The sequence below is a fragment of the Hylobates moloch genome, unplaced genomic scaffold, assembly GCF_009828535.3.
Source record: "Hylobates moloch isolate HMO894 unplaced genomic scaffold, HMol_V3 SCAFFOLD_16, whole genome shotgun sequence".
Lineage (NCBI taxonomy): Eukaryota > Metazoa > Chordata > Mammalia > Primates > Hylobatidae > Hylobates > Hylobates moloch.
This window is the reverse complement of record NW_026652291.1, coordinates 4,538,528-4,679,490: the sequence shown is the minus strand read 5'-3', so window position 1 is coordinate 4,679,490 and position 140,963 is coordinate 4,538,528. Positions and strand designations below refer to the sequence as shown.

Here is a 140,963-nt window from a genome sequence, read left to right as displayed (position 1 = left end):
TTTCAATCCTTCTAAGAAGCTGCGAGGGCCTTCCTTTTATTATCCCCATTTTTCAGAAGAGGAATCCGAGGCCCTGGAACATACATCCACCCACCCACCCGGGCCCACGCTCACTTTAATAACCCGGGCTGGGCAAGGACTAAGTCCAGCCAGAGCGTCAGCCTTGCTGGCGTCCTCACTGGCCATGGCCCTGCAGCCTTGCTCTTCAGCTCCTGGAAGCCTCCTGCCCTTGGTGGACACCCATTTTGCTCTCTAGCAAATGGATAGAAAAGTTTATGTGAGTCTGGCTGGGCGGGGTGGCTCACACCTGTAATGCAGCTCGTTGGGTGGCTGAGGCAGGCAGAGCATTTCAGGTCAGGAGTTCGAGACCAGCCTGGCTGACACGATGAAACCTTGTCTCTACTAAAAATACAAAAATTAGCTGGGTGTGGTGGCGTGCGCCTGTAATCCCAGCTACTCGGGAGGCTGAGGTAGGAGAATTACTTGAATCTGAGAGATGGAGGCTGCAGTGAGCCGAGATCATGCCACTGCACTCCAACCTGGGCGACAGAGTGAAACTCCGTCTCAAAAAAAAAAAAAAAGAAAAGAAAAAAATGTGTATTTGAGTCTGGGCCCCGGCCTCTGTTGGACTCTGAGTAAATCTTAATTTAGCACCCTGAGCTGCAACTCCTTCCTCCTGACCCCGCCACCTGCACGTGCCATTCTAAGTGGCTGCGCCCCAGGCTGCTCATCCCTTCCACCCTGGGTCCCCATACACAGCGACCCCATGGGGTTTTTGTCCTGCTCCTTCATATTAACCTGCACTGGTGACTCCTTTGTCCCATCTTCCCTCGGCACACAGTAGGGCTGCTGGCAGCAGGTGAGACCCGGGGCAAGGGCTCAGAAAGGCAAGATGCCATTTGGCTATGCCACCGAGTGAGCAGTTTCTCTTCTTGCTCTCCCAGGTGGCGTGAAGGGGAGATGGCTGCTTTCTCCTGGGAAGGGAGCAGATGCCTGGCCCAGGACCAAATCAAAAGGTCTGAAAAATGATATTCTTTGTCCTAATGTGTAAATTTTGACAATTTGCAAATTTGTAGATTCTTTAGAATGGAACTAACTCAAGCCCTTCATTCTGCAGCTGAGGCTCACTGCCCCCAGTGGGCAGTGGGACCAGGGGTTTCTGAGGCCAGGGCATGGCCCAGCCCTGCTGCTCCCAAGATGGCACCTGGCTTGGAGGGGTGAGGGGCCCTGCTAGTCTGACTTGAAGAAGACCAGCCTTCCACACTCGCTTGGTGCCCTGACAGGTATGTGTGCTCTTCTCTCTTCCACCCAACAGCTCCTTTTGGGAGACGGGGTCTGAGAGGAGTCAGGGTCATATAACCTTAACACAATATATTATCCAAAAATCCACTAACCCTGTTACTCTTGTCTGTCTGCTATGTGAAACCAAGGGCGGTGTTAAAGTTTATCACCATGATACACAGATGTGCGTGGGGACATCTGGGATGGGGCTCAGGGGTCTACCTGGGGGTCAGAGAGGGCAGGATCTGCTTAGGGGAGATGGATGACTGTGGGGGTCAGACAGGGCAGGGTCTGCTTAGGGGAGATGGATGACTGTGGACATGTGGCTATAAATCATCCTCCCCATCTTACATAGGATGGGGATGCAACTTTCAAGAGTTGCCTTGATTGATACCTTAAAGGAAATAAAACATAAAATGCTTGGCACATAGTAGATGCTCAACACATGTAGAAAAGGCACTTATTTTAGGTGGATCTGCCCCCAAATGGCCCTTTTGCAAGCCTTTCTCATTTTTTGGAATCTAAAGGGGAGATGTGGGGAGCAGGGTTGGGGTGGAGGGGAAAGGGCGAGGTTGCAGAGGGCATTTTCTTGAGGCAATGGCATATCTTTCATTGGTACTGGCTGGGTTTTTGCGGACTTTGAGAGGAGTGGAGTGTCTCCAAGTGGGGCTACCCTAGCCTGCAGGTTGGATGCAGGTAACCTCAGTCTGGGTTACCTGCATATATTTACCATAAAAATATTTCATATTTGCTGGGTGTGGTGGCTCATGCTTATAATCCCAGCACTTTGGGAGGCCGAGGCGGGTGGATCACCTGAGGTCAGGAGTTTGAGACCAGCCTGGCCAACATGGTGAAACCCTGTCTCTACAAAAATGCAAAAAATTAGCTGGGCGTGGTGGCGCATGCCTGTAGTTCCAGCTACTCAGGAGACTGAGGCATGAGAATTGCTTGAACCTGGGAGGCAGAAGTTGCAGTTAGCCGAGATTGCGCCCTTGCACTCCAGCCTGGGTGACAGAGCAAGACTCCGTCTCAAAAAAAATAAAAATTGCGAAACTATGGCAATTACCTCAAGGTTTTCACAGGATCCAAACTCAGTCCAGGCTAAAATGCTGTGTAATAAATAGTGGAGGCTCACGTGCGGAAAGGCGATTAAGAGCGAGGCACCCAGGCCGAGGGCTGCTTAACCTGTCTCAGATTTCTTCCGCACAAAGTCATGGTTGAAAATAGGTCTCTGCCTGGCAGAGGGGAAAGAAGTTCTCGAAGGCCTCTGTCTGCATTAGCTTGGTGAGAGGGGAGACATTTAACCAATTAACCAATTAGTGATCTGTGCAGATGGAGACTGAGCAGGACGAGGGTGCCACCTGACTGGGTGTAAAGTGGGCTTAGTTTTGTCTTCTTGGTGTCTGGGAGCCTCAGTGCCTTTCTATGTAGATGGAAGTATGCTTGTCACATCCTTGTCACACGAGTAACCCTGTGCCTGTTTGAGGATTCTGAGAGCCTGTGACGGCTGCAGGGGGCCCTGAAGCTTAGTGTGCAAGCAGGAGCTGGGGACAGAGGGTCTTCTGACGGGAGTCGGGGTGCCTCCCCTGGATGTGGGGGTGGGCTAGGGTGGGCAAAGGTTGCTTCCCGTTCTCCTGCAGCTGACAGTTAGAAATGCCAGTGCCGTTTAGCCACAGTCCTTTTGGGTTAGAGTCGGGAAGAAACATGGCAGTTGTGTGTTTTGTACAGGAATCAAGCTGTCAGGGGGCGCAGTGAGGCCCCAGTTCCTTACCAGCAAGCCTGCTCAGCTGCGAACGTGAGCCGCCGGGCTGCAGCTCTCTAGAGGTCCGTGTCCCCACCGCCTGGCCCCATCTCATGACACATTCCCCCGAGGTCGCATTCCACTTGGCTAATCTCCAAGAACACCGGCCAGGGCATTGGCTTTCGGGTCCTCTTAAAGACCAAAAAGTAAAGCGCTCCCCTGTGGGTGCTGGACAGCTTGGGAGGGATTTGGGGCTGTGGGTGGTGAAATCACAGCCCTGGGCACACACCTGCCGGCCCCATGTCACTGACAGGCTGCTCGGAGGCTTGGGGCTCCAGTGAGAGCATATAAATATTGTTTTAAAAATATATTTGCAACAAAATAAATCCCCCGTGTCTGCAGAACTTGCTCTGGGCATGTACCCACTCCCAATCCATCAAGAAACATGCCCTTTGCTTTGTATTTGTAAAAACAGAAACAAAAACAAAAACAACCCACAAGCGAACAAACAAATTAAATCCCCCCTCACACAAAATGTTTATTCTAATTATGCAAGAAATGGATTGATAATTAATACACGCATTAGTAAAAATCAAACATGGCAGATAAAGCCATTTTTAATGCCTCCCTCACTCCCTCCCCACCACCCCCTAGCAAATTAACTGCTCTTCTCAGTTTCGGGCGTCTGGTTCCAGATATTTTTTTCTGTGCATTTGCATATGTAGATAAATATACCTCTAAAATCTACGACTTTGTTTATTTCTTATGTAAACTATATCATAGTGTACATTTCCTTTCGCAGCAGCTTGTGTTTCTTCCTTCAAGAGTCTGCTTAGAGATAATAAAGATCAACACTATTCCTTATAATGACACCTCAGTATCCTGCGAGCTGTACACACCAGAGTTTATTTAATCACCTTGCTGCTGGCATGAAAGCCTCAGGTCCTTTACCCTGGTAGGGGTGAATTGTGGCAGCAGGTGTAAGTAATTGCTGAGATTTGGGTTTGGGGAGTGGGCTCATGAGTGTTTATGACATTATTATAAATGAATATATGAGTGCATAAATTAGCAAAATAAAAGGGGGCTTTTCTGGACCAATGATGAGACAGTGTTTATGAACAAAAGATCATGATTAATCCAGTTCTGCACAAAATACTGAGGTCCATTAGAAGACCATAGGTCTTGGCTGTTTCATTCCTTTTAAGAGCTATTTAATATTCCACGGTATGTATGCACCATTGTTGATTACACTCTTTTCTACTGTTGAAAATCCCAGCTGAAGGTGCTCTGGGGGAGGAGAAGCTTTGGTCACAGTCCTAGCCATCAGGGTGGGTCACAGATTCATAGGTGTTCATTAAATTATTTTTTTAAAAAAGAATACATAAAAATGGTGCTTAATGCAGATCAGCGAGGAAGCGTGTCACAAATCGAGGTTTTAATTAATACGATTCTGCTCAACTAATGCCCGATAAAAAAGATCTAAGCTGTTTCCATTTTTTGTTGCTGTTACCAATGACACTGCAGTGAGCATTCTTGCAGCTAAATCTGTAAACACATCCTCGACTGTTCCTTTTCCCCAGCTTCTTAGAGATGGGGTGGTGGGTTAAATTGTTTGCAAAAGTTTATTTTCATTGAGTGATCTTTCTAAAATGGCATTTTGACCTTATTACTGTCTTGCTTTAAAGCCTCCATCTGACTTCCTGGAGCTTCCGGGACGGGGTCCAAAAAATAAGGCCTTATCCTGGCATGGAAGACCCTTTAGGGTCTGTCGTGGAACTCGCCAGCCTCAGCCCCTCCCCACTGGTGTTTCCCTGCTAGGCGCACCTCACCCCCACGGGGCTACCTGTTCCTCTCAGCGGGCTCCCTGCTTCTTACGCTTCGCGTGGCCGTGCCTTTTCAGCCAGCTTCTCCCCCTCCTTAAAGAGCAGGCTTGAAATATCGCTGTTGGGGAGCCCAAAGTTAGATGTGCCCCAAAAAACACTGTGTTCAGAAGCCCCCCGAAGCCCTGACCCTGGAAGTGGGATGCCTCGCTGACAATTTTGTCCCAGTTAAAGGGAATGTTTTGCATTTTTCTAGAATTGATGAAACTGGCCAACTGTTAATCACCCTCCTTCCTTTGTCCCTTTCTAGGAGCCCTGGTCTCCCCCAGTGTTGCCTGGATCTGACTTTGCCTCAGTGAAAACCGCCTCGAATTCTTTCTTGCACCGATGGGCAGATGGGCAGTGTCAGAGGATCGTGTCATCTGTCCTGTGGCGCTGGGTAAGTCTGCAGTGTTGTAAAGCTGGCAAACACCCTTCTGGGTGGGGCTCAGGCTGGCACCCCCCCCCCACTGCCCCAGCCTGTGCTATACCAAGTTCCCCTGCTGCCTGCCTTGTGCAGGGCCCCAGAACCCAGGGTCATGGGGTCCACAGCGCAGGAGTAGCATCTCAGTGTTGTGAGTTCTGGGGATGAGGCTTGGGGTATGATTACAGCTTGGAAATGGCTGATTGCCATTATGGCTCCTCCTTGCCAGAGGTAAACGGTTCTGGTCCCAGAACAGGAGGAGGACATGTGGTGACCGGAGTAACGATGAGGGGCTCTGGGGAAGGACAGGGCTGAGAGCAAGCGCTGGGACCTTTGGGACGGAGTCATATTCTAGAAAGAGCACAGGCTTTGGGGGTGAGGGGCCATGAGGCCAAGGCAGCATCCCCCTGGGAGCTTGTCAGGAGTAACAGGAGCCACTGGCAGTGTTCTGGGCTTTTGGTCCCTTTTTTTCTCTCCCAGGGGAGGGGAGAAGGAGGCATTGCAGGAAGCCAGCCACCCTGAGCACAGACCCAGCTACAGAACAGACTCTGCGTGTCCTTGGCAAATCCCCAAGTGTTTCTGTGCCTTGGTTTCCTGATATTAAAAAAAAAAAAAAAGACTCATAATCTCTCTCACACAGGGCTATTGAGATCTCAATGAGGAAATAACGCAAATAAATCATCCAGCACAGTAGCCAACACGCAGTACCCGGCAAAACTTGGTAGCTCTCCCCATCTTACCCCGTCATGAAATGCTTAACCCCCTCCCTGAGACGGGAGACCCAACAGAGGAAAACACAAACGCCACAGAGAGCGTGAGGGGCAATAAAAGCTGACGCTCGCCCCCCCCTCCCAGACATCTTCCCAGGGAAAGGTGTGCTTTCTTGAACACATGGAGGCCGGGGAAGGGGCTGCCTTACCACTTTTAATCGGGCTTTCCCGAAAAGTTTGGTGAGAGTTTATTTTTATGTAAATAACATAAAAAGTCAGACTTCTCCTCGGGCAGATTTTTTGAGGCTCATATTTTACAGACTTTGGCAAGGGTCGCTTGGAAGGAACAGTGGTTACAGTCTCCAGAGGTTCATAATTCCTGGAAAAACTTCTGGCCAAACCTGACTTCTCCTAAATTTCACAGAAAATTCTCCCTGGGCTAGGCTCAGGCTAAATGAGCTTTTTGTGTGTTAGTACAGCCTTACCTAGTGGAAGTATGACTTGCACGTTGCCCTTTACACAAAAGGGAACCTCCTTGGCCGCTGTGAACAAAGGCTCCACTCTCCGAAATTTTTGATTTGTTTACTTGGGAGTGTGAGCCTGGTCGGGCACATGTCTGACACTGGGGCTGTTTCTCTGCGGCCGTATGTAGAGCTGCCCAGGTCTCTGCAATTTAACCCTGCGCTTCATGCCAGAATCCCATTTCCTAACTTCCTCAAGCACGAGGCAAGGGAGCCAGAGCAAAAAGGAGTGTAGGGGGAGTGTCCCCTCCGTGTCTGGCAGGGGCTAAAGGGCTTGCTGCCCTGTGGCCTCTGCCTCTAAATAGGGATTTGGGTCGGTGACTTTTCACATCTACACCAAAGCCCTTCAGAACCCTTTCTGCACCACCAGCTATCCTGAACCAGAAATCCCTGTTCACAGAATTTCCCATGTGAGTGCCTCTTGTTCTGCACCCTGCATTGTGCCCCCTCCCCCGTTTATGTAAATGACACATGTAAATGTCACTCTCCCAAACATTTTCACACCTGCAGCTTCAAATCAACCTTTTAATAGGTTAAAACAACAGCACCAAAAAAAAAAAAAAACCAACAAAAACAGAGGCTCCGAGAAACAAACAGTTTTTCCCAAAGGGCTTGCAGTGCCTAACTGAGCTGCCAGGGCAGTCTGTCTGTCTGTTAGCCAGGAAGGCAAACCAGCCTGCGTGCTCCACCTGCAACACGATGCTGCCCCCCCACGGCGGGTCGGAGCAGCTGTGGCGACCCCAGGGCTGACAGATTGGGTTGTCAGGAGCAGGACAATGAGGCGGCAGTGAGGATGGGCTCCATCCTTGAATGACTCTGCCCTCCTTGAAATTTTTCTGCCCCGTGGAGGTGCATCTCTGCCCCTGAGGACCTTGGGCATTTCACGGACAAGGAGCCCTGGCTGGCCTCGCAGCCATCCCCCATATGCACACACGCACACGCACAGACATGCGTGCACACACACATGCTGAGTGCCTGCACTGGGAACAAAAGGCAGAAAACTCCTTTAGAAACTGCAGAACAGAGGCTTGTCTAGCAGAGGTCCCCTGATGAAGGCTCTGTCCACTCACAGTTCCTGGGAGCTGAACCCCTGTGAATGGGCCAGGAGAGGCAGCTCCCGGCTCCAGTGTGGGCTGCATTCATCAGCAGGCAGGCCCCCCAGCCCTGTCACTGTGTGAGGAGCTTTCAGGAGTCCACAGAACATCTAAGTCACAGTCTGGCAGCCGGCTGCATCTGTGGTTGCTGCTCAGCCTCCAGAAAAGGGCCCCTCAACCTGCCAGACCTCCTCGCTCCTTCCACTCACTCTGCCAGCCTGTTGCCCCAGAGAGGACACAGGCCAGCCTCTGTGGGCTCAGGAGCCAGGACAGGTGCTTGGCCACTCTAGGTGTTCTGGCCCTCAAGAGGGGAGTTGGCAGCAGGACAGTCCCCACCTCCCCCCACCAGCCCTGGGCACTCAACCCCATTCTCTGCTCCTCTCCCTCATTGCCTTATTGGGACAGAGGCACCCTGCCAACCATCTCTGTGCCTTTGCCATTTAGCCCAGGGCAAGCTACTTGGGAGAGGCCAAATGGCCTCATACTGATCCCTGCCTGGTCCCCTCTGGCCACCTTGCTCACTTGCCCGCTCGCCTGCTCAGGAGTTTGGTGCTGTGGGAGCTTCTCAAAGGCCTAAACATGTGGGCTGCCAGCCTGGGCAGGAAACTGTGCTGCAGCCTTCTCAGCCAAGCACTGGCCTGCCTCTCTCCCCTCGGATGCCTCCTGTAACAGGGAGGTCCCTCTCTCCCCAAGCAGCCTGCTCAAGGCTTGCACACCGAGCTGCTTTGCTGAGCCCTCCCCTGCTTTTTGCATCTGCCTCCTCGGCTGTGCGGCAGCCCCCTTGCTCCCTCTGCCCTCCGATCTCTGCAGGCTGCGGGCTCCCTCTCTTTTCAGTCCTCTCCTTTCTGTGCTGAATGGCAATACCCCCACCAATGGTGGGAACAGGTTTGGGCACCTCTACACCTGTCCTAACACCTCTGGCTCTGCTCTTTTAGACCTGGGACAGAGCCCTTTGCCCTGCTGTTCTGCTAAAAGCCCAGGGGAGGGCGTGGTGCTCCCCTCCTGGGGCCAGCTGCTCCGTGTCTATCTGTCGAGCGGCTTCTAAGCCTTCTTGGGTTTTCTATGGCCCCTTTTCCAGTTGTCAGGGAGAACGCTCTCTATGCAGCCCCCTGTCTTTTCTGCAGGAGCTGCTGGCCTCCCGGCCAGCCCTGGTCAACCCTGCAGTAGCAGCAGCAGCAGGCAGCCACGGCAGGGCTGGGGGCTCCCGAGCCAGGCAGACCGGCTTGACTCCCTGCTCTCTAGCTGCAAGACAATTCCCTTTACTTTTCAGACTCTCAGCTTTTCCCCTGTGAAATGGAGATGAGAGTTTCTCCGTCACTGGCTTGAAGTGAGGACTAAATGAGATAAGTGTAGGCCTGCACACATCAGATACTTCATAAATGCTTGTGGAGTAGACGGTGGGACCCAGGGAGGGAGAGAGGTATGTAACAAGTGTCGCAAGAGAGAAAACAGCCTGGCCTTTCAAGACCCTGCTCCCAATACAAACGGGAACCTCTCCTGGCAGAGTCCCCTCTGCTGGCTTAATCGCACAAATCAAGTCAGCCGGAGGCAGCCCCTGGCCTGTGGAACTCACAGTAGATGCAGCAGGCAGCAGAAATAACATGCAGAGCCCACATCTGCATTTAATAGACCGAGAATTTGCATTGTATATAACAGCACGAGGGGTAAAGCATGAAGCCATAAAGGAACATTTTTCCCGGCGGCTTCCTTGAAGGGCCAGCTTAGACAGGGAGGGGAAACTCAGCGGGGTCCAGGCATCCCGTAGACTATGGGACAGACATCCATCCATGCACTCACTCTCCAAGCCACCGCAGTGTACCTACCTTCCCCGGGCCCAGTCCCAAGCGTGAGTCTGGGGATGAAGTGATGCCGGTGGCTTCCTGTCCTCAAAGCGCAGTTGGTCTGGTGGGGGAAACAAACAGGGAATAAGTCACTGGAAATCGAGGTGATCAAGAGGGGGTGCAGGCATGGAGATTTATGGAGCCCCATCTTGGAGCCAAGTCCTGAACTGGGCTGTCTGCAAAGAACTCACCCGGGCAATAATCCTGCACACTAGTCTCATGAGCCCCATTAGATTGATGAGGAAACTGAGGCACAGAAAGGCAAAGTCCTATACTCACCGTCTCTCAGCTGGTGTGAGGCTGGGCCAGGATGGAACCCCAGACTCTCCGAGGCTCCCCACCACACCCTGCTGCTGAAGGCTGCTCAGCGAGGCTGTGCCGAGTGCTGGGGGGGTGTGGGTGGGCAGGGGACGGATTGATTAGTTATAAGCACCTCCCAGCGGTGCTTGAGATCCCAGCTCCTCTGTGGCCCAATCCGTTTGAAGGGCAGATTCAAAATTAGGTGGTAGCACCTATGGGCAGAGGCTTATGAAAATGGCATTATTAACCTGATGTGGAGAGGGCCCTGCCTGTCTGCAAGTAGATTGCAGATAGAGACAGAGGGGGCTGGGCTTGTTTGTGTGGACAGTGAGTTAGAGAGGACGGAGAACATCCAGGGGCCCTCCAGGGCTTCCGGACGGGGAGAACCAGATCTGGAGGGGTTGGGGCTGGACAAGTGGGAGGGGGAAGAGGGGGCACATCTTAAGGGTGCCCCAGCACCTCAGGGAAATGCCCCAGGCTGGACTTAGAGGAGGATCTCCAGCCTTGACTCTGCCACAGACAGGGACTATGGCCCTCCCCGCACCTCGGTTTCCCATCTGTGAGATAAGAGATGGAAACCAAACCTCATTTCGAGAAAAGCCCCATTCCCACCACCTTCCTGCCCCCTCTCCCCCCACCACCACGATCACGGTTGCCAGACACCTGTCTGCTTGTCAGAGCAATATTCAACAGGAGCGTTCCTTCGGTTCCTTCCTGGAGGGAGAAGGGAGAGGTGTGGACGGGGAGAGGGGAGAGGAGAGGTGCCCCCCACTCAGGCCGCTGAGCAGAGTTCTGCATCGGGTAGGAGTTGGGCCACCGAAGATTTGTGCCAACTCACGGTGCGGTGGAATCAGACAGTCTGAATTCTTCAGACACCAGCCAAGAGTCTGTGGCGCCCCCACGTGCCACAAGGGGGCTGCCTGGGCCACATTTTTGAGCCCGAAAAGTGAGGAGGGGGACAGTCAAGAGGGACCGGCGCTTTTGCTGTGGCAGCGGCGCTTTTAACTGCGACAGATGCGTGCGGTGCGGCGGGGGAGCCGGCCGTGCCAGGGCTGGGGGCTGCTGGGCGGGGGTGGTCGGGGCGGGGGGGCAGGGGCTGCAGGTTGCGCCCCTCCCTCACAGACGGCTGCGCTGCAATGCAGCAGGCTGCGGGAGCTGTCCTGGGAGCTGTCCTGTCCTGTCCGGTGGCCGGCTTTCCAAAGTGGGGAATGAGAGATGAGGGAGGGAGCACTTCCAGGCGCTGCGTGGTGGCCAGGCGCCCAGGAAGCCGAGGGGCCCGAGACTCTACAGCGGGGCCAGAAAGAGAAGAGTGGGGGAGGAGGCCGGGAGTGGTAGATGGACCAGGGGGTAGAGGGAGGTGGGTGTGGACCTGGGGTCGGGCGCCAGTCAGCTTGCAGCCTATGAAGGACGGAAAGGAGGGCTACAGAGATACGGGGAAGAGTGGGGCTGAGGATAGCCAGAGCAGCTTGGCACACAGTTTTAGGGTAAAAGCATCAACTCTTATCTTTCCAAAAGAAATAAAAAAGCCAAAAAAAAAAAAAAAAGGCATTTGAAAGCTAGACAGTTGAATCCTTCCCGGCATGACTGAGCCGGTCACTCCAGGGTCTTCCTTCAGAGCGTGTCTAATGGGAGACAGCGTTGTCCCAGTAACCAAATTGGGACCAGAGTCCCAGGGAAGGGCTCATCAGGTGGCCGCTCTGCCTTGAAGAGTGGTACCCTCAGGCCCTTTTGCAGCCAGGGAAGGGCCTGGGGGTCAGGGAGAGAGCTGGAGGGCTCAGGGAGGCAGGGACTGGGAGGGAGAGTGGGGAGAGGAGCGATGGGGGGTGCAGGAGGGTCTCTGGGCAGCTGGCGGGTGTCTCGTTCCGCAACACTCTGCACCCTGGTACATCGTCCTCCGTCCACTCAACGTGGAATGATTTTCTTCCCTCTGGATCCAGTCCCTCTAGTTCCCTTTTCACTTTGAGGCATTTGCCCCCTGTGAATCAGTTCCCTGCTACTCTGAAAAATTTCTCTCATACCCCAGGCCCCTCCGTTCTTTTAAATGGCACCCTTCACCCCCAGCCCTTCATCTTCTGCACTGTATTTTCACTTGTTGATTTAAAATTCCCTTTATTATGGGAAATTGCAAACAACACGAAAGTAGAGAAAATAGTACATATTTGTACAGTTTAACTCAATTCTCATATTGTCATCACCCGGAAACGGTTGCCATCAAACCCCGGCCCCTCTTGTTTCATCTAAACCCTAAACTGTGCCTCTACTCCTACTCCCCAACCCCTACCCCTGGACTATTTCGAAGCAAATTTCAGACACCATCCTGTTTCCTCTGAGCATTTTTTAGTTTGTGTCTCTAAATAAGAAGCTTTTCTTTCTTAAAACCACAATACCATTATCACAAGTTAAAAAATTAACAGCATTTCCTTAATATCATCCAACATCTATGTAGCATTCAAATATTCTTGATTGACTCATAAATTTCTTTTACAGTTGGCTTGGTCAAGTCAGTGTTCAAACTATTTCCTGCTCTTTCAAGGGGATCTGGGGCTCTAGAAGGTAAGTATGGCTACAAATTTAGGGGTTGAATATCTGCCTGGAACTTAAATGGGAAACTCAACCTCAGCAAACCTCAGTGTTCTCACTGAAAATGGGGCAAGTTCTGGGTCTCTCCTTGGGTCATTGAGAGGGTTAGAGCATTAACCCCTGAAGCCCCCAGCCGCATGTCTAATATGTCAGAGACACTCAGCAAACAGTAGCTGCGAGAATGATTCTTTTTCCCAGAAACCTTTAAAGGGGAGTTGGGCAGGGGTAGGCAAAACATAGCTGGCTATTGTCCATAAAACAAAAGGCTGCTGGCAGTCCAGGTCCCCTGAGTGGTTAAAACAGCACATGCAGCACATCCCAAAAAGGGTAGCCTACAGTCTGGGGGCTGGGTTCGCCTGGACCTCCTGGCTCGCCATTTAGCTGCCTGACCTCAGCTGTTGTGACCTGGGACTAACAGGGGACCCCGGCAGGTGCCTATCCACTAGATGGCACTCTCTACTGTGAGTCCAGGGGGGACCACCACCCCAAACCGCTTTGGCCGCTGCCCAGCCCTGGGTGCCACCGGAGGATGCACACCACTAAAACATCGCAGATAATTTCTAAAAAGCACTTCTCAACATGTCATGCAAAAGATGCAGTGGTTTTTTTCCTTGCATAAATCCCAAACAGATTGCAGAAGGAGAGGGAATGAACATTTAATGACTTTGCTGAGGCCAGACACTGGTATATCTACGCTGTCTTTAAATCCTCACCCCAGCGACACCTGATTTCTCTTCATTTTACAGATTAGAGGACTTTGAGAGGTTAGTGACTTGCCCAAGGTCGGCTAGGAAGCAAGACCCAGGATTCCAACTCAGGTCTGTGTGATTCCTCTGCAAAATTGAGAGGTGGAAGGATGGATGTCAGGTCTGATGGATGGATGGATGCCTGCATCAAGATGCATGCATAGATGGAGAGATGGCTGGCTACCTGATGAATGCTGGTAAGATGGATGAGTGAATTGAAGCACAGGTAGTGGAAGGAGAGAGGAATGAGAGAGAATAGTCAATTTCTCACCAAGATCAAAGGCTTACTTGATCTTTGAAGAGAGATTCCCTCTGAATGGAGCTTGCTGGTGAAGCTCCTGCCTTCTGTTCTGCTTCTGAGTGCACTGACTGGCTCAGGTGGCTCTGGGACAACAGGTGGGATGCCAGCTTACAGGGACCAAGTCCCAGCTGTGGTGCTGGAGCTGCTCAGTGGCAACTCTCCGTCTCTGCTGCTTTCACGCAGCACTGAGGAATAGCAGGCATCCGCCTTTCCACTGGCTCTCCTGGATGACTAAGCCCTAAGCCCCAACCGCATACTCAGCCCTTCGCTGGCACTTGGCATAATTTTATCTCCTCTAAATCATCACAGCCACCCTCCATGATAGCAATTTCCATTCTCAATTAAGTGAAAATGAAAGCGAAGTTTAGGAGTGGTAAGTGACTTACCCAAAATCATACAGGGAGGAAATGCAGACCCAGGATTTGAACTCGAGTCTTCTTTCCTTCCAAACTCATCCCCTCAACCTGTTTATTTCCTTTTCTCTATGACCATGTCTGAAGAAATCTGCCTTGGGGTTGTCTCATGTTGGACTCACTCTCTTGGTCTGTCAGTGAGCTGAACTTCTCATCCAATCAAATCCAAGCTTATTTCCCAAGTAATATCTCTAGTGTATTCTATTTGTAATGATCACACAGGCAAGGGCCACACATATCACTGGCATCCTACAGTACAATTAATCAAGTCAAATTAGATTCCTGGCATCTCATATTCTGACTGAATGCTAATGGTAGCAGATGTAAAAATGACTCCATTGCAAGGCAAGGAGGGAGGGGACTGGATGTAGGGCTGAATGGCAAATCAGTAAGCCTTGCTGCAGACCTGGGTTAACATTAGCAGATAGGTTTTAAGAACCTGCTCATGGGCTAGGCCCTACTTCACACATTCTAGGTGCTAAGGTTTCAATCTCAACTTTGCCATTGACTACTTTTGTGAGTTTGGACAGGTATTTAATTTCTGTGCCCCATTTTCTTCAGTTGTACCAATAGTACCTTACTAATGAGTACTTGAGGATTAAGTGAGGCAAACATATAAATTCCTTAAAAGAGAGCATTCCAGGCTGGGCATGGTGGCTTATGCCTGTAATCCCAGCACTTTGGGAGGCTGAGGTGGGAGGATCCATTGAGCCCAGGAGTTCGAGACCAGCCTGAGAAACATAGGGAGACCCCAATCTCTACAAAATATTTAAAAATTATCTGGGTGTAGTGGTGCACATCTGTGTGTGGTCCTAGTTACCCGGGAGACTGAGCTGGGAAGATTGCTTGGGCCTGGGACGTCAAGGCTGCAGTGAGCCGTGATTGTGCCACTGCACTTTAGCCTGGGTGACAGAGGGAAACCCTGTCTCCAAAAAAAAAAAAAAAACAAAAAACAAAAAAAGAATGCTTTCCAGATGATGAGCATTCAATAAATATTTACTTACAGTGACAATTACAGTTGTTATAAGTATTGTTATTGAGGTGTCATTTGATATCGTTGGCAGGTAAGAATCATTATCCACATTTTACCAGTAACAGAACAGGTGCTCGGAGAGGCCTGTGTGCTTGTCTTTGGAGAATGAATCAGTGAAATAGAAACAGAAATACTAATTTAAAACTAGAAGTTCTAGTGATAGAAGTAAGAGTTCTGCACAGCAAATGGGCATGATCCATCTAAGGAAAGATGAGGCCCCAAGAGAGGTGAGACTCCTGTGAGGAATTTCCTTGCAGTATAGGGGCTTACACAGGGGTTGCGTGGGAGCTGGGAAGAAGCTGAGATAAATAATTACAGTCCTCTGAATCCAAGTTTCTGAGGTTGAAATTTATTAAACTTCATGGTTTCTAGCAGTAGTGGGCAAGGTTCCCCAGTTCTCAGATATGATTTCATGAAACTTCTTTCCCTACCTGTTTTTTTGGGGGAGAAATAGTCACTTTAGAAATGTTTCTTGACTTGCTCTTTTGGAAGTGGCCAGTTGGAAAAATTCTGAGTCTCTTACCATGGGGGGCATGAGGACTGGGAAGCCTCCTCCTGTTCCTGGGGCAGCACCTCTGTAACTTGAGCCTAGGTGGCATGTGGCTGCACATCACGTGGGGCGCCTCTTGCGGGATGCAATCGGATGCCCCAACAGCCAGGTGGGAGGAGATGGGTTTAGCATTGGTGCAACTTGCTGGGCTGTGTTGAGGTTAAGCTGTGATCCCAGCATTGCCTGACTTCAGATTCTGTGCCAGTCCTGTAAGAACTGCTACCCCTGCAGCAACTCCAAGATGGACAGTTTATTTATTCATCCAGGTCCAATGGTACATCCTGGGGATTCCCTCTGTTTCTGGGGCTGCCTGTGTGGGAGGTCAGAGATACCTTCGCACCTCCCCCCGCCCCACCCCCGCCACGTGATTTATTCTCACACTTATATTGTGGGCTGGCAGTGGGACATTGCTGCCAAAACGAGGCTTCGGGAAGAAGTGGTAAGGCCGACTCCGGAGCGACACTGCCCGGGTTTGCCTCCCGGCTCAGCATCTCCTTTCTGTGTGACCACTTATAAGTCACCTAACTTCTCTGAGTCTCAGTTTCCTTAGGTATAAAATAGGACTAGTAACGCTTTGCTCAAATATCATCATCTCCGTGAGGCTTCCTCCCTTGTGTCACTCCCTACCCGCTTCCTGCTTTATTTTCCTCCCTAGTTCTTATCACCATCTTTTATCCCATGCATTAGGCTTACCTTTTCTGATGATTTTCTGTTCCTATCTCCACCCACAGGGATGTTAATTCTCATGGGATGGGGATCTGTCCGTTTTGCTCACTACTGTATCCCTGGCACTTAGACCCAGCAACGGTACAAAGTGCATGCTCAAAAATTTGGGGGGAAAAATTTATGAGATACTATTGAATTGTATCCACCCCAGAGGAGTATCAATATATGCAAAGTAGGCAGTGTGGTGCTTGGTACAGAGTATGCATTCAATAAATATTGGCTAATTATGATTATTATGTCCAATTCACAGGACTGTTGTGAGAATCAAACGAGATAATGTATGCTGAGGCATGCTGTGAACACTGCGTGCTGGGTACAGGAGGTACAATATTAATGATCCCTGCTGCTTGGAGGGAACTTGCACTTAAAATGTTATGCTTTTCATTTTCACACCACTTGGGAGGGAGGAAAGGCTGGTGGGATGATCACCACCTGAGGCTCAGGGAGGCGACAGGCCTTCCCCAAGGCCCCACAGTGTGAAGAAGGCAGGGGCAGGTCCCCACACTGGTGATCTTCCCACGACTCCCTCGTGAAAGTCCCCCAATGGACAGATTGATGTGTAAATGGCATTATACACCTACATCATAACTCTGTATAATATATAGAATTATGTTCAGGTCCCTGAGTTGCTCTGAGGCCAGTTGTGGCAGGTGGTACACGCCCCGGACAGGCTGTGGGGAGGGTAAGAAGGAAACTGGCTGTGTTTCTTTGGTAAGGCCCATAGTGAAGCCTCTTTTGGTTTCTTGGAATCAAGTTGAACATCAAGAATCTCACGGCATAGACTTCCCCAAGGGCAGTCCCACTTCACAAAATGAATTTTTGTTTTCCAAAGCGCATCCCTTAGTTGGATTTCTGTTTCTCAGGGTATTTGTTTAAGCTCTGATGCCATGTCCAAAAAACAACAGGCCCCAACGATTCCCTGCCCGAGTCCCAAACCCTTGGCTTGATCTGAGCATTGAGCTAATTCATTTCTTTGATCAAACTGGGGACTGTTTGACCAGTGGGGTGGGCGTCATGGGACGGGGAAAGGGCGGGGTGTGCGCAGGTGTGGAAGGCGGGCTACTTGAGGGATGGGCGATAGTTCAGGTCACCCTCCGGTTGGACCCACGAGGGCGCTGCATTCCTCATTCTACAAATCGTACAAGTCGGGGCACAAGACAGAGAAGCCAGGTCACGTCTCTGCAGTTACACAGCTCACGAGTGCCTGCTGGGGTGGAACCTGGTCTGTCTGTCTGTCTAACACCAGAGCTCGGGCGCTGCTGCAGAGGGAGTCAAGATTTGGGTGAGGGAGGGGCTCAGAGGTGGGGTGGAGGGTTTTTTTGTATTTTTTTTTTTTAACCTGGTTGCCATTGGCGTGAAGATAATAACATAACTTTGCTTGGGGACTAGTGCTGCAACTATCTTGCTGATGGGGAAACAGGCACAGAGACGTTAGTTTGCTTTCCTGATGTCACCCAGCTAGTCTGGCGTTGAGGCTGGATTTGGGAGGCGGGTACTGAGGTGTGAGCATATGTGGTGCAACCACTGGGCCCACTGGCTCGTGGTGTGAGCACAGGTGCAGATGGCTCAGCGATCTGGGTTTGAGGGCTTTTACCAATCCCCCAGCGGTGGGTGTGCTCTGGACTCAAGCTTGTATATTTCACACTCTCCCTTGACCCTTCTCTTTAGCCTTCACTGAAAACTCCTGCAAGCCACTGACCCATGGAAAATATTTAAGAATACATATATTACATATTTGTTGTAAATTTATATATATATATAAATATATATATATAAATATAAATATAAAAAAATATATATATATCTGGAAAGGGATTGTATCCAGGAGATTTGGGAATGATTGTTTAAGGTAGAGGGAGGCAGGGGCATGAGAGGGGGAGGGATGGAGGTGGGGACCACCAGTGGTAATTGTCATGGATGGTTTTAACAATCAATACAATAAGAGAGAGGCATGCCAGCAGCAAGGACGGGAGTGGGTTGTAAACCAGGGATGGTGATTAATTCTTCACAACTGAGGGGCATTAAAAAAAGAGATCAGAGTGGTTCATGGCTATTAATTTTGTTATTAAAAATAATCAAGGAATAAAGAAATAAGGTAATAAAGGCCTTGAATGGAACAATTCTGAGAGCGTGTTCTGGGCAAAGGATTATGACTAATCCAGGTCTGGTAACCTGATATTAACAAACAAAAAAGGCCTCGTAGGCTATTTTTCTTTTTTTAACCGGCTTTATGTTCCATAGAATGGGCACACTGGGGTTTCTCTCCCAGAGAAGGTGAGTGCAGACAAATAAAAGCTGGCTTCGTGGGTGTTGATTGAACAGTTAAAAATGAATCAATGTGTAAATAAAACTAGAGACAGCCAAGCATGTACCAATGATGGCAGTGTGTTCCTCACTCCCCAGCTTTATAAATATATAATTGATGAATCAATATTATATGTATTTGTATTGTATTTAAGTTGTACAGTGTGACATTTTCATATACATATATATTGTGAAATGATTACCATAATCAAGCGAATTAACATACCCATCACCTCATGTAGTTCCCTTTTTCCGTGTGTGCAGTGAGAATACCTAAGGTCTACTCTTTTAGCAAATTTCAAGCATGCAATACATTATTGTTAACTGTAGTCACCGTACTCTGCATTAGGTCACCAGAACTTACTCCTAACTGAAAGTTTGCATCCTCTCACTAAGATCTCCAGATTCCTCTCACTCCTGACCCCTAGTAACCACCTTTCTAGTCTCTGCTTCTATGAGGTTATTCCAAAACAAAAGCCAGGTTCTAGGCTGTTGAGGCTGAGGGTAGGAAGTGTATCAACAGGTATACAGAATAGTCATTGGTCTTAGGTTAAATGGTGACTTCAGGTGTAGCGGCTGCGTAGTTAAAAATGAATTAGATGAGTACAAAAGTGACGAAATGAAAGAATGTCAAGAATGGACCACAAAGACAATGTTTTATGACCTAAAGATTAAGATTCATCCATTTATGTACAATCGTGGACTATTTAAAATAAAACAAGAATTTTACCTCAGTGGATAAGAAGTATTTGGATGTACTAATCAATATTTTTGTTCTGGATCAGTGGTGGGTTCATCTGTGTTTATTGTATTTAAAAAAATAAGTGAAAACATTGAAAAGGGTGAGTAGGAATCAAATATGATTGTCACTCCAAGTCTGCATCATCTGCATCCATTAGGAAGAATATCTGGGTTGGTTCCTTCTTGGGTAAGATGCGTAGGGACATATGTTTGTGATAGTCATGATTCTTGTTTTTGATTAGAGTGGTGAATTAATACATACTCATTTGTAATAATACAAATTAATAAATGAATAATTGCAGAGAGCTATGCTTGGGCCAGTGGTGAGACTGTCATGAACCAAAGATTATGATTAATACTGTGCTTCTCACCTGATGGCCATTAAAAAAATCCAGGTTATTTCATCCTTCTTAATATCAGCCTTGTGTTCCACAGAATGGAGGCTCCAGAGTGAAATTAATGACACTTTGTCGATGAAGATCTTGATTGTGACCTCTGGGGAAAATGAGCCATGAACCAACCAATGTGAGTAATGTTTAGTGTTGTTGTTTTGAAGTTGGGTCGTTGGTTGATGGTTGTTTATTACATTATTAAACATGAATCAATACATAAATAAGGTCAAAGATGACGGGCATGATGAGAATGTCATGAACCAAGGGTGATTAATTTCATACAGCATAACTGTCACCAAATTAAAAAATAGTATTACTGGGCTGTTCTCTGTAGCAAATGAGGAAAGAAAAAAAGGAACACACACACACACACATACGTATCCTACATATATATCACATGTATCATGTGTTATGTTTATACATGTATCCTATATATATATCACACACGTAATATGTGTTATGTTTATCTTTCATATTTTCATGCTGGGGTGGGTTTATATATGTTTATGGGGTAATTAAACATAAATGGATACATGTATAAACAAGATCAAAGAGAGTCAAGCATGGACTAATGAAGACAATGTATCATGATCTAAGATTTACGATTGCACAGTTCTGCAAATTGGAGAGACATTAAAACACAAATATTTATGCTGTTTCATTCATTTCAGTAGCATTCCACCATTAATTTATGCACTACACTTTTGCATGAACACTTTCCTATTGAAGAAGTTTGGGATGTTAAGTCGGTGGCAGAGAGTCACATAGGGAAGTAAGGTATTGGTCGTTTTCTGTTTGTTGAATAGGATTCATGATTGTTCTTTCATGATTTTTGTTTAAAGCGATAAATAAAACTTAAAAGGGCCAAGCATAGATAATGAGGATAATATTTCATGTAAAGTGAGGCTTATTAATTAAATTATACACAAGTAAAGGCCATTAAAAATGATACAGGTGTTTATTTTTCTAATAATAGTTGCTGTTTGTTGCACAGAATGGACAAATCATAGTTTATGTAGTCATGCAACATTTATGAGAATTTTGACTCTTACTTGGGTAGATAAGGTACTTAAAGAAAATGTAATTAATAGTTGATGTTGTTAAATCTTGGCTGGAGAGTTGTTTAAGGGTGTTCATAAATAAGTGAATGAATGAACAAACACATGAATAAAACAAGAGAGGGCAAACATGGGACAAAGGTGATCATATCTCATTGTTGTAAATTCTTTTTATTGTATGTAGCTTCAGTATCCATTTTGAACCTAAGTTTAACTTTCTCATTCCAGAAGCAGGCTTAGTCACCCTTGACACAGTTTGCAGTTATCCACCTCCTCCCAGTTCTTAATATGATAGATCCAGATAACTGCCTTGTACAGCCACCTCCAGGATACTGCCTCCCTAAGGATCAGCTAGATACACTCACCCCACAGCCTATGTGGACCACACAGATATACTGGCTTGCTCTAAATGCACCAGTGAGAACTCTCTGCAGGAAACCTGCTTGGGAAATGCCGTAGCCTGCAATACAGGCTTTCCCCTTCCCGCTGGCCCTGTGAGGCATGCAGGATCTGTAAGTAATAAACTGCTTCTGTTGTTTCATTTCATGTATTTTGTTGAGTTGCTTCCTCTGTGTCTCAACCTGACCAACACACTTGAATTTAACTTCTTTCCTGGTCAGGGATCTCCTAGAGAATGGCTATCTTCATAGGAATAGACTAGACGTAGGTCAGACAAGAACCACAGGGGGACTGCCAGTGTAAATGAGTTTCCTGTGAGAGGGACACCTGGTAACGGATAGGATACTTAGGCATTAGACTGTCTGCTGGGATAAAGACATATCCCATAAAAGACACACTGTAAACACCCATGACCACCTGTCCTGCATCCCCATCAGGCAGAGCTAGAATTTATATTTACTCTCTTGAGACAGACCTCAAGACCATGTTAGAGGAAAGTGCAACACTCATCATCCTAGAATTATGATTATTCCAATTCAGTTCATCCAAGGCCCCTTTAAAAATGCATTGGTTAAAGAGTCAGTTAATATGCTTGTTTTTGCAAGGTGGCATGTTGGATGTTGATTTTAGTACTAAAAATAAATAAATAATTACCTAAGTGTGTAAAATAAACAAAAGGCCAAAACATGGACTGGTGATGAGAATGGTCCAAGAATGAAAGGATTATAGTTAATTAAATTCTGACTGCCATACAAATAACCTACGCTGTTTCACTTCCTTTACCAGCTGTTTTGTATTTCATTTTGTACATGTACATAGTTTGTTTACACGTTTGCCCATAAATAGAAATCTGGGCTATTTACTGTGACCAAGGAGCACACAAAGAGATGAAAGATGATGTCAGTGTTCTATTAGTGGAGTAAGAGATTGGATTTATGATTGCTCATTACAACTTCTTTAGAAATGATCAAATCAAATAAGAGTGTCAGCATAAACCAATGATGATGTTTCATGAAGCAGAGATCATGATTAATCCAATTAGGTTCATTAGAAAAAGTTCTAGAATATAACCTAAGAGTATTTTCTTGTATTGTCCAATGGAACTTTCTTTCTTTTTTTTTTTTTTTTGCCTTGAGACAGGTCTCACTCTGTTGCCCAGGCTGGACCTCCCTGTGCTCAGGTGATCCTCCCACCTCAGCCTCCTGAGTAGCTAGGACTACAGGTGTGCACCACCATACCCAGCTAATTTTTGTATTTTTTGTAGAGACAGGGTTTCCCCATGTTGCCCAGGCTGGTCTTGCACTCCTAGGCTCAAGCAGTTCACCGGCCTTGGCTCCCAAAGAGCTGGTTACAGGTGCAAGCCACCATACCCGTCCCCAGTAGAACTTTCTGCAGTGATGGAAATGTTCTGTAATCTGTTCTGTACAGTATGGTAGCTACTAGTCCATGTGATTATTGAGTCCTTGAAATGTGGCTGGTGTTCATGAGTAACTGAATTTTTAATATTACTTAATTTTTATTAATTTAAATTTAAATAGTCACATGTGGCCACTGGCCCATGCAAGTCTGATATCCAGTGGGGCAGTCAAATTTTAAAGCTACTACATTGGTCAGTTGTGTTAGGTGGTTGGTTCATGGCAGTTTTTTGAATATTAAATATGAATACATAAATACAAAAGTTAAATAAAAGTTAGTTATGGGCTGGTGTATTAGTCTGTTTTCATGCTGCTGTTAAAGACATACCCAAGACCGGGAAGAAAAAGAAGTTTAATTCAACTTACAGTTCCACATGGCTGGGAGGCCTCAGAATCATGGCGGGAGGTGAAAGGCACTTCTTACATGGTGGAGGCAGGAGAAAATGAGGAAGATGAAAAAGCGGATACCCCTGATAAAACCATCAGATCTTGTGAGACTTATTCACTACCATGAGAACAGTATGGGGGAAACCACACCCATGATTCAAATTATCTCCCACTAGGTCCCTCCCACAACATGTGGGAATTACGGGAGTACAATCAAGATGAGATTTGAGTGGGGACACAGAGCCAAACCATATCATTCTGCCCCTCGTCCCTCCAATCTCATCTCACATTTCAAAACCAATCATGCCTCCCCAACAGTCCCCCAAAGTCTCAACTCATTTCGGCATCCAAAAGTCCACAGTCCAAAGTCTCACCTGAGACAAGGCAAGTCCCTTCCGACTATGAGTCTGTAAAATCAAAAGCAAACTATTTACTTCCTAGATACAATGGGGGTACAGATACTGGGTAAATACAGCCATTCCAAGTGGGAGAAATTGGCCAAAACAAAGTGGTTACAGGGCCCATGCAAGTCCAAAATCCAGTGGGGCAGTCAAATTTTAAAGCTCCAAAATGATATCCCTTGATTCCAGGTCTCACACAAGTCACACTGATGCACGAAGTGGGTTTCCATGGTCTTGGGCAGCTCCCACACTGTGGCTTTGCAGGGTATAGCCTCCCTACTGGCTGCTTTCACAGGCTGGCATTAAGTGTCTGCGGCTTTTCCAAGCACATGCTGCAAGCTGGTGGATCTACCATTTTGGGGTCTGGAGGATGGTGGCCCCCTTCCTTCTCACAGCTCCACTAGGTGGTGCTCCAGTAGAGACTCTGTGTGGGGCCATCAACCCCACATTTCCCTTCTGTGCTGCCCTAGCAGAGGTTCTCCATGAGGGCCCCACCCCTGCAGCAAACTTCTGCCTGGGCATCCAGGTGTTTCCATACATCTTCTGAAATCTAGGCAGAGGTTCCCAAACCTCAATTCTTGACTTCTGTGCACCCTCAGGCTCAGCACCACGTGGAAGCTACCAAGGTTTAGGGCTTGCACCCTCTGAAACCATGGGCGGAGTTTTACTTTGGCCCCTTTTAGCAATGGCTGGAGTGGCTGGGATGCAGGATACCGAGTCCATAGGCTGCATACAGCATGGGAACTGTGGGCCCAGCCCACAAAGCCATTTTTTTCCTCCTAGGCTTCCAGGCCTGTGATGGGAGGGGCTGTCATGAAGACCTGTGACATGCCCTGGAGACATTTTCCCCATTGTCTTGGGGATTAACATTGAGCTCCTTGTTACTTACGCAAATATCTACAGCCAGATTGAATTTCTCCTCAGAAAAAGGGTTTTTCTTTTCTACTGCGTAGTCAGGCTGCAAATTTTCTGAACTTTTATGCTGTTTCCCTTTTAAAATGGAATGCTTTTAATAGCACCCAAGCCCCCTTTTGAATGCTTTGCTGCTTAGAAATTTCTTCCACCAGATACCATAAATGATCTCTCTCAAGTTCAAAGTTCCAAAAATGCTGCCAGTCTCTTTGCTAAAACATAACAAGAATCACCTTTGCTCCAGTTTGCAAAAGGATACTTAAGCATTAGACTGGCATATTAGGAGATAGTTCCTCATCTCCATCTGAGACCACCTCAGCCTGGACCTTATTGTTCATGTCACTATCAGCATTTTTGTCAGAGCCATTCAACAAGTCTCTAGGAGGTTCCAAACTTTCCTACATTTTCCAATCTTCTTCTGAGCCCTCCAAACTGTTCCAACTTCTGCCTTTTGGAACTGGTATGCAGTTCCAAAGTCACTCACACATTTTTGGGTATCTTTTCAGCAACAAACCCCACTCCTGGTACCAGTTTACTGTATTAGTCTGTTTTCATGCTGCTGATAAAGACATAACCGAGACTGGGAAGAAAAAGAGGTTTAATTGGACTTGCAGTTCCACATGGCTGGGGAGGCCTCAGAATCATGGCGGGAGGCACTTCTTACATGGTGGCAGCAAAAGAAAATGAGGAAGATGCACGAGTAGAAACCCCTGATAAAGCCATCAGATCTCGTGTGACTTATTCATTACCATGAGAGCAGTATTCTCTATATATACTATCTATCTCTATATATACTATCTATCTCTCTCTCTATATATATGCTATATATCTCTATATATACTATCTATCTATCTCTATAATGTACTACTGTTTTTCTTGGTTTTGTTGGTAGATTCGTGGTGTTTTACTTGATTATATTACAAAAATCAATAAGTGAATAGATTTTTAAAATTGAAAGACTTTAAATAAATAGGTTATCTGTCTTCTATATGGTAAATATTCTATAGACACGAAGGCCACAAGGACCACTCCCACTTACAAAAAGAATAGGAGGCACTGAGCAGTGCCACCCCATGGCAACTCGCAGTCCTGCTGGGCAGATGACGTGGGCTCTCCCTACCTGGGCCTGTCACTCATATAAGAGGGGACACGTAGAGAGGGGTTTGTAATGGTCATAATTCTCATTTTTATTTTAGGTGATTCACTCAATGGTGTTCATTAAGTTAATAATTAAAATAATTTATTAAGTCGATTAAGAACGAAGTGTTAATTGTGGGTCAGTGGTGAGAAAGAGGGCCAGCCATGGACCAATGTTGAGAATGTGGCACAAGCCAAGGATTATGGTTAATCCAGCATTTTACAATTTTAATATTTCTTTAAAAAGTTTAAATCTAGTCTTTTTCACACCTTTTCACACCTGCTTTCTCTTCTACAGAGTGAGTGCACCGCAGGTGATCAGCTATTCTGTAATGATGAGGGCCGGGCTGCTTTCTCTGTGGGCAAGGAGCATGGAGGCTGATGACGGGACAGTCAGGGTCCTTGTTCTTGGTTTGGATGATTTGCTCATGGATGTTGACTATATTATTTAAAAGAAATAAATAGCTCTACATATTAAAATATCGCAGAACATGCATGAACCAATGATGAGAATGTTATATGAATCAGTGTTCATGATTAATCCAATTCAACACCACTTCTATTAAGAGTACAGTCAGGCTATTTTATTTGTGCTGCTGGCAGTTTAATATTCATATACATTTTACATCACTGTTGATTTAAACAGTCCTCCATTGATATACACCTATGCCATTAACTGCTTAAGAGGGTATCACCCAGGAAGATTGAAAGTAATTATCAGTATTCTACTGGGCAAGAAGATGGATTTATAGTAGCTTATTGCATCATCTTTGAAACATAGACAAATTAAAAGAAAGAGGGCTACGGATGGGCCAGTGATAATTGTGGCATTGCTATGTATGAAGAATGTTGATTGATCCATTGATCCATGTGTGTCATACTGAGATGCATTATAGGAAGAGATCTAGTGTATTATCTCTGTGGGAAATTAGATTATAGACATGCACTGTCTAGTATCATCCATGCTAGCCACGGGAACTACTGTGCACTTGGAATGTGACTAGTCTAATCGACATGTGATCTACGTGGAAAAATACACACCGAGTTTAGAAGCCTCAATATGAAAAAGGTAAAATATTTCTAGAATTATTTATATTGATTAAATGATAGTATTTTAGATATTGGGCTAAATAAAATACACAATTACAGTTGATTTCATCTTTTTCTTTTTACTTTTTAAATATTGTAGCTTCTAGAAAATGTACAAGTATTCGTGTAGGTGGCATTATATTTTTTATTGCTCAGCACTGCTATAATCCAATGAGAGGAATATTCAATTTTATGTTTTTCTAATCCATGGGTACTGATTGTATTATTATTGGCTAATCAGTGATGAATCAATGATAAGTGAATAAATGAATGAGAAAAAAATGGAAACAGCACACGCTAAACATTAAAGTGTATACTGCTGAAACAAGGATTATTTTCCTTTTTTTTTTTTTTTTTTGAGACAGTCTCACTCTGTCACCCAGGCTGGAGTGCAGTGGCGCAGTCACAACTCACCACAGCCTCGACCTCTAGGCTTAAGCAATCCTCCTGCCTCAACTTCCCTAGTAGCTGGGACCACAGGCTCATGTCACCACACCTGGCTAATTTTTTGGTATTTTTTGTAGAGATGAGGTTTCGCCATGTTGCCAAGGCTGGTCTCAAATTCCTGGGCTCAAGTGATCCACCCGCCTTGGCCTCCCAAAATGCATGAGCCACTGTCTGGCCTATTATAAGTAGTTTTTATTTTATTTTATTTTATTTTTTTTGAAACGGAGTCTTGCTCTGGCCCCCTGGCTGGAGTGCAGTGGCGCGATCTCGGCTCACTGCAAGCTCTGCCTCCCAGATTCATGCCATTCTCCTGCCTCAGCCTCCCGAGTAGCTGGGACTACAGGCGCCCACCACCACGCCCAGCTAATTTTTTGTATTTTTAGTAGAGACGGGGTTTCACCGTGTTAGCCAGGATGGTCTCGATCTCCTGACCTTGTGATCCGCCCACCTCGGCCTCCCAAAGCGCTGGGATTACAGGCTTGAGCCACCGCGCCTGGCCAAATAGTTTTTATTAAGCACCAAAATCTGTGAAAATAATGGCTGTGGTTTAATGGTTAATTCTTTTAGGTAAGGATGGTTAGTTTATTTAGGTAAGGAAGATATGAAAAGATCATGTAATAATCGATGCTGTTCTATTTTGTTGGTGGTGCCTTGCTAGTCTTCAGTTTTTTGTTTCAAAGAAAATTACTGACATTAACAAATACCTGATTAAGTAGCTGACTAAATGGAAGAGGATTAAGCATGGCAACTGCTGAGTGAGGGCAGGATTAATCCATGTAGGCACCACTGAAATCCACTGTAAGAGATACCCAGTCTTTTACCTTCATAGATGGGCCTGTAGCAGCGTCTTGATCTTAACCCTTTTATGCCTCATGATATTGATTACATTAGTATAGTGTAAGGGAATCAATGAGTAAATCATTAAACAAATTGAACAAATGTATAAACAAACTTTTTTTTTTTTTTTTTTGGAAAGGGAGTCTCACTCTGTCGCCCAGGCTGGAGTGCAATGGCGCGATCTCGGCTCACTGCAACCTCTGCCTCCTGTGTTCGAGCGATTCTCCTGCCTCAGCCTTCTGAGTAGCTGGGATTACAGGCACCTGCCACCATCCCCAGCTAATTTTTGTATTTTAGTAGAGACGGGGTTTCATTATGTAGGTGAAGCTGCTCTCAAACTCCTGACCTCAAATGATCTGCCCACCTAGGCCTCCCAAAGTGCTGGGATTACAGGGGAACTTATTAAACAAGTGTGTCAATGAATAAAAAAAGAAAGTCAAGCATGAACCAATGGATTATTATTATGTTTTTGAAGCATTGAAGTCAATAAAATACACACAAGCACAGGGCTGGGTGGTTGCTCTTACTTCTAAGGGAAAGATTTTTACATAAATAAGAAAATGGAAGAGCACCAGTGTTGAGAATGTGTCAGGTGATAAGAATTAATATTAATCCAGTTCTAGTCAATGAGTTCATTGAACAACAATGAGAATGAAGATCTAGTTTATTATCTCTGTGGGTAATGGGCAGATTGACAGATGTTAGTTTTATTCAGAGTTTTTGAACAGTTTCTTTGGATTCTCAGCTATGGATTGTAAGGGAATGAATGAATAAGTTTATGTCACAATAAGTTAAAAGAGGACAGACGACGGACCAGTGATGGTCATAAATTATGAGGCAAGTATTAGGAGAAAGTCATTTCTATACTGCTGATGTCCATATAAAGGATAGAATGTCTGGACTCCTAAATGCTTGATGTTCACAGATGTGTTCTTGTTATAGTCAGTTTTGGATGCTGGTAGATTTATCCTTGTGAATTTTCTTTCAAAAGATAGATATAAGATTAAATTAACCTATTTCAAATTAAATAGTAAATAAGCAAATAGATGAATACATAAAGAGGGCCAAGAAGGATTTGTCAATTAAAGAAAATTTTATTTTATTTGAAGAATAAAATAAAACTTAAAAAAAGAATGAGCATTGGTGAAAATGTACCCTGAAACAAAATTTAAGATCAATATAATTCTGAACAAGTGGGTTCCACTAAAAAACAGATGGAAGAAAATAACTTCATTCAGTTGACAATTGTTTAATGTCATTTTTTCACCACTCTTAATTTACACATTCTGCCATTGATAAAGATTTAGGTTTATAAGCTATTGACAGAGAAAACACAAGGAAGGAAAAAAATGTTGTCAGTGAAGTAAAACAAGTGGCTCCTTTATGTTCTTTGTTAAATATTTAAAATTTGAAAACGTGGAGGAAAGGCTAGAGACAGAGGGCCCTGCCTGGACCACACTGAGTGTGGGACTGCATAAGGATTTTGGTTGGTCCATATGTGTGACAGTGAGACCCACTGTAGAAGGAGATTTGGTGGATTAGGTCTTGGAAAAATTAGCCTACATCTATCGGTTATAATATTCATATATCTTATTCTTGCTTTGTTGTGATTCATGAATATTAATAAAGTAATTTTTGCCAATTAATGAATTAAATCAACAAGCAACTGTATAAATAAATAAAAAAGTCTCAAAACTAAACCAATGATAAGTACCCTGGGGTGCTTGAATCAAGGATTTTGATTAAACTATATGACTCTGAGGTCCATTATAAAAACAAACCTAATTTACTGCCTCAGTGGGACACGAGCTTGTAGCTGCAGTGAGGAATATAAGCTCTTGTGCTGGGGATTTTGCAGATCTGATATGAATCCTATTATCAGTAGTAAATCAGTGCATGAGTAAATAAAGACACGTACCAATGAATTCAGCCAAAGAGGGCTGGATATGCACCAATATGTATGTAATGAGATATAAATTATTATTAAATATTTCTGAGAAGCCGAGTTCTAGTAAGTAAGTAGTTCAAGGCTGTTACCATATTATTTAGGAACATATGGGCAGATGTATGTTTCTGGGCTGCCAGCTGTTAATTTTGTCCTGTATTTTAATATGAAAAGGGAAAAAAAGGAAACAAATAATTGCTTACAGAACTACCTAATTGAAAGATCAAGCAGGGACCAACTGTTGAGCTTGTGGGCAGATGTTAGTGTTATTTAGAGCTCTTGTTCAGGGTATGCAGGTTTACAAATTTTGATGGTATTATTCTAAGTAAATGAAGGAAGGGATTATTTATTTATTTGCTTATTTATTTTTTACTGACAGAATACTTTTTTATTATCTATAGCATCAAGAACAATACTTCCCTCATAGCAATGACACAATAAAACTATAATAATAAAATAATAAAAAATAATAAAAATGTTAGCAATATAGCTAACAATTGTTTACTATGTATTAATCACTGTACAATTTTTTAAAAATTTTCTATTTTTATTTCAATAGTTTTGGGGGAACAGGTGATTTTTGCTTTACATGGGTAAGTTCTTTAGTGGTGATTTCAGAGATGATGGTGCACCTGTCACCTGAGCAGTGTACACTGTACCCAATGTGTAGTCTTTAATTCCTCATCCCCTACCAGCCTTCCCCCTGAGTCCCCAAAGTTTATTATGTCATTATTATGCCTTTGCATCCTCACAGCTTAGCTCCCACTTATAAGTAAGAACATACAATGTTTGGTTTTATTCCTAAGTTAATTCACTGAGAATAATGGTCTTCAACTCCATCCAGGTTGCTGCGAATGCCATTATTTTGTTCCTTTTCATGGCTGAGTAGTATTCCACAGTTTGTGTGTATGTATATATGTATATATACACATATATATACACACATAGTTTGTGTATATCTATATATATATACACACACAGTTTGTATATCTATACATATATATATATACACACACAGTTTGTGTATATCCTTATCCACTTGCAGGTTTTCCTTATCCACTTGCAGGTGTTGGGCATGTAGGCTGATTTCATATTTTTGAAATTGTGAATTGTGTTGCTATAAACATGTGTGTGCAAGTGTCTTTTTCATATAATGACTTCTTTTCCTCTGGATAGATACCCAGTAGTGGGATTGGTGGGTTAAATGGTAGTTCTGCTTTTAATTCCTTAAGGAATTGCCATACTTTTTTCCATACTGGTTGTACTAGTTTGCATTCCCACCAGCAGTGTAAAAGTGTTCCCTTTTCACTACATCCATGCCAACACTGATTAACTTTTGATAGTTTAATTATGGCCATTCTTGCAAGACTAAGGTGGCATCCCACTGTGGTTTTAATTTACATTTCCCTGGTAATTAGTGATGTCGAGCATTTTTTCATATGTTTTTTGGGCATTTGTATATCTTCTTTTGGGAATTGTCTATTCATGTCCTTTGCCCACTTTTTGATAGATCTTTTTTGTTTTTTTGCTGATTTGTTTGGGTTCCTTGTAGATTCTGAATATTAGTCCTTTGTCAGATCATAGTTTGCAAATATTTTCTTCCACTCTGAGGGGTGTCTGTTTACTCTGCTAATAATTTCTTTTGCTGTGCAGAAGCTTTTTAGTTTTACTAGGTCCCATCTATTTTTGTTTTTGTTGCATTTGTTTTTGCATTCTTGATGGTAAACTCTTTGCCTAGGCCAATAACCAGAAGAGCTTTTCCGATGTTATATTGCAGAGTTTTTATGATTTCAGGTCTTAGATATTAAGTCTTTGATCCATTTTGAGTTGGCTTTTGTTTAAGGTGTGAGAGATGATGATCCAGTTTTACTCTTCTACATGTGGCTTGCCAGTTATCCCAGCAGCATTTGTTGAATAGGGTGTCCTTTTCCCACTTAATATTTTTGTTTGCTTTGTTGAAGATCAGTTGGCTGTAAGTATTTGGTTTTATTTCTGGGTTCTCTCCCCTTTTCCACTGGTCTATGTGCCTATTTTTATACGAGTATCACGCTGTTTTGGTGACTATAGCTTCGTAGTATAGTTTGAAGTTGGGCAATATAATGCCTCCAGATTTGTTCGTTATGCTTAGTATTGCTTTGGCTATGTGTGCTCTTTTTCAGTTCCATATGAATTTTAGGATTATTTTTTCTAGTTCTGTGAAGAATGATGATGGTATTTGGATGGTAATTGCATTGAATCTGTAGATTCCTTTTGGCAGTATGGTCATTTTAACAATATTGATTCTATCCATGCATGAACTTGGGATGTGTTTTCATTTGTTTGTATCATCTATGATTTCTTTCAGCAGTGTTTTGTAGTTTTCCTTGTAGAGATCTTTCACCTCTTTGGCTAGGTATCTTCCTAAGCACTTCTTTGTTCTTGTTGCAGTTGCTGTAAAAGGGATTGAGTTTTTGATTTGATTCTTAGCTTGGTTGTTGTTGGAGTATAGCAGTCCAACAGATTGCATGAAAGGGATTATTTAACAGAGGACAAACATAGATGAATAAGGTTAATGTATCATTAAAAATGTTCATATAAATAAAAGGGGAATGGAGTTCTGCACGCTGTGGATAAAGAACATAGAGTCAGTTATTTGTAATAATATTTTAGGCCATTTTGCATTTTCCTTGAAGAAAATAAAAATACCAACAAATTATTCCATGAGTGAATAAAAAATAAACAAATAAATGAATAGATTCATAAATTAGGATCAAACACGGACCATTGGTGAAAATGTGTTAATAAATGGGAACATAAACTTACCAATTCTAATCAAGGAAGACCTATAAAAAAGATCACCTTGGTTCTTACGTATGTGGGTGGGGCTTAAGTGATAGAATTTGGAATATGCATAGTTTTTATTATTTTCTTAGGGTGTAGGTTCAGGAGTTTTCACTATATTGCCTAAATTAGTAATTAAAGAAGTCAATAAATAAAATCAGGGCCATTCTTGGGCTAATGATGGGAATTTGACAAAAACTGGAGTTTTTTTTTGTTTTTAATAAATTTGGTACAACAGGACTTAGGTCCCTTAAAAAATCTAAATATGTGCTGCTTCTTGAATTTTCGAAAATCTAGTTTTTACTCCACATTCCGTATGCCAGATCTGACTTATTTGTTATCCAGTGATGGAGATCATGGCTGTCACTTATGTGGATAAGAAGCAGAGAGGCACATCAAGTAACAGAGTTCTTGTTCTTGCTTTGAAGGGGGCTATTCATGTTGTCCATGGAATTAATTCAAAGGAATGAATGGCTGCCACAAACATAAATAGAATTAAAAAATGCTGAGAGAGTGGATGTGAAGTGTTCTCACCACAAAAATGACAACTATGAGAAGTTATGGTTATATTAATTAGCTCGAGTTAGTCATCCGACAATGTATATATACTTCAAAACATTATGTCATACACGATAAATACACATAATTTTATCTGTCAATTAAAAATAAAATAATAAAATCAAAACTAACTAAACAATGCCATGCATGGACAAATATTGGGAATATGTAATGAACCATAGGTTAAGATGAATTCATCTTAGTACAGCTGAAGTCCCTTACAAAGACGAATTTATTTTGGTACAACTGAAATCCCTTACAAACATAATTGGAGGGGGTTGTATTCATTTTCACAGTTGCGTAATATTCTACTGTATTGCGTACCATATTTTTAGAAGATTTCTCTATTGATAAAGATCTAGGCTTTTACATTGCTGGGGAGGGAGCACCTACAAATATGGAATGAATTGCCAGTGTTCCAGTTGTGGAATGAGATGATAGGCTGTTCATTGTACCGCTGTTAAGTTATAAGTAAATTAAGTGAAAGACGATTGAGCAAAGAGCAGTGGCACACGGGATGGGTAGGAAGCAAGGTTATTGATTAATTATAGGCACAGTCTGAAGCCCGATTAAAAAGAGATCTCGTCTACCAGCTCTGTGGGAAATGAGCCTGGAAATAGCATTCTGCAGCAGTCGGAGGTCTTGTTCTTGGGTTTTTGTGATTCATGGATATTAAATTATTTTGTGGGTGAAACCATGAATGAAATAATATGCATAATCAATAAACAGTGCATAAGTAAATACATGAGGAAAAAGTGAGTGATGAATAGTTCTGGGCATATAAATCATTCATTTTGATTAAACCCTAAACTCTGAAGTCCATTAGAAAGAGACCTTGCTCTTCTCTGTAAGGGAGTGGAGTTCAGAGTAAAAGTTCAGTTTCTTGGGCTTTAGTGCTTCCTATGTAGGGATTGTAAGTGAATCAATGAATGCATTAACAAAGAAATGTGTAAGTGAAGATAAAGACTGTCATATATGGACCACTTATGACAGCATGTCATGAAATAAGTATTACTAGTAATATATTTGTAAAATACTGAATTTCAATATAATACATAGACAAAAGCTGTCATTTGGAGTACATAGGAGGTCCAGACACACAGAAGTACATAGACAGATGCATCTAAGTGTCTATGTTGGCATTCTGGTTTGGTAAGAGGTTGCTAGCTGTCAGCTTATTAAGAAGGAAAAATATTTACATAAACAAAAGATTACATGAGTGTAATAGAAAAGGAGCAAATATGTGCCAATTTGAGGATGTGTTACATGACACCAGTTATGATCGATCTAATTGTATCCACTGAATTTTATAAAAAACAACAAAAAATGGCAATGGATAGAGTCAGTTATTTCTATGGGTTGTTTTGTGTTCAAGTTCGAGTATAGAGTCTAGGATCTCTGGTCATTATGTATTGTTTTTTAAGTTGAATGAATATAATTATATCTCAAGGGCCAACTCTGGACAGTGTGGAGCATGTGATGTGGAATAAAGCTTATGACTAATCCCGTTCTACCCTACTGACGTCCATATAGAGAAGGTGGGATCTAGGCGCTTCTAACTTGGGTTAACTTGGGTTAAGTTCATAGAGATCATAGAATATTTCAGTTCTGGGCTGCTGGTGGGTTTACTGTATTTTATTGCGAGAGGGCCAAACATGAACCAATATTCAGAATGTGTCATATGACCAGGGTTATAATTAATCTAACATTATTTAGTGAGTTTTATTTTTAAGAAAATTAAAAGAGGATTTTTTTGGCTGTAGCTATGGGCTATGAATATGTAGACAGATATTGACAGTTCTTATCCTTTGTCTTGGAGTCCATTGTTATTGGCATGTTGTTCTAAGGGAATAAAGGAGGTTATTCATATCTAGATCAATTATTTAAGAGAAGGCCAATCATGGGCCAATAAGGAACATGTGTTATGAACCAAAGTAATGATTACTCCAGTTATACTCTAATGTTGTCCAGATAAATAGAGCTCCAGGTTGCCCCTGCTTTGGGTGAAGCACACATTGAAATTTCCATGGAGTAATTCTTTAGAAAAACAGATATGTAATTTATTCCATGCATAATTGTATATATGAGTAAATAAGCGAATCACTAGACATGTAAATCAGAAAGATTCTGCATCATTGATGAGAATATGCCATAACACAAAGGTTTACATTTATCTAGTTTTGCACAAGTGAGATCCAGTAAAAGTGATCACCTATCTGTTAAATTTATGGATAGGGAGTATGTAGACAGATATTTGTGATAGATATGGCTCTTATTCTCATGTTGACATTCATTGTATTATTTAAAAGCCCAAACTACACAAGTCAATAAATAAGGAGTGCCATTTTTGGGCAATGATGAGATGACCCAAGTTTATGATTAATCTAATACTGCCAAACAAATTTCCATTAAAAAGTCTAACTGTAGGGTCTTTCTTTCTCTTGAAAGTATGTATTTTACTTCATCAAATGAGCACATTATGGTGAAGAACTGATTTAGTCATTCTCTAATGCTAAAGATCTTGCCTTTTACTTCTGTGGGTAAGGAGAGAAGAGATTTATGTAAGTAACAATTCGTGTTTACTGTTCTTGGATTGGGAGGTTGGTTCATGGGTGTTGCCTGAATTTATTAAAATAATAGCTGGAAATATTAATAAATAAAACTAGGTAACACCAATATGGACCAGTGATGAAAATATGTTCAGAATTGGGATTTACGATTAATCTGATTTGGTACTAGTAAAATTCAATAAAAAAGATACAGGGTGTTTCATTCATTTTCAAAGATGATTCAAACTGTTTTATTTTTGCATTGTGATTCAGTTAAGTACGTCTCCATTGATAAAGATTTAGGCTATTAATTCCTTGAGGGAGGAGCACACAGGAAGATGGACAATATTGTCAGTGTTCTAGTTGTGCAGTAAGATTATGATTCCTTGGTGATTTATTATATCATATTTGGCACTTGAAAAAGGGCCAACCGTGGACCAGTGAGTAGCATGGAGCTGTCAGGAAACAAGGAAGTTGATTAATTTATAAGTGCAAAAAGTGCATATAGGTATATATATGTATACAAACACACACACACATATATGTTGCAAAAAGTGACTTCCATCTATTAGCTCTTTGGTCAATGGACATATATACAATCATTAGTATTCACAGATGTTGTTCTTGAGCTTTTTGATTCATGAGAATTGATTATACTATTATTAATGAATCAATGAATAAAGAAATAAACAATGCATAAAGTATGTCAAGTATAGCCAATCATTAGTATTCTGAGTTGCAGGAATCAAAGATTTTGATTAGATTCTGTAACTCAGAGGTTTATTAGAAAAAAGAAACTAGTTATTTCTTCTGTGGGAAAGGGGCTTACAGCAAATGTTAGGAATAGCCAAAGATCTGATTCTCAGTTCTTCATGCCTGTGAACTGGATGAGAAGTGAACCAATGCAAGAATAAAGATGTAGAAATTACTGATGGCTAATTATGCAAGTCTGTAATGAAACGAGGGCTATTACTAATTATTGTTATTTTCTGAAGCACTGAGTTTCATAACATAAGTAGATTAAGCGTCCCTTACTATTTTCCATAAAAGACGTATCTAATTTCACGAGACTCCCTGTTGTAATTTCGGATTGATGTTGGGTTGTCGGTTTTATTTAGAAAAGAAACAAATCATTTACATTAAATGTAATAGTTCCAATAATCGCCTAATTGAAAGAAGGCCAGGTGTGGACTAATATTGAGAATATGATCGTAGGTATTATTAATCCAATTCTGTTCACTGAACATTATTTAGAAAAACAAAAATGATCTAGCCATTTGTATTTTTGGGCAGTGAGCATACAAGCAGATATTAGTCAGTGTTCTTGTCCAGTGTCTTGGCTTTTATTCATTTTGATGTATTGTAGAAAGTGAATGAATAAATGAGTTTGTGTTTCAATTATTTAAAAGAATATGGACGATTGGCCAAAGTGTCATCAAACAAAAATAACAATTAACCCATTTTTACAGATGAAAAATAAAAGAAATCTACATGGATCCCACTTTGGACAAAGTGCATGTCAACAGTTGCATGAAATAGTATTTCACTTCTGGATTATTGTTTGGTTTTATTCTTTTTTTAAAAAAATGAATAAATGATCAAATTATTTTGGGGGTAATTAAGTGAAAGAAAGAACACAAGTGAGTCAGTAAATGCTTAAATTAAGGTAAATCTTGGATAATTGCTTCATGGCACACTGTCAGAAATGCTCAAATATGGTGCCTTAAAAAAGATTAATGAGGTTTGGGTGTTGATGTGGTTAGGGAGTATACAGATAGATAGTTGTTAATGGTTACATTTATTATTCTTGCGTTGGGTGGATTTAAGGGTTCATTATATTAAGAATTAAACAGTAGGTAAATTCATACATAAAAGGTATGGTTATTCATGAGTCAATAATGAGAATGTGTTAGGAATCAAGGTTTATGATTAATCTAAAATAATTTCTAAAAGTAGTTAAGTCTTTGCTGTTTCATTCTTTCTAAAATGTGTATTTTCCTTCACACAATGAACATGCCACAGCTAACTATTCAATAACAATAAAGATATTGGTGTTTTGCCTCTGTGGTTAAGGAGCTCAGAGACTGTTGTAGATAATAGTTAAAGTTCATGTCCTGGGTTTAAGTGGCTTGTTCATCACTAAATTATGTTAGAAGAATAAACGGCTAAATATATACATATATAAAAAGCATACCATACAAGAAGCAATAATGGAAGTGAACCAAGGTTTATGATTAGTCTAATTCAGCCCAACTTAGGTCCATTACAAATGATGGAGGGCTTTGATTAATTTTCAGAGGTTTTTAATATTGTATTTTATTTTGTGCCGTGGTTGATTTACACACATTTCTTTAAAGTTAAAGATCAAGGCTATTCACTCCTCTAGGGAGAAGCAGATAGGAAAAGGAAGATAGTGTCAGTGTCCTCATCGTGAGTTAAGATGGTGGTTCACAGTTGTTCATTCTATTGTATTATTATCTTTTGCTGTGTAATGAATTACTGAACAATTTAATGGATTAAAACAATAAACATTTGTTATTTCTCATGGTTTCTACGTGGCAGGAATCCAGGAGAGGCTTACTGGGGGCAGTTTTGGCTTAGGGTTTCTTGTGAAGTTGCAGGCAAGATGTCAGGTGGAGTTGCAGTCATCTGAAAGCTTGATTGTGCTAGACGGTCTGCTTCACTTACATGGCTGGAAAGTTGGTGCTGATGGTGGGAAGCCACAGTTTCCAATAAGGAACATGTGTTATGAACCAAAGTAATGATTACTCCGGTTATACTCTAATGTTGTCCAGATAAATAGAGCTCCAGGTTGCCCCTGCTTTGGGTGAAGCACACATTGAAATTTCCATGGAGTAATTCTTTAGAAAAACAGATATGTAATTTATTCCATGCATAATTGTATATATGAGTAAATAAGCGAATCACTAGACATGTAAATCAGAAAGATTCTGCGTCATTGATGAGAATATGCCATAACACAAAGGTTTACATTTATCTAGTTTTGCACAAGTGAGATCCACTAAAAGTGATCACCTATCTGTTAAATTTATGGATAGGGAGTATGTAGACAGATATTTATGATAGATATGGCTCTTATTCTCATGTTGATATTCACTGTATTATTTAAAAGCCCAAACAGTTTCTTCACAAATAGACTTTTCCTCAGGACTGCTTGAGTATCCTCACAACATGGCAGTTGATGTCCCCTAGAGCAATCAATCTAAGACAGAGAAAGGTGGAACCCTCAATGTATTTTATAATCTAGCTCCAGAAGTCATACACCATCATTTCCACAGTATTCTATTGGCAATACAGGCAGTCATGATTTAATATGGAAAGAAGCTATACAAGGCTATGCATACCAGGAGACATGGGCCTTGGGAGCCATTTGGAGGCTGGCTACCTCATGTACTATCTTTAAAATATGGACAAATTAAATAAAAGAAAGTCTGGATGAAATATTAATGTGAGATTGGTATAAAGCAAGGAAGTGTAGTTAATTATTTGTATAATGCTTAGATCCATTCTAAAAGAATGCAATATCACCTCTATGGAAAATAAGCTTATAGATCTCAGTAATATTCAAGGATCTTGTTCTTAGATTTTTTTGATTTGTGTCTATTGGCTTTGTTGTTAGTGACTCAATGGGTGAAACAATAAACAAAGGTATGAATGAATGAGTAAAAAAGGAATGCTAGGCCTAGACCAATGATGAGTATTCTGGGGTGTCTGAATCAATGATTTTGATTAAACCCTGTAACTCTGAGGTCCATTACAAGAGGAGACCTAGTTAACACCTATATGGTAAATGATATTATAGTAGAAGTTAAAATTATTTGGGATTTTGTTCTTAGGCGGTTGAAGTTCATAGGTGTGGATTGTATTACTAGAAAAGATTTAGTAAATGAAAAATGAAACAAATATGTAAGTAAAGGAAGACAAGTAGAGCCATATGTTGCCTAATTATGAGAATGTATAATGTATTTATTATTATTAACACACTTCTGAAGCACCCAGTTTCAACATAAATTGATTAAATCTGATACCTATTTGGGTAAGGAATATATATATAGAGAGATAAGTACCTAGAAATCAGTATTGTTTGTCCTGCATTATTTAGATGGTGCTGTTTCTTAATGAACACAAGAAAATATGATCTAGTCTGGGAGTAAGGAGCAAATGACAGGTGTTAATGCCATTCATATTTCTGATGCAGTCTGTATGTTCACAGATATTGATGATATCATGAGTGAATGTATACACAGGAGTGAATGTATTCAGTTATTTGAGGAAGGTAAAGCAGTGTTTCTTGACTGTGGCTCTATTGACATTTTGTGTAATTCTCTATGATGCAGGATTGTCTTGTATATTGTAGGATGTGTAGTAACTTCATTGGCTTCTACTCAGTAGATGCCAATGTTGACCCTCCTCCCAGTGTGACAATCAAACGTTTCTTCAGACTTTGGCAAATTTCATCTGTGGGGAGCAACATTATCCCCAGTTGAGAATCACTGAGGTACAACATGGACTGAAGAGGAGCATGTGTTAAAAAAGTGTGAATTATTTATCCTGTAGTATCTTACTGATGTTCAGATAAAGAAAAAGCAAAAGACCTAAAACTAGGCTCTTCCCACACGGGGTCAGGTTCATGTGTGTAGTTGCATAATTATATGTGTATAATTACAATTCTGGGTTGTTGATGGGCTGATCATACTGTATTTTCTCTGAAAAAACAAATAATTGTTATGAATACTTACCAAATGAATAAGTGAAACAACAAATGAATAAAGAAATACATAAAGGAGAGTCTAGCATGGACTATTTTGGTGAAAATTTACCATAAAAAAGTGGTTAAATTTACCTAATTCTGTACTGTATAAATGAGATCCATTATTGGAAATAAAGTTCTAGATTTTTACCATCTGGATAGAAAACACGTAGATGGATACTTGTAATAGCTTTTATTCTTGTGTTGGGTGCCAGATAAATCATTAAATAATATTCCAGGCCATTCTTGGGCCACTGATTAAAATGTGGTGTGAATAGGAGTTTATAATTAATGTAATACAGTCCTACAAATGTCCCTTGAAAGATTTAAATGCATGTAGGCTGTTCTTTCTTAAATCTGCTCTTACTTTACACAATAGATGCACCATACCTGATTTAATTATTTTTCAGTGGTGAAAATTATGGCTCTTACTTCTGTGGGTAAAAAGTGTAGGAATGGATTTAAGTTAATTTTTATATTCTTGATTTGTGTAGGGTTGTTCGTGCTTTTTATTATTTTAGAGAAATAAATGGGCACATATTTAAATAAAGTAAAAAAGCTCTGTGCTGAGATCGCGCCACTGTACTCCAGCCTCGGCAACAGAGTGAGACTCCATCTCAAAAAAAAAAAAAGCTCTGTGCATTGCCCAGTGATAGAAATGATTGTAAACAATAACAAAATTCTATTTCCATTCGACACAACTGAGAACATTAAAGAAAATAAGTTAGAGGGTTTCTAAATGACTTTTAGAGTTGAGGATTATTCCATTTTATTTTTGCACCACAGCTAACTTATATTTCCTCAAGTGACCTAATCTGTTGAACATATGTATATATATATATTTATTTATTTATTTTTTTCTTTTGAGATGGAGTCTCTCTCTGCCACCAGGCTGGAGTGCAGTGGTGCGATCTTGGCTCACTGCAATCTCCGCCTCTTGGGTTCAAGCGATTCTCCTGCCTCAGCCTCCCGAGTAGCTGGGACTACAGACACGCACCACCATGCCCAGCTAATTTTTGTATTTTTAGTGGAGACAAGGTTTCACCATGTTGGCCAGGATGGTCTCGATCTCTTGACCTCGTGATATGCCTGCCTTGGCCTCCCAAAGTGCTGAGATTACAGGCGTGAGCCACTGCGCCCGGCCAATCTTGTTTAAAGGCAGCACATAGACAATGGTTTATATTGTCAGTGTTCCTATTGTGGGGTAAGATGGTGTGCTCGTGGTCATTTATTGTGCCACATTTAAAATACGGACAAATTAGGCCGGGCACTATGGCTCACATCTGTAATATCAGCATTTTGGGAGGCTGAGGCATGCGGATCACCCGAGGTCGGGTTGCCCAGGCTGGAGTGCAGTGGTGCGATCTCAGCTCACTGCAACCTCCGCCTCCTGGGTTCAAGTGGTTCTGCCTCAGCCTCCTGAGTAGCTGGGATTACAGGCACACGCTGCCACGCCTGGCTAATTTTTTGTATTTTAGTAGAGACAAGGTTTCACCGTCTTGAACTCCTGAGCTCAGATAATCTGTCCGCCTGGGCCTCCCAAAGTGTTGGAATTACAGGGGTGAGCCACCGCGCCTATAGTTTTCAGTTCACAGCAAAATTGAGCAGAAGGTACAGAGAGTATTTCCCATATGCCCTTTGTCCTTCTGCATGTATAGCCTCCCCCATTATCAACATCCACCCCATTAGAGTAGTGCTTTTGTTATAACCTACATTGGCATATCATAATCACCCAAAGTCCATAGTTTACAATAGGGTGCACTCTTGTTGTTGTACATTATGTGGGTTTGGACAAATTTATAATGACATGTATCCACCATTATAGTATCATACAAAATACTGCAATGCTCTAAACATCCTCTGTGCTCTGCCTAGTCATCCCTCCCTCCCCTACCAACCCCTGGCAACAACTGATCTTTTATTGTCTCTGTAGTTTTACCTTTTCCAGAACGTCATACAGTTGGAATCATACAAAATGTGGCCTTTTCAGATTGGCTTCTTTCACAAGTACTCTGCATTTAAGGTTCTTCCATGTTGATGCATAGCTTGATCACTCTTTTTTTTTAGTGCTGAATAATATTCCATTTTCTAGGTTTACCACAGTTGATTTATCCATTCACCTACTGAAGGATATCTTGGTTTCTTCCAAGTTTTGGCAATTGTGAAAAAAGCTGGTACAAACGTGTGTGTGCAGGGTTTTGTGTGGATATTATTTTTCAACTATGGGTAAATTCCAAGGTGCATGATTGCTGGATTGTATGGTAAAACTATGTTTAGTTGTAGAAGAAACTGCCAAACTGTCTTCCAATGTAATTGTGTTGATTTTGCATTCCTACCAGCAATGAATGAGAGTTCCTGTGACTCCACATTTTTGCCATCATTTGGTGTGTTAGTGTTCTGAATTTTGGTCATTTTAATAGGTGTGTGGTCGTATCTCGTTTTAATTTGCATTTTCCCAATAATATATGATGTGGAGCACCTTTTCATGTGATTATTTGCCACCTGTATATCTTTGTTGGTGAGGTGTCTGTTAAGGTCTTTGGCCCATTTTAAAATCTGATCACTTTCTTATTGTTGAGTGTTTTTGTTTGTTTGTTTGTTTGTTTTTGAGACGGAGTCTCACTCTGTTCCCAGGTTAATCTCGGCTCACTGCAACCACCACTTCCCGGGTTCAAGCGATTCTCCTCCCTCAGCCTCCCAAGTAGCTGAGACTACAAGTGCCCGTCACCATGCCCAGCTAATTTTTGTATTTTTAGTAGAGACGGGGTTTCACCATGTTGGCCAGGATGGTCTCGATCTCTTGACCTAGTGATCTGCCCACCTTGGCATCCCAAAGGGCTGGGAGCCACCATGCCCAGCCTATTGTTGAGTTTTAAGAGCATTTTGTTTAATAGTGCTTTATCCAATATGTCTTTTGCAAATATCTTCTCCTAATTTGTTGCTTGTCTTTTCATTTTCTTGACAGTTTCTTTATGGAGCAGAAATTTTGAAAGTTCAAAGATCAGTTGATGATATTTATGTGAGTCTATTTCTGGGCTTTCTATTCTGTTCCATTGATCTATTTGTCTGTTCTTTTGCCAGTACCACACTGTCTATTACTGTAGCTTTGCAGTAAGTTTTGAATATGGGTATTGCCAGTCTTCCAACTTTGTTCTTCTCTTCAATGTTGTGTTGGCGATTCTGGGTCTTTTGCCTCTCCATATAAACTTTAGGATAGTTTTGTCAACATCCACAAAATAACTTGCTGGGGTTTTTATTGGGATTGCATTGAATCAAGCTGGGAAGAACTGACATCTTGACAATATTGGGCTTTCCTATCCATAACCTCCATAACTTTTTCCACAATGGCTGTATTAAATTACATTCCTACCAACAATATAGAAGAGTTCCCTTTTCTCTCCATCCTTGCCATCATTTGTTACCTTTCATTTTTTTGATGAAAGCCATTCTAAAAGATAAGAGATGATATCTCACTGTGATTTTGTGTTTCCCTAGTGATTACAGTGACTGATAATTTTTTTATATATCTGTTGGCCATTAGTATGTCTTCTTTGGGAAAATATCTGTCCAAATCCTGTGTCTATTTTTAAATTGGGTTTTCTTGCTATTGAATTGTTTGTGTTCCTTATATATTTTGCATATTAACCCCTATGAGATGTATGGTTTGCAGATTTGTTTTCCTGGCCTGGAAGTTGTCTCTTCATTTTGTTAACTGTTTCCTTTGCTGGGCATAAGGTTTTTAATTTGATGACATTCTACTTGTCTATTTCTACTTTTGTTTGTGTTTTTGGGGTCTTATTAAAAAATTATTGTCTAGACCAATGTTGTGGAGCTTTTCCTCTAGTAGTTTTATAGTTTCAGATTTTATGTTGAAGTTTTTAATCCATTTTGAGTTGATTTTTGTATATTGGGTGAGATAAGGATCTAATTTCATTTTGCAAGTTGATAACCGGTTTTCCCAAAACCATTTATTGAAGATACTGTCTTTCTCCCATTTTGTTCTCTTGGCACCTTTGTCCAAAATCAATTGATTGTAAATGTGTGAGTTTATTTATGAACATTTAATTCTGCTCCGTTGGCTGATGTGTCTGTTTTTATGCCAGTATTATGCTGTTTTGATTATAATCACTTTATAATATATTTTGAAGTCAGGGATTGTAATGCCTCCAGCTTTGTTCTTTTTGCTCAAGATTTTTTGTATGTGGCTATTCAGTGTCTTTTGTGGTTCTATATGGATTTAAGGATTTTTTCCCCCTATTTCTATGAAAAATGACATTGGAATTTTAATAGGAATGGAATTGAACCTGTAGATGGGTTTAGGTAGCATACATTTTAACAGTCTTAGTTCTTTCAACCCTTGAACACAGGGTATATTTCCATTTATTTGTGTTTTCTTCAATTTCTTTCACTAGCGTTTTACAGTTTTCAGCATACAGGTCTTTCAACATCTTGGTTAAATTTAGACAATATTTTTGGTGCTATTGTAAATGGGCTTATTTTCTTCATTTCCTTTTAAGTTAATTGCCTATTGGCATATAGAGTCACTACTGAATTTTTTTGATAATTTTCTATCCTGCAATTTTACTGAAGTCATTTATCAGTTGTAACTGTTTTCTTTTGTGAGGTAGTTTGGATTTTCTGTATATAAAATCATGTCATCAGCAAATAGAGACAATCTCACCTCTTCTTTTCCTATAAAGATGCCTTTTATTTCTTCTTGTTCTTCTAGGATAAGTCTACTTTTCTTCCACGTAACAACCACAGGATATATGACATTCATTTTCTAAGAAACAAAATCTTGGCAGTTAGATCCGTGGGGTAAAGAATATAGATACTAATGTAAGTTAACACCTCAAGTTCATGTCCTTGGTTTGGATGCTTTGTTCGGGAGTGTTTAGTGGTATTTCAAAGGAATCAATATCTATAACAGAAATTAAAATAACCAGGAATGGACCAGTGATGGAAATGTGTTCTGAAAATATGTTTAATATAATTTGGCACAACTGAAGTGATAAAAATATAGTAGCTAGACCATTTATATTCACAATTATTTAACATTGTATCTTATTTTCTACCTCAAATTATTTAATCTTTTCCATATTGGTATGGTCCTGGCCGATAACTCTTTGTGTGGCAGCCTGAGAGAATATGGAAGACATTGTCAGTGTTGGAAGATGGTGGTTTTATCACTTTTCATTGCACTGTCTTTAAAACATGGGCAAATTGGCTAAAAGAAGACTACAGAAGAAATAATGGTGATTGTGAATTTGGTATGAAGCATGGATGTTAATTAATCACACATGTTCTCTGAGGTCCATTGTAAAAGGAGACCTAGTCTTTAGGGAGAGAGCCACTAATGGGGATATCTTATTCCTATAATTTTGTGGTTATATTATTATTCATGAACCAATGAATAATAAATGAATGATCTAAAGGAAGAAAAACGTGCTTGGACCAATGATGAGTACCATGGGGTATCTGAAACAGGATTTTTGATTAAACCCATATGCAATTCTGAGGTCCATTACAAAGAGACACGTATTATTCCTTTTTGGGAAGTGAGCCTATGGTACCTTTTCCTTGGACTTTGTGGTTCTTGGGGATGGATTGCATTTTTGTTATAAAATCAGCCCACGAATTAAAAATTTATCAATGAGTAAAACAAAAAGCATAAGTCATGTACTTATTATCAGTGAATGTAATGAAACGAATTATTATTAAAACTTATCTGAGACTCCCAATAAATTAATACCCAAGGCTTCTACCACTCTGGTAAGGAGCATATGGTCATTTGTATCCAAGAGTCAAAGTTTTTGTTCTGTGTTGGTGGTGGGTTGCTGACTATTTCATTAAGAAAATTAAGCATCTTAAGTGGTGAAATAACCACTTAATTGAGACCAAGCAGAGACCAATGATGAGTGTATTAATCTATTTTTAATGGATTTTTATTAAACAAATAAAAAAGAAACATAGTCTATTCTTTCTGAGGGCAATGACTCTAGACAGATGTAAATATTCTTCAGTGTTCTTGTCCAGTGCTGTGAGAGCACAGATACTGATGTCTTTTGTATATGAGAAGGAAGGTGCACTTTTATGTCTCAGTTTATATTTTAGAGTCAGCAAACCATGGACCAATTAGGAACAAATGTTATGAGAATGCTGATTCTTGTTTTTTTTCATGATAGACATTCTAAGAAAAACTCTAGGCTCTTTCATTGTTTTTGGGATACGTACATGGTCCTTTCCAAGTAGTTTCTTAGAAAAATGTTTTTAAAAAGAGGCTTTTAAAAAGAGCCTTTTAAAATGTTTTTAAAACAAGACTTTATTTTTCTCTATAGAATGAAAACCATGTAGCTGGTTTTATTAATCTCTATTCACGAAGACCATTATTGTTATTTGTGGACTAACGAGCAGAAAGACTGATGTAAGTAAACATCAAATTGATGTTTTGGGCTTGGATGGTATTCATTCATGGGAACCCACTACATTATTTGGATAAAATAAATGGTTAAATAACACGTGAAATTAAGGAATGCCAGTCATGGACCTATGATTGTAATGTGTCATCAACAAAATTTTATGATTAATTCAACCCAACCCAACTGAAGACCATTGTTAAATAAATGAAGAGCATTTCATATATTGTCATAGTAATTTAAATTCCCATTTAATGTTTTTGCTATAGTTGCTTAACATATTCCTTCACTGACCGACATTTAAGTTGTTGACTTTTTGAGGTAGAGGTACCTTGGGAGATATTATATATTAATTTGCTCAATTGTGGGCTCACATGGTAGGTCCATGGTTTGCAATCACATTAATGAGTAGACAAATCAAGTGGAAGAGAAGCTGGTAGACACCAGTCGTAAGTATGAGATTTAAATGCAGCAGAGTCACTGATGAATCTCTATGTGTAAACTTGAGGTTCATCACGAAATATGATTTAGTCTATTTGTTCTGCGTGAGAGGGAGTAATGAACAGATCTTGGTTCTGTTAAAGCCTTTTGTTCTCAGCTTTGTGTCATTAAGGGATATTGATCATATAATTATTATTCCTGAAACCATGAATGACTGAGTCAGTTCAACAAGGTATAAATGAATGAAGAAATAGAATGCCTAGCCTGGATCAATGATGAGTATTGGTGGAGGTGTCTGAATCAACACTTTTGATTAAGCCCTCTGTGTAACTCTGAGATCTGTTATTGAATGAGAACCAGCCAACATTCTCTGTAGAAATTACCTAATAGAAGTTAGGAAAATTCAATAAAACTTGTTCCTGAGCTTTTGTAGTTCAAAGATATGGAATGTATTATTTTAAGTGAATTCAATGCATAACTAGAGAAATGTGTATACATGAGAGAAGATTAACAGGCCTACTTATGGAACTATTCGAGTACAATGAAAAAGTATTATAAATATTAACACTGGCAATAAAACAAGTATAATTATTAATCTGAGGTAAAATCCTATTATACGGAACATATTGTATCTGCAGTTGAGACAATTTTTTGGTTTTTATAGTTTGCTTTTTTTTAATTAAGAAAGGGGAAAGTGTTTGCATCAGCCAGAAATCCATTAAGTAATATCTACTTAACAGATTTTTATATAGACAAATATTCATAATCTTTATAGATCTTATTCTTGGGCTAGGTGGTGCATTCAATAGTGCCTATTATACTATTTAAAACTAAAAGTTCAATACTGGCCTGAACAAATTGCATTTTTGAGCCAAGGTTTGTCGTTATCTAGTTCTGCTTGACTAACATCCATTGAGAAAACCCTATATCTATTCTAAATCTGCCTTTTTCTCTCCAGAATGGACATAGGCCAGCTGATTTAATAATTTAAGAAAGAACTGTTATCCTGAGTAAGGAGCATAGAGACAAATATAAGTAAGTTCCTTATTTCAAGTTCTTTCTTTGAATGGTTTGCTTTTGGGTGTTAGCTAAAGGATTTCAAAGGAATCAATGTCTACATACATGAAATAAATAAAACACCCCAAATGGACCAATGACGCGAATGTATAATAAACCATGAATTACGTTTAATCTAAATCGTCACAACTGAGGTGACTGTAAAAGAAGACAAAAGTTAACTTATTCTCAGAGCAATTCAACATTATTCTTTATTTCATGCCATGGTTATTTTACACATTCCCTTATGGGTAGAGATCCTGGCTGACATCGTTTTGGGGCAGCGCATAAGAATATGGAAATAGGTGATTTCGTTGTTTTTTATCGGATCATCTTTGACATATATATGAATCAAATAGAAGTGGGCTATATCAGAACGAATGCTGAATGTGAATTGAGAGCATGCAGGGGCGTTGACCAATTCACATGTGCACCTTTACGTGTCATGGCCTAAGAAATGTAATCTGTAGCTCTATGGGCCAAGAGCCTAAAATTTAATGATCTTGTTTTGGGGATTTTTGATTGTGTCATTATTTGTGAGTCAGTAGGTTAATGAATAGATGAAAAAAATGCACATCATGGACCAGTGATGAATGTCATGGGGTTTCTGAAACAACAATTTTGATTAAACCCATCTGCAACTCTGAGGTCCATTACAAAGAGACACCTCTTTATTCTTGGTGGGAAATGAGTCTATAGAAACTTGTTCATGGGCCTTTTGTGGTTTGAGGGTATGAATTACATTATTATAATAAACTTAGTCCATGGATATGCAATTTTATCAATGAATGAAGAATAAGAAAGGTATGCATGCAGTTACCTATTAAGGCATGTAATGCAACATGGATTATTATTGAAACAATTTTGACATTCTTAGTCCCAATAAATTAGTAGTTAAGGCTCTTATCATTTTGGTAAGGAGCATATGGTCATCTGTGCACTAGACTGAATGTTTTTGTTCTGCGTTGAGGCAGGTTGCTGGTTGATCATTTTATTAAGGAAAAGGAACTACATTTACATAAATAAATAGTTGACTGAGTAACTGTAATTGAGAGAGGGAGAGCATGGAACAATGATGAGATCTATATACAACCGCACTCATGATTAATGCAATCTTTTATGGAATTTTACTTAAGCAAACAAACAAGTTTGGTACTAGATTCACAGTGTTTCTTATTATCTAAAACAAAAAATTTCATGGTGAGAGGTATTTCATCTTGACAAAAACAATTTATGTAAGTTAATAAATGGAAAGAAGTGCTCTTTCTTCTCAAGTGTTCAGCATAGGATACAAAACAAGGTTTATGATTGTTTACTACACAGCTATGATTCATTTTAAAGAGCAAAACGTATAGTATTTGATTCTTTTTAAAATTTGCATTTTATGCTGCAGAATGAACGCAGTCTACCTGATTTAATTATAGTCTTCTGGTGAAGATCTTGCTGTTATCTCTGTGAATCAGGAGAGAAGAGATCGATGTAAGTAAAAATCAAACTTTATGTTGTTGCTTGGGAAATTTGATCAAGTTTATTCATTGAATTATTTCAAAGGAATAAAAGGCTACATACATAAATGAGTCAAAGGTGGTTATGCATGGACCAATGGTAGAAATGTGTTATGAATTAAGAATTATGATTAATCCATTTCAGCACAACCAAATTCATTAGGACAAAAAGTTGAAAGGTATTTCTGTCATTTTCAGAATGCCTAAATATACTGTTTTTGTACCATAGTGGATTTAAACACTTCCCCATTGTGATTGCTATTGACTGTTAACTAATTGAGGGAAGAACATAAGAAAATGGAAAATCTTGCCTATAGCTGTGGTATAACTTGGTGGTTATACCATGATATAACCATAGTAACTTCTTAAAAATATGGATGTTAAATGAAAAAAGCCCAACCACGCACTAATGGCTAATATGGAATTGACGTGGTGCAATTTGTGGAATGAATTAATTCACCTTTGCAATACTGAGGCTCATTACAGAGATAGCCAGTCCTCTAGTTCTGTGGAATATGAATCTTACAGACATAGTTACTTCTTCAAGGATCTTTTTGCCCTCTAATTCATGGATAGTGATTTTACTATTAGTGAATCAATGCCTAAATCAAGAACAGTATAATTGAATTAAAGCACAGAATACCAAGTCTGGATCAATGATGAGTATGCGTGGGGCATCTGAATCAAATATTCTGATTATACCCTGTCTGTATCTCTGAGGTCCACTGCATCTATGGGAAATGTGCTTGGAGAGAAAGTTAGACATATTCAAGGAATATGTTCTGGGTCCTTTTTGGTTAATGGGTATAGATTGTATTATAAGTAAATCAATGAATGAATAAAGAAAAATACAAATAAAGACAAGGCTTCATTTCGTTCAATTATGAAAGGAGCTAATGATGTTTTGAGTTTAAATAAGTCTTCTCGTTTGAGAGCATATAGGTAGATATGCACTCAATGTTCTGAGTTAGTGTCAAGTTTCTAGTTGCATGTCTTGTTTGTTTAGAAAGGGATAAAACATATACTTAAATAATGTATTTAGTGTAATAATACTTAACATAATAAATATTAGGCAATAAAATTAATATTCATGTTCAATAATAACAATATTACAAATCATGCTAAATACATTCATATAAATTTGTATAATAAACAACAATTTAATACAATTAATAATAAACATTAAAATACTAATGATTAGGTTGTGAAATGTGGAGAAAGTCTAAGGATGAACATTGAAAATTTGAATGTAATAACTAAAAATCCTCTTATGTTTGCTCATTTTTATTTAAAAAGAAAAATGCAAATGCATTTTTATGACTTTTATGAGTAATAAGTGAATAAATAGATGCTAGTGTCATGAAGGGTTTTTGTCCACTGTTCTTTGAATTCATGAATAGTGGCACTATTATTATGAGTAAAAGAATCATTTTCTATCTCCATCCGTTATTTAAAAGAGGGCAAATCATGGACTAGTGAGAAGCATATGAAATGTATGAAGGGGTGTGATTAATCTTGTCTATCCTCTTGAAGTCTACTTAAACAAAAAAGGTCCAGGACCCTCCTTCCTTTGGAAGGGTTGTAAAGACCCACTCTCTAGACATATTTTGATATTAACATTTAAATGGAAATTAATTAAAAATAAAAATTCAGTTCCTCAATCGCACTAGCCACACCCCAAGCCACATGTCGCAAGTGACCACCATTTCAGAATTGCCAATAGAGAACATTCGTATCACCGAGGAATGTTCCAACAGCGCATACAGGGCTAATACGAACAGTTGCAGGTAATAGTATTTAATTTTAGGTAGCAGGTGACTTCACCATTTTGAGTTTTCTTTAGAAAAGAGAGTAGATAATTAAATTATTTTTTGAGTTATTAAATAGATGAGTAAATAAACGAATCAGTAAATAGTTTGAATGAAAATAACTGTGGCCCACTGGTCACATTGTGTTATAAAACAACAATTTAAATTCATCTTATAGTGCAAAAGTTTTCCTCATTAAAAATGTGTCTTCCCTTTATGCTAGGAATACCTAGGCAGATATTGAAAATTGCACTTCTAGTGTTGGGTGGTAGATTCGAAAATGTTCATGATATTATTTCATGCTAAGAATTATGTCAATACATGAAAAAAACTACTGTTGGGTTGATGATTAAAATTTGACACAAACCAATGTTTATGATCCATCTGGTAATGGAGAACTAACTTCTACTTAAAAATGGATTTTAAAATGTACACTTTTTATTCTTATAAAAATCTGCCTTTTCCTCCAGAAAGAATAGACGAGATTGGATTTGGTCATTTCCCCAAGGTGAAGAGCACGGCGATTTCTTCTGTGGTAAGGAGCAATGTTAGTAATGGAGTTTCTGGTGGTGGGTTATGCGATTGGTTCATGTGTGATTGTTGAAGGAAGGAACAAAAGGCCATATACACAAAAATAAAAACATCAAGTAACAACCAATAATAGGAATGTGTTGTAGGCCAAGGAGTAGGACTGACCCATTTCAGCACAATAGAGACTTATTTTTTAAAAAGGTAGAAGGAATTTAATTTTCAGAAATGTTTCATATTTTGTAGTATTTCTGCGCCATACTTGATTTAAGCATTTCCATATTGGAAGAGATTCAGGCTGTTAACTGTTCGGGGGAAGCTCTTGTAAGGTGAAACATGCTGTTTGTGTTCTAGTGGGGGATACCATTGTGGATTTTCATTGTTCATTATACCACCTTTAAAATTAGGCAAATTAAATGAACATAGCCCAGTCATCGGCCATTCATGTTGATAGTACTGATCTGAAGCAAGATTTGTTGATTATTCCGTGTGTGGCACTGAGATCTAGTCTGACAGCTTTGTGGGAATTGAGCCTAGAGATATATTGTTGTGATATCCAGGATCTTTTTCTTAGAATTTGTGATTCATGGGAAAATGAAGGTATACATGAATGAAGAAAAAGAGTGCCAAGCCTGGACCAATGATGAGATTGGAGGGTGTCTGAATCAAAAATTTTGATTAAAGCCATCTGTAACTCTGAGGTCCATTTTAAAAAGAGGCCACCATTTTTCCCTCTAGGGAAATGAGCTTATAACAGAAGTTCAGAATATTCAGGTATCTTGATCATGGGTGTTCATAGTTTTTTGGTATAGATTGCATTTTATAAGTAAATCAATGCATAAATTTTGCATAAATGGGTAAATATAGGGAGAGCTTGGCATTGGCCAATTATGAGAGTATGTAATGACGAATGGATTATTATTATTATATGCTTCGATAGCACTGAATTCCAGTGATATATATTGATAGAGGCTGTTGCCTTGTTTTGGAAGGAGTATGTGGACAGTTGTATGCAAGACACAAAATAATTTTTTGATGTTGATGGTTGTTTACTGATTGGTTTTATTTAGATAAGGGAAAATTGCATAAATAAATAATAGATGAAAGTTATTTAATTGGAAATAAATCAGCATGTTTCAACTTGAGAATATTCCTTATGAAAAGTTATTATAAATCCAACTCTGTACTGAGTTTTATTAAAAACTAAAAAAAGCATCTAGTTTCTAAATCTTGTGGATAGCATAATGGGCATATGGAGACATAATATTATTCAAGCTTCTTCTATAATGTAAGTAAATTCCTGTATATTGAATTGTTATATGTGAATAGAATATGTCCTTGTCACAATTAATTTTTTTAAAGAGGGCGTAACACAACTGAGTGAGAAATGAAAATGAAAGTTAATCTTTGTCTATACTACTGATGCTGTCTTCCTGGTTATGTGTGGGAATATAGACATTGAACATGAAAAGCATTTCTGTTGTGGGTTCTTCATGAGTTTACTGCTGTGTGTGTGTGTGTGTGTGTGTGTGTGTGTGTTAGTATTCGTGAATGTATAATAAAATATTCCATGCGTCATAACATAAATGAACAAATCAAAACAATAAATGAATTAATATGTAAGTAGAGTAAAGCATTTACCATTGGTGAAAATATGCCATGAATCATGAATTTAAATTCATCCATTTCTACACACGTTAAGTCCATTAAATAAAAAAGATGATCTCAGCGGTTGCCTGTGTGCGTAGGTGTCTACAGACAGATGTGTGCCATAGTCATAGTTTTTGTTTTGGGTGATGAATTTAAGTGTTTATTGTATTATTTAAAGTGAATAGTTAAATCAGGAAATAAAAGTAAGTGCAGTTCTTGGGTCAATGATAAAAATGGGATTTGACTCAACTTTATGATTAATTTAATATCACACAACTAATGTTTTTTAAGTCAATCTAAATCTGTACTGTTCCTTCTTTTGAAAATTTGTATTCAACTCCACAGAATGAAGACCATGGTTGATTTAATCAGTCTCTGCTGATGAAGATCTTGGCTGTTACCTTTGTGTGTAAGGAAGCTAAAGACTTAAGTAAATAACAGTCAAAAAACTTGTCAATTAGGGTAAATTTTTCATTAATGTTCACTGAATTATTTAAAGTTAAGGCATATGTAGATCAAGAATATGAATGTGTTACGAAACTTAGATTATGGTTAGTCCAATTAAGCACAATTTTGGTTAAAAATAAGATGAAAGACATTTTATTCCTTTTTTACATCTGATTAATAATTCATCTTATTTTTGTACTGCATTTAATTTAAGATTTAAAATTACTAATCACTAATAAAATCTATGGCTGCACTGTTCAATGTCATTTCCTCTATCCACATGTGGCTATTTATATTTAAAATAATTAAAGGTACATGCACTTTTAAATGTAATTTCTTGGTTGCATTAGCCACATTTCTAGTGCTCAGTAGCTATATGTTGCTATTGGTGACTGTATTGGAGAATGCAGTTACAGTACATTTACATTATATGAAAAGTCCTGTTAGCTCTTTAATGACGGAGGAATGCATGGAGAGGTGGAAGACAAGTGGAATGAGATGGCTGGGAAGCAAGGATGTTTACTGATCTGTACTTGTTTCACTGTGGGCCACTACAAAAGGAGATCTAGTTTATTGAGAAAAGGGCTAGTCTATGCGAAAACAGCCTGTAAACAGATCTTGGTTATATTCAAGGATATTGTTCTTGGATGCTAAAATAACAATGGGTATTGATTTTATTACTGCTACCGAATCAATGAATGGATCAATAAACAAAGGTATAAATGAAGGAAAAGATTGCTTATCCTGGATCAATGATGAGTACCCTGGGGTGTCTGAATCTTGGATTTTGATTAAACCCTTTAACTCTGAGGTCCATTACAAAAAGAGTACTTTTCATTACGTCTATGGGAAATGAGCTTATTCCAGAAGCTAACAATAATCAGGATTTAGTTCTTGGGCTTCTGAGTATTGACTGTAGTATTTTTAGTAGACAAGTACATGGATAAATCAAGAAAAGTGCTGTATAAATAAAAACAAAATGGTTTTTCCTGCTCCAAATATGAGAGTATATAAAATAATAGGAATCATTAGTAATACATTTCTGAAGCACTAAGTCCCAGTAAATTAAATTAATCAAAGCTGACCCTTTGGGTAAGGAGCATTTAGATAAATGGATGTGAGAGTCCATGTTGTTCTGCTTTAGGGTGTTCATTTTTTTTTTTTTTTTAAAGAAAAGGGCAAAATATTTACTTTAATTATTGCTTAAATTACTACCTAATTGAGAGAGGGTTTACACATGGATCTATCTTGAGAATATGTCAAATGACCAGTTATAATGAATTCTAAGAATCTTCACTATTTAAATTCAGTTCCTCAGTTTAATTTATGAAAACAAGGAAAATGATCTGAATTTTCTGTCTAATGAGCATTTGGACAGGCATTGATATTGTCCAGTTTCTGTGAAGTCACAGATATAATGATTTTATTATAAATGTAAAAAGGAACAAATTAATGTTTCAATCAATTATTTAAAATAAGGCCAAATCATGGACCAATGAGGGCCAGGTATTATGGAACAAAAAGAGTGATTAATCCAGTTCCGTACAATGGCTCTCCAGTGTTGTCATTATTTCCATAAACACAGTTGAGGTAGGCTCTTGCATTTTTGGAATGGTGAATATGTTTATATATTTGGATAGTATTTCCCTTTCAGTCTTGTTGGGGCAATTTCCTTAAAACACGGAATAGACAAATGCCTCCATGTGTAACTATTTAACTTTGTATGTATGTATGTATGCATGCATACACAATTGTTGAGAATGTACTCGAATCCATGATTCAGATTAATTTAATTCTTTCTAGCAAGATTCATGTAGAAAGGAGATTTAACTCTTTCCTGGTTGAGTAGAAGGCAGATAAACAGACAGAAATGTTTAATAGTCACAGTTATTATTATTTTGCCTGGTGTTACTTACAGCAGTTAAATTTCATACTTGAGTCAATTAATCAATGAATCAATGGGTATGTCATTCATCTTTTAAATATATGACAAGTGCCAGGGTTTATTTCTAATCAATAATTGTTGACTTGAACGGAATTTAAAAAAAAACCTAACTTTAGGCTGATCCGTTTCTCTCTCTCTCTCTTTCTCTCTCTCATCTACCTATTTTTATATTCACCTTGTACTCCACAGAATGGATGCACAATGATTCAATTATTCTCCAGCGGGGAAGATCATGGTTGTTGTCTGTTTGAGTAATGAGTGTAGAAACCTACGTAAGTAACAAAGTGATTGCTTTTGCTTTAGTGGTTGTTAGGAGAGTTAACTCTTACTGGAAAGGAATAAATGACTACGTATACAAATAAAATGAATGAAGTTATATGTGAATCATTTGCACATCTATGGTCAGTTAAGGAGAAAAAAGCAAGACCTTCTTATTCATTTTGATAGTTAATTATTGAGTTAATTAATTAATGTAAAAATTAATTATTCAATTTTATTTGAGTCACAGTTGATTTTAACCTCCCTCTAGAAAGACAGCTTAGTCACATTCCAAGATGGAGGATATTGTCAGTGTGGAGTCAAATGGTAGGTTCGTAGTTCTTTATTGTCACATCCTTAAACTATGGACAAGGTCAATGAAAGATGATCAAGCCTTGACCAGTTAAGAGTATAGGATTAATATGAAGCAGATACGGTCATTAATCTGCTAATCTGAAAAACTGAATCTATCACTCTCCTTCGTCTGTGAGAAATGACCTATGAAGAGATGTCAGGGTTGTCTGATTTCTTGTTACGGGGTTTTTGGGATTCATAGGAATTGATTATACTGTTAGTAAATCAATGAAACATGAGATAATGTGTAAATGAATGATGATAAAGAATACTAAATATGGACCAATGGTGGGTTTTTGTTGGGTATGAACCAAGGATTAAGATTAGTTCAAATATGCAGGAGTAATGTCCATTCCCAAGAGGGATAGTGTATTCCTCTTGTGGGAAATGAGCCCACAGACAATGTGGCAGTACTCATGGTATTTAAGTTTTAAGGATTTGATGGGTATTGATTATATTATTATAAATGTATCGATGATTGAATCAATGCACTAATGTAGAATGAAAGAAGAAAAGAATCTACTACGGGCATATAGAATGAAACAATAATTTTTTGTTTCTTTTTTACATCTTAATTTTATTTTGAGTTCTGGGGTATATGTGCAGGATGTGCAGGTTTGTTACCTAGGTAAATGTGTGTCATGGTGGTTTGCTGCACCTGTCAAACCGTCACCTAGGTATTAAGCCCGGCATGAATTTGCTATTCCAAAAAATATTTCTGCAACACTGACTTTCACTAGGACTTGATGAAGCATGTTATCCCTTTGGATGAGGAGAATATAGGCAATTTTTGTAATAGTCAGTGTTCTTGTTCAGGTTATAGAGTGAATTCATAGTTTTTCATTTTATCAAAAGAAAAAAGCTGTTAAATAAATAAGTAAAAGATTAACTTACTAACTAAACTAAAGAGGGCCAAACATTGACTGTTAAGAAGCCTGGGTTCCTTTTTATTTAACCGCTGTTCAGAAATACAAAGAATTTCAAGGCTCTGTCCACTTAGGGTATTTTATATGTAGACAGATGCAAACATTATATTTTAGCTCTTAGTTGTTGGTTTTCTTAACCTGTTCATTTTCTTTAGAAATGTGAATGATGATTAATTAATCCATAAGGAAGTACAGACACAAATACATAGATACAGACATATGCAAACTGATGTATACATAAACAAGGGATACTGTAGACCATTGATGAAACTGTGCCGTGAAACAATCATTTAGATTAATTTCATTTAAATGCAATTCATTTAAAGGTAAACCTAAATTATTGTTATCTATGCGAGAGGGGCATAGAGACAACTATTCATTATATAGCTCTTTTTCTTGTATTTAGGAATGAGCTTTATTGTACTTATTAGTTTATTAAAACTTAACTTTGAGCTAGTCATAGGCCAATCATAAGCTAATGATAAAACTCTGTTACCTATCAAGAATTTCAATTAATCCAGTAACACATGACATCCATAAACAGAAAGAAAAATCACAGTGGTTTCATTCTTTCTTTCATCTGTTTTGTACTTCACAGAATGGAGGCGTGATGGCTGATCCAATCATATTCCGCTGATGAAGGTTTTGATGGCTACCTATGTGAGTAGGGAGGACATAGGCTGCTGTTAGTAATTGTCTTAAGTTCTTAAGTCTAATATCAAGGATTTTGTTAGTAAATTTTGATTTTATTATTATAAAGGGATTAATGACAGAACCAGTAAACAAGCATATAAACAAGTAAAAAAGGAGACTGAAGCATTGTTCAACTATGAATAAATGTGATAAGGCAAGAAAAACTACTAATATAAATGGAAAACACTGAAGTCTCAAGAAATATATGTATCAAGCATGCTACTTTGTCTAAGGGTCTTAAGACATTGCATATAAGAAATAGTCAATGTTATTGTTCTGGATCAGTTCAAGTTCAAGGTTGTTAATTTTATTAAAACTAAAATATATCAATATTATCACAGATTAATAAATACCTAAACTATTGTGACAATGAAAGTGTAATACAAAGGTGGATGAAGACAAGATATCAGTGTTTATCATCTGGTCTGCTTTGTCCTCCTCAGAATGAACAGCCCTATCTGATTTGAGCACTGTGCAATGACCGTGAACTGTATGGTTACCTCCGTGTGTCACAGGAAGACTCTTGTGAGTAGTAGTCAAAATTCTTGTTTTGTTTTAAGGGTATTCTCTGTATTCTTAAGAAGTCTAAAGTATAATCAAATAAGGTCAAGCATTTTTATTATTCACTACTTAAATACAAATTTATTCTTAAGAGTTCTCTATTAATAGCTATTTATTTTATTATTACAGCACTATTAATGAATTGATTAATTAACCAAAAAACGAATGTAGATGGACATGAATGAAGAAAGATAGAGTCAATCTTGGACCAATGATGATGACTGGTGGCGTATGAGTCATTGACGATGAATACAGGTCTGGAAGTCTGAGGTCCAATATAAAAAATCTAGTCTTCACCTTCTGATCCTAAGGATAGACATTAGGAATATTTGAGGATGTTGTTCTTGGTCTTCATGTTCATGCATTTTCCCTCTATTTTTATAATTGGATCAATGAATCAATAAGCAAATATATTTTAACTGCATAAAGATAAAAATAGTGAGGCATTGTCCAATTATGGAAATATATGGTGAAATAAGAAATACAATTCACATATATTAAAAACACTGAGGTCTTCTTTCTATTAATAAATAAATGACTCAAAGATATTACTTGCTTGCTGCAGGATGGCATATACAATAAAAATAATAGCCTATGTCAGGTCATTTGGGTCAGGATCATGTTCATGATTGTTTGTTTTCTCAAGAAAAAGTAGTTTCACACATACTTACGTGACTAATAGAATGAAAGGAGAAATGTATGGATAAATGGACAGAATATTTCCATCTTTTTATCTTTTTTGCTTTGTACTCTCAGAATGAACACCCTCGAGTTGACTTAAGCACTCTTCCATGGTCACGAGGTTTCTGGTTGCCTCTGTGTGTTAGAAGCTTGGAGACCAATGTGAGTATAGTCAAAGTTCTTGTCTTGGTTCTGGGTTTTTAAGGGGTATTCATTGTTTTATTAAGAACATTACAGATGATCCAAAAGGTTAACCATGGTCCAGTGATAAATATGGCATTGCCATGAAACATTATGTTGATTATCTAATATTTACAAAATTAAAAATGATTAATGATAAAATCACTGTGACAGATGATCCTATAGAGAGCTATACAGTATTTCTTCTTCTTAAGTTTTTGTAACATTATTTAATTACTATTAGTGAAGAGATGTATTAATCAATAAACAAACATAGAAGTAATGGAGAAGAGGAGGGCCAGTCTTCAGTCAATGATGATGACTGGTGGTGAATCAGCCATGGGTAACAAATACCATGTCTGCAACTCTGCCTCTGTTGAAAATACCATACCCTATAGATAGATTTAAGAATACACAAGGTTCGTGTTCTTGGTTTTTGCATTAATGGATTTTGATTCTATTATTATAAGTAGATCAATGAAAGAATCAATAAAGCAATATAAACACACGTGAATAATGAAATCATCGTATAATTATGAAACTATGTAGGGAAACAGGAGAAGCCATTTATATATATATGGAAAAAATTCTGTTAAGAAATAAATGGTTCAAATGTGTTACCTCTAGCTAAGGATGCTATAGGGGATATAAATAATATAGATAGATAAAATAATTAATAAACAAATATAAATAAATCTGAATAAGTGAAGTACTGTCCAATTACAAAGATTGTATGAGTAGATAAAAGAAACTATTCATATATATTGAAAACAATGGAATCTGTTATGAAATAGTCAATATACAAAGAAACGCTCTGGATTTGTGTCAGTGTCAAGATCAATGTTGTTGGTTTTCTTAAAAAAATTAATAAATATTAACTGAAAATTTTAAATGTCTAAATGATTGGCTAAATGAAAGGTGACATGCATAGATCGAGGAAAATAATGTCTCCATTTTTATTTTCTTTATCTGCACTGCTTTGTACTTACAGGCCTTCTGCTGTGATCGCGTTCTCCACAGTTGCATCTGGGTAGGAGCCTGGACACTAATGGAAGTAAGAGTCAATCTTCTTGTCATATTTTTGTATTTGTTTAAGGTAGATTTTAAAAGATTCACTATAAATTTTTAAAATAACCAAGAAAGCCACCCATGACCCAGTGGAAAGTATGTGGTGGACATGAAACATGTTGATTAATCAATATTTATAACACTGTGGATGATTAATGAAAAAAACATGGTAAACGACTTTATAGACTGGTGTTAGGGATACTTAAGCCATCTTGTTCTCAAGAGTTTTGGGATTTTTTCATAAGCGTTGTAGATATGTAGATATTTACTTTAATATGATTAGTTTACTGATAAATTAACCGGTAAAGAAATGTAGAGATGAATGAGATAAAAGAGGCCCAAGCCTGGACCAATAATAATGACTGTTGGGGTATGAGTCAGTGAGGCTGAATAACGGTTTGTATCTGGAAATCTGACATCCAACACAATAAAAAATTTAGTCTAATTACTCTGATGGAAATCCAAATAAAAGGGCAAAATCTTTGTATATTCCTAATATGTATTTGATAGCATTCTTATAAGTAAATCAATGATGGAAGCATTAAATTAATATATAAATCAATAAGTATGATTTATTATACTATAGATAGTGAAGCTTTATTCAATATCAATATATGTGGTCAGGCAAGAAATATTAATAATAAATGTTGAAAACACTATTCCCATTAAGAAATAAGTGGATCAAAGTGTTACCCTTAATGATCATATAGACACTGATAAATAATAGTCAACTTTATTACTCTGGTTCAAACCAAGTGGAGGTTGTATGTTTTGTCTAGAAAATATATAAACTACAAAAAGTTAATAAACACCTAAGTGAATGAGTAAATTAAATGTGGGGAGTGAGATTCAATTTAGATAAAGTCCTAATTTTCTTTTAATCAAATGCTCTGCTTTGTACTCCTTAGAATGGATGCACTGGAGCTGATTTAAGCATTCTTTGGTGGTGACAAGATGTATAGTTGCCTTTGTATGTTTGGCGCATGGAAAAAAATATGAGTTTTTGTGGACATACACTATTTGAAAAGTATGAAATACAATCAAAGAAAGCCAGCCATGGCCCAGTGATAAATATGGAATTGATATGAAACATTATATTGATTAATCATCTTTGAGAATGATTAATAAAAGAGATAAAGTGATTCTATATAGAGATGCAGGACTTCAGGCTCATTCATGATCTAGGTTTTTGTGTTTCATGGTTATTTAATTATTATCAATAAAAAGAAAAAAGAAAAAATCTTAAACTGTCCAAAAAATTAGGAGACCAGTGCCCAACGTTCATGTAGGGCGGGGACTAGTGTCCATTTCCACCAAGCAGCCTGGAAATGCTCATCCTCACAGGGCATTGGAGAGGTTTCTCAAGAAGCGAGTGCCTCCATGGGGGAAATAATTAAGCCCAGATTAAATGCTGCTTCAGACCTAATGAATGGTAAAAACAAGATCCAAAAGCATCAAACTCTTTCCGGGTAAATTAACTGCATCCCAGAACAAAGCTCAAGGACATTTTTAGAAATACACATATATCCAGCACACAAGCAAGGTAAAATTCACAACATCTGCAAATTTACCAGGCATTCAAAGGGGCAAAAAATACACAACCCACAATTAAGAGACTACTGAATTAATCAAAACCAACCCAGAACTTATACGGATGTGAGCATTAGCAGAAAATGACATTGAAGTAGTTATTAGAACTGTCTCCCTGGCCGGGCGTGGTGGGTCACGCCTGTAATCCCAGCACTTTGGGAGGCCGAGGTGGGTGGATCACCTGTGGTCAGGAGTTCGAGACCAGCCTGGCCAACATGGTGAAACCCCACCTCTACTAAACATGGACCAATGATGACCACTGGTGGCGTTTGAGTCATGGACGATGAATACTACGTGTCTGAAACTCTGAGGTCCAACAGAAAACATAATTGGATAGATATCAGAAATATGTAAAGATCATATTCTTACTTTGGATTAATAGATTTAGGTTTATCATCAATGGATAAATGATAGAACAATTAAACAAGAATAAATAAATAGAAGGTGAATCATTGTTCAATTATGAAGATACATGATGATGTAAGAAATATTACCACTAAAAATTGTAAACACTGATGCCCCTTAAAGAAATGGATCATGAGTATCACCTCTTTGGCTAATGTTCATCTAGACTCTAGTAAGTAAGAGTCAGTTTCATTTTCTGGTTAAGTCTCATTTGAGATTGTTCCTTTTGTTATGAGAGAAAACATTTCCATTCTGAAAAAATTAATCAATATCAAAACAACTGAATAACGGAAATGTGGAAAGGATCAATGGAGATAAGGTTTGCATTTTTTTTTAAAAGAGTTACCTGCTCTTTGTATTCTGCAGAATGGATGCACTTGAGCCTACCTAAGCATTCATGGTCATGAGATTTGTGGTTGCCACTGTTGGTTAGGAGCATAGAGATCAGTGTGAGTAATAAAACTCATGTCTTTCTCTAAGAGACTTTTTAAAGAGTATTCATAATATCATGAAAGTGTGAAAAATCATCCAAAAGGCCAACCTCAGCCAATGATAAATATGAGGTTGGTTGAAACAGTATATTTACTAGCTCATTTATGACACACTGAGGATAATTCATGAAAGATATATCAAACTGACAGATTATATAGAAAGTTCTAGAATATTCTATGCTCTTACTCTTTGGGTATTATATTTACATGGGTTATAATATTAATATTTGTGAATTAATGCATAAATACATGTAAATGAGAATTAAGCTGAAGAGTCCTAAGCCTGAGCCAATGATGAAAACTGGTGGCGTAGAAGTCAAGGATGCTGAATAATGTGTGTCTAGAACTCTGAGGTTCAATAGAGGAGGAAATATAGTCTATTGCTTTTGAAGTGATCTTATAGTTAGGTTTTGGAAATACAAAAGGACCGTCTTCTTGGATTGTTTTTGTGAATTTTGTTTCTTCTTTAAAATAAGTTCATTGATGTAATAATCAATGTACACATGTAAAAAAGTAAAGATGAGGAGTGTGAAGCATGTCCACTCAATGTAAATGGTGAGACAACTGAAATCATTAAAATGTGTTGAAAATATGAATACCATTAAAAAAACGAACAAGTCAAGTGTAATCTTTGACTACAGATGACATAGGCAGTATAGTGAAGTTTCTTATTTTGCATCAGAACAAGTGTACTGTTGTTAATATTTTTAAAAAGAAAATTGATAAATATTACCACAATTAAGAGATACCTGAATGACTAAGAGAAGGGTCAAATGAATGAATCCGTGAAAAATATTTCAATCCTGTTATCTTCTCTGCTTTGCACTTCCCAGAATGGACACACCTGGGCTGGCAGAACATCTGGCCTTGATCTGGAGCCCCATGTCTGCCCCTCTGTAGAGGTGCACATGGGCCAATGTGAGTTAACAGTAAAATTATTTTTTGCTTTTGCTTATTTGTTTAGGATATTCAGTGTAATATTTAAAAAGTATTATATATTAATATAATCAAGGAAGGCCAGCCATGTCCCAAGGATACATATGGACTTGACATGAAATATTGTATAGATTAATAGATATTTTAAACAATGAACATGATTAATGAAGGAAGTATTAATATACTAATTGAAGCAAATGATTATATAGACAGACACTAGGAATACTTAAGGATCTTGTCCTTAAAACTTGGTGATCCAGAGGTATTTATGTTATTGTCAGTGGATTAATGAATCATTAGGAAACAACTTATAAATAAAAGGAGAAAAAGAGGGCCAATAGTGGCTGGATTGATGGTGACCACTGGTGGCCTATAAGTCATACAATGAATATGTGTCTAGAACTCTGAGGTCCATCACAAGCAGTATCTAGCCTAGTCCCTCTGTCTGAAAAACTCCTGTAGACAGATGTCAGGGAAATACAAGAACCTTGTTCTTTTTCTTTATGTTTATGAATTTTAAAAATATTATATTATTAAAATAGCAATGAAAAATAAACAAACATGTATAAATGAATATAGATGAGGGTGAAGTATCGTTTATTGTTGAAATGTGTAGTAGAGAGAAATAATACTAATATAAATTGAAATGGTTGGGTAATTAATGGACCAAGTATAATACATCTTTGACTAAGTATCATATAGATAGCAATAAGGAATGGTTAGTGCTCTGAGTTAGTTGCAAGTTTCACATTAGTTGTATTAAGAAAAAATTAATAAATACTCAAATGACTATGTAAATGAATGGTGAAAAATATAGATTAATGTAAAGAATATTCAATTTTTTAATCATCTTCTCTGCTTTGCACTTTTCAGGATGGATGAAATGAGCAGAGCATTTTGCTGTGATCAAGGCTCTGTTGCCTCTGTGTTACGCCAATGTGAGTAATGGTTGTTGTCTTGGTTTAGGTTGTTTAATAGTATTCCTGATATTATTAAAAATGATTTAATATAATAAAAAGTTAACTGGCTCAATGATAATGTGCAACATTGAGGTTAATTAATCAAAGAGATGTAGTCTCTGTGGGAAATGATCATATAGACAAATGTAAGGATTCTTCAGATATCTCGTTCTTGGGTTTTCAAAATCATGTATTCATTTTATTATCAAAGAAGAAATGATTTATTCAATAAATATTTAGAAATGAATGATGAAAGAGAGACCCAACTATGAATCAGTGGTGACCACTGGTGGCATATAAGTCATGGATGATGAATATGAGAAGAAAAGAATCTAGGTTTTTGCTTCTGTTGGAAGTGGTCCTGTAGACAATGTCAGAAACATACAAAGATCATTTTCTTATCTTGGGGTCATAGATTTAGGTTTATTATTACTAACATATGAATGATAGAACCATTAAACAAATATAAACAGATAAAAATACAAGTAGAGATTTAAGCTACAGTGTCCAGCTATGAATGTAGGAGATGAGATAAATTATTACTAAAAATAGGAGAGACTGATTCCTCTTATCAAAGAAATGGATCACAGTGTTTCCTCTTTGACTAAGGAGTATGTAGAATCTAACAAGTAAGAGTCAGTTTTATTTTCTTGGTCAGAGATTGTTTCTTCTGTTAAGAGAGAAAGACACCTATAATATGAAAAATTAGTAAATACCCAAATCACTGAATAAATGCAATGCAGAAAGGCAGGATCAACCGAGATTAGGTCTCAATGTTTTTAGTCTGCTCTGGACTCCTCAGAATGGACAGACCCGAGCTGATTTTTATGTTCTGTGGCTATGAGATCAGTGGTTGCCTCCACGTGTTAGGAACATGGAGACTGACGTCATAGTCAAACTTCTTGTCTCAATTTCAGCGTTCTTCTGAAGGGTATTCAGTAAGTGCAAAATGTAATCAGTGACTGCCAACCATCACCCAAATGTAAAAAATGTAATTATTATATATGAAGCCTTGAGGTCAGTTGATCCATAGGCAGATATTAGAAATATTATTGTGTTTCTGCTTATTCCATAGGCAGATGGTAGAAATATTCAAGAATCTCGTCTTCTAGTTTTTGTGATTCTTGGTATTTATTTTAGTACTATTAGATTATTGATGTATTATTCAGTGATATGAATGGAGAAAATGAGAGCCAAGCCTGGATCAAGGATGTCCACTGGTGGCATATAAGTCATGTGTGATGAATATATGTCTGGAACTCTGAGGTCCAAGAAAGAAGGAATATAGGTTATTGCCTCTTTTAGAAATAATCCTATAGATTATTTAAGAATATATAAGGATCTTATTTGGCCTTTTTAAATGAGTTTTTACTCTATCATAATAAATTGATCAATAAAAGGATCAATGTATGGATACAGATGCATAAAGGTAAATAGGGTGAAGCATCATCAAATTATGGAAAGATGTGGTGGCAAGAGAATCCACATGTATATACACTGAAGACACTGAATTCCATTAAAAAACCAATGGTTCAGGCTGTTACACCTGGTTAAAAATCATGCAGATAACATAAATAATAGCCTGTATTCTGGGCTAATGGAAAGTTTGATGTTGTTTTTCTTAAGTTAAAGTGTCACATTATTACCCCAAATCAGTATATACCTTGAACTACAAGGATTAATGGAAAGAATTTCTCAATTTTGTTTTTGTCTGTACTACTTTGTATTTCGCAGAATGGACGCACCTGAACTGACCTACGCATTTGCAAGCTCCATGGCTGTCCCGGTGTTTGGAGCATGGAGACCGATTTGAGTTATAGTCACTGTTCTTGCCTTGGTTTTGGTGGCTTATTTAGGATACTCGCTGAATACTTTAAAAAAAAGTATTAAATATAACCAAAGAAGGCCAACTGTGGCCCAATGATAAATATGGTTTTGACATGAAATAGTATGTTGATTGATCAATTTTTGTAACAATGGGAATGATTAATGAAAGAGGTATATTCAGTGACATACACATATGTCACTAAATGAATGATGTGATTTCATAGATAGATATTAGGGATATAAGAGTTTCTTTTCTGTGAGATTTTGTGATTCACAGATAATTATTTTATTATGTTTGATGAATTGAGAATTAATTAATTAGCAAATATACAGTAGTATGAAGAAAAAGACATGTAAACCTGAACCAATGATTGATGGTTTAGGAGTCATGGGTGATGAATAATATGTGTCTGGAACCTAAAGTTTTGCAGAAAACAAACTCTGATCTATTTCCTAGGGTCATTTGCAAATGACAATGTTTGAAATGATAGATTGATGTTAATAATGTGTAAGAATCTACTTATTTTGGATTCATGGATTTATATATTGTTATTATTTAAAATTGATCCATGATGAAAGTATTAAACAAACATATAATTCGACAAATATGAAGATAGAGAGATGGACTTCAACCATGTGATGATTCAAGATATAATATCAACATAAAACGAAACACTAGCTCCCAACATGGTGAAACCCTGTCTCTATTGAAAATACAAAAAATTATACGGACGTGGTGGTGCATGCCTGTAATCCCAGCTACTCGGGAGGCTGACGCAGGAGAATCACTTGAACTTGGGAGGTGGAGGTTGCAGTGAGCCGAGATTGCGCCATTGCACTCCCGCCTGGGCAACAAGAGCAAAACTCTGTCTAAAAAAAAAAAAAAAGAAATGGACCCAAGGGTGTTACCTCTTTTTGGTTAGTGATCATATAGATGCTGGGTAGTAGGAATTTTATTGCTTGGAGCAGTCCTTTTGAGGTTGTTTTGTTCAGAATGAACATATATGTTATGAAAAATTAATAAATACCTAAATTACTGGGAAAGCAAAGATCAACAAAAAGGTCTTAGTTTTTAAAATCAGCTGCTTTGCTTTGTATTTCTTAGAAGGGATGCACTGGTGCTGATTTAAGAATTCTCTCATAGTCACAAGATGTATGGTTGCCTCTGTGTAGGTTCCTGGAAACCAGTGTGAGTATGAGTCAATATTCTTGTCTTGGTTTGAGTGTTTTTTAAGAGGTATCACTGTGTTGTTATACACTTTGGCACATAATTAGTTAATGTCTTAAGAATGGGATTGATGTAATGCATTATGTTGATTAATCTATATGTGAAACACTGCATTAAATTAATTAAATGTATCTAGTGTCTATGGGAAATAATTTTGTAGACAGATATTAGATATTCAAGAGTCTTGCTCTTGAGTTTTTCTGACTCTTTGGTATTTACTTATTCTTATTAGTATATACTTATTCTTATTAGTGAGTTGATGAATTAATCTATCAATAAATGAAGACATGAATGAAGAAAAAGAGCTCCAAGTCTGGACCAAAGACGAAGTTTGGTGATGTAGGAATTATGAACAATAAATACCTGTGTTTGGAACTTTGAGGTCCAACATGAAAACTAGTTTACTCCCTATGATGTAATTGATTATATATATATATATATATATATATATTAGAAATAGCAAAGATCTGATTGTGTTTCATAGCTATCGATTATATCTTCATAAGTTGATTAGTGCACAAATAACCAAAGAAATGTATGAATACACGAAGAAAAATGGAACCAAGTATGGACTAAGTATGTCCTCTATGAAGTTGCTCTTATTTAGAGACAAATTATAGGATTTTACTAGGATTTTACTAGGGTCGGATAGGCATTTCTGTTCTAGATTTCTGAAAATGAAAATATTACTCATTTTCTTGAAAAGGAATAGATGGTTGGAAAAATTAATTCATTTGTTCCTGAATTATAAACTCATTTAGACTAATAATGAATGAGTTAATAGATAAAAAGGTCAAGAAGTGACCACTCATGAGAATGTGTTATAAAGCCAGGAATGAGAAGAAGCTGATTCTGTAAGGCAAAGCTAACTTGCAGAGAATACCAAAACGATTACATGTTTGAGTGACGGCACTGGGGCCAATATGTCCCATAGTCAGATGTTTTTCTTAATGCAGGTGATGGATTCAAGAATGTTCACTATTGATGTAAAATTCATAACTGAAATAATTCAGTAAATAAAAGGAGAGTGAATCTAATCTAAGGATGGGGAGTGTCGTGAAACAATGTTTGAGATGAACCTAACCCTGATCATTTCATATTTATTCAGAAACAGCCTGAATCTTTTTGTTTCTTACCTGTAACATCTGCTTTGTACTTCGCAGGGTTGATGTTCACGGGTGATTGATCCTCCTGTAGCGTCGGTGGTATTGACTGTTCCCCAGAGGACAAGGAGTGTGTTCTTGCGTAAGTCATAGTTGACATTCTTGTTTTTGATTGGGTAGTTTGCCTGTTCATTGATGTTCATAGTACTATAGAAGGTAGATAAATGGCCACATACCTAAAGAAAATCAAAGGAGACAAAAGGTGAGAATCTGTTATAAACTAAGGATTATAATTAATCTAATTCAGTACAACTGTGGACAATTTTGAAAAGATAAAGATTGATGTCATTTTAGTCATTTTATAGATAAACTAAAAATGGGACATTTTTAATATTCCATTTTAGCATTTTTCATAGTTTACACAAACATTCCTATATTGCTAGATAGCCTAGTCTGTTAACTCCCTGAGGAAGGAGCACATGTGAAGTAAATACTTGTCATTATCATAGTAGGATCAAGTGGAATATTCTTCTGGTCTATTGCTACATCTTCATAGACTATATAATTTAAACAAAATGGTTCAAGCATGGACCAATGACATAACCAAAATCAATTCTAGACAAACATGATTATTATTATATTTCACAACATTTTTGTAGTTCGTTACAAAAAAAGACCTAGCCTATTACCTTGTTTATTACCTCTCTTGGAAATGAACCCAATGACAGGTATTAAGACCATTCAAGAAACTTGTTTAGGGGCTTTGGTGGATTGTTAACACATACTAATTGTATTATCAGTGGATAAGTGTGCATAAACATCTTGTAGATTAATATAGGTAAATATGTCTAAGTGTGGTCTATTTTGAGTATATTTACTAGAACAAGAATTATTATGACCTGTCTTAAATGTTATGATCCATTAATAAAAATAGATCAAGCTTGGGACCCAAGTCAGTAACCTGCATATACGCATAGGTGAATACTCATTGTCTTTATTTCTGGAGCTTTTTAGTTTATACTTGTTTTTGTTTCCTCTTTTAGTAAATTGAAAACATTATGTAAATACATAAATCAAAACATAGGTAAGGAAGTGAGAGGAAGCTAAGCATGGACTACTTATGAGGATGTGTTTTGAAGCAGGGATTATAACTTAATCCATTTTAGTACAATGGAGCACCATTTAAAAAGAGATCAGTGTTTTCCGTTCTCTTTTCATAGCTATATATTATTCCATTTTGGGTTTTACTCCTGTTTATGCAACATTCCTTGATGGATAACGATCTATGGGTTAGATCCAAGGCTTACATTTTAGGTAGTTGTGATTTTATAAGTTATTATCAGGGTTTTAGATGTTGAATGGGGTGATGAATTGATGGTTGTTCGTTGTTCCATCTTAAAGGTATGTACATGTTAAATGAAGAAATGGCCAAGCACCAATCAGTGATATGAATGGATTGATTGATCAGTTTTATGATTAAATTCATTTCTGCACCCCTGCAATTTATTTAAAAGGGAGATTTGGTATATTAAATCTATGGAAATTGGTGTTTATGTAGAAAGAGTATACAAATTATGTGAAAAAAGGCCAAGGAAGGACCAATGATGCGAGTGGAATACATTCTGAAATGTGTTTTATGATAAAAATATCTGTGAACTACTGCGGTCCACTACAAAGAGGGATTTAAGTGTTTACATCTGTAGGAATGCCTACAGATAGATTTCAGTGATATTCAGGAATCAGGTTCTCAGTCTTTGGTGCTTCATGGATTTTGATTTTGTTGTTATTCAATAAATGAAAGAATAAACAAATATGTCAGTGTATAAAAATGAATAGAATGAAGTGTATCTAACTATGAAAATATGGGATGAGGCAAGAATTATTGTTAATATAACATAGAACCACTGGAGTTCACTAAGTAATGCTATCTTTACCGCAAAATGTAATGCCTTAATGCATCAAAGGGGTTACATTTTGGGGTAAGGATAAGTAGGCAAGATTGTGATATATGTTCTTGCTTTGAGTCAATGATGAGTTCAAGTGGCCACTTACTGCAGAGGGAAAAAAATAAATTATGCCACAAAATAATAAATACCTAAATGACTGAGCAAATGAAATGGGGAAGGCATGTATCAGTGGAAAGAATATCTCAGCTTTCTGTTATTTGCAGTGCTTATATTCCTCAGAATGAAAGCTTCTATCTGATTTAAGCATTCTACTGTGGCCATGAACTCTTATGTGTTAGGAGCATAGAAACCAATGTAAGAGTCAAAGCACTTGTCTTAATATGAGTGGCTTGTTTAAAAATATTCACTGTACTGTTTACAAAATGTTTAGTGAAAGAAGTTGACTATGGTGTACTATGGCATTGATATGAAATGTATGTTCATTACTGGATATGTACAACACAAATTAATTAATGAAGGTTATAGTTGCTGAGTGAATTTACTCTGTAGACAGTTATGGATACTTAAGAATATTGTTCTGTGGAATTTGTGATTCATGTACATTTATTTTATTGTAATTAATCTATTGAAGAACTAATAAATCAACAAATATAGAAATGGATGAGGAAAAAGATGTCAAATCCTGAACTAGTGGTGATGGCTGGTGGCATATTTAGTCATAGATGATGAATAAATACATGCCTGAGACTCTGAGGTTAGTACCTAGACAGAGATCTAGTCTGTTATTTTTGATGGATGTAGTCCTGTAGAATGATTAGTTATACACAAAGGTGATGTTCTTGGACTTTTGTAGTTCATGAATTTTGATTGTATTGTTACAAAACAATCAATGACAAAATTTATACAATTGTATGAAGATGAAGAGGGTGAAACATTGTCCAATTATGAAATATGAGGTGAGGTCTGAAATACTATTAATATGATTTGAAAGCCCTAAGGTCCATAAGTAAATAAGTGGATCAAGGGTGTCACCTCTTTGGTACAGTATCATACAGACCGGGAGTCCCTAACCTCAGGGCTGCGGACCAGTATGAGTGCCTGGTGTGTTAGGAACCAGGCCACACAGCAGGAGGTGAGCAGCGGGTGAGCAAGCATTACCACCTGAGCTCTGCCTCTTGTCAGATCAGTAGTGGCGTTAGATTCTCATAGGAGCAGAGCCTGTTGTGAACGGTGCATGCCAGGGATCTAGGTCACATGCTACTTATGAGAATCTAATGCCTGATGATCTGAGGTAGAACAGTTTCATCTGGAAACCACCCCTCCCTGCCCTGGTGCGTGGGAAGATTGTCTTCTACAAAACCCATCCTGGGTGCCAAAAACGTTGGGGATCATTGGTATAGACAGTGATAACTAACAGTCAATGTTATTGTTCTGCATCAATGGCAAGTACCATCCTGTCCTATTTTTAGAAGAGACAAATAATAACATCAATTAGTAAACATTTACGTGAATAAATAAATGAAAGTTGGAAAGCCATTGTCAATGGAGAGAATGTCTCAATTTTTTAATCACTGGTTCTCCTTTATATTCCTCAAGGTGGAGGCTGTCTTCAGTAGGATCATGGAGACCAACGTAAGTAACAATCACATTTTATGTCTCGGTTTGCGTGGATTATCTAAGGGTATTCATTATATAATGCCATATGAAATATAATCAAACAGGGCCAAATGCACCCCAGTAATGAAGTTGGGATTGATGTAAATTATGTTCTTTGATGTATACAAAACATTGAGGCTTTCTGTATCAATCAAGTTTTATTTTCTGGGCTGGTTGCAAGTTTGACGTTGTTCCTGTTGTTGAGACAGAGAGAAAGAATACACATATATAATGAAAAATTAATAAATAAGTCAATGAAATTTGGAAAGGAGGGATAAATAGAGATAAGGTCTTAATTTTTTTCATCACATGTTCTGCTTTGTAATCCTAGAATGGATGCTCTTAAACTGCTTTAAGCACACTTCCAGGGTCACAAGCCTTATGGTTGCCACGGGGCATGGAGACCAATGTGAGTAATCATCAAAGTTTGCATCTTGATGTGGGTTGTTTGCTTAAAGGTATTATTCACTGACTATATTATTGAAAAGAGTGAATTATAATCAAAGAAGACCAACTGTTGTGCAGTGACAAAATTGATATAAAGCACTATGTAAATTAATGGATATATGAAAAACTGAAGATAATAAAGGAGAGATGTTGACATAAGATGACTTTATATACAGACTAGAAATATCAAGGCTCTCCTTGAGTTTTGTGAATATAGGGCTTTAAAATTATTAGTGAACGAATTAACTAATCAATGGATAATGTGGAAGTGAGTGGAGAAAAAGAGAACCAATCCTGGATCGATGATGTGATGACCACTGGTGGCTTAGGAGTCTTAGACAGTGAATACGTGTTTGAAACTCTGAGATCTGTTGGAGAAGATACATGGCCCATTCTCTCTGTTTCAACTGACGCTACAGAAATATTTCAGAAATGTTTTTATTTGTGATAATTTCATTCTATTTTTATAATTGGATCAATGTGAGAATCAATAAACAAATATGCAAATAAAGTGGATGAAGCATTGTTCAGGTATGGCAGGATATATTATTAATATGTATTGAAAACAGTGGAGTCCAAAGAGAAATAAATGGTACATGCCTGTCACCTCTTTGGCCAATGATGACATAGTTAGTATAATTATAGACAATGTTCAATTTTTTGGTTAGTCGCAAGTTCAAAATTGTTCATTTTCTTAAGAGAAAATGAAATAAATATATTCCAGAAAATTACTGCCTAAATGACCAACTAAATGAAAGGTGAAAGGCAAAGATCAATGGTGATAATATCTCAAATCTGTTATCGTCATCTCTGCTCTGTACTCCTCAGAATGGACGTAGTTGTACTGTTTTAAGAATTCTTCCAAGGTCCTCTGTTTGCACCGTGCTTAGGAAGGAGCATGCAGACCCATGTGATTAATGATCAAAGTTCTTGTCTTGGTGGTTTGTTGAAGAGTATGTCAGGTATTATAAAAAGGTTTGTAATAGGCTGGGTACAGTGGCTCATGCCTGAAATCCAAGCACTTTGGGAGGCCGAGGGGGATGAATCACCTGTGGTCAGGAGTTTGAGATCAGCTTGGCCAACATGGTGAAAATCTGCCTCTACTAAAAATACAAAAATCAGCTGGGTATGGTGGTGGGTGCCTGTAATTCCAGCTACTCAGGAGGCTGAGGGAGGAGAATCACTTGAACCCAGGAGGCGGAAGTTGCAGTGAGCCAAGATTGCATCATTGCACTCCAGCCTGGGTGACAGAGTGAGACTCTGTCTCAAAAAAAAAAAAAAAATTTATAATACAGAGATGGCCAATGTTATCCCAATGATAGATATGAGAGTTATATAAAGTATTATATTGATAATGCATAGATGAAAAACTGAAGACAATTAATAAAACAGATATATCAATGTTAGAATGATTCTAGATACAGATATGGAACATCCAGGTTATTCTTGGGGTTTTTTTTGAACCCTAGGGACTTATTAGTGAGTTAACAAGTCAGTCAGTAGACAAGATAGAAATGAGTGGAAAAAGAGGTGATCAATCTTGAATCGATGATGACTGCTGGTGGCGTATGAGTCTTACATGGTGAATACGTGTCTGGAACTCTGAGGTCCATCACAGAAATAGAGCTCCTTCTGTATGTTTGAAATGATCCTGTGTGTATAGGTGTCAGAGATACAGAATTTGTTTATGTTCTTTGTTTTTACTTATTTTCATTGCATTTTTATAGTTGCTGAATGTGAGAACCTATATATATAATTTATATATATTATATAAAAAGATGAATAATGTTAATCATTGCCCAATTATTAAAATCTGTAGTGAGGCAAGAAACATTTCGTGTGTATTGAAAACATGAAGTCCAAAGAGAAATAAATGGGACATGCCTGTCACCTCTTTGGCCAATGATGATATAGCCAGTATAATTATAGAGAGTGTTCAGATTCTGGGCCAGTAGCAAGATTGAAATTGTTCATTTTCTTAACAGAAAATGAAATTACTATGATTAATGAAATGAAATTTTCTTAACAGAAAATGAAATTAATATGAAGTCCAAATAACGATTGCATAAATAATTATAGGTGAAAAGCAAGAAACAATGGTGACAATGTCTCAAATTTGTTATCATCTTCTCTTCTCTGTACTCATCAGAATGGATGTCCTTGTTCTGATTTGAGGATGCCTCCAAGGTCACATACTCTATTTGCACTATGCTTAGGAAGGAGCATGAAGACCAAGGTGAGTAATAGTCAAAGTCCTTACCTTGGTTTGGGTGGTTTGTTTAAGAGTAATCAACGTATTATTTAAAAGTGTGAAATACAGTCAAAGATGGCCAATGTTATTCCAGTGATATGGGAATGACATGAAGTATTATATTGATGATGCATATATATAAAACAGGATAGTTAATGAAACACCCAATGTTTGAGTGATTTGGTATACCGATATGGAATATCAAGAGTGTTACTGGGTTTTGTGAATCACGGGCCTTGAAGATATTATTAATGAATAAATGACTTAATCAATGGACAAGGTAGAAATGAATAGCAAAGGAAAAGAAGATCAACCCTGAATCAATGATGACTACTGGCAGTGTATGAGTTACACATGATGAATACATGTCTGGAACTCTGAGGTCCATCACAAAAGAAATCTGGCCCATTCCTTCTGATTCAGATGATCCTATGAATACACAATGTGTTTGCTTTTGATCTTTGGGTTTGTTCACTTCATTGTATTATTATAATTGGATCAATGAAATAATTTATACATATACATGTACGTATATGAAGGGGATGAAGTATTGTCCAATTATAAAATAAGTGGTGAGGCAAGATGTATTATTATTATATTAAAGCTTTAATATATTAAATAAAATATAATATTAATTAATATGTAATTAATGCAATATTTAATATATATTAAATATAATAATATATTAAAATATTATGTTAAAGCATTGAAGTCCTAAGAGAAATAAATGTTACATCACTGTAATGTCTTTAACTAAGGATGATACAGATGGTATTTATAGATAATGGTCAACCTCTGGGTCAAGGAAAGTTGCACAAAGTGTTCATTTTCTTAAGAGAAAATGAAATAATTATCCTTCAGATAATGATTTCTCAAATATTTTCCTAAAGGGAAGATGATAAACACAGATCAAGGAGGATTGTTTCATCTGTTTGTGATCTGCTCTGCTCTGTGAGCCTCAGGATGGATGTTTGCCAGCCGATTCCATGGTTACAAGCTCTACAGCTGCATCTATGTGGTAGGAGCATGAAGACCAATGTGAGTAACAGTCAATGCTCCTTCCTGTTTTGACCATTTAAAAATGTGATTTGCTATATTATTAAAAAGTATTAAACACAATAAAAGAAGGTGAAATATGCAGTATTTAAAACTGGATTAAAAACTTTAGGTTAATTAATACATATGTGAAACATTGAGCTCAGTTAATGAAAGAAATATGGTCTTTGTGGAAATGATTATATGGATGAATGTTAGGGGTATTCAAGAATCTTATTCTTTTTTTGAAGACTTAGGTGTATTTCCTTGTTAGTGAATTCATCAACAAACAAATTCAGATGGTAATAGAGAAAGAGGGCTGATCCTGGACCAGTGATGGCGACTGGTGGTATGTGAGTCATGCACAGTGAATATCATGTGTCTGGAACTCTGAGGTCCAGTACAATGGGATCTGGTCCATTCCCCCTTATAAACAGATGTCAGGATACAGGATACAGAAGGATCTTCTTCATGACCTTCGTGCTCATGAATTTAAAAAATATTATTGGAAAAGAATCAAGGGCAGGATGAATAACTCAATGTATAAATGAAGAAGATAAGGAGGTGAAGCGTTGTTTATTACTAAAATATGTATTAAGAAAAATGGATTTTAATTTAAATTGGAATGGATAATATAGGCATGGATGAAAGGTATTATGTCTTGGACCAAAAATAACATAGATTGTGATAGGTTGTAGTTATTACTTTCAATTAGTTGCAACCTTGAAGTCTGTTTTATTAATAAATATTACCATTAATTAATAAAAGCCAAAGTGACAATGTAAATGAATGGTGAAATGTATGGATTGATGGAAAGAATGTCTCAATATTTTTATCATCTTCTCTGCTTTGCACTCTTCAGAATGGATGCACTGAGCTGATTATGAATTTAGCCCTGATCAAGACTTGTGTTGCTGTCATGATATGAAAGATTCCAGTGTGAGTAACAGCCAAGTTTTAGTGTTGTTTGGGTGGTTTGTTTAAGGATATTTACCGTGTTATTGAAAATAAAAAAAGTCAAATAATGTGTATATATATAATGACTATCAATGATAGACTTGAATTGTGAGCCATAAAATTTTTATAATTACTACACATGAATTACTGAATTAATCAACAAATAATGTCGAATTGCATGAAGAGAAAGTGGGCCCTTCCTGGACCAATGATGACAAATACCGGCGTATGAGTCTTGGATGATGAATAATACGTGTCTGGAACTCTGAGGTCCATCCAACACAAAAGAAAGCCAGTTCTTTCTGCTCATGTATTTTCATTCTATTATTATAATTGGATCAATAAAAGAATCAGTGAACAAATATATAACTAAATAAAGATGACCATGTGAAGCATTGTCCAATTATAAAAATAGATGGTGTGGCAAGAAATAATATGTACTGGAAACTCTGAAGTCCAAAGAGAAATAAATGGTACATGATTGTTAAATCTTTGGCTAAGTATGATGTAGACAGTAATAGGTAAATATCTGTGTTCATTTTCTGGGTCAATGGCAAGATTGACATTGTTAGCCTACGTAGGAGAAAAATAAGCATTATTACAAATTACTAATTATGTATGACTGACTAACTGGAAAGAGGAATTGAAGGACCAGTGGAAAGAATGTTACAACCTTTTAAAATCATTTGCTCTGCTCTGTGATCCTCAGAATGAACGCACTTGAGTTGATTCAAGCACGCTTCCATGGTCATGAGCTCTGTGGTTGCATCTGTGTGTTAGGAGTATGCAGACCAATGTGAGTAGTAATCAGTGTTCTTATACCAAATCCAGTAGTTTTTAGAATGGTATTTGCTGCGTTATTTTAGACTTTTAAATGTAATCAAATAAAGGAAGTCTGCCCATGTTAAATATCACATCGATATGAAGCATTTATACTGAGTAATGCATCTATGCAAAAGCTCAGTTGATAAAAGAAATTTGGTCTCTGTGGAAAGGATTATATAGATGGATGTTAGGGATATTCAGAATATAATTCTTATTTTTCTTTTCAGATTTTTGTATATTTCTTTGTTAATACATTAATCAATAAACAAATTTAGATGGGAATAGAGAAAGAGGGCTGATCCCAGACCAGTGATGACCACTGGTGGCATATGAGTCACGCACATGAATACCATGTTTCTAGAACTCGGAGGTCCAACACAAATGGGATCTAGTCCATTCCTCCTTTGTGAAGGGATCCAATGGACAGATATCAGGATATGCAAGGATCTTTTTTCGGGATTTTTGTGTTAGTATTTAAAAAATATTATTGTAAAATAATCAAGGGCAGGATAAATAAATGCATGTATAAACGAACAGAAATGAAGAGAGCGAAGCATTTTTTATTGCTAAAATATGTAATAAAGAAAATGGATTATTAGTATAAGTTAGAATGGATAATATACGGGTCGAGTTTATTATGTCTTGGATTAAAGATGACATCAACTGTGATGGATAATAGTTATTACTGTCAGTCAGTTACACGTTTGAGGTTCATTTTATTGAGAGAAAAATAATATTTCTATAAATTATTATTATTATTATTACTTTGAGACGGAGTTTCACTCTTGTTGCCCAGGTTGGAGTGCAGCGGCACAATCTTGGCTCACTGCACCCTCCGCCTCCTGGGTTCAAGTGATTCCCCTGTCTCAGCCTCCCAAGTAGCTAAGATTACAGGCACCCACCACCACGCCTGGCTAATCTTTGTATTTTTAGTAGAGATGGGGTTTCACCGTGTTGGCCGGGCTGGTCTCGAACTCTTGACCTCAGGTGATCCACCCACCTCAGCCTCCCAAAGTGCTGGGATTACAGGCGTGAGCCACTGCGCCAAAAAGATAATACAAACGAATAGTGGAATATATCAGTCAGTAGAGAGAAATTCTCAATTTTTTATCATCTTCTCTGCTTTATATGAAGATGGATCAGAATGGATGCATCAAGTGGGCTTCTGCTTGATGGAAACCTGTATTGCTGTTGTGTTTGGAAAGAAACGAATGTGAGTAATAGCCAAAATTTTTGTCTTCCTTTGGGTACTTGTCTAAAGGTATTCACAGTATTATTAAAAATTTTAAATTATTATAATTAACCATGGCCCAATGATTAACATAATATAGAAGAGTATGTTTATTAATCAATAATGTGCCACGTAGAGGTGAATGAATGAAAGTGACATTGTCTAATGTGGAAAAGGATTCTGTAGACAGATGCTTGGTATGTCTGGCATCGTGTTCATAGGTTTTTGTGAATCATGTTCTTATTTTACTCTTATAAATTGATTAATGATTTATTCAAAACAAAGGTAGAAATGAATGAAAATTGAGACTAATGATGGCGTGAGCCATATACAATGAGTAAAACATGTCTGGACTTTGATGTCCAATACAAAAGACATATATTCCATATTCTTGATATAAGGCATCCGCTAGGCCCATGTTGGGAATATCCAAGGATCTTGGGCTTGATCTTTGCGTTCATATATTTTCATTCTAGTATTATAATTGGATCAATGAAATAACCAATCAATAAGTAAATAAATTAATGGAGTATTGTTCAAATTAAAAATATGTAGTGAGCAAAAATACACTACTAATATATTATGAAAACACTAAATTCTAATTTGAAATACATTTTACATGACTCTTACCTCCTTAGCTCAGGATGGTGTAGATGGTATAAGTTACAGACACTGTTCATGTTCTGGATAGATGGCGATTTTGAATTTATTCATTCTCTTAAGAGAAAAAAATACTCTAAATGTGTGATTACTGAAATGACTGACTAAAGGTGAAAAGCAAGGATCAATGGAGAGAACGTCTCAGATGTCTGTTCTCCTTCTTCGTTTTAAAATCATCTGTTCTGTCCTGTATTTCTCACACTGGACTCATCTGAGCTGATTTAAGAATTCTCACATGGTTATGACTGTATGACTGAATCTCTATTAAGACCAATGTGAGTAAGAGTCAAAATTTTTGTCATGGCTTCGGTGGTTTGTTTAAGGATGTTCACTATATTATTAAAAAGTGTGAAATATAATCACAAAAGGCCTAATGTAAACATCATAATTTGGGATTAACATGAATCATTATACTGATTAATGCATATATGAAAAACAGAGGATAAATTATAAAATTTAAATACTGATATGTGAATAATGATGGATACCTAACAAATTGGTATGCTTTTGTTGGAGGTTTGTGAATCGTAGGCTTTAAAAAATATTATCAGTGAATTTGTGAATTAATTAATAAACAATGTAGTGAAGAATGAAGAGAAAGCAGGCCTTCCTGGACCAATGATGACAACTGCCGGCGTATGAGTGTTGGGTGATGAATAATACGTGTCTAGAACTCTGAGGTCCAGCATACAAAACACCTCAATAAGCAAGGATCAGTGGAGGAATATCTAGTTTAGAAAAAATCATCTTCCCTTTTTTGTACTCCTTAGAGTGATAATCTCGAGGTGATTTATGCATTCTTCCATGGCCACCAGCCTTATGGCTGCATCTCTGCGTTAGAGCCTAGAGATCAATGTGAGTAATAGTCAAAGTTCTTGGTGTGGTTTAGGTGGTTTAAGGTATTCACTGCATTACTAAAAAGTGTGAAATATAATCACATAACGCCCGCTGTTACAAAAGACAAATATGAATCATTATATTGATTAATACATGTGTGAAAAGCTGAAGATAATTAAAGCAGGAGATACATGGAGATGAGATGATAATATGTACAGATTAAGAATATCAAGGCTGTTCTTGGGGTTTTGTGAATCAAATTTGGGTTTTAATTTATTGTTAGTGAACTAATGATTAAATCAACAGACAATACAGAAATGAATGGAGAAAAGGAGGCCCAATCCTGGATCGATGATGACCACTGGTGGCGTATGAGTCATACATGATGAATATGGGTCTGGAACTCTGAGGTCCTTCACAAAAGAAATCAGGTCTTTTTGTTCATGCATTCTTATGTGATTATTATGATTGGGTCAATGAAAGAATCAGTAAACAAATTTATAAATGAATCAAGGTAAAATGGGGGAAACATTGTCTAATTATAAAAATTTGTAGTGATGCAAGGAATTTTGTTAATATATATAGAAAACACTAAAATCCAAAGAGAAGTAAATGGTACATAATGGTTTATTTTGGCAAAGGATGATATGGACAGTATTAATTAGATAATGTGTTTGTTCTGAGTCAGTAGCAAGTTCAAAATTTTCATTTTAAGGGAAAAGGAAATAAATATCCTCCAAGTAATGATTGCCTGAATTAATGATTAAATGGAAGATGATAAGCAAGGATCAATGGAGGATTTTCTCATTTTTTAGTCATCTGTTTTGCTCTGCACTCCTCAGAATGGATGCTTTAGAGGTGAGTCAATCTCTCATCCCTGCTCACCAGCACATTGGCTGTATCTCGTGTTAGAATATGAAGGCCAATGTGAGTAATAGTCAATGTTCTTGTCTTTACTGGTGTAGCTTTTTAAAAAAGATATTTCCTATATTATTAAAATGTCTTAAATATAACCAGAGACCCAAACATGCCAATTTTACTATCAGATTGATAGACATATTGTACTGATTGGTCAATATATGGACCAAAGAAGATCATTACCACAGAAGATGGTAATGAAGAGATTTAGTCTGCAGAAATGAATCTGTAGATGAATGTTAGGAATCTTTATGAATATTATTCTTGTATTTACTGACTGATGTGTATTTCTTATTAATAAATTAATCAATGGATAAATTTGTATTAGTGCGAAATCAAAGAGATCCTGGACTGATGATGACTACTGGTATGAGTCATGCATAATGAACACCACGTGTCTGGAACTCTGAGTTCCAACACAAATGGGGTGTAATCCATTCCCCATTTCGAAGGGATCTTATGCACTGATGTCAGAATATATGAGGACCTTGTTGATATTTGTGTTCATGAATTTAAAAAATATTATTGTAAATGAATCAAGGGCAGAATAAACAAATTTGTAAATTAATAGAGATGAAGAGGGTGAAGCATTATTTATTACTAAGCTTCATAGTAAGGAAAATGAATATTAATAGAAATGGAATGGGTAATAAATTGATCAAGGATATTATGTCTTGGACTAAGGATGACATAGACTGTAATAGGTAACAGTTCTTGCTCTCATTCAGTTGCAAGTTTTGAAGTTTATTACTTGCAAAATATATAAATATTAGCATAAATTAATAAAAGCCTAAAAGGCAGTGTTAACAAATGGTAGACAACGTGGATCAATGGAGAGAACATCTCAATGTTTTTCTGTGCTTTCTACTCTTCAGAATGGATGCAGCGAGCTGTTTCAACCGTTCGGTTGGGATCAAGATTGTTGTGTCACCTCTGTGTTTGGAAAGAGACCAAGGTGAGTTATGGTCAAAGTTCTTATCTTGGTTTCAGTAATTTGTTTGAAGATATTCTTGGTATTACTATACAATGTATTAAATTACTCAGAGAGGAGAAATAAGTTCAAGAGAAATATTATACAACATAGTGACTATAGTTAATTTTATAAATCATATTCTTGAAAAATGCTAGAGAGTAGATGTTAAGTGTTCTCACCGCAAAATGATAACTCTGAGATTTAATACATATGTCAGTTAGATAGATTTAGTTATTCCACAATGTATATATACTTCAGAACATCATGTTGTGCATGATAAATACAAGCAATTTTATCTGTCAATCAAAAAATTTAAAAGTATTAAGTTAATACACAGTTAACCATGGCTCAGTGATTAATATGATTGAAACAGTATGTTGTTTAATTTATCATGTGCAACATTGAGGTCAATAAATGAAAGAGATCTAGTCTGTGTTGAAGGTGACTCTGTAGATGTTATAGATATTCAAAGACTTGTTGGCTTTGTTTGAACCATGTATTTGTTTTTATTAATGTCAATAATATGATCATTTAATTGATAAAAATGTAGGAACACATGAAGGAGAGGAGACCCAATCATGGACCAGTGATGACAAATGGTGGCATTGGAGTTATGGACGATGAATGATATGTGTCTGAAACTCTGAGGTCCAACACAACACATAATTAGTCTATTCTCTCTGTTGAAATTGACTTACAGAGAAATGTCAGGAATATATAAATAATATCTATGTATTGATTCCATAAATTGATATTTATTATTACCATTGGATCAATGATAGATTCATTAAACTAATATAAATTAATGTATAAAAAACAAGAGGGTCAAGCACGGTCCGTATGTGTGGAGGCAAGAAATATTACTAATCAAAATTTAAAGCACTGACATTCATTTACAAATAAGTGGATAAAAGATATTACTACTTTTGGTAAGAATCATATATAAATTGATAAGGAAGAGTTGACTTTATTGTTCTGGGTTAGTCTCATGATAGAAGTGTTCCTTTGCATAAGATAAATACACACACACACACACACACACACACACACACACACAGAGTGAACAAATAATAAATACCTAAATGACCTAGTAAATGAAATACAGAAAGCAGGAATCAAGAATCAATGGAAATTAGGTCTTAATTTTATTATCATTTGCTCTGCTTCATACCCTTAGAATGGATACGCTCAGGTGATCTAAGCAGTCTTCCATGGCCATGAGCTCTGTGGTTGCCTCTGTATATTAAGAGCACAGAGATTAAAGTGAATAATGGCTGACATTCTTTTCTTGGTTTCAGTATTTCTTTTATCTTAAGATTATTCACTATATTATTAAAAAGCATGAAATATAATGAATGCAATTATAACCCAGTAATAAATATGAGATGTATGAAACATTATATCAATTAATGCATATATAAAAAATAGGATAGCTAATGAAACTGTTATGTTGATGTAAGAATAATTCTATATAGAAATTAGGGATATAAGGACTCTTCTTGAGTTTTTGTGAATAATAATATTATAATTTTATGATTTAATGAATTAATAAATAAACAAATGTAGGTGACAATAGAGCAAAAGGGCCAATCCTAGATCAATGATGACTACTGGTGGCGTATGAGTCATATACGATGAATATGTGTCTGGAACTCTGAGGTCCAATGTGAAAGAGATGTAATTCATTTACTCTGGTTTAAGTGACCCTGTAGCCAGTTGTCGGGAATATACAAGGATCTTGGTTTTGGTCTTTTCGTTCCATGCAGAGAATGTCTTTTTTTTGCCATTTTGTCTGATTTATATTTCTCAGAACGGACCCACTCAAGCTGACTTCAGAATTCCTCCTTGGTCACAAGCTTTTTGATTGCATGTCTGCATTAGGAGCCTAGAGAACAATGTGAGTAATAGCTAAAGTTCTTATCTTGTTTTGCATAGTTTGCTTATGGGCAGTCACTGTATTATTAAAAAGTGTGAAATATAATGAAAGAAGGTGAGCTGTAGCTTAGTAATAAGCATGGGATTAATATGAGGTATTATATTTTTTAGTGTATACATGAAATGCTACAATTATTAACATAAGAGGTATTGAAGTGAGAATGATTTTAAGTACATGTTAGGGATATAAATCTCTTGAATTTTTGTGAATCACAGAGTTTTAAAATTATAATTATTAAATTAATCAATAAAAACTTAGAAATGAATTGAGGAAAAGTGGGCCCTCCTGGATCAATGATAAAACTTGCTGGCATATGAGTCTTGGATAATGGATGATATGTGTGTGGAACTCTGAGGTCCAACACAAAAGAAAAGTGATTTTTTTCATGCACTTTCATTCTATTATTATAATTGGATCAATAAAAGAATCAATGAACAAAAATATAAGTAAATCGAGATAAAATAGATGAGGCATTGTCCAGATATAGAAATATGTGGCAAGGCAAGAAGTACTATTACTATATGTTGAAAACATGAAATTCAGTGAGAAATTAATGGTATGTGACTTTTACCTCTTTGGCTAATGATACACAGTTTAAATTATAGACAGTGTTCATGCTCTGAGTCTGTGGCAAATTTGAAGTTGTTCGTTTTTAGAGAAAATGTAATATCCTCCCAATGCATGTTTGCCTTAATTACTGGCTAAATGGTAGACACAAAGCAGGGAACCATGGCCATAAGGTCTCCAATTTTTTTTTTTTTTTTTTTTTTTTGAGACGGAGTCTCGCTCTTTCACCCAGGCTGGAGTGCAGTGGCGCGATCTCGGCTCACCGCAGGCTCCGCCCCCCAGGGTTCACGCCATTCTCCTGCCTCAGCCTCCCGCGTAGCTGGGACTACAGGCGCCTGCCACCTCGCCCGGCTAAGGTCTCCAATTTTTTATCAACAGTCCTATTTTTTACACCTCAGAATGGGCTCACTTGAGTTGGCTCAAGCACCCCTTCATGCCCTCGGGCTGTACAGTTGCATCTGTGTGTTAGGAGCTTGGAGGCCACCGTAAGTAATAGTCAATGTTCTTGCCTTGAGTGCTCTTTTTAAGGATAGTTACTACAGTATTAAAAATTATACAATATATTAAAGAAGGCCAACTGCAGCCCAGTGACAAATATGAAATTGATATGAAGTAGTATATTGATTAATTCATTTAATTAATTCATTTAAGAAAACTGGAGATATTTAGTAAAGGAGGTACATCGACCTGAGAATGATTCTATACACATATTAGGGACATCAAGGCTTTTTTCAGGTTTTGTGCATTATAGCACTTTAAACATATTATTAGTGAATTGCTGAATTAATCAATAAACAATGTAGAAACAAATGAAGAAAAGATGGGCCATTTCTGGACCAATGATGTTGACTGGTGGTGTACGAGTCAAAGGTGATGAATAGTAAGTGTCTTTGTTATTGGCAAATTCAGAGTCGTTTGTTTTAAGAGAATATGAAATAAATATATTCCAAATAATGATGATTTAAGTGACTAAACGAAAGGTGAAAGGCAAGGATCATTGGAGGAATGTCTGAATTTTTTTTTTTTTTTTTTTTTTTGAGACGGAGCGATCCGTCACCGAGGTTGGAGTGCAGTGGTGCGATCTCGGCTCACTGCGAGCTCCGCCTCCCGGGTTCACGCATTCTCCTGCCTCAGCCTCTCCGAGTAGCTGGGACTACAGGCGCCCGCCACCACGCCCGGCTAATTTTTTTTGTATTTTTAGTAGAGACCACGGTGAAACCCTGTCTCTACTAAAAATACAAAAAAAGAGACAGGGTTTCACCGTGGTCTCGATCTCCTGACCTCGTGATCCGCCCGCCTCGGCCTCCCAAAGTGCTGGGATTACAAGCGTGAGCCACCGTGCCCGGCCTGAGGAATGTCTGAATTTTTAAATCATCTGTTCTGTTTATACTCCTCAGAATGGCCCCATTCCAGCTGATATAAACACTCTGCCATGGCATGCGCGCCATGGTTGGTTCTGTGTGTTAGGAGCACCCAAACCATTGGGAGTATGCATTCATTTCCTCTCTTTACGAGGTCCAGTAAGTTGGTGTCAGTGATATACAAGAATCTTTGTGTTCATGCTTTTTTTTTTTTTTTTTTTTTTTTATATAGAGTCTCTCTCTGTTGCTTGGGCTGGAGTGCAGTGGTGTGATCTTGGCTCACTGCAACCTCTGCCTCCCAGGTTCAAGCAATTCTCCTGCCTCAGCCTCCCGAGTAGCTGGGATTACAGGTGTATGCCACCACGCCTGGCTAATTTTTGTATTTTCAGTACAGATGGGGTTTCACCATGTTGCCCAGGCTGGTCTTGAACTCCTGACCTTGTGATCCACCCACCTTGACCTCCCAAAGTGCTGCGATTACAGGCATAAGCCACTATGCCTGGCTGCGTTCATGGATTCTTAAAAATTATAAGGAATCACTGATAGAGTAGATAAACAAATACATAATGAATAAACATCAAGGTGGAAAAGCGTGCTCATTGTTAAAATATACAGGAGGGAAAAATAGTATTAATATAAATTGGAACAAGTGTATTTTGTCTTAGACTAACGGTGATAACAGGAAGTGAGAAGTAATGGTTTTTGATCTGATTCACTTGTGTATTTCATGTTTGATTTACTAAGAGAAAAAGAAATAAATACTGATGTAAATTTATAAATGCCTGAATGACTATATAAAAGGATGGAGGAATCTGTGGCTCAGTGAAGAGAATATGTAATCATCTCCTGTACTCTGATTTGCATATTCTTCCATGCTCACGAACTCTGTGTTTATATCTATGTGTTAGGAGCATAGAGACCAGCATCAGCAATGGTAAAAATTATCTTCGTTTGAGTGATTCAAAGACGGTCAATCATGCTGATGTTTTATTTCAGATTGATATGCAGTATTATGTTGATTAATGCTATGTGAAAAACTGAATTCATTTAAAGAAAGGGATTTAGGCTCTTTGTGATAGTATAGATGAATGTGAGTGATATTGAAGAGCTTTTTTTTTGTGGTTTATGTGTTTGTCTTTATGAATGAATTACTCAATAAACAAGTGTAGGTAAGAATGAAGAGAAAGAAGGCCAATCCTGGACCATTGATGACAACTGGTGGCTTATGTGGTTGTATATGCTGGTTGTATGTGAAGAATATTACATATCTGAAACTTTGAGGTCCAACACAAATAGAATCTAGTTCATTCCCATGTTTAAAGTGATATAATAGACAGATACTGGAAATATACAAGGAGTTTGTGATTAGTCTTGTGTGTATGAGGTTTAAAAATATTGTAAAGTAGCAATGGCAGAATAAGCAAATAAATGTACAAATGAAATAAAACAAAAATGAAGAGGACAAAGCATCGTTCATTGCTGAAATATACAGTAAGGAATATATTGCTAATGTACATTGGAATGGATAATAAATGGACCACGTGTATAATATTTCTGACTAAAGATGATAGAGACAATAGTAATAATTACTGATAAGTAATAGCCAGTTATTGCCCCAAGTCAATTACAAGTTTGAAGTTTATAAGAAGAAAAATAAATAATATTACCATAAATTAGTAAATACCTAAATGACTAGGTGAATGAAAGAAATTATAGATCAACAGACAGAATATCTCAATCTTTTTATCATTATCTCCACCTAGCACCCTTCAGCACAGATGCAATTAGCTGATTTGAGCACTCTGCAGTGATCAAGTTTCTCATGTTAACTCCATTCAAAAAGAGACCAATGTGAATATAGCCTATGTTCTTGTCTTGGTTTCAGTTATTTGTTTGACAGTATTCATGGTATTATTAAAAAGTATTAATCAATGGTTATTTATGGCCCAATAACAAGTATAATGTGAAATATGATGTTGATTAATCCCTAGTGTTGACATCATTAAATGAACAAGATGGAATGTGTATGGGAAATGGTTGTATTGATAGCTGTTAGCACTATTCTAGATTTTATTTTTGCATTTTTCTGACTCACTGATTTTCAGTGAATTAGTGATTCAGTCTCTGCAAGTGTAAGATTGAATGAAGAAAAAGCTGGCCAATGAGTACGCATAGAACAACGATTACAAATAGTGGTGCAGGAGTCATAAACGATGAGTAATATGTGTGTGGAACTCTGAGCATCAACACAAAACGTATTTGGTCTATTCCTTCTGTTTGGAATAATCCTATAGACAGATGTTTGGGATATATAGAGACCATGTACTTATTTTAGATTCATAGATTTAGATTTATTAATATTAGGGAATTCATGATAGGACCATTGAACAAATATAAGTAAATAGATAAAATTGAAGAGAGTGCAGCATTGTTCAGCTATAAAAGTATATAGTGAGGCAATCAAGATTGTTAATACAAGTAGAGAAAACTGACATCCATTAAGAAAATATTGGATCAAAGATGTTCCCTCTTTCTTTGGCTTAAGATCATATAGACACTAATATTAAGAATCAATTTTTGTTCTGAATCAGTTCCTCTAAGTTTGAGGTTGTCCCTTTTGTTAAGAGAAAAAACATATACTTCATGGAAAATTATGAAGTACCTGAATGATTAAGTAAATGAAATGCAGAAAGCAAGAATTATAAAGGATGAGTCATCTGTTTTTTAATATATCGACTCTGCTTTGTTTTCTTCAGAATGGGTGCACTTGAGCCGATTGAAACATTCCTCCTTGCATCTTTGTTCTATGATTGCATCTATTTGTTAGTAGCATAGAGACCAATGTGAGTAATCATTAAAATTCTTCTCTTGGTTTGAGTGGTTATTTCAAAATACTCAATGACTTACTAAAAAAAGTGCATATTATAATCAAAGATGATGAGTAGTATTCTAGCAATAAATATGGGACTCATGTGAAGCATTGTATTGATAATGCATCTATGAAAAACTGAGGATAGTGAATGAAACAGCTGTATCCATATTAGAATGGTTCACTGTAGGGATTAGGAATCTCTAGGCTCTTATTGGGATTTCATGAACCATGATTTTAAAATTTATGGTCAGTGGATTAATAAATCATTAATAAACAATTAGAAGTGAGTGGAGAGAAAGAGCACCTGTACTGTGGATCGATGATGACTACTGGTGGTGTAGGAGTCATCTACAATGAATACGTCTCTGGAACTCTGAGGTCTGTCACAAAAGAAATCTAGCTCATTTTCTATGTTTGGTACAATCCTTTAGACGGGTATCATGAACATAGAGTGGGTTTGTTTTTGGTCTTTGTGCTCATATATTTTCATTCTATTTTTATTATTGGGTTAATGTGAGAATCAATAAACAAATATAAAAATAAAGATATATTGGGTAAAGTGTTGCTCAATTATAAAAATAGGTGGTGAGACAAGAAATACTATTAACATGTATTGGAAATAGTGAAGTTCAAGGAGAAATAAGTGGTACATGTCTGTCACCTCTTTGGCTAATGATGATATAGAGAGGATAATTATAGTGTTTATATTCTGGGTCAGTGGCAAATTCAGAATTGTTCATCTTTTTAAGAGAAAGTGAAATAAATATACTGTACTCTAAATAATGGTAGCCTAAATGACTAAAGAAATGTGAAAAGCAAGGATCAATGGTGATAATGTCTCAAATTTGTTATCTTCTTTGCACTGTACTCCTCAGAATGGACATCCTTGTTCTGTCTTGAGAATTCCTCTAGGGTCACATGCTCTGTTTGCACCATGCTTAGGAAGGAGCACGGAGACCAACGTGAGTAATGGTCAAAGTCCTTATTGTGGTTTCGGTGGTTTGTTTAAGAGCAATCAATGTATTATTAAAAAGTGTGAAATATAGTCAAAGATGGTCAATGTTATCCCGTTGGTAGACATGGCAGTGACATGAAGTATTATATTGATAATGGATGTATGAAAAACTGAGGATAATTAATGAAACAGATAATATCAATGTTAGGATGATTCTGGATACAGATCAGAAATATCAAGGCTGTTCTTGGAGTTTTTCGAATCATAGGCTTTGAAATTATTATTAGTGAATTAATGAGGCAACCAACAGACAATGTAAAACTGAATAGAAAAAAGGAGGGCCAATCCTGGATCAATGATGACCACCGGTGGCGTATGAGTCATATGTGATGAATACGTGTCTGGAACTCTGAGGTCCTCCACAAAAGATACCTAGTCCATTCCCTCTGTTTTACATAAATCTATAGACTGACGTCAGGAATATAGAATGAAGTTGTTTTGGTTTCATTTTCATTCTAATGCAAGAATCAATAAACATATAAATAAAGAAAAAATGCGTGAGCACTGTACAACTATAAAAATATGTGTTGAGGCAAGAAATACTATTAATGTATGTTGAAATCGGTGAAGTCCAAAGAAATATTGTACATAACTGTTACCTCTTTGGCTTATAGTAATATAGACAGAATAAGTTACAGATAATGTTCAAATTCTTATTCACTTGCAAGATCAAATTGTTCTTTTTCTTAGGAAAAAGTGAAATAAATATTAGTCCACCTAATAAATGCCTAAAGGACAGGCTAAAGGCAAGGTGAAAAGCAAGGATCATTAGTGAGAATGTTTCAGTTTTGTTACCGTCTCTGCTCTGTATTCCTCAGAATAGATGGCTTGTGCTGATGCAAGGATTCCTCCCTGGTGACATGCCGTGTCTGCCTCTTGATTGGGAGCATGCAGACCAACGTGTGTAATCAAGTTCTGGTCTTAGTTTGGGTGGTTGAGTTAGGAGGACTTGGTGTATTATTAAAAAGTCCGCACTGTAATAAAAAATGGCCAGCTGCAGCCCAGTGATAGAAATGGGAGTGATATGAAGCGTTATATTAACAATACATATTTGAAACACTGAGGATAATTAATGAAACGTTTATCAGTGTGAGAATGATTCTATATGCAGATAAAGAATATTAATATTAATGCTGTTCTGAGGCGTTTGTGAACCAAAGGTTTTAAAATTACTATTAGCGAATTAATGAATTAATCATTAGACAAGGTAAAAGTGCACAGAGAAAAATAGGACACACTCTGGATCGATGATGACTACCGGTGGCGTATGAGTCATACATGATGAATACGTGTCTGGAACTCTGAGGTCCATCACAGATAAAAGCTGGCTTATTCTCTGTTTCGAATGGTGTTACAGACAGATTTAAAAAATATAGAATGTTTGTTTTTTCTGTGTGATTATGAATTTTTCTTCTATTTTTATAATTGAATCAATGTGAGAATCAGGAAACATATATGTAATAAATAGAAAATGATTGAAACACTGCTCAATTATAAAAATTTGTGGTAAGGCAAGAAATGCTATTAACATATTAAAATCATGTAATCTAGAAAGAAATAAATGGTATATGATATAGATAGTATAAATTATAGACAATGTTCATATTCTGAGTCAGTGGTAATTTTGAAGTTATTCATTTTATTAAGAGAAAATAAAAGAAATATACTCCAAATAATGATTGCCAAAATGACTAATAACAGGTGAAAATCAAGGATCAATGTTGAGAATGTCTCAATTTTATCTTCTCTGCTTTCTGTCCTTTCAGAATGATGCACTTTTTATGATTTGCGAATTCCTCCATGGTCACGTGCTCTGTTTTTATCATGGTTGGGAGCCTGCAGACCAATGTGAGTAGTAATCAACATTCGCATCTTGGCCCGAATGGTTTGTTTAAGAGGACTCAGGGTATTATCAAAAAGCCTATAATATCAACAGAATGGTCAACTGTATTTAAGTGAGAGATATTGGAGTGATATGAAGCATTATATTGATAATGCATATATGAAAAATTGAGGGTAATGAAACAGATATATTGATGTTAGAATGATTCCATGTACAGATTGGGAATATCAAGGCTCTTCTTGGAGCTCTTTGAATCAGACTCCTTAATGTTGTTATTGGTGAATTGGTAAATTAATCACAAAAATATAGGCATGAATGGAGAAAAGGAAGACCAATCCTGGATCGATGATGACTACTGGTGGCGTATCAGTCATAGACAGTGAATACGTGTCTGGAACTCTGAGGTCCATCACAGTGGAAATGTATACATTCCTTCTGCTTAAAATGATGTTATAGACAGATTTCAGAAATATAGAATGTACTTATTTTTCTTGGTGGTTGTGTATTTTTGTTCTATTTTTATAATTGGATCAATGAAAGTAATCAATAACATATAAATAAAATGGCACATAGTTTAATAATAAAAACATCTGGTGAAGCAGGATATTCTATTAATATAAAAAACAGTGAAGTCGAAAGATAAATAATGGTTTTATTTGTCATCTATTTGGCTAATTACGGTATAGACATTATAAATTATAGACAATATGTGTGTTCTGGGTCAGAGGCAGGGTGAAAAGCCAGGATCAGTAGTAGGAATGTCTCGTATTGTTATCATCTTCTCTGCTCTGTACACCTCAGAAGGGACATGCCTTTGCTGATTTGAGGATTCCTCTGAGGTCGGGAGCTAAGTTTGCACCATGCTTAGAAAGGAGTGTGCAGATCTGTGTGAGTTATATTCAAAGTCTTTATCTTGGTTTGTGCATTTTGTTTAAGAGGATTCTATGAATTATGAAAAGGTGTAAAATATAATTAAAGATGGCCAACTCTATCCCAATAATAGATTTGGTGGTGATATGAAGTATTATATTGATAATGCATGTATGAAAAGCTGAGGATAATTAATAAAACAGGTGTATTCGTGTTAGAATGATTCTGTATACATATTATTTATATGTATACAGCTCTCCATAGGGTTTTGTAAATCATAGGATTTACAATTATTAGTAATGAATTAATGAATTAATCAACTAATGAGGCAGAATTAAATTGAAAAACAGATGATCCATCCTGGATTGATGGTGACTACTGGTGGCATATGAGTCACATATGATGAATACGTATCTGGAACTCTGAGGTCTGTCACAGAAGAGATCTGGCCTATTGCATCAGTTTCAAATGATCCTGTAGACAGAGTTCAGAAATATAGAACATAATTTTTTTGGCATTTGTGTTGATGTATTTTCATTCTATTTTTATAGCTGGTCAATGCAAGGCTCAATAAACACATACATAAATAGATACAGCTGAAAAAGTTGAAGCATTGGCCAGTATAGCAATATATGATAAGGCAAGAAGCACTGTTTTTTTTTTTTTTTTTTTTTTTTTTTGAGATGGAGTCTTGCTCTGTCTCCCAGGCTGGAGTGCAGTGGCATGATCTTGGCTCACTGCAACCTCCACCTCCTGGGTTCAAGTGATTTTCCTGCCCCAGCCTCCCAAGTAGCTGGGATTTCAGGCGCCTGTCACCACACCTGCCAATTTTTTGTATTTTTAGTAGAGATAGGGTTTCACCATGTTGGCCAGGCTGGTCTCGAACTCCTGACCTCAAGTGATCCGCCTACCTCAGCCTTCCAAAGTGTTGGGATTACAAGCGTGAGCCACAGCATCCGGCCAGAAGCACTCCTGATATCTTTTGACACAGCAAAGTCCACAGAGATATAAATGGTATCTTCTGGTGACCTCTGTGGCTACTGATGGTATAGACAGTACAAATTATAGACAACATTCAATTTCTGGGTCAATGGCAATTTCAGAATTATGCATTTCTTTAGATAAAATGAATATACTGCAAATAATTGTTGTCGAAATGACTAATGATTGATAGGTGACAAGAAAGGGTCAGTAGTGACAATATCTCACTTTTGTTATCCTCTTCTCTGCTCTGTATTCCCTAGAATGATTGCACTTTGCTGATTGAAGGATTCCTTCAAGTCCATGTGCTCTACTTGCACCATTTTTAGGATGGAGCCTAGAGACCTATGTAAGTAATAGCAGAAGTCCTCCCCTTGCTTTGGGTGGTTTGTTCAAGAGGGTTCAATGTATTATAAAAAGGTGTATATTATAATCAAAGATGAGCAATTGTATTTAAATAAACATGGGCATGATGTGAGGATTATATTGAAGATGTATACATGAGAAACTGAGGATAATTAATAAAATAAATATTCCTATATGTTAGGAATATCATGGCTATTCTTGTGGTTTTGAAAATCATAGGGCTTAAAATTATGGTTAGTGAATTAACAAATTAGTCAATAGACAAGGTGGAAATGAATAGAAAAATAGAAGATCTGTCCTGGTTCAATGATGACTACTGGCGGCGTATGAGTCTTTTGCGATGAATGCGTGTCTAGAACTCTGAGGTCCATCACAAACAAAATCTAGCCTATTCTGTATGTTTGAAATTATTTTACAGACAGCTGTCAGGAGTATAGAATGTATATGTTTTTGGTATTCATGTTTACATGTTTTGATTCTATTTTTATAATTGATCCATATGAGAATTAGTAAACAAATACAAATAAAGATGAATAAATTCGAGCATTGTCCAATTATAAAACTAAGGGACAAGAAACACAATTAATGTATATGAAACAGTGACATCCACAGAGAAATAAATGGTACATTCCTGTGGCTTCTTTGGCTAATGATGTTATAGACAGAATAAAGTATAGGTAATGTTCAACTTCTGGGTCAGTGACAGTTTCAAAATTATTCATTTTATTTTCAGTAAATGAATTAAATATACTCCGAATAATGATTGCATGAATGACTAATGATAGTTGAAAAGCAAATATCAATATTGAAAATGTCTCAATTTTGTCATTATCTTCTCTGGTCTGTATTCCTCAGAATGAACAACTTGTGCTATGTTAAGGATTCCTCCATGATCACGCGCCCCGTTTGTACACCATGCTTGGGAAGGTGCATGCAGACCAATGTTAGTAATAGTCAAAATTCCTGCGTCGGTTTGTGTGGCTTGCTAAAGAGGACTCAATGTATCATGAAATGGTGTATTATATAGTCAACGATGGTCAACTATGTCCCAGTGATATTTATGAGAGGGATCTGAAATATTTATTGATAATGCATATATGAAAAATGGAGAAGAATTAATGAAACAGATATATCTGTGTTAGAATGATTCTGTATAAAGATAGGGAATATCAAGTCTGTTCTTAGTGTTTTGTGAATCACAGAGTGTAAAATTATTGCCAGTGAATTAATGAATGAATTCAAAGACAACATAGAAATGAATGCAGAAAAAGAGGGTCAACCCTGGATCGATGATGAGCACTGGTGGAGTATGAGTCACATACGATGAATACATGTCTGGAACTCTGAGGTCCATCACAGAAGTCAGTTTCCTCTGTTTCAAGTAACTGTAGACAGATGGCAAGAATATAGAATGAATTTTTTTGTTTATGAGTTTTTTTTATAATTGGTTCAATGAAAGAATAAAACATATATGAATAAATAAAATAAATAAGTTAAGCATTGTCCAATGATAAAAATGTGTGATGAGGAGTATTTAATACTTATTTAAATTGATGAAAGCCAAAAATAAATCTAACATATCTAATCTTTTTGGCCAATAATGAAGAGATAATATAAATTATACACCATTTTCGTGTTCTGGGTTAGTGGCAAGTTCAAAGTTGTTCATACTTCAAATAATGATTGCCTAAATGTTTAATTAAAGATAGGTAAAAAGGAAAGATCAGCAATGAGAAAAATCACATTTTTGTTATTATTTTCTCTGCTCTGCACTCATCAGAATGGACGTACTTGTGATGATTTAAAGATGCCTCCAAGGTCACGTGCTCTGGTTGCACCATGCTTACGAAGGAGCGTACAGACCAATGTAAGTAATGGTCAAAGCTCTTGTCTTGGTTTGAGTGGTTTGTTTAAGAGGATTCAGTGTATTATAAAAACGTATAATACATTATAAAAATGTAATATATTGTAGGAATATATTATATATATTTCTATAATATAATGTAGTATAAAATACATTATAGGAAGACATAATACATTATAAAAGATATAATACATTATAGGAATATAATATATTATGGGAATATCTTATATATAAAATATACATTATAGGAATATAATCTGTATATAATATATTCCAATATATTATAGGAATGAAATCAAAGACGGCCAACTCTTTCCCATTTAGAGGAGTGATATGAAGTACTATATTGAAAATGCATATATGAAAAATGGAGATAATGAATGAAAATATATATCAACATTATAATGATTCTAGGTAGGGATTAGGAATATCAAAGCTCTTGGATTTTTAAAACCAAAGATTTTAAACTTATCAGTGAATTAATGAGTTAATTATTAGACAAAGTAAAAATGCATAGAGAAAAATAGGAAGAATCCTGGTTCAGTGGTGACTACTGATGTCATGTGAGTCATAGAATGAATACGTGTCTGGAACTGTGAGGTCCATCACAAAGTCAGTTTCTTCTGTTTCACACGATTCTATAGGTAGATGTCAGGAATACAGACTCAGTTTGTTTTAGGTCTTTGTGTGTTATGCATTTATATTTTATTTTATAATTGGACCAGTGAGACAATCAATAAGCAAGTATTTGAATAAATAAAGATGAATAAGGTTAAGCGTTGTCCCACTATAAAAATATTTGATGAGGCAGCAAGCACTATTAATATGTACTGCAACGGTGATAGCCAAGGAAAAATGAATGATGCATGCCTATGGCCTCTCTGGCGAGTGATAGTGTAGACAGTATAAACTATAGATAATGTTTAAGGTATGGGTCAGTGGCAAGTTCGAAATCGGTAACTTTCTTAAGAGAAAATGATATATACTTCAAATAATGATTGCCTAAATGACTCATTAGATGAAGGTGAATCATGAGCGAGACTGTCCCATTGTATGCTCTGAACTCCTCTGTGCTTTGTGCTCTGCAGAATGGATGAATTACGCACCTTGAAAAGTTCTTCCATGGTCACCTGAGGCATCTGCGTCATGATTAGGCTCAGGAAGACTAATGTGAGTAATAGTTAACATTTTTTACTTCCTTCTGGTGCCTTTTTAAGAGGATTCATTGTATTATAAAAAGTGAATGACATTATCAAAGATGTCCACCTGCATCCCAGTGAAAGATATGGACATGATATGAAGCATTGTATTGATAATGCATATATAAAAACCTGAGGATAGTTAATTCAGAGGTATATCAATGTTGGAATGATTCAGTATACAAATTAGGAATATTAAAGTTATTCTCAGGATTTTTTTGAACCATAAAGACTTAAAATTGCTATTAGTGAATTAACGAATCAATCAATGGACAGGGTAGAAATGAATAGAGAAAGAGATGAACAATCCTGGATCGATGATGACTGCTGGTGGCGTATGAGTCATATGCGATGAATACGTGTCTAGAACTCTGAGGTCCATCACAGAAGAAATCTAGCTCATTTTCTGTGTTTGATATAATCCTTTAGACAGGCATCAGGAATATTAGATGAGTTTGGTTTTGGTCTTTGTGTTTACATGTTTTAATTCTATTTTTGTAATTGGCCAATATAAAAACCAATAAACAAATGTATAAATAAAGATGAGTAAGGTTAATCATTGTCCAGTTGTAAAAAAAATTTGGTGGGGCAAGAAACACTATTAATATGTATTGAAAATAGTGAAGTCTGAAGAGAAGTACATGTACATGCCTGTCACCTCTTTGGCTATGGTGATATAGACAGGATAATTATAGACAATGTTCAAATTCTTGGTTAATTGGAAGTTTGAAATTGTTCATTTTTTTAAAGAGGAAATGAAATAAGTTTACTCCAAATAATGATAGCTTAGATGACTAACTAATGATAGGTGAAAAGCAAGGATTGATAGTTAAAATGCATCTCTTTTGTTGTTATCTTCTTTGCTCTGTACTTAGAATGGATGTACTTGTTCTGATTTGAGGACTTCTTCATGGTCACGTGTTCTGTTTGCACCATGCTCAGGAAGGAGCATGTGTACCAGTGTGAGTGACAGTCAGATTTCTTGCATTTCTTTGGGTGGTTTATTTAAGAGGACTCAATGTACTGTGAAAAAACATGTAATATAATCAAAGATGGTGAATTTTATCTAGTGAGGGATATCGGAGTCAAAAGAAGTATTATATTGATAATTCACATATGAAAAACAGGATAATTCATGAAACATATTAATGTCGGAATGATTAGGGATATCTTTTTGGGTTTTGTGAGTCATAAGGTTTAAAGTTATTATTAGTAAATTAATGAATTAATCAACAGACAGTGTAGAAAATAACAGAGAAAAGAAGGGCCAATCCTGGATCGATGATGACTACTGGTGGCGTATGATTCATATACAATGAATATGTATCTGAAACTCTGAGGTCCGTCTCAAAAGATATCTAGTCTATTCCCTGTTTCAAATGATCCTGCAGACAGATGGCAAAAAATAGAATGTATATGTGTTTGTTTTTCATGTTTATGAATTTTTATTTTACATTTATGATTGGATCAATGAGAGAATTAATTAATAAATATACAAATAAAGATGAATAAGGGCTGGGCATGGTGGCTCACACCTGTAATCTCAGCACTTTGGGAGGCCAACACGGGTAGATCACTTGAGGACAGGAGATTGAGACCTACCCGGCCAACGTGGCGAAACCCCATCTCTACTAAAAATACAAAAATTAGCCAGGCATGGCGGCATGTGCCTCTAATCCGAGCACTTGGGTGGCTGAGGCACATGGATTGCTTGAACCTGGGATTCAAAAATCTGCTTGAACCTGGGAGGTTGCAGTGAGCCGAGATCACGTCACTGCAGCTTGGGCAACAGAGCAACATTCTGTGTCAAAAAAAAAAAAAAAAAAAAAAGGATAAGATTAAGCATTGTCCAGCTATAAAAAATGTGGAAAGACAAAAAGCACAATTAATACATACTGAAATTGGTAACAACTAAAGAGAAATCTTGCATACCTGTTACCTCTTTGAATGAGACAGACAGTATAAATTTTGACCATATTCAAGTTCTGGGTCAGGGACAAGTCCAAAGTTATTTATTTTCTTTCTTTGTTTCTTTCTTTGTTTCTTTGTTTCTTTCTTTGTTTCTTTGTTTCTTTCATTCTTTCTTTCTTTCTTTCTTTTTTTCTTTCTTTCTTTCTTTCTTTCTTTTCTTTCTTTCTCTTTCTCTTTCTTTCTTTCCTTCTTTTCTTTCTTTTCTTTCTTTCTTTCTTTCTTTCTTTCTTTCTTTCTTTCTTTCTTTCTTTCTTTCTTTCTTTCTTTCTTTCTGTTTTGAGATGGAGTCTCACTCTGTCACTCAGGGTAGAGTACAATGGCATGATCTCAGCCACTGCAACCTCCGCCTCATGGGTTCAAGCAATTCTTGTGCCTCAGCCTCCCTAATAGCTGGGATTGCAGACGTGTGCCATCATACCTGGCTAGTTTTTGTATTTTTAGTAGAGATGGGGTTTCTCCATGTTTCCCAGGCTGGTCTTGAACTCTTGACCTCAAGTGATCCACCTGCCTCTGCCTCCCAACATGCTGGGATTACAGGTATGAGTCACCACATCTGGCCAGTTATTCATAAAAAAATGAAATATACCTCAAATTAATGAACATATAAATGAGTATAAATGTTTACACATTCATTAATTTGAGGTATATTTGAAAAGCAAGGATCAATGGAGAGAAGGTCTCATTTTTGTTGTCATCTCTTCTGCTCTGTACTCAGAATGGAAGCACAGAAGCTGGTTTTCACTAGTTAAGAGCTGTATGGTCCATCTCTGTGCTAGAAGCTGGAGACCAATGTGAGTAATAGTCAAAGTTCTTGTCTCATCTTGGGTGTTTTGTTTAAAGGTTTATAGTGCATTAGCAAAAAATATGAAATATAATCCAATAAGGCCATGAGTAGCCCAGGGGTAAATATGGAATGGATGCGGAATGTTACACTGAAGGATGCTTGTATGAAAAGCATGTCCTCTGCTATTAAGAAAGGTAATAATGAGGGGATATGGTATTGTGAGGATGAGTGTATATACAGATTAGAGATCTCAAGGCTCCTCTTGGGGTTTTGTGAGTGATAGTGTTTAAAAGTTATTAATGGTGAATTAATGAAGTAATAAATAATGTAACAATGAATGAAGAGCACCAGAGCTAATCCTGGATCAATCGTGACTACTGGTATTGGATGGGTCTTCGTTAGTGAATGCCTGTCTGGAACCCTGAGGGCCATCAGAAGAGAAATATAGTTTTTTCCCTCTTTTGGAAGTGATCCTATAGACAGACATCAGGAATATGCAAGGGTCTTGTTTTTGCTCTTTGTGAGCACGAGTTTTCAACCTATTATTATAATTCGATCAATGAAAGAACCACTAAACAAATATACAAATAAATTATGTTGGATGGGACTAAGCATTGTCCAACTATAAAAATAATTTGTGAGGCATGAAAAGCTATGATATGGCCAGGTATGGTGGCTCACACCCGTAATCCCAGTACTTTGGGAGGCCAAGGCAGGTGGATCACCTGAAGTCAGGAGTTCGAGACCAGCCTGGGCAACGTGGTAAAACCCCATCTCTACTAAAAATACAAAATTAGCTGGGCATGGTGGCATATGCCTGTGATCCCAGCTACTTGGGAGGCTGAGGCAGGAGAATCACATGAACTCGGGAGACGGAGGTGGCGGTGAGCCAAGATCACACCACTGCACTTCAACCTGGGCAATAGAGTGAGAAGAAAATCTGTGATACATATTGAAAACACCAATACCATTAGGAAATAAGTGGTATGATGTTGTTATTTCTTTAGTTAGGGATGTTATAGACAGTGGTAAATGATAATGAATGTTTATGTTTTGTGTCTGTGGTGTGACTGATACTGTCTGGCTATGTAGAGTACATAAAATATATGTTATCTCAAATAACCTATATGACTGAATCAGTGGAAGACAGAATGCAAAGAGTAATGCAGATAATGTCTTAATCTTTTCTGATCATCTCTTGTGCTCTGTACTCCTTAAAATAAACACACTCTGGCTGATTTTATCATTCTTTTTTAATGGTAAGATCCATGGTTGCATCTACATGTTATATGGTGTGTGGAGACCAATGTGAGTGATAGTCAACGTTCTTGGTTTCAGTGTTTTTTAAAAAAGATACCGTAGTATTATTAAGAAGTGTTAAATACAATCATTGAAGGTAAACTTTGGCCCATTCGTAAAAATAGGATTAATATAAAGCATTATGTTGATTAATGCATATATATAAAACATTGAATTTAATTAATGAAAACATTGAATTTAATTAATGAAAGGTGTATGGCTGTGAGTAATATTGACATAGACAGATATAAGAGCTATTTAAGGATTTTACTCTCAAGGTTTTGTGGCTCTTAGGTAATTATTTTATTGTTAGTGAACTGTTAAATTAATCAATAAAAACACGTAGACACGAATTAAGAAAAGGAGCCCAAGCTCGAGCCAGTGATGACAGCTGGTGGCGTGTGAGTCATGGATGATGAATACTAAGTGCCTGGAACTCTGAGGTTCAATATAATAGAAATCTAATCTATTCCTCTGTTGAAAAAAATCCTTTAGATAGATGTTAGTGATATCAAGGGCTGTTTGCTTCCAATTTTACAGTTCATGGATTGTGGTTGTGTTAATATAAATGAATTAATGAAAGAATCAAACGAAGATTTGAATGATTAAACATGAAGAGAGAGAGAGGCATATTCTAACTGTTAACATATGTGGCAAGGAAAGAAATACTATTAATTAATTTGGAATGGATAATAAATGGGCCAGTGGTTTTTAACTCTCTGGCTAAGAATCATAGAGCCATGATAGAGCAGTAACACTGATTATTAGTTATCAATGGCTATGTGATTTTTAGGTCAATTCTCAGGTCAATTGGATCGATTGTAAGTTCAATATTTATTTTATTAAGAGGGAAATAAGCAAATATTAACATAAATCAATAAATACCAACTGACAGAGTAAATGGAAGGTAGAATGAAAAACTAATGGATAGAGAATCTCAGATTTTGTCTTCTGCTCTTCCTTGTAATCCTCAGGACAGTCACTCCCTGCACTGATTCTGCCATGACCACTTGCCTCTATGGTTGTTTTAAGGAACCTACAGAAAAATGTGAGTAATCGTCAAAGTTCTTGTCTTGGTTTGGGCCATTTAAGAGTGGTCAATGCATTATTAATAAGTAGAAAATATAATTAAAGAAGACTAACCATGGTCCCAAAATGAACGTGGAGTTGATGTGAAACATTATGTTGAGTAATGCATGTTTGAAATGATGAGGTCAGTTCAAGAAACACGTCTAATTTCTGTAGGAACTGATCTACAGATAGACAACAGGGTTATCACAGCTCTTGTCTTATTTTTTCTGATTCATGTCTATTTCTTTATTATAAAGTAGTAAATTAATAAATAAATGAAATAGACAAAGTCTAAATGAAGAAAAATATTGATGGTCTGTGGCCTGGTCCAGAGATGATGACTCGTGGGTATGAGTCAAGGATGATGAGTAATAGGAGTCAGGAAGTTTAAGCTCCAATATAAAAGAAATCTAGCCTATTGATCAGTTGGAAATGATCCTGTAGACAGTAGTTAAAAATATTCAGTTATAGGCTGGGCGTGGTGGCTCACAGCTATAATCCCAGCACTTTGGGAGGCCGAGGCGGGCAGATCACAAGGTTAGGAGTTCGAGCCTAGCCTGACCAACACGGTGAAACCCCGCCTCTACTAGAAATATAAAAATTAGCCAGGTGTGGTGGCGAGTGCCCGTAATCCCAGCTACTTGGGAGGCTGAGGCAAGAGAATTGCTTAAACCCAGGAGGTGGAGGTTGCAGTGAGCCGAGATTGCACCACTGAACTCCAGCCTGGGCAACAGAGTGAGACCCTGTCTCAAAAAAAAAAAAAAAAAAAAGTCAGTTACTCTATTCTTGTGCTTTTGTAATTCACGGATAATGATTATATTATTACAAGTGAATTAATGCATGAAGAACTCAGGTAGAAAAAATAAGTGAATAAAAACATGGCCACACCTCGACCAACTATAACGTGTAATGAAGCAAGTCACAGTACTGATCTATTGCTCAGGGAGTGGGAATTGTGTCAGATTTTTAATCTCTCAGAATGAGAAACATGTAAACAAATGCATGAATTGTCCATGTTTATATTGAGTTGTCTTTGGTGTCCTGGTTGTCTTATCCCTAACTAGGGATGTTGTTTATATAAATAAAAAGCTATTTTTAAAGAGGGCCAGTGACAAGAATTTGTTCTATAACAAGAGCTATTGTGCTCACTAAATTCCATTACAAAGTGACATCATCTGTAATTACTTTGGTAATGATCAACTACGCATGTGCTACGATGATCTATGCTATAGTCTAGATCACGTGTAAGGATACTGATTTTATCTTAATAATGAACAAATACATAAGTTAATAATAATCAGTTAGCTAAAAAGGATAAAGCAAGGGCCAGTAGCAAAATGTCTGAAAATAATGGTTGTGATGTAACTGGGTCCGGAGATTGTGTTCTTCTTAAGGCAAATATTTTGGCTCTTACAAGTGTTTGCATAATTAGGCTATACATAGATGCACAGTATCAGACACGTTCTGGGTTTCTGAGGGTTTACATATTGTTCTGTTTCTTTACAAAGAATGAATAATTGGCCAAATTGGTTTGTGATTGAATGAATGAAGTGATATCAAGCACTGTTCAATGGTATGAAATTGCTCTGAAACAAGTATTTAGATGAATCTAATTGTGCATATAGGAGGCCCAAAGATTTAGGTTGTTGAGTGCATGGGTGGAGGCACTGAAGCTGACATGTTTTGGAGATAACTCTCATTCTTGAATCAGGTGTTGGATTCAAAGGCATCCTTTTATTTTATTTAAGTTCTGGGATACATGTGCAGGATGTGCATGTTTGTTACATCGGTAAACATGTGTCATGGTGGTTTGCTGCACCTATCAGCCCATCACCTAGGTATTAAGCCCGGCATGCATTAGCAATTCTTCCTGATGCTCTCCCCACCCTCCCCTGACAGGCGCCAGTGTGTGTTGTTCCCCTCCTGTGTTCATGTGTTCTCATTGTTCAGCTCCCGCTTATAAGTGAGAACATGCAGTGTTTGGTTTTCTGTTCCTGCATTAGTTTGCTGACGATAATGGCTTCCAGCTTCATCCATGTCCCTGCAAAGCACATGCTCTCATCCCTTTAATGGCTGCATAGTATTCCATAGTGTATATGTATCACATTTTCCTTATCCAGTCTATCATTGATGGCCATTTGGGTTGATTCCATGTCTTTGCTCTTGCGAATAGTGCTGTAGTGAACATACGTGTGCATGTATCTTTATAATAGAATGATTTCTATTCCTTTGGATATATACACAGTAATGGAATTGCTGGGTCAAATGGTATTTCTGCCTCTAAATCTTTGAGGAATCACCACACTGTCTTCCATAATGGTTGAACTAATTTACATTCCCACCAACAGTGTAAAAGCATTCTTACTTCTCTTTAACTTCATCAGCATCTGTTTTTTCTTGACTTTTTAATGATCGCCATTCTGACTGGTATGAGATGGTATCTCACTGTGGTTTTGATTTGTATCTCTCTGATGATCAGTGATGTTGAGCCTTTTTTCTTGTTTGTTGGCTGCATGTATGTCTTCTTTTGAGAAGTGTCTGTTCATGTTCTTTGCCCACTTTTTAATGGGGTTGTTTGTTTTTTTTCTTGTGAATTTGCTTAAGTTCCTTGTAGATTCTGGATGTTAGACCTTTGTCAGATGGATAGATTGCAAAAATTTTCTCCCATTCTGTAGGTTGTCTGTTCACTCTGATGATAGTTTCTTTTGCTGTGCAGAAACTCATTAGTTTAATTAGATTCCACATGTCAAATTTGCTTTTGTTGCAATTGCAAAGGCATCCATTTTAAATGCAAAATTAATAATTGAATTAATGTGACAAAAAAGAGGGGATTTCTGGCCAATTGTAAAAAGAGCATGACCTGATTATAAAAATTAATCTAAACTTGCTCACCTTTGATTAGAATATTAGAGCACAGTCAAAATTTAGGATGTTTCATTCCTTTTACCATTTGCATTCTACCCTCCAGAATGGATTATCATTGGTGAAAATTTTGGCTGGTAAGTCTCTGGGAAAGAAGGCTGTAGACCTATACAAATAATGCCCAAACTTCTTGTTCTTGGGTGGGGTGTTTACTCAGGGGTATTCAATGTATTATAAAATAATGCATAAGTGACTACATCTATATACAGAATTAAAAAACAACAGGGATGAGAGTGTGTTACACACCAATAATTAGAATGAGTCCAATCAGAACATCTTTGGAATTATATATTTTTAATATCCCAGAACACTGAGTTGTATGAATAAATTAATAAATCAGGAATGTTCCTTCTTTTGGTAAGGATCATATAGACAAAGAATAGTAACAGTCAACGTTTTTGCTCTGGGAGAATGGTGAGTTCAAGTTTGTCATGTTAAGAGAAACAAATAAATAATTTCACAAATTTATCAATACCTAATTATAAATAGCTAAGCAAATTAAGGGAGGAAACATGGATCAATTGAAATAATTTTTGATATTTTCACTCCCTTTTTGTAAGGGATATTCCTGCATATTTTGTGTATACATTTTTAAAGGTATAAAAGAATACATATTTATTTTTCCTTTTCTTCACCATCTGCTTTCAGTTCCATAGAATGAACACACTCATCACTACAATGATTCTGTAATGATGAAGACCTTTATGGGTCCATGTGAGTAATGATCCAAGTTCTTGTCATTGTTGGGATGGTCCATTTAGGGTATTTAGTGTATGATAAAATAATACATAATATAATCAATGAAGGCTACATAAGGACCAATGATAAGATTGCATTATAAATCAAGGTTCATGATGACTACTGTTTTGCACAACAGAAGCCCTTTTTAAAAGAAGAGCTCTACATGTTTAGGTCTGTCGGTATGGAATCTGGAGTCAGATGTACGTAACTCTCATAGCTTTTATGTTGGGTGGTTCCTTTAAGGGTGTTCCTGGTATTGTTAAAATGGATAATATGTTAGTTAATAAGATGGAGCTCCATTCACAAACCAGAGATAAAAATGTGGCATAAATCATTGTTTGTGATCAATTTCTACGATGGTTACTTCACATTCACTAAGTCGAAACCTAAATCTAGGTGTTTTCATTTGGTAATATCTTCTTTCATTTGGTAATAACATCTACAGGATGGGTAGACCAGAGCTGATTCAATTATTCTCCCATGATGAGGAACTTTACCTTATCCCTCAGAGTAAGGAGAATGTCATGTAATGTAAGTAATAAAGTTCTTGAGTTGGGTTGTTAGTTCATGATTTCTATTGTCATTTAAAAAGATAATTAAATTTTAAAAGGTCATACACAGGCTTACGATGAGAATGTGTTATGGACCGAAATTAATCCAATTTAGCACAAATGAAGTATAAGAAAAAAACTTGGCTTTTCCATTCATTTTCAGTAGTTAAATGTCACATTGTATGTTTGTCTCATTGATTATTTAAAGACTCTTCTCTTGATAGAGGCTGTTACTCATTTATGGAGTCAGTATTCTAGTTGTTGAGTAGGATGGTGGTTCAAGTTTTTCATTTGATATCTAAAAATTGTTCAAATTAAATGTAGAGGGGCCATGTCTGGACCAATGATGTGAATGGAATGCATCTGAATAAAAATTATGATCAATCAGTTTTTGAACAACTGAGGTCCACTGCGAAAAGAACTAATATCTAAACATTTGTGGGAATAATGTCAGGAAAGTTTGGGAATCTAGTTCTGGAGCTTGAGAGGGTTCACAGATACTGATTTTATATGATTAGCAGATGCACTTGTGTGGATCAACACACAAGTATGTTCATGAGTAAAGAAAAAGAGGTTAAGACATGGACCAGTTCTGAGGGCATGTTGTAAAGCGAGGAATATAATTAATTCAGTTCTGAAATACCTTGGTCCATCAAGAAATAAAAAACAGATTAAATTTGTCATCACCGTGGGTAAGAAGCATCTAGATAGAAGTACTTAATAGTCAATGTTCTGCTCTTAGTTTGCTGTGGGTTCCCAGATGTTTGATTCATTAAGACAAAAAAATTAAAATTAAACAAACAAATACGTGTATAACTAAATAAATGGGTGCCAAGTATGAACCAATGATAAGGGTACTTCATTATTTTCTATATCTTCTTTGTAACCCCACAGAACAGCGGTAACTTGGCTGTTTTAATAATTATTTAAAGGATGAAGATCTTGACTGTTACCCATGTGACCAAGGAGAGTGTAGAACAGGGTGAGTCAGATTAAGTTTTTATTCTTGGTTTAGGCTTTTGTTAGAGATGATGATTAGTTATTATTTAAAAAGGAGAAATGACTTTATGCAGTCATAAAATCCAAGACCATGCCTGAACCAATGACAAGAATGAATCCTGCCAGGTGTCATGGTTAATTCATTGTGCAAAACGAGATCCATTTAAAAAGAGGTTTGGTTTGCTACCTCTTAGATTAAGGAGATTATAGGCAGATTCTAGCCTTAGTCAAAGATCTTGTTCTTGGGTTAGTTGTGGTTCTCTTGGGTTTTCTTATTTTATTAAAAATAATAAATAGTTAAACAAGTACAAAGCATGTATGCTAGTAAAATTACAATGGCCACTCATGACCAATTTGGAGATTATATCATGAAACAAGGATTTGTTTAACTTGGGTTAACTGTTTTACCACTGTTTGAGGAGGTCATGGAAAGATTTAAATGACAGTCACTTTCTCCCCTCTTTCTTGGGAGTAGATTCTTTGTTGTTGACTTTGTTTTTGAAAATGAGTGACTGACTAAATTAATGAACAACAAAAACACTGGAATGGACAAGAATATTCAAATGATAACATTTCATGAAGCAAGAATTATGATCAACACAATTCTGCTTCTCTGAAATCCATTTAACAGAAAAGAGTCAATCTGTTTTCTCTGTGTATAATGAGGTCAGAAACAGGTGTTAAAATATTCAGTGTTCTTGTTTTTGTATTTTGGTGAGTTCATGGAGTTGATTATTATGATTAAGGAAATAAGTATATGAAAAACTAAATTGGAAGAGGGCAAATCATGAACCAGTGGTTAAAATGTGTTTTGAAACAAAGATTATAAGTATTTCAGTTCTGCACAGTGGACTTTTATGAAATGAAACCTTAATCTTTTGTATCTTTATTTTAATAGTACATAGTACCATTCTGCATATACTATGGATATATTTTAGACATTTTTGCATGCTATTTACATTAAGTTTTTTCACTATCTGAGTTATAAATTCTAGGGAATTGATTTATTTGGAGGTGGTGGTAGGAAACCCCTATACCCCATATTTTAAATTTTTCTGGCAGCTGATATCTAAGAGAGTACTGAAATAACTAATATTAAGGTATTAATTTCAGCTCAACAAGTATTGTTGCTAATTCTTGTCAGACCCCATGTCAGGAGTGGCATTTATATATGAATTTAGTCTAGTTCCACTCATCAAGTAGCTCTGTGAGATTAGATGGAGACCCACTTACAAATGCAGCAATTCAATAGAATAGGGTAGGTAGATGGGCTCTCTGTGAGACTGGAGGGAAACCCACTTATACATGCAGCAATTTGATAAAATAGAACAGGTAGATGGGCTTTCCAGAAGCACAGGAGGTATGCCTTCAGCTCCATCTTAGTGTCAGGTGAGTTGTGGAAGAGATGATTCCTGAGCCAGTGACAGACTCACTAGTCCATAGCTCCGCAAAGCTGGGGACCACACTCCTCTCCTTCACTGCTCTGCCCCTTGTGCCTTACATGGACAGCACATGCAATAAGCATCTGTTGAATGAATAGGTGAATACATGGTGAATAAAAGAATGGAGGAGTGAAGCAGTATATGAACAAATGAGTCTTTGAGTAGACAAAGGAATTAATAAATGAAGTAATGAAAATGGGAAGGAGTACACAAATGAGTGAATGGATCAATGATAGGTCCATGAGTGACTGAATCAGTGATAAGTGGATAAATGCATGGCGAGTTAATGAGTGGGTGAGTTCATGTGTAAGTAAAAATGTCACAAAGTGAATGAGTGGATGATGAAAGACTAAGTCGTTGAGTGAATGAATGGAAGATTAATAGGTCAAGTAGTCAAGAAATGAAAGACGAACATGTAAATGGATGAGTGAATCAATGGGTCCACGAATTCTTGAATGAATTTATGAATTAACGGATAAATGAAAGTCAATGAGTAATGAGAAAATAAATGAATAGATGAATCTATGTATGAATCAATCAATGAGTTAATGACTCAATGAAGAACCAAATGAATGAATTAATCTAGGAATTAGTGAGTTTACAAATGAATAAATCAAAGAGAGAGGAAACAACCAAATAAATTAACTGGGTAAATAAGTCAGCGAATGAAACAAATTATGAGTGAATAGATAGACAAAGGGATGGATAATTGATGGATATATTACAGCTAGTGAATAAAAGAGTGAATTCGTGAGTAAGCCAATGAGTCAGTGAATGAGTATGTAATCAAGGAATAAATTAGCTCTGGGAATGAGTAAGTGAATAAGTGAATGAGTCAATAAATTGGTGAATTAGTCACTTATTGAAGCATAAGGCAGTGAGTGAATGAACTCACACTGGGACTCTTTCCCTGACTGTTCCACAGAGAGTAGTCATGCCCCAGCCTCACACCACAGCATAAATAACTCAATCAGCATCCACCCTACGCTATCGTGGGCGTTTGTTTACATGTCATCACTAAAGTGATGTGCCGCAGGGCCGGGAACTGGGTCAAATTATTCTCTGTATCTCTGGTGCCTGCCCAGCTCTGAGCCCCGGAAGAGTGCAGTAAATTGTTGCCGAATGAATGAACGATAGCTAAAAATACATGTGCTTTTTTGGAACCAGGATGGCCCGTCTGAGAATGGCCTGGGAGCTGTTCTTTGGGGAGGTGTGCTGTGTGTCAGATGGTTTGTGGCATCCTCCTACGCAAGTCCAGATTCTGCCTTGAGTCCAGCTTCCTGTGTCCAGTGCCAGACAGTGAGACAGGATACTGGCAGTTCGGACTGCCCTGGACATTGCCCCATCCTTGGGCAATGCTGGCTTGGCATGGTGAAATGGAAGCCCTAGGTCTTCCCGAAAGCTGTCGTTGCCTCTTCCAAGACAGGACATCAGAAATAATCCGGTCTTGTTTTTATGCCTCCAGTGAGTGGGCCCACTCCATGCCTTTCCAAGCAAACCACATTCCTCCTTGCTGTAGTTGTGGGACATTGGGTTGAAGCACCCCTTGACCTTTATCTGGTAGATGAGAATAACAATCCCTGCCTGCCTGGATGGATGTGCTGCTTTACAGGAGATTATTTAATACATGTTACACACATAGCATGGTACCTGGGAGGAAACAGATGTCTCAGAAATGTTACATGCCAATTTTCTTCATCCCCACCCAACGTAGCTATATTTGATGATTTCAAATGCATTAATTTAAAAGCTCTCAAATGGATGTGATACTCAAATTCCCCTCTTCCAGAAGATTGGAGAGTTCAACTGAGTTCTAGGAAGAACGCCAGTCTGGATGGTATTCTGGGCCAGTCCAGACCTTCAAGATGGCATGGCACGCCCTTCTACCAGGCAACAGACAACCAGTAAAATGAATTGGCAATACCCACGCTCTGTGTAGGACACATACACAAGACCCACTCTTCACCTCTCTACCCTTCCCTCCCTTCCTTAATTAAACACATAGGTATTCAGGGCCCACTGCATGCCTCACACTGACCATTTCTTGTCTTCTCTTGTCTTGGCTGGCTCCCGACCCTGGATTTCATCTCTCACTGCTGTTCTTACGTCCTTCGTTTGAACTTGGCGATTGGTTCTTGGTCATCTGGTGTGGATACTGCCCTCTCCTTCGTGAGGACTTGATTTGGGCTTCCTACTTCAGAGCACATCAGGTAGACTCCCCCTTCTTAGTTCGGGGTATTGGGACCCCTATTCCGACTCTTCCAGATCGGCTGTTTTCCATCTGGGCGAGCTCCAGCCTCTTAGAAGAGCTTACGCTGTGTTGGTGGCAGGGAGACCTCTGAATGCTGAGGTTGGGCAGCAGTGTCAGCACGGAAGGCTTCGGGCTAGACTCGGAGGTTTGCTTGGTGACTGGAAGCTGATCTAGGAGAGAGGAGTTAGGTTGTCACTGCCCTCTTGTCCACAGAATTCCTTGGATAATGAGGCAAAACAACCTCAGAGCATTCAGCAACTTACAATTAATTTAGTTTTCCCATCCCTCCCACTGGTTACTCACCTGTGCTGGGCCTGACACAAATGTCACCCCCTCTCCTATCTTCACAGCCCCATGCCCTCTCCCCTAGCTTCCTTCCCACTGTCCTCTGTTCACACGTGGCCTTTCTCACTCCTCTGTACTCATGCCAGAACCCACATCACATTGTCGGCTATGAGCTGCCAGTTTATCCCAAAGGGCTATGAGCTTCTTGAGGACAGGTTTTTTTTATGTCATTATAGCCCACAGAAGGTCTAGACATCAGGAAATGTTAGGTGAATTAGGTGTTCATCCAGTCATTCATTTATGCAAAAGGTATTGGGCCCTTTCTGTGTGCTACAGGCTGGATGGTAGAAGTAAGTCATCTATCTTATAGGAAGTAGGAGAGATACCACCTCTGCTCTTATACAGCTCCAAGTCTTGGGTGAGAGATTTTAAGCAAATGTTTCTGGCAAAAGGATATAATTACACTCGTGATAAGTGCTATGAAGCCATGGCTCTAGGGACTGTCATTTGCTTGGCCAGCTGGGTTGGTCCTGATGCCCACAGGAAGTTCCCCTTGCTTCTCTCCTTGGCTTTGAGGACAGCCTGAGAGGAGGACTAGGACTCTAGCCATGGTCAGAGATGGCCAGTGGCTTTGGGCCCCTGGGCTCAGGTCTGTGGGGTGTTTGGACATCTAGGAGGAAAGAGGAATGACTGGACCTGGGGGTTTGTGCTTGGCTGTTACTTGAGTTCTGCTTGATAATGACCTGGGCGGTTGTGAGCCGTCGAGCCCTTTCCTTCACTCAAGCATCTCACCTGTTAACAAAGTCTCTGCTGAGTGTCAGGGTTTGGTCTTCCCTGGTCAACTTCCAAGTATTTCTCTCAGATATTTTGCCAAATGACAAACTAAAGGTAGACTGGAATATGAGTTGACTTTTTCTTTTTCTTCCACTGCATTTCATTCTGAGTTTCTTAAAGTGGTTGCCTGAGAAACAGTGATATCCTGCAGGCGGCCGGGCCACTGGGCATGTGCTGTTCCAGGCATCATCCCAGTTGCCTCCTCCTTCTGCCTTTGCTGTTCAGTCTCCACCAAAGCACCCATCCCTCCTCTGTAGCACCTCCAGTGAGCCCGCAGGTCCCTTTTCTCATCCGCACCACCATGCCACCCAGGCTTCCCTCATCTTGGGCTGGTCTTTCTGCTCCCACCTCCACTCTGTTCTCTTCCTGGGAGGTGGAGTTGGAGCAATCTTTCTAGAATGCATGCCCCAGAGTCCCTGCTCCTGAAAGCCCGCTCATGGCTCCCATAGGCCACAGGATGGAGCCCCAGTTCCTTGGCCTCCTGCCACGCCTCCCACTACATGCCCCCTGCCCTTGTGTGCTGCCTGGCAGAGCCTCCCCAGGTCTCCGGGCGTGTGTGTCTCTATGCCTTTGCCCCTGACCCCCTCCATGTGGTCACCCTCCCACTGCTCCATAGATGCAAGACTTCTCTTGCTCCCCTCCCCAAGGTGGGCTATGTTGCCCCACACTCTGAACTGTTACACGGCCATGAACTTGACCTTCATTCATAGCATCTGTTGCTTGGTCATGATTTGTTTAGGTGTCTGCTTCCACAACCAGACCTTCAGCTTCCTGGGTATAGGTGCTCTGTCCTGGGCACCTCAGACTCCCCCACTGTCCAGTACAGAACCCAGTGCAGAGGGGCTGATCATTAAGAACGTTAGTTGAATGAAGGAATGAGTAGATGCACAAAAGGATAGTTGTATGGTCATACTGGGGCACAAATTATATCCCTGGCAGAGAACTGGGGTCCCTGGCATGGCAGAATAGCACCTCCTTCTCCAGCCAACTCCACTTTGCCTTCCACCTGCGACTCATTAAGAGATATGTAACCTTAATCCTTGAAATTGCCTGGGACGGAGCATGTTTTCACTCAATGGCATGAATGTGGGGATTTTTTTCCTTTCTTAAATAAATCTCACTCCCCCAGGAAGCTTGGACAGGATGTGGGCAATCGAACTAGCTCTTGAAACTGAACATTTTGCAAAAGGCCCCTTTCGAAATTTGAAACCCTGTGGCCACCGGCCAGAGCTGAGTCTGGCTTGTGGGGTTCGCGGGGGCCTCCTCTCAAAGAAGGGAAGGGAAGACTGAAAATAAACCTAGGCTGATGGTTTGTGAGACAGAATTCCGAGGTCTGGTTTTGCTTCTCTGATGAAACTTGAGTGAGCTTGGCCATCCCCTTTAGCTCTCCTTTCTAACCTTTGGCCGAAGGCTCCAACCCTCCCAAAGCCAGAAGGGAGCTTAATTTGTCCTGAAATGGATGGGACAAGTGTGCAGGCACTAGGTGGGATGGGAGCTTTGGTCCAGGTTGGGAGGAGAGGGAACTCAGGGCCAGCGATCATGCAGTCCCGCTCAGAGGGCGGAGTGGCTGGAGGCTGACCCTTCTCCCAGGGAGCAGGCACTGGGTGGACCCTGACACTGGGGAGAATGAAAGGAAAATTATATCATGCCTATTGTGTGCCAGGCAGAGGCAGCAGTTCCCCTTTCATCCAGGCAATGTCCCGGGTCGGTGATGTCAGTTCCTCATTGTGCAGACAAGGAAACTGAGACCCGGGGCCCATCCCATCCACGATCAGGGCCCAGGCAGCTCTGACTCAATGTTCAGTGCTCTCTGCAGGCGTCCGGGCACTTGCCATGCAGAGCAGTGACCGAGGATCACGGAAGCAGTGGGCCGAGGGGATGGCAGAAAACAAAGGGTTAGGGTGCCCAGATGCCAGGTTCTCAGTGCTGGTGTCCTCACAAGTGGCTGTCCCTAAGCCCTTGCTGTCCTCAGTGGGTGGACACTGGACCTGGACTGACCCCTGGGACAGGAGGATTCAAGGTGTCTTGTTCTCTTTTGATTTCTTTTATCTTTTCTCTGCCAGGAAAGATACTGGTCTCTGTTCTTGGTTAAGTTCCCAGAACCATCTAAGTTTCGTGCCCCTCAGCTGTAAAAGGGAAGTACATTTCATTTGTTTATTCTGTAAAACTCTTGGTGTGTGCCATGGCCATGCACTGATGACGAGCACATGTGTGCGGCCCTTGCCCCCATGGAGCACGTGCATTGTCCTCCAGCCAGAGACTGCGCTGGGAGAAATCAGGGGTTCACTCCCGGTCAGAGGTGAGCATCTGCCTCTGCGTGCAGGAAGGCATCTCATGAAACCCCAAAGGCCCGGCAGCCACGGCACATGGAAGGAGTCACTCTCCTCCATATAGGGTGAGCCACGCTGGGCTTGTGGCATTCATGTGTTCCCTCCACCTGCTTCTCCAGCCTGAAGGGGACCTCAGTGTCCTCTGATGACCTTCTTCAAGAGAGACATTTCCTTCCTTCATTGGAGGCTTTAGACGGAGCCAGTGACAGCTCAGCTCAGGCTGTTTCCCATCTGTGAAATGGGAAGAGGGAGATTGGCACGAGTCCCTTGCCCTCTCCAAATTGGCCGCTAGAGAGAGGAAAGATGTTTCCATTCTGATCCCCACTCACCTCCGCCCCGTCCTTCCAGGCTCCTGATCCTCATTGTAATTTTGGAGCTATTTGGTGATAGTTTCTTTGTCCTTGGATCTGAGGCTTCTCCTACCAACACGTGTTTTTCAATGTGACAAAACAAAAGCCCTGGGCCGGGCGCGCTGGCTCACGCCTGTAATCCCAGCACTTTGGGAGGCCGAGGCAGGTGGATGACGAGGTCAGGAGTTCCAGACCAGCCTGATCAACATGGTGAAACCCCATCTCTACTAAAAATACAAAAAATTAGCCAGGCGTGGTGGCACGCACCTGTAATCCCAGCTACTCAGGAGGCTGAGGCAGGAGAATCACTTGAAACCGGGAGCCGGAGGTTGCAGTGAGTCGAGATCATGCCACTGCACTCCAGCCTGGGCAACAAGAGTGAGACTCCATCTGAAGAAAAAAAAAAAAAAAAAAAAAAAAAGACAGCCCTGCTCCTGCAGCAGGGGCTGAACCCCATCCCTGACAGATGTTTCTGTATCAGCAACAGCTGGTGACCCCAGCCAGCCCCCTGCCAGCCAGGGCTGCTGGCGGCTGCCCAGAGGGGAGAAAGGCCATCCTGGGCACACGCGGCCCTGCTGCGGGCTCCCTTGCCTCAGCTGCCCACCCCCCCCAACCCATTGCTGCTGGGCATCTGGCTTCATTTTTTGATGGACTCTCCTGTAGGGTTCTCCGGGGAACCCCAAGCCAGAGTTCTGACTTCATAAAGGGCTGCTTAACTGACTCCCTCTGTCGCGGGGTTCCCCTGTCCTCCTCTGCGACCCTGGCCCCTGGCCCACTCATTTGCGCGCAGCTGTGCTATATATTCCCTTTGCATCACACCCCACCCCCTGCTCCCTGCACCAAAGATTGGGTGCTCATCAGAGTTGGAGAAGCCATATTGGAGGGGAGGGGTCCCAAAGGTAGCAGCAACCCCTTTAAAGCCATGGAGTTGGGTGCCAAGGGCAACCCGGGGCCCTCTGGTCCTATGCTGCTGCATTAAAGGTTTCCTGGCTTCTCCTCCCAGGCTTCCTCCTTGCCATCCTTTCTCAGGGACTGTGGCTGTGTGGCCTGGGTTTGGATTTGTATTGTGAGGAAGAGGAGACAGAGTGGGTGTGTGACAAAGGCTGAGGTGAGCAGGAAATCAAGCCTTGCTAGTTGGTTTTCTGGAGTGGAATTGAGCCTTAAGAAGTGAGATTTGTGAGGCCAGGTGTGGCGGCTCGTGCCTGTAATCCCGGTGCTTTGGGAGACCCAGGTGGGAGGATAGCTTGAGGCCGAGAGACCAGCCTGGGTAACATAGCAAGACCAAGTCTCTACAAAAAGTAAAAAGATGAGCTGGGTGTGTTGGTGCACCCCTGTGGTCCCAGCTACTCAGGAGGCTGAGGTGGGAGGATCTCTGGGGCCCTTGGGATGCCCCCCTACCCCCATATCTAGTGTGGCTTTGTGCCACTGCACTCCAGCCTGGGTGACAGAGCAAGGTCCTATCTCTAAAAAAAGAAGAAAGAAAAAAAAAATGAGCTTTGTGAGCTGGAAACAAGGGAGGCAGAGGTCCTTCAAGTTCCCCAGCCCAACCCTGCAGGACCCCCAGGGAGCTGTCCCTCCCTCCCTGCTTCCCTGACACTGTGCTGCCACAGTGGGCACCTTGCTGAAGCCTGCCAGTGTTGCGGGGGGGGGGGGGGTGCCACTTGCCTTCTTTGCAGAGAAGGAAACTGAGGCTCAGATGAGTGCAGACAGCCCAAGCCTGTCAAGTCTGGGGCACATCTCACATCCCCATACCTGCCTCCAGTACTGCTAACCGCACCCGGGACATACAGTTAGGGGTTTGAAGCAGAAGCTGGCAGCGGCTCTGTCTGCAGAGGCTGGTTGTCTTGTCTCACATCTGTGAGCTTGGGTCAGGGCCTCTTTCACGTGAAGGTTTGCATCCCAAGAGCACTGCGGCACATGTTCATGGTTTGCTCATCAGGACGAAAGAACTTACCAAACTTTCTTGGCCAAGTTGACCAATTTGGTGATTTTTTCATAAAGCCCCACGGCAAAGCATCTGGAAAGCTCCTTTCCTGCTCCTGACAGTCACCCCGAACAGCATGTTTCCAAATCCACAGAACATATGGGCTGCAGAGCTCAGAGCCTGGCTCCTGGCCCAGCCAGCAGGATGCTCTCTTCTTTCCCTGGCATGGGTGCAGGGGCCACTCTCGGCTGCCTGGGCTTGCCCCCAGCCCTAGAGCCTTGCCTTTGGTACCTACTCGCTTGCCTCCAAATTCCTGCATCCACGACCTCAGGGACAGCCCCCGTTGGGTGCTCATCTGTTATTAATACCAGCCCATTTCTTTCCCAGCAAGGAAAGCCTGGCTGAGGCAGTTCCTGGGCCAAGACTGGTGTGGAAGGAACTCTACTGATATGAGCAGGGCAGTGAATATGCAAAGCACAGCTCCTAAATCCAGGATCAGTTCATAGCCAGTGGCTATCAGAGCCTCAGATGGAAGAGCCAGCGGGAAGCCCCAGGCCCACCTGGCTGTATGGGACATTGACCCGGCACAGGGAGAAGACCCAGGTGGATGTAAGTTACAGTTACTGTTCTAGTTCTGGGTTGGAGGCTGGGCTTATGCATGGGCACTGAATCCTTAAAAAGTTAAATGAAGATACTAAAATAGAGCCACTCATGGACTCATGTTGATTGGTGTCAGAATAAAGACTATAATCAGTCCAATTCTGTGTATATCTGAGTTTGAGGACAATGATAGTAATAATAACAATAGCAATAACTTGACTGGTCTAAACCTCGATGCATTGCTCTGCTTGGCCAAACCTGTATACCCCCCTTCCCCCATGTCCCTTTATCTCAATGAATGGCCTCAGTAATCCTGAAACCAAGGTCCGCTGCATCTTCTTCCTCCCCGGCACCCTCCAGGAGCAATCCATCACCAAGTCCTATCAGTGTGACACCGTGAATGTCTCTCCTCCTCACTTCCTTCCAGTTGCCCCTGCCTGGTCAGGCCTCATCCTCCCTCTCTGGCCCAATTGGATGCCCTCTGCTTGCTTGCCTCGTCTCTGACTGTATCCTGTGGGTGACAAGCATGCGTACCTGGCACCACTTAAGTCCCCCTGTGGGCTCCAGGGGCCCAACTTGTGGTGCACCAAGCCACTCTATCCCCTTGGCCCTGTGTCCTTTCCTTTTCCTCTCTTGCTCCAGCGTTACTTGTAATTCCTCAGTTCACACCTCCGTCATGTCTGTCAGTCTCAAGAGCTCCTCGACACCCCTAGTCCTTCTCCAGACCTGTTCAAGTGCCCCTTTCATCACTCCCCATGTGCAGTTCCATAGTTGTCCATTTCACATTGACTTCCATGTATCTGGAGGGCAGGAGCCAGCTCTGACCCAACTTGCTATTCCCAAAGTACCCTCTCAGTGAATGTTAATAAGTCATGTGATTGAGCAGGTTGTGTGACTTGCCCCTCTTGTCTCGGAAGGTCGTCCTGCCCAGACCTTGTGAAGGTGCAGTGGCCTGAGCCAGGCTTCCAAGAGGACAACCGTGATGGGCTCAGCGTGTGCGTTGCTGGGTGAGCTCTGCCTTTCCTGGTTACACTCTGAAATACTTGTGTACCGGTGACTAAGGGCCAAACTTGGACTAGATGATAGGCGATCAAAGATGGCCTTCGTGACAGGCTGAAGTGCCTGCGATGGCCTCAGAGAGGGGCTGGAATGCATGTGCTTCTCACCAAGAACATTAGCAAGCGGAGGCTGGGTCATTTCTGACAGCTGCTTCTCTGAGTGGAGGGCAGGGCTGGCTAGAGAAGTCCCTCATCTCTGGTCCCACCTAAGTGGTGGGAGACGTGTTACTTTGCAGCTGACCAGATGCCAGCTTGAGGTGGGGCTCAGGGTAATCTTCACATCCCTGCCCGAAGGCTCTTTTAAAAATTATGTAGCTAATTGCATTCTATTAACTTATTACCGTAATGGAGAGTGCAATAAGCAGGGGCCATGTACGTTTTCCCCATAAAATAACCTAAGCTAATGGCTAACATTTATTGTACCTAATTTTTAAAAATATTTTTCCCATTAAAAAAGAAATACATGTTTATTATGAAAAGCTTAAAAAATATTGAAAAGAACAAGTGTAACAGCAAGACTCTGCCTAGTTCCCCCACTCACAGATCACCGTTGCCAACATTTTGGTGGCCAGCCTCCGCCTTTTGTTTTTTTCTATAAATTAGGTGTGTACGTGTCTGTGTGTGCTTAATTGAGTTTATCATTGCCATCCTGTCTTTTATTTCCACTAATTATATATCCTGAACATTTCCCATGCCATTAAGCAATTTCTTATCTTGTGCTTTTTAATGGTTACATAGGATTCTAGCAAATGGCTATATTGTAATTAATTTAATTGGTTTGCTTTTATTGAATATTTAGATCCATTTAGAAGTTGGATTGCGTAAGTTGGGGAGGAAGGACATCTTTATTTATTCATTGTCATATACACGTCTGGCTCATTTTCTGCAGTTCATTCTAAATGTGGAATGTCGTGTCAAAAGATGTGATCATTTTACGGCCAAATTGCCCTCTTAATGCTTGTATCAACTTACGTTCTCAGAATTAGTTTGAGAAGTACTTGTTTCTCTGGGAATTATCAAGGTTGTTCACCTTTGCCAATTTGTCAAAACACAGTATTTCGTTCTTTTCATTGGCAATTCTTTTATTACCTGTGATAAAAAAAAATATTTCCCCCTATCTCTTTTGGTTATCTGTAGCTGAATTGCCAGTTCAGGTTTTTTTCATTTTTCATTTAGTTTTTATTTTTGTCAAAGTCATGCATATGCATCGTTTTAAGAGTCAGATAGTTCTACAAGATCGTTGTAGAGCATCAGGCCTCCAACTCTCCCAACTCCACCCTAATACTCTGCTGAATGGGAAGCAATAGTTTTTAACCCCTTTAACTATTCTCTTGACATTTACATCCATATATCTAAGTAACATTGTTTTTCTCTTCTACTTCTTGATTTTCTTTTTCTTTTTTGAGGCTTAGGAATTATTGTGACTTTACAACTGTAGAAGATGAGGATTTGACTCCTTGGCCTCACCGCCCCCTCCTCCCTTCTTTCGGTGCACCGTCCTCAGTATATTTAGTACATAGTTGGGGTTTGATCCAAATTCAGAGTTCACCTTTTTATGAGAGTGTAAGCATTCCTGAAATCTGAGCGACATAGCACTACAATTTACCTTCCCCTCGTGCCTATTTTTTTCTCTTGGAGTTAATAATTATCTTGTATTTTTTTCTCTTTGATTGGTTAGTTTTTTTTTATGAGCCTAGCTGATTTATCCCTAGCCTCTCAATATATTCAAACACATTATTTTTAATTTTTTAAAAGATGTGTTTTATCCTATCTAGAAATACCTTCCTAGAGCCTTCTGGCCAGTTTTGTTATGAACTGGTTAATCTTTAGGGTTCTGGATACCATCTTGGAATCTCTTTCATATTCTCCTTCTGAGGATTCCTTTGATCCTCTCTCCTTAGCTGGATTTTGTAGATTACCTACTTTTGTAGATTCCATGTTATCATCCTTTTTGATTTACTCCTTTGTTTTGCTAGAGTGTATCCTCTAGCAGTTTCTGTAGAAATGCTTAATGGAAGGTAAGTTTTTAGAGATCTTTCACATCTAAAAAGGAAAATGTCTAGCCCACACTGACATTGAAAGGTTGGCTGGGTATAGAATTCGAAGTTGGAAACCTTTGTTTATTTTGGCTCAGATTTTGAAAGCACAAATCATTATCTTGTGGCTTTCAATGTTATTGGTGAGATGTCTTAAGTCTTTGTGATTCCTCATCCCTTCTATGTGATTTTTTTTTCTTCCTTTCTGGAACTTGTAGAACTTTCTCGTTGTCTTCCAGTGTTTTAAAATTTCATGTGTTTGTGTCTTGATGTGTATCTGTTTATCCATTTTTCCAGGTTCTTTTAGCCTTGAAGACACTTGTCCTTCAGTTCTAGAAACTTGTCTTGAACAACTGGTTGGATCATTTCCTCACATTTGTTTTCTCTTCCTAGCATTTTCTTTTCTTTTTTCTTTTCTTTTCTTTCTCTTTTCTTTCTTTTCTTTCTTTTTTTTTTTTTTTTTGATGGAGTTTCACTCTTGCCCAGGCAGGAGTGTAGTGGCATGATCTTGGCTCACTGCAACCTCTGCCTCCTAGTCTCAAGCAGTTCTCCTGCCTCAGCCTCCCAAGTAGCTAGGATTACAGGCGTGTGCCACCACGCCTGGCTAATATGTGTATTTTTGGTACAGATGGGGTTTCATCACATTGGCCAGGCTGGTCTTGAACTCCTGACCTCAAGTGATCCACCTACCTTGGCCTCCCAAAGTGCTGGGATTACAGGCATGAGCCACCGTGCCCAGCCTCTCTTCCTAGCATTTCTATGGTTTGTATGTTGGAACTCCTGACTAGTTTTGTAATATTCCCATATTTTTCCTTTGATTTTCAGCTTTTAATATTCTTGTTCTGTTTCTAAGAAGGATTTCCCTATCTTTATGTTTTAACTTATTTTCATTTCTGCTTTCATATTTCTAATTTTTAATTTTTAAATTATATTCTAAATATTATATAACATTTTGTTTTATGAATGCAATTGCTTCTTTAATATCTCTGATAATATTAATAATAGGTCTTTTGAAATTTTTTTCTCCCTGCAGAGCAGGCAAGCTTCATTCAGTTTACCACTTAGAACTGGAAATCGTTTACCCGTGTTGCTCTGCAGGTGTGTTCATTTTTTATTTTGATTTTGTAAGGCCTTTTTAACAAGAATAGTGACTCTTTTTCTATCATATGTTACCAGGATCCCGCACTTTTTCATTTGCCATTCCGTTTTGTTGATAAATTATTTTTTATTTTAAAAATTACTATGTTCTAAAAATTCATCTTTAATTTTTCCTTACAGTTTCTTCACTTGCATTTTTCTTTTAGCTCGAGAAGTCCTGTCCCAAACTGAACTTTAATGTTTTTTTAGTTCTTTCATGATTTCATCTTATTTGAATCTTTACTTATCAACTTAATTATTGTGAGAAATAACTATTTGTTCCACTTCCACATTTCCTACATGCTAGTTACTTTTATAGTTTGGGTTCTTGTTCTGGGTTTCTATTATCCATTGGTTTGTCATTGCTTTATTTTAGTATATTGCATTGTTAAAATGTGTTATTACTCAGTAGTGATAGTCTTCCTTAGTTCTTATTTTTCAAGATTTTCTCCGTTAGTCTTATTTGTATATTCCTTCAGATGAACTGTAGTGATATTGTAAAGTTAAAAACATTCTTTATGGATATTGTGTGGAACTTTATAAAACTGTCAATTAATTTAAAGAGAGTTGATATTTTTTGAAACAGGCTTTGCATATTTTGCAGTTTTATGTATACATATATATTCATAAGTTGTCAAATTCGATAGATTCACAATTTGTTATTTTTATTTCAAAGAATTAAGTATGGCTTCTATTGTGAATTTGATCCACTTTCTTTATATTTTCTAACTGGTTGTTATTGGTATGTAGGGAAGTGTCTATGTATTTATTGTTACTGTTCATCTCACTGAATTCTCTAATTTGTTCTACAAGTTTCTAGTTGAGTGTTTTGGAACTTCTAGGTAAAGAGTCATTCATAGCTGGGTGTGGTGGCTCACGCCTGTAATCCCAGCACTTTGGGAGGCCGAGGTGGGCGGATCACCTGAGGTCAGGAGTTCGAGACCAGCCTGCCCAACATGGTGAAACCCCGTCTCTACCAAAAATACAAAAAACTTAGCTGGGCGGTGGTGGGTGCCTGTAATCCCAGCTACTTGGGAGGCTGAGGCAGGAGAATTGCTTGAAGCCGGGAGGTGGAGGTTGCAGTGAGCCGAGACTGTGCCACTGGACTCCAGCCTGGGCGACAAGAGCGAAACTCCATCTCAAAAAAAAAAGGGTCCTTCATATCTATATATAATGCAATTTTTCTCTGTCATTTTATCTCATCTATTCCTTTTCCTTTGGCTAGATCTTCTAAAACATTATATTATTGATAACAGAAATCTTGTCTTGTTTCTGGTTCACTTTTAAGTATGGTTGCAAATCATTTTTTAGTTGAGATTTTTTAAATAAATGAAGTATTTATACCTAGTTTATATAAGACTTTAAATCAGGATTGAAGTTAGAATTTTATGAAATGCTTTTTTGATATCTATAGATATCATGTTGTTTTTCTCTGATCTGTTGATACAATAAACTAATGTTTCATAACTTTGAAACATTTATGGATTGAATTCTACTTGATTATGGTGTATTGTTGTTTTAATATACTACAAGATTTGCTAGGCTAATATTTCATTTAGAATTTTCCAAATCTATTTGTTGTTGAATTTGGCTGTCAAAGTTATGCTGACTTTGTAAAATAAATTAGGGAACATTCCATCTTTTTCTATGTTCTGTACCATATATGCATTATTTGAATGATTTCGTCCATGAAAGCTTGAAAGAACTCACCTATGTAACTATCCTGGGATAAGTCTTTGGCAACGTCTCTTATTTCTTCTGTATTTATTGGATTCTTTAGGTTTTCTACGTCTTTAGAATTTTTGCTTCTTTTTCTAATATAGCTCAGTGTTTAAATGCGCAGGCACTGGAATCAGACAAATCGAGTTTAAGATTTTGGCTCTCTCATTTTCCATGTGATGGGGAAACTGTGTCACCTCCCTAGTTCTTAGTTTCCTCATTTGTTAAATGGGTAAAATGAAAGCCTCCGAGGGCCCTAACAGGACCAGCATGAGGATTAAGAGATAAAGTACCTTGCACTGGTTCTGGCACATAATGAGTGCTCAATAATGTTTTTAGATATTATTTATCCTAGAAAATGATAGATTTTTCTGAGATTTAAAAATTTATTCACATAGGATTATAAGTAGTATTTTTATACTAGAATTTTAATGTATTTCTATAATTACATCACTTTTGTCATTCTTAATTTTGTATGTGCATACTTTATCTCTTTTTTATTAGATGACCTAGAAGAATATTTATTTTAGAGGTTTTTCAAAGAATCCGTTCTTGGGATAACTTGTCGGTTCAACTGGTTTTTGTGTGCCTGTGTTCAAATTAAATAATATCTGTCTTTATTGATTTCTTTCTTCTGCTTTCTTGAAGTTTGTTTTATGGATTTGTCCATATATGCCCTATTGTTATTCTTCTTTTATAACGAAAATATTTCATGGTATGAACTTGCTTCTGTTTGCAATTTTGACTGCATTTTCATATGTCTTAATATGTGGTCTTCAGTACCTTAAAATATTTGTTATAAGGCTTCTTATTTCTTCTTGTTATTAGAAGAAATGATTATCTGAGTTAAACGTGCAAAAGTAGAGCTGATTTAAAAAATTAATTTCTAATTTTTTAAAGTTGTAAGTTGTTTATACTTTTAATTCAATTGTGGTTATCTTTTATTGTGGCTTGAGAATGTGGACACATACATTCTACTTTGGGGAAATTTATTGATGCCTTTTTTGTGCATAATATAATTGATTTTGTAAATGATTTTTGTGGGCATTTAAAAGTAAGATGTACTTGTTTATAAGGTATGGATTTTGATGTAAAGGCATTTAGTTTTATTAGCTTTTTAGTCTTTATTTGGATTTTCTTAGTAAAGAATTACATAATCTATAAGCAACCATATTTTGAATCTCAATCTAAGAGTTTACTGGATGTATCTGGTTTTTGTTTCATTACATTGGTTGGAACTTTTTGGACGGTGACCTAATGTTGATGAGATGGGCTTCTTTCCCATTTTTCTCATGTTCTGTAAAGTTCGTTGTTGCTTCTAGATTTGACGTATGTTCATCACTGACTTCTTACCTATTTGACATTTTTAGGACTGGAAGAGTTTTGGATACGATGCTTCTATTCTTTTTCCTTGTTTTGGTGCTATTTTATTTCTAATGCAAATGTTCATGAATGCTATGTCATTGTTGTGGATTATACCTTCCCTCTCTGAGAGGTGTTTAATGACCTGAAATCACAGAAGCACATCTGTTTTCTTTTCATTTGTGTTCCTAAGCTAGGTAGCCTCACTTTCTCATGTAATTGTTTCTGCAAAGTGTTGTTTGAAAGTTGAACTGGAGACTTGCATGTTCCAAAGAGTTTTGCTCCTCGAGAGCTCAATCTTCCAGGCAATTTCTAGCATTCCATGGATGTTCTTTAGTTTTGTTCTTTTCAAACACGCAGTCGACTGCCTTAAATTCAATTATCGAGGCCAAAGACTGGCCACGTTGGGTCCGCCTAACAATGTCCATGTTTATACTAATTTCTTAAGTATATAGGAGATCGGTGCTCTTACCACAGGTATCAGCAACTTTGTTTTTCCATTTTCCACTTATTTATAAAACAATGGGAGCAAAATGTAATTAAATACTTGCTTTCAAAGGCAGCCAAACCCTTTATTCAGACCAAATATTACCCAGAAGCCCAATAAGTAAAATAGATTAAGTCAGGGTTGCCTTGTTTCAGGGCTGTGCTGTGACCCCAAGCTGCTGGTGCTGGGCACCCTCCTTAAAATGCTATGGGGGACCCCAAATGCCCCGGATAATACCCTTTGAAAGCCTCTGCAAAGAAATATTCAAATAATTGCACAAGCAAACTGAAAAAAATGGCTATGTAGGCAAAACTGGGGGTGCCATTGACTGCTTGCTGGCAGTCAGCTGCTGTCTGCATTCCGTGGTTTTGGAGGATGTCAGTGCATGATTGTGTGGGCTGCCCGGGATTCCAGTGCATGGAAATTGAGGCCATCCTATTTATCTGTGCCATCCCTCAGCTTTGAATTTTCTTGAGTTAATTTATTTAAATTGTGTCTCAGATAGAAGACATATAGTTTCAGTTGGAGTCTTTTGACCCAAACTGAGCATTCTTTTTGGAAAGTATGTGTAACCCATTTACATTTTGTCTCTTGTCATGTTTGTGCTTAAAAAAAAAATGTACTTAATGCTTGTTTTATTTTTTTCATCCTTTTTTCCCTGCTATATTTTGTTATCTCACAGAGACTACATTTTTTTTATTTTAATTTTCTCTGTGATTTGGAAAGTACATAACCAGCTTCTATGTCTGTTGGTGCTTACATTTCAATTTTGAAAAACTACGCTTACATCTATTATTTCTCTATGGTAACAAATGAAATAGTATTCTCTGACTTTGCCCTTTGTGGAATAATTAAGTTTCATATTCATCTGCATCCTCCCTTTCCTCCCACTGTTACGCCCTCCCAAACGCTAAGGAAGGTGTTGGTGAGTTTTATCCCTGCCTCCTCTACTCACCAGCCCCCCAGTCCTGTGCCATGTGCATTGGGGGGCACAAATGGCCTCTCTCTGCCTCTGTGGTCTGCCCCCCCTGCAGTAGGTGGGGCTACTTACTGTTTCTGGACTATAGATCGTGTAGACCTTGAATCCTACTACTTCATGCACTTCTGAATTCACTGATGAACGTCATGTGGGTTGAGTATCTGTTTTTCCCTTATCCAGCCTGTGAGCCCCTGGAAGGCAGGAGCACTGAGTCAGCCTCAGCCTCTGCACAAGGCAAATGCATCCATGGTTGAGTATCTCATTGAGCCAATGAGAGGATACATAGCTGAGGAGTGGATGACTCTGTGAAGGAGTGGGTTCTTCAGGGAGAGGAGTGTGTGCAGGAGTGGATGAACCTGTGCACCTTTGCAAGAAAGGATGGATGAGGGAGTGGAACAGTGACTGGGGTCTGGGGAGTGAGAAGGGTTGCCAGCCATCTGCGGTCAGCAGGAGCTTCCAGGCCCAAGTTTGGTGTGTTGGGAGGCTGGGTGAGAAGGTGGGTCCACCCACCTGTCTAGATACCCAAGAGGCTAGTGGGGACCCAGGCCACTTTCTCCAGGAGGACACGGATGCTTTTGGGGTCTATCTCTTGTACTCCTTCCTTCCTCACCATGCTGAGGCATGCACAGCCTGTGCTGGGAACTAGGGGTACAAAGCTGAGGCCAGCACAGCCCTTTCCTGCCCCAGAGGAGTTCCCATACCAAGGGGGGGACCTGAGTGAGTTCCCCACCCCCCCTCGACTGGAGCCTCCCCCTTGGCTCTTATGTTCTAGTCCCTTTATGTTTACATACCTCAAGAATCTGCCTTAGCTCCCCTCACCTACCTGCCATCTGCTTGGTGGCTTCTCTGTATCTCACTTCTTTGTGGCTCCCAACTCCACCACTCCTCCCAGAGAGCTAGGTGCAGATCATCAGGGGCCTGCCACCAACTGCCACCAACTGCCACCAACTGCCAGCTCAGAATCTCCACCAGGATTTCTTGGTGGCACTTCAACTTCAGCACACTTAAAACTAAGTGTTCCCCACCAGCACTTGGTCCTCATCTAGTGATCCCCAGCTCTGAGAGTGGTCCCACCCTTGGCCAGCTCCCGGGCCAGACACCCGCAAGGACATCTGATGTTTTCTCATGGCCCACCATGCGTTGTCCACATCTGGGCTGTTGCCAAGTCTCTTGTGCTCTTCTTCCTAAGTATTCGGAAACATGGCCGCTTTCCTGTCTCCGTGACTCCTACCGTCCTCTCTTTGGGGTCCTGTACTCTTTCTTCCTGCTCCTACTCCCAGCAACATCAGCCAGAGATTTCACATCAGCCAGAGAAATCTTGTAAAAATAGGAAGCTCGCTATGTCCTTTGTCAGCTAATAATGGCTTCCCCTTAGCCTGAAGAGATGTCGGAATTTTACCTTTGTTTTAAGGTCCTGAATGATCTGGTGCCACCCAGCTCCTCAGACTCACTTCTGGCACGTTTCTGGCTCCCCAGGCTCAATTCACATGGATAATCTTTCGGTTGCAATGCTCCATCCAGACCACTCTCCATCCAGTTCGTGCTCAATCCAGTCTATGCCCCATCCAGTCCACACCCCATCCAGACCACACCCCATCCAGACCACACCCCATCTAGTACCCATCCAGATCACACCCCATCTAGTCCACACCGCATCCAGTCCATGCCCCATCCCGACCACACCCCATTAGTCCACACTCCAGACCACACCTCACCCAGACCACACCCCATCCAGTCCACACCCCATCCAGTCCACACCCCATCCAGTCCACACCCCATCCAGTCCACGCCCCATCCAGACCACACTCCATCCAGACCACACCCCAAGTAGTTCACACTCCCCTGAGTCAACACCCCATCCAGTCCATGTTCCATCCAGTTCATGCCCCACACAGACCACGCTCCATCTAATCCACGCCCCACCTCGACCACTACTCCATCCAGTCCACACTCCATGCAGTCCACTCTCCACCCCGACCATGTTCATGTGACCCATGCTCCGTCCAGTCCATGCTCCATCTGGTCCTCTGCTTTTACCCTACAGTGTCCACTCTTGTCCTCTCTCTTCTTGGCTTAGTCCCCTCATCCTTTATCTTCTAATCTAAACTTCTGAGAAGTTTTCCCTGATTGGCGAGAGCCTCTTGTTAAATGCTCTCTGCTCCTTCACAACACTTTGGCCTCCTCACATTTTGAAACCAATTCTCTGCAATAACTACTTTAATATTGGTTTTCCCCACAATGCTGGCAGCTGCAGGAAGGCAGAGACTGTGTCTTATGTACTGGTCTAGCTCCAGCACCTCACAGATGTTCAGTAAACACAAGTTTATTTCTATGAGTGACCACATGGAAAATGTGAGTGGGCTAGAGGAGAGGTGCAGGCAGGGTGCTGTGGAGGGTCAGGGATGCAAAGGCCTGAGTTGGCTGAGGTGGGGCCGGGGCTCATGGAGGAACTGCCATTTGGTTGGGCTTGAGAGAGATGTAAGCAGACATGGACTCTGCGTGGAGGAGCAGTGCCAGCAAAGGCATGTGGGCAATGCCCGGGCTGTGGAGGGTAATCTGTTAGACTGGACTAGCTCACGCTTGGAGGGAGCAGGGGAGGATGGTGCCTTGAATGACTTCCTAAGGAGTTAGGACTTCAACAGCTGGGTTGAAGGGCCCGTCTATACTGGGGTTCAGGACTTTAGAGGACAACCAAGCCCCCCTGCAGGGCTGCTGAGGGTTCTACCCTTGTCCTTTCCCTGGAGGCTAACAAATCATTGCTTTGCATCCCATTCACATGGGATAGTTGTGCCGTGACAGGGGATGGAGAAAATCGAGGAAGACCTCCTGAAGGAGGTGGAGAGGTTGATCAGGAGCTGGAGGAACACACTGCCCACTCAGCTCTGTGGTTTGAGTCTCCAAAGGTGGTCTAGAGCATGGTGAGGACCATCAGAACTTGGGTGAGCTTGGGAAGTTTTTACCTAGAGGTTGAGGGGCCCCCTTTTATATGATGAACTGTGCCCTTGGTGTGTCCCGTTTGCCATGCAGAACAAAACACTGCCTTTTATCTTGATGAAGAGATAGTTGACCACATAATGGCCAAAGCACGGTCAATATTGTACACTTTGCCTTGTCGCAATCTTTCCAAGTTGACATGGCCTTCCTGGAGGAATTACCACTTAGGGTAGAGGCACCCCTTCCCCCATCAATGCCACTGCCCCACATCGGAGGAGGTGTTGTTTATGTTCACCATGTGCCTGCTTCCAATGCCAAATCAAGCCTCAGAAAGCTTTCTGGAAGCGACGCCAACTTCAGGGGCAAGGCCCTGGTTCTGGGGTCAGCACCGTTCCGTGGTTCCTGAAGAGATGGTAGACTATGGAACGTAGGCGTTATGTTTTTTGACCTATGTAACATGGTCCACTAACTCTCAGTATCCAATCCATCCTCGGAGGGCTTCTTGGAGGTGTTGCCAACTTCAGGGAAGAGAACACTGGGTTTAGCTTCAGCACTGCTCCACGGCAATTTCTGTGGCTCATGGTTGATGTCTGACTTGTGCAACAAGGCCTGGCTCTTTCGGGCACTAAATACACTCTCTGGGGAGTTTTCTGGAAGTGACGCAACTTGGGCTCAAGACACCGGTTCCAGCCTCAGCCGTGGTTCTGGAAGAGATGATTTGCCATGTGGCCTATGCAAAAGGAGGGATTTGTGTGAGATGGGCTGCCACTTCCCAGTAGCCTGCCAGCTTTGGAGGGCTTCGTGGAGCCAATACCACCTTCAGGGGGACCCACCAGTCCATCCTTCATCCCGCCGTGTGGCATTGAAGAGTTGCTTTCCTGTGTTGAAATTTTCTGTTTATACCAATGTCCACCTCTGATCAATCTTGCATTCAGTCTCAGAGGGTTTTCCGGAGGCAGTGCCAAGTCTGGGAATGAGACAGTGGTTCTGTCCTTAGGGAGGTGGTTGACCAAAACAACTCCTGCTTTGTTCATGAAGATGGCGTGGTGGTTACTGCTCAGAATCTAATCCAACCTAAGAGGACCTCCTGGAAATGCCCTTGGTATTGAGGCAGATATGGCCTTAGGGCAGTTTTTTTTTTTAATGCCCAAGACTAGAGCTCACTAATAGGTAAGATCTGGGCCTCAGGTGCCCGGTACTGTTTCCTTGGCCTGGTCAGTGTAACTAGATGGATGTTCTTTGGTTGCACATGGGCCATTTTGTATTTCTGATTTTCTCCCCACTCCCCCAACCAGCTCTGTTAGCCATGTGCCATGACCTCCATCCCATCTACCCACTCCTTCAGACCCAGCACAGTGCGCCTGGCACACAGCAGGCACTTAATCAGTATTTATGGAGTGATGAAATCCATATCATCGTCCACTTCTTCTCAGTGGGACTTTCGGCCTTGGAGGGCTTCCTGGAGGAGTTGCCAGTTCTGGGGATGAGCCACTGCTTCGAGCATTCATGTCAACCCCTGACCATGAAGACGAGACTTCTGGCCTGTGTGTGCTTGTCGCATGATGCATGTGCTGTGCTCAACCTCCCTTCTGGTTCCACCCAGCTCAAGGCCTTGGAGGGCTTTCTGGACGTGTCCTGAGCCTTTGTCCTCAGCGTCTCTGTGTGGTACTTGGAGAGATAGTAGACCGTATAGCGTACGCTTTATCTGTGACGTATGTAACACGGTCCACTAACCCTCAGTATCAAATCCATCCCCGAGGCTCCTGGAAACAACGCTGTCTTCGGGGAGGAACCATTGGACCCACCGCCACTTCTCCATGACACCCGAAGAGATGGTTTTCTGTATGGCATGTGTTTTTCTGCATGATGCAAAATGGCATAATCTCGCTCCTCTTAAATCAAGTTCTGCCTTGGGAAATTGCGCCATCCCTGGGGAGGAGACCTTGATTCTTTCCGGAATCAGTGCCATTCCATGGCGTTCAATGACGTGGTTGACTACGCAACACTTATTCAGTAGACACTGTGACCTGCTTCTTCTCAGCGTCAAATGTAGCCTAGAAGAGGCGCCCTCAGGCAACTTCGCGGCCATGAGCCTTCTCCCAGCCACCACCACCACCACCATCGTGCGGTACTTGAAGAAATGGTTTACCGTCCCACATACATTTTGAATATGTATGTGGGACGGTAAACCGCTTCTTGGTATCCAGCCCAGCCATCCAAACCTCCCTGGAGAAAGCCTGGAGTTCGAGGAGAGCCACGGGTCTCGGCCTCCTCGCCATGCCATGGCGCTTGGCGGAATGGTAGACTCTTAGATGTGTGCTTTCTCTGTCAATGCTTGTGACGCGGTCTTCTCCTCAGTGTCAAACACAGCCTCCAGTGACTTCCTCAGGACAAGGATGACCTCCAGGAAGGTGTCCTGCTGCCCACGTTGGCACATCCCTCTGGAGTAATTGAAGAAACAGTGGCTGGTGCCCCAAATGTTCATGAACGAGTGATGTGAAACAGGCCACCTGTCATCCTCAAAGCCCTCCTCAGATGACTTCAGGACAGTACACCCATGTAGGAGCAGATATGGGTCCAGGAGATGATGCCACTCCAGGTACTTGAAGACGCACTGACTCTTTTTTGTCTTTGCTGATGCGTGTACAGTCTATCTTTTTTCCATCTCAAGTCTAGCCATCTCGGGGGAAGATGCCCCAGCTCTGGACTCAGCACTGATCCTCATGAAGATCTGATCGACTCCATCGTGTATGTGTAGAGAGGAAGTACCTCCGTTGCCCACTTCTTCCCTATCTCCAGCCCAGAACCCTTGTTTGGAGAACTTGCTGAAGAAGCTGCCAGCCTCAGGGACAGAGCACTGGTTCTGGCCTCTTCACTGACCTCACGGTACCTGAAAAGGGTTCAGCCACACTGCATGTCTTTTCCCCATGACGTATGTAACATGGTCTACTTCTTTTCAAGTATCCCATTCAGCCTGGAAAGTCTCCAGGGAGGTTATGTTAAGCTCAGGAGACGAGGCACCAGTTCTGGTACCAGTACTGCCTTGGGGTACTTAGCAGAAGTTGGCCATGCTTCATATGCTTTACTTACAACGCATGTTACTTCGTCCACCTTCCTATAACAGTGTGCACCTCGGGGGGCTTTCTGTAGGCAGTAACGAGTGTCAGGCATAGCACCCGTTCCAGCATCATCTCCATTCTTGAGGGCTTCCTTTGTGCTGCGTCCACTGCATCTGTGGCAGACATTGCATGGTGGCCTCTTCTCAATACTGCATCAGGCCTCAGAGGGCTTCCTGGAGGTGATGCTAGCAAGAGGAAAGAGACACCGGCTCTGACATCAGCCCTCTCCAAGGTACCTGAAAAGATGGTTGACCATAGAACATGCGCTATCTCTGTGTCGTATGTAATATGGTCCACATCTTCTCAATATCAAATTCAGTCACAGAGGGCTTCCCAGAGAGAGGCAAAGTCACCTTCGTGGGAGACACACTGATCTGGCTTCAGCGCCATTCCACAGTACTTGGAGAGATGGTAGAGCATAAAGCGTACGCACTGTTGAATGACAGATGTAGCATGGTCCACTCATTCTCAGTATCAGCCAGCCCTGGGGCTTCCTGGAGGCCATGCCGACTTGAGATCCAGGCCTGCGTGGTAGCCACTGGGCAGTGCAGGTCACCGGGTGGTTGGCTGCAGACCCTGTCCTTTATTTATTACATGGGCCATTTGGTCCACCAGCCAAGAACTCAGTACCGGTCCCAGCCTTACAGGGCATCCTGGAGGTGGTAGTGGCATTGGATGTGGGTTTGTGGTCATTGCCACATTGCCGGTGGCTGGTAGTTCATGATGCACATTGTGAGGGCTTTCTGGAGGTGATAGCAGGTGAAAGGAAGAGAGCCAGGGGTCAGCGTCACTTCCTGGTATTTGAAGATGCGGTTGACCATGGTGTGTACGCTTTATTTATGACGTAGGACACATGGTCTACTTCTTCTCAATATCACATCTCGCCTCGGAAGACTTCCAGGAGGTGATATCAGCTTTGAGGAAGAGCCACTGTCCTGGTGTCAGTACGGCTGCTGCTTGGTACTTGGAGAGAGGTGGTCCGTGGCGCGTTCGCTTTATTTATGGCGCACATTACACGGTCGACCTCTTTGCAGTATCTAATCCCGCCTTGCAAGCTTTCCTGGAGCTAACATCAACTGCGGGGTGGGGCCACTAGGTCTGCGCTCAGTGCAACCCAGCGGGGTTTGTGATGTGTTTGTCTTGTGTGTGACGATAACTCACGTGTGGCAGCCTTCTTCTCAGCACACTGCTCTGGCTTGGCGGCAGGGTTAACTTGCAGACAAGGAGCGTGGTGTCAGCACATGCCTGGATACATGAGATGGTTGACCAGAGAGCACACGCTTTATTTGTGCCGTTTGTGACCTGGTCCACTAACCCTCAGTATCTAATGCCCCCTTGGAGAACTTCCTGGAAGAGGTGTCAACTTTTGGGCAAAGAGACAATAAACTGGGGCCAGCTGCACTCTGCTAGACTCTGAAAAGAGCATCTGCGAGCCGTTTGTGACACGTGTGCCAAATGTGGCTGAGTTGGACTGATTTTCACTCCGATCTCTTTCCTTGGAGGGCTTCCTAGATGTGGAGGCATCCAAGTTCAAGGGAAGGGGCATGCTGTCTACACCATCCCAAAGTCCTCCAGTGATCAGCTGACCTGAGTGTGTGCACTTTTATTTACAACCAAGGTTGCCTGGCCCGCCACACCTCAGTCTCCACTGGGTCCTTAGCAGGACCTTTGGTGGAGTCAGTCTTGGTTTGGGGCATCTGTGCCTCTCTTGAGTAACTGCGAAAAGATGGCCCTGGAGGTTAACCCTGAACACGATAGCTCCTGTGACCAGCCTTTCTACGGCATCACCACCTCTGGCTGTGATGTCAACCTCAAGGCGTGACGTGGGGTCTGCTCCACTGGGGTACTTGGATAGATGGTTGGCAAGCAGCATGCATCCAACTCTTGGCTTCTTCCAGCAAATCAACTAACTAACACTCAGTGTGCAATTCCATATTTAACAGGACTTCCAGGACTGAATGTCAAGTTTGGGGAAGAATCAGTGGTGTTCTTGTCAGTATTAATCAGTGGTACCTGAAGAGAGGTTTTCTGGGTTTCTGTTTCTTTAATGAGGACGAAACACACCTGGTTAACCTCTTTTCCAGTATCAAATCCCATCTTGGAGGCCTTCTGGTCCAGACCTCAGCTTCAGGGAAGGGCGTTACTCTCAGCTCCAGTCCACTGGACAGAAATCTATGGTTAACCACAAAGCCTGTGCTGTATTATTTGACTGATGTCATCTGTTCTACTAACCCCAGTGTCCAATCCGTATTTAACAGGACTTCCAGGACTGAATGTCAAGTTTGGGGAAGGAATCAGTGGTGTTCTTGTCAGTGTTACTTGGTGGTACCTGAAGAGAGGTTTTCTGGGTTTCTGTTTCTTTATTGAGGACGAAACACACCTGGTTAACCTCTTTTCCAGTATCAGTCCCCACATTGGAGGCCTTCTGGTCCAGACCTCAGCTTCAGGGAAGGGGTGCTGTGGACGTAAATAAGTAGACATGAGCAAATGGCTGACCACTAAGCGTGCCCCATGTTTCTGAATTTTGCCACCGATTGAACTAACCCTCAATGTCTTATCCCTTCTTAGGAGGACTTTTCAATGTGATGGCAGCCTGGGGGAAGACGGTGTCACCACAACAGTGTCACGGAACATGCAGGTGAGTCGTCTGTGGTTGCCTCCGTCGTGCTCCCAACGGATCGTGTGTGTAATTCAGGCTGTTTCGGCATCTGACCCTGCTGTAGGGGGATGCCTGGTCCTTGCCACACTCAGTGATGGGCTTGAATGAGCCCAGCCCACAGCAGGGGAATGCCAGTTTGATGGGAATCATGCCCTGGACAGATAGTGCAGGTGTCCTGCACGCCTCTCCCAGCCTGCAGTTTATTCTGAAAGGATGTCCTGGATATAATGACACCCGAGGCAAGAAAAGCTGATTCCGAGGTCAAGAGGAGACCTTGCAGGGCCCTGGAATTGGCCCAGGTTGGGACCTGTTTATTTCTAACAGGAATTGTGGAGTTGACTTATTTTAAATCTGGAGGAATCCTTGATGTCATGCCAGCTTGAAGGGAGGTCATTGTCATCAGCCCTGATCCAGGGGAAGGGAGTGGATGGCCCACCGTGGGGCATGTACCTCCCAGGAACACACCTGCTCCACTGACCAGCACATCTGACCCATCCTCAGGGTTGTGTTTCTGCAGATGGTTCTTCTTTGGGGTGCTCAAGGAGAGGTTTCCTTTGGCATATCTGTTTCCTTTATACAAATCATTTCTGTGGACCACTCTTCAGTATCAAACACCGGTTCGGAAGGCTTCTGGATAAGACAGTTGTCAGGCCTAGGCCAGGGTGAGTGGGCCGAGATAGGTGCTTCCCCTGTTCTAAGCGTCCTGTCTGGCAGTAATGCTTGGTGCCTGATCCTTTCCAGGAAGACTTCCTGGAGGTGATGCCAGCATCCGGGGAAGGAAGTGGCTCCCTGCCAGCTCTAAAGCCAAGGCACAGAAGTAGGTTTTGCTGGTGCTGCATTTGTTTTGATGGCACTTAGTTGTGACTGTGGGTCCTCGGCTCATCCGTGGCATTTGGGGATGGGACTTGTAAGGGAGGAGGGCCTTGAGTTCTGGAGAAGGGCCAGGTCTTTCCATCTCAACCCTGCTTTTTATAACCAGACACAGAACATATTAGGTAGCACCAATGACCGCCGCCACCAACCCTTCCTATTAGCTGATACCCAAACACCATTCCTTCCAGCCGAAAAGAGCCCTCATAAAGAGAGGGCAGAGAGAGAGTGTCAAGGCCATGTGACAGCAGGCAGTGTGCTGTTGCCTCCGGGGTATCCAGGGTAGGCGGCTGCTGGGTCCATGTAGATTGGGTGGTCTGCTGGCTATGCAGGGGTCAAAGGATAGGTGGCAAGGGTGCAGAGCTGCAGCCTGGCCCTGGGATTTTCTTCTCAGCCCTCTGTGCTGGGGTCCACCTTCGGGGGCAAAGAGGGCACAATTGTACAACTTTGTAAGAGGAAACCTGAAGTTTTCTGACCCCTGATTCTCTCCAGCCCTGCCAGGATTGATCTAACTCTCTGTTGAAATACAAAAGAGTCTGGAGATAATAGTATTCCCCCCACAATGAAAACAATTATTGTCAAAGGAGTTTTATAGCAAACAGAAAATCCAGCCCAGAATTGGCTGAAACATTTGGGGAGCTCACATCAGGAAATGAAATTCGTTTTTATTTCTTAATTCTGCTGAATTGGATTGAAGGCAGCAGAAGGCATTAAGTGGGATTTGACCTGGAGGAAGGGGGCCTGGCCGTGCTCCTGGCTTCCCTGACCCTCCCTCCCTAGACGTGTGTAGCAGGCACTCACTTTGCTTACAACTCACTTGGTACCATGCATCTGTTTTTAGAATCACACCTTGCCCGGAAGACTGCTTGGATCCATGGCCAATGCCACACAGGGGCCTGGGCGCTGTCTAACTGCAGGCCCAGCCACCTGCTTCTTGACCACAGAATTCGAGATTTCCCTGTGAACTCTCCTGATGCACTGACTTCGGCATGCAAACCACTATTACCAGGGGCACTTCCCGTGGCCTGGACTTCCACAAGGAAACCCTGGTTCCACCGTCAGGAAAGCTCCGATACTTGGAAAGAGGTTGTACCTGAAATGTTCTCTGTATTGCTGGAAAATGTTTCACGGGCAACCTCTTTTCATTGTCAAGGCTTGAAGGGCTTTTGGCTGACCTCCCAAAAGCAACCTGGGACACGCGAATAGAAGCCATCTGACGTCTGATCTACCCAGTGCCATGTAGATTCGGGGAATCTTCTTGGAGGTGACACCAACATTGGCGAAGCTGCGGCAGTTCTGTTTCGATTGTTTTGGTTTGTTTTTTGATCAGTGCTAAGCTTCGATACTCGAAGGAGAGGTTGTCCGTGTTGTCTTCTCTTTATTTATGATGAAACATACACGGGAAACCTCTTTTTTAGTATCAAATCCCACCCTGGAGGCACTTCCTGTTCCTGATGCAGCCTTCAGGGAGGGACATTGCCGGCTCCACTCTCGGTAGGCGCAAGCGAGGCCGACGGCATGCCGTGTGTCATGGGGGTGTGGCTCTCAGGTCCCAGCCATCCCGTGGAGGGCCCCTGGGAGGGGAAGCTGAGTTTGGAGAAGGGCCTGTGCTTCTGTGGTTGAAGGAGGTTGCTCATTGTGGTATTTGTCTATTTGTTGACTCACGGTGGGTGGCGCCTCTTCAGTGTGAGATCTTGCTTGGATGGCCTTCTGGACACGCCAGCAATGTCATTGAAGGGACGATGGTGCCATCTGCTCTCCAGGGTAGCTGAGGGGATGGTAGACCGGTGACGTGCACTTCATTTACGATGTAGGTCACCCGTTTGACTATCCACCAGCGCCCGGTCCATCTGTGGGATAACATCTTGGTGCACATGGCAACTTTGGAGATGTGGGAGGACGTGGGGCCCATGGGACTCTGCAGGATTTCAGGAGGAGCTTCCCTTTGGGGGCCCCTCCTCCCACCTCCTTAAAATCAATATAAGCAATCATCAGTGCATAATCTCTCTTTTGGTTTCAAATCCTGCCCAGGAGGGCTGATAGCCTGGCCACAGACAATGCCAGGACTGCAGAGGCCTCGGCTTCAGTGTCCCATCAGGGAAAGTCCCACCCCACACCACATGCTGACTGCACAAGGTGTGTGTGTGGCCTGGTACAGGGGTGTGGTTTATCCTTGGAAGGGTTTGAGGAGTGGTGTGTGTGTGCAGGACAGGGCAAGTGTTGGGACAGCTGTGGTTGTGATGGCCACTTTATTCTGTGCTATACGAAGAGAGGCTGTCTGACAAAGCTTGCCATGTGTTTGATGAATGCTGCGTGGTCCATCTCTTTTCCATAGGAGGACTTCCTGGACATGAAACTAGATTCCGGCAGGGCCACTGGTGTCAGCAACACTCCTGGTGAGTCGTGGACGGGGGACTGAGGAGCTGGCAGCGTGATTGAGATGAGCCCTTCCTGTGTTGGGACCACTCAGAATCCAGCCGCTCCGTGGGCAGCGTCCAGTCCGTGCCTGGGGACCAGGCTTTGTCGCCGTTGCTCATCTCTGTCTGTTGTTCAGCTCTGCTTGCCTTCTGAGGCCTCAGATGCCCTGGATGCCCTCAGTGTCAGACTCTGCCGAAGATGTGTCCTGGCTGTGACACACGCTTCAGGGGAGGGCTGTTGGCGTCAGGTCCATGGAGAGGTCTGGGAGTGACATCTTGTCTGAGAGCAGACATTCTATTTCGGGTGTGTGTCTTGGTCCGTTCATCTCAGTCTCCCCCCCATATCTAGGATGACTTGTGGAGAGAAGGCCCGATCTGGGGGCTGAAGGTGGGACCCATAGCTCTCACCCCTCTCTTGGTATGTTCCCATGGCTACGGCAGAGGCACAAGAAAGTAATTAGAAATGCAGAAACTCCTTAAGGCCAAGGCTGGGAACTGCTGTATTTCTACCCATAGGTCATTGACCAGGACAAATTACATGGCCGAACCCAAGGCAAGGGGCGGAGAGGCCCACTCCACCTGGGACGGGGTTGTGGTGAGGTGTGAATGCACGAACTGGTGAGGATTTGCCACCACCAAGTCCACGTGGACCACCTGAGAACTTGGGTTTTATTCATTGCTCATCCCTCCCTAACCTGCAGCTTCCGGTCTGCCACGGGGGCCCTTCTCGGGCTCAGGCTGGTCGACAGTGGTGATGCTGTGCCAGGACCCCTGGTCATTCCATCTGTTTGAGGCAAATGTTAAAAAATCCCTTGCGCTACCCATTCTATGAAGACTCCGTTGGCTCAGAGGCTCCATCAGAGCAGACACTTTGCTGTTTTTCCCTAAAGGGTGGGTGGTAGATCTCATCCATCTTATCTGGGGAGTTATTGTGACTCTCCTGGTCCCTCCTCATCTATCCTCAGGAGGACTTTTAGGATGCAAAATCCGTGCTTCTGTGCCATTGTCACATTCTGTGCTACTGGAGGAGACTTTTTGTTGTTGAGGAATTGAACACATCCTGCCCACAAGCACCTCCAGGACACAACGCCACCTGTGCATAGGGGGCAGACCTGTTAGAAGTCTCCAAGGTCTTGAGGGGGGTTGTATGCATGGCCATATCTTTGTCACCGGGCGCATCAGGACCCATGTGCTCTCAGGAAGCCTGCAGAAGTGATACCGGCCGTGGAGAAGCAGTGCTGTCAACGGTGCTGACGTGCGGTACTTAACGAGAAGTTGCCCGTGTCTTTTTCGCTTTATTTGTGACGAAACATTCGCGGTGCACTTCTTTTTCAGTATCCTATTCTGCCTTGAAGACGTCTTGGTTCGGGTGCAACTTCAGGGAAGGCACACGGGCCCCTGTAGTGGACGCTGGTCAGGACCTCCCGACCCCATGTCTTTTCTCCCTTCCTAAATTTCTCCTTGTTTTTTTTTTTTTTTTTTTTTTTTTTTTAATGAAAGCTCCCCTCTTCCCGCTGTGTGCTTTGATTGCATTGACCCTGCCCCACTTCCTCCACCAGCCTAGGCTTAAGCGAATCTCTTGATCTCTTCTTCTTTGCCATTGCAATTGCTTCCAGAATAGGCCCCTGACTCCACTGGGCCAGTGAAAGGCAAGGAGATGCTTGCTGCGGTTTCTGGGAAAGAAATTGTTTCTCCCTTTCCTGTGACAGCTGCCAGAGTAGACACTGTCTCTTCCATTCAGCTGGGAATAGACAGTGAACTTTGATGTGACCTTCGAAGAAGGTCCTACAGCCATTTAAGGACTAAGAGGAGAGGGCTTGGTGCCACACAGACACAGAAGAGGGAGTCTGTACCATGAAAGGCATCTTGGAGACCTAGAGAAGAGCCTGGGTGATATCATTTGAGTCCCTAGATCAAACCCTG

The 140,963-nt window shown here is 39.6% G+C and overlaps 2 long non-coding RNA genes, 43 other non-coding genes and 4 pseudogenes across 46 annotated transcripts; all 49 read left to right on the top strand.

The window, feature by feature from the left end:
- Positions 1-4,112: 4,112 nt before the first annotated feature.
- Positions 4,113-4,189, top strand: LOC116456485 (small nucleolar RNA SNORD112). The gene has a single exon (XR_004244708.1). It is a non-coding gene; the product is annotated as a small nucleolar RNA SNORD112 (small nucleolar RNA).
- A 25,146-nt stretch (positions 4,190-29,335) lies between these two features.
- Positions 29,336-29,407, top strand: LOC116456454 (small nucleolar RNA SNORD113/SNORD114 family). The gene has a single exon (XR_004244682.1). It is a non-coding gene; the product is annotated as a small nucleolar RNA SNORD113/SNORD114 family (small nucleolar RNA).
- Positions 29,408-39,215: 9,808 nt separating this feature from the next.
- LOC116456442 (small nucleolar RNA SNORD113/SNORD114 family) lies at positions 39,216-39,287 on the top strand. Its single transcript, XR_004244672.1, has one exon. It is a non-coding gene; the product is annotated as a small nucleolar RNA SNORD113/SNORD114 family (small nucleolar RNA).
- A 6,445-nt stretch (positions 39,288-45,732) lies between these two features.
- On the top strand, positions 45,733-45,807 carry LOC116456447 (small nucleolar RNA SNORD113/SNORD114 family). Its single transcript, XR_004244676.1, has one exon. It is a non-coding gene; the product is annotated as a small nucleolar RNA SNORD113/SNORD114 family (small nucleolar RNA).
- Positions 45,808-47,404: 1,597 nt separating this feature from the next.
- LOC116456445 (small nucleolar RNA SNORD113/SNORD114 family) lies at positions 47,405-47,482 on the top strand. The gene has a single exon (XR_004244674.1). It is a non-coding gene; the product is annotated as a small nucleolar RNA SNORD113/SNORD114 family (small nucleolar RNA).
- A 1,292-nt stretch (positions 47,483-48,774) lies between these two features.
- On the top strand, positions 48,775-48,849 carry LOC116456446 (small nucleolar RNA SNORD113/SNORD114 family). Its single transcript, XR_004244675.1, has one exon. It is a non-coding gene; the product is annotated as a small nucleolar RNA SNORD113/SNORD114 family (small nucleolar RNA).
- Positions 48,850-50,349: 1,500 nt separating this feature from the next.
- Positions 50,350-50,426, top strand: LOC116456438 (small nucleolar RNA SNORD113/SNORD114 family). The gene has a single exon (XR_004244668.1). It is a non-coding gene; the product is annotated as a small nucleolar RNA SNORD113/SNORD114 family (small nucleolar RNA).
- A 2,243-nt stretch (positions 50,427-52,669) lies between these two features.
- Positions 52,670-52,743, top strand: LOC116456439 (small nucleolar RNA SNORD113/SNORD114 family). Its single transcript, XR_004244669.1, has one exon. It is a non-coding gene; the product is annotated as a small nucleolar RNA SNORD113/SNORD114 family (small nucleolar RNA).
- A 2,135-nt stretch (positions 52,744-54,878) lies between these two features.
- Positions 54,879-54,950, top strand: LOC116456443 (small nucleolar RNA SNORD113/SNORD114 family). Its single transcript, XR_004244673.1, has one exon. It is a non-coding gene; the product is annotated as a small nucleolar RNA SNORD113/SNORD114 family (small nucleolar RNA).
- A 4,124-nt stretch (positions 54,951-59,074) lies between these two features.
- LOC116456414 (small nucleolar RNA SNORD113/SNORD114 family) lies at positions 59,075-59,146 on the top strand. Its single transcript, XR_004244647.1, has one exon. It is a non-coding gene; the product is annotated as a small nucleolar RNA SNORD113/SNORD114 family (small nucleolar RNA).
- Positions 59,147-61,144: 1,998 nt separating this feature from the next.
- LOC116456449 (small nucleolar RNA SNORD113/SNORD114 family) lies at positions 61,145-61,222 on the top strand. The gene has a single exon (XR_004244677.1). It is a non-coding gene; the product is annotated as a small nucleolar RNA SNORD113/SNORD114 family (small nucleolar RNA).
- A 1,409-nt stretch (positions 61,223-62,631) lies between these two features.
- Positions 62,632-62,706, top strand: LOC116456411 (small nucleolar RNA SNORD113/SNORD114 family). The gene has a single exon (XR_004244644.1). It is a non-coding gene; the product is annotated as a small nucleolar RNA SNORD113/SNORD114 family (small nucleolar RNA).
- An 863-nt stretch (positions 62,707-63,569) lies between these two features.
- On the top strand, positions 63,570-63,644 carry LOC116456432 (small nucleolar RNA SNORD113/SNORD114 family). Its single transcript, XR_004244665.1, has one exon. It is a non-coding gene; the product is annotated as a small nucleolar RNA SNORD113/SNORD114 family (small nucleolar RNA).
- Positions 63,645-64,566: 922 nt separating this feature from the next.
- LOC116456435 (small nucleolar RNA SNORD113/SNORD114 family) lies at positions 64,567-64,636 on the top strand (annotated as a pseudogene).
- An 813-nt stretch (positions 64,637-65,449) lies between these two features.
- On the top strand, positions 65,450-65,522 carry LOC116456452 (small nucleolar RNA SNORD113/SNORD114 family). Its single transcript, XR_004244680.1, has one exon. It is a non-coding gene; the product is annotated as a small nucleolar RNA SNORD113/SNORD114 family (small nucleolar RNA).
- Positions 65,523-66,380: 858 nt separating this feature from the next.
- On the top strand, positions 66,381-66,452 carry LOC116456429 (small nucleolar RNA SNORD113/SNORD114 family). The gene has a single exon (XR_004244662.1). It is a non-coding gene; the product is annotated as a small nucleolar RNA SNORD113/SNORD114 family (small nucleolar RNA).
- A 2,097-nt stretch (positions 66,453-68,549) lies between these two features.
- LOC116456450 (small nucleolar RNA SNORD113/SNORD114 family) lies at positions 68,550-68,623 on the top strand. Its single transcript, XR_004244678.1, has one exon. It is a non-coding gene; the product is annotated as a small nucleolar RNA SNORD113/SNORD114 family (small nucleolar RNA).
- Positions 68,624-71,928: 3,305 nt separating this feature from the next.
- Positions 71,929-72,005, top strand: LOC116456441 (small nucleolar RNA SNORD113/SNORD114 family). The gene has a single exon (XR_004244671.1). It is a non-coding gene; the product is annotated as a small nucleolar RNA SNORD113/SNORD114 family (small nucleolar RNA).
- Positions 72,006-73,643: 1,638 nt separating this feature from the next.
- Positions 73,644-73,720, top strand: LOC116456440 (small nucleolar RNA SNORD113/SNORD114 family). Its single transcript, XR_004244670.1, has one exon. It is a non-coding gene; the product is annotated as a small nucleolar RNA SNORD113/SNORD114 family (small nucleolar RNA).
- Positions 73,721-74,889: 1,169 nt separating this feature from the next.
- LOC116456424 (small nucleolar RNA SNORD113/SNORD114 family) lies at positions 74,890-74,961 on the top strand. Its single transcript, XR_004244657.1, has one exon. It is a non-coding gene; the product is annotated as a small nucleolar RNA SNORD113/SNORD114 family (small nucleolar RNA).
- Positions 74,962-75,915: 954 nt separating this feature from the next.
- On the top strand, positions 75,916-75,987 carry LOC116456427 (small nucleolar RNA SNORD113/SNORD114 family). The gene has a single exon (XR_004244660.1). It is a non-coding gene; the product is annotated as a small nucleolar RNA SNORD113/SNORD114 family (small nucleolar RNA).
- Positions 75,988-76,960: 973 nt separating this feature from the next.
- On the top strand, positions 76,961-77,035 carry LOC116456423 (small nucleolar RNA SNORD113/SNORD114 family). The gene has a single exon (XR_004244656.1). It is a non-coding gene; the product is annotated as a small nucleolar RNA SNORD113/SNORD114 family (small nucleolar RNA).
- Positions 77,036-77,792: 757 nt separating this feature from the next.
- LOC116456418 (small nucleolar RNA SNORD113/SNORD114 family) lies at positions 77,793-77,867 on the top strand. The gene has a single exon (XR_004244651.1). It is a non-coding gene; the product is annotated as a small nucleolar RNA SNORD113/SNORD114 family (small nucleolar RNA).
- Positions 77,868-78,718: 851 nt separating this feature from the next.
- On the top strand, positions 78,719-78,792 carry LOC116456437 (small nucleolar RNA SNORD113/SNORD114 family). Its single transcript, XR_004244667.1, has one exon. It is a non-coding gene; the product is annotated as a small nucleolar RNA SNORD113/SNORD114 family (small nucleolar RNA).
- A 1,128-nt stretch (positions 78,793-79,920) lies between these two features.
- Positions 79,921-94,104, top strand: LOC116456282 (uncharacterized). 2 transcript variants are annotated; one of them, XR_004244594.2, is made up of 7 exons: positions 79,921-82,002; positions 82,938-83,017; positions 84,213-84,298; positions 84,846-84,932; positions 89,656-89,742; positions 90,647-90,733; positions 92,553-94,104. It is a non-coding gene; the product is annotated as an uncharacterized LOC116456282 (long non-coding RNA). The 2 variants fall into 2 exon arrangements; XR_009210170.1 differs by having other exon boundaries at positions 79,921-83,017.
- Positions 80,919-80,993, top strand: LOC116456426 (small nucleolar RNA SNORD113/SNORD114 family). Its single transcript, XR_004244659.1, has one exon. It is a non-coding gene; the product is annotated as a small nucleolar RNA SNORD113/SNORD114 family (small nucleolar RNA).
- On the top strand, positions 81,489-81,560 carry LOC116456415 (small nucleolar RNA SNORD113/SNORD114 family). Its single transcript, XR_004244648.1, has one exon. It is a non-coding gene; the product is annotated as a small nucleolar RNA SNORD113/SNORD114 family (small nucleolar RNA).
- On the top strand, positions 82,410-82,479 carry LOC116456434 (small nucleolar RNA SNORD113/SNORD114 family; annotated as a pseudogene).
- Positions 83,615-83,689, top strand: LOC116456420 (small nucleolar RNA SNORD113/SNORD114 family). The gene has a single exon (XR_004244653.1). It is a non-coding gene; the product is annotated as a small nucleolar RNA SNORD113/SNORD114 family (small nucleolar RNA).
- Positions 84,629-84,700, top strand: LOC116456413 (small nucleolar RNA SNORD113/SNORD114 family). Its single transcript, XR_004244646.1, has one exon. It is a non-coding gene; the product is annotated as a small nucleolar RNA SNORD113/SNORD114 family (small nucleolar RNA).
- On the top strand, positions 85,258-85,332 carry LOC116456431 (small nucleolar RNA SNORD113/SNORD114 family). The gene has a single exon (XR_004244664.1). It is a non-coding gene; the product is annotated as a small nucleolar RNA SNORD113/SNORD114 family (small nucleolar RNA).
- Positions 86,371-86,442, top strand: LOC116456457 (small nucleolar RNA SNORD113/SNORD114 family). Its single transcript, XR_004244685.1, has one exon. It is a non-coding gene; the product is annotated as a small nucleolar RNA SNORD113/SNORD114 family (small nucleolar RNA).
- Positions 88,098-88,186, top strand: LOC116456436 (small nucleolar RNA SNORD113/SNORD114 family; annotated as a pseudogene).
- LOC116456451 (small nucleolar RNA SNORD113/SNORD114 family) lies at positions 89,072-89,146 on the top strand. The gene has a single exon (XR_004244679.1). It is a non-coding gene; the product is annotated as a small nucleolar RNA SNORD113/SNORD114 family (small nucleolar RNA).
- Positions 90,084-90,155, top strand: LOC116456430 (small nucleolar RNA SNORD113/SNORD114 family). The gene has a single exon (XR_004244663.1). It is a non-coding gene; the product is annotated as a small nucleolar RNA SNORD113/SNORD114 family (small nucleolar RNA).
- LOC116456417 (small nucleolar RNA SNORD113/SNORD114 family) lies at positions 91,075-91,146 on the top strand. The gene has a single exon (XR_004244650.1). It is a non-coding gene; the product is annotated as a small nucleolar RNA SNORD113/SNORD114 family (small nucleolar RNA).
- On the top strand, positions 92,027-92,098 carry LOC116456412 (small nucleolar RNA SNORD113/SNORD114 family). Its single transcript, XR_004244645.1, has one exon. It is a non-coding gene; the product is annotated as a small nucleolar RNA SNORD113/SNORD114 family (small nucleolar RNA).
- On the top strand, positions 92,968-93,039 carry LOC116456422 (small nucleolar RNA SNORD113/SNORD114 family). The gene has a single exon (XR_004244655.1). It is a non-coding gene; the product is annotated as a small nucleolar RNA SNORD113/SNORD114 family (small nucleolar RNA).
- On the top strand, positions 93,861-93,932 carry LOC116456428 (small nucleolar RNA SNORD113/SNORD114 family). The gene has a single exon (XR_004244661.1). It is a non-coding gene; the product is annotated as a small nucleolar RNA SNORD113/SNORD114 family (small nucleolar RNA).
- Positions 94,105-95,145: 1,041 nt separating the features above from the next.
- On the top strand, positions 95,146-95,217 carry LOC116456433 (small nucleolar RNA SNORD113/SNORD114 family). Its single transcript, XR_004244666.1, has one exon. It is a non-coding gene; the product is annotated as a small nucleolar RNA SNORD113/SNORD114 family (small nucleolar RNA).
- A 911-nt stretch (positions 95,218-96,128) lies between these two features.
- LOC116456416 (small nucleolar RNA SNORD113/SNORD114 family) lies at positions 96,129-96,200 on the top strand. The gene has a single exon (XR_004244649.1). It is a non-coding gene; the product is annotated as a small nucleolar RNA SNORD113/SNORD114 family (small nucleolar RNA).
- Positions 96,201-97,246: 1,046 nt separating this feature from the next.
- LOC116456448 (small nucleolar RNA SNORD113/SNORD114 family) lies at positions 97,247-97,316 on the top strand (annotated as a pseudogene).
- A 903-nt stretch (positions 97,317-98,219) lies between these two features.
- On the top strand, positions 98,220-98,291 carry LOC116456419 (small nucleolar RNA SNORD113/SNORD114 family). The gene has a single exon (XR_004244652.1). It is a non-coding gene; the product is annotated as a small nucleolar RNA SNORD113/SNORD114 family (small nucleolar RNA).
- Positions 98,292-99,183: 892 nt separating this feature from the next.
- Positions 99,184-99,255, top strand: LOC116456421 (small nucleolar RNA SNORD113/SNORD114 family). The gene has a single exon (XR_004244654.1). It is a non-coding gene; the product is annotated as a small nucleolar RNA SNORD113/SNORD114 family (small nucleolar RNA).
- Positions 99,256-100,595: 1,340 nt separating this feature from the next.
- Positions 100,596-106,752, top strand: LOC131381415 (uncharacterized). The gene is made up of 3 exons (XR_009210171.1): positions 100,596-100,671; positions 102,938-103,011; positions 106,605-106,752. It is a non-coding gene; the product is annotated as an uncharacterized LOC131381415 (long non-coding RNA).
- Positions 101,025-101,096, top strand: LOC116456453 (small nucleolar RNA SNORD113/SNORD114 family). Its single transcript, XR_004244681.1, has one exon. It is a non-coding gene; the product is annotated as a small nucleolar RNA SNORD113/SNORD114 family (small nucleolar RNA).
- LOC116456425 (small nucleolar RNA SNORD113/SNORD114 family) lies at positions 102,338-102,412 on the top strand. Its single transcript, XR_004244658.1, has one exon. It is a non-coding gene; the product is annotated as a small nucleolar RNA SNORD113/SNORD114 family (small nucleolar RNA).
- On the top strand, positions 103,359-103,432 carry LOC116456455 (small nucleolar RNA SNORD113/SNORD114 family). Its single transcript, XR_004244683.1, has one exon. It is a non-coding gene; the product is annotated as a small nucleolar RNA SNORD113/SNORD114 family (small nucleolar RNA).
- An 832-nt stretch (positions 106,753-107,584) lies between the features above and the next one.
- LOC116456456 (small nucleolar RNA SNORD113/SNORD114 family) lies at positions 107,585-107,658 on the top strand. Its single transcript, XR_004244684.1, has one exon. It is a non-coding gene; the product is annotated as a small nucleolar RNA SNORD113/SNORD114 family (small nucleolar RNA).
- Positions 107,659-140,963: the final 33,305 nt, after the last annotated feature.